This window comes from Grampus griseus (assembly GCF_964374135.1).
Source record: "Grampus griseus genome assembly, chromosome: 9".
Taxonomy (NCBI): domain Eukaryota; kingdom Metazoa; phylum Chordata; class Mammalia; order Artiodactyla; family Delphinidae; genus Grampus; species Grampus griseus.
The window spans coordinates 75,292,967-75,410,858 of NC_139003.1; the positions used below are offsets into that span (position 1 = coordinate 75,292,967).

The 117,892-nt window shown below is 37.1% G+C and overlaps 3 protein-coding genes and 1 pseudogene across 8 annotated transcripts in view; 3 read left to right on the forward strand and 1 right to left on the reverse strand.

The window, feature by feature from the left end:
• Positions 1–6,836, forward strand: part of CCDC126 (coiled-coil domain containing 126) — a 52,986-nt gene extending 46,150 nt beyond the window's left edge. The window contains exon 3 of the mRNA XM_082662393.1: positions 6,284–6,836. Within this exon, the coding sequence (XP_082518519.1) occupies positions 6,284–6,468 (185 nt within the window). The 3' untranslated portion in view covers positions 6,469–6,836. The remainder of the gene's footprint in view (positions 1–6,283) is intronic.
• A 16,338-nt stretch (positions 6,837–23,174) lies between these two features.
• LOC309827167 (ATP synthase subunit alpha, mitochondrial-like) lies at positions 23,175–24,615 on the forward strand (annotated as a pseudogene). Its single transcript has one exon. The product of its transcript is annotated as an ATP synthase subunit alpha, mitochondrial-like (transcript).
• An 11,728-nt stretch (positions 24,616–36,343) lies between these two features.
• On the reverse strand, positions 36,344–59,475 carry DBF4 (DBF4-CDC7 kinase regulatory subunit). The gene is made up of 12 exons (XM_082661758.1): positions 59,218–59,475; positions 57,800–57,972; positions 51,081–51,260; positions 49,013–49,063; positions 48,237–48,306; positions 47,957–48,033; positions 47,254–47,290; positions 46,002–46,047; positions 43,015–43,143; positions 42,354–42,468; positions 39,184–39,308; positions 36,344–37,372 (listed from the first exon to the last, which is right to left on the reverse strand). The coding sequence occupies exons 1-12, from the start codon at positions 59,261–59,263 to the stop codon at positions 36,379–36,381; spliced, it is 2,043 nt and encodes a 680-aa protein (XP_082517884.1). The 5' UTR covers positions 59,264–59,475; the 3' UTR covers positions 36,344–36,378.
• Positions 59,476–59,752: 277 nt separating this feature from the next.
• Positions 59,753–116,327, forward strand: SLC25A40 (solute carrier family 25 member 40). 5 transcript variants are annotated; one of them, XM_082661585.1, is made up of 12 exons: positions 59,890–59,927; positions 82,647–82,712; positions 85,343–85,463; positions 86,688–86,747; positions 88,468–88,574; positions 103,022–103,089; positions 104,779–104,903; positions 105,565–105,738; positions 109,497–109,606; positions 112,046–112,127; positions 114,413–114,493; positions 114,853–116,327. In XM_082661585.1, exons 3-12 carry the CDS (start codon positions 85,367–85,369, stop codon positions 114,963–114,965), a joined length of 1,017 nt encoding a protein of 338 aa, XP_082517711.1. In that variant the 5' UTR covers positions 59,890–59,927; positions 82,647–82,712; positions 85,343–85,366; the 3' UTR covers positions 114,966–116,327. The 5 variants fall into 5 exon arrangements, with proteins under 5 accessions (XP_082517714.1, XP_082517712.1, XP_082517711.1 ...); XM_082661588.1 differs by lacking the exon at positions 85,343–85,463 and having other exon boundaries at positions 59,753–59,927; XM_082661586.1 differs by lacking the exon at positions 82,647–82,712 and having other exon boundaries at positions 59,869–59,927.
• The last annotated feature ends 1,565 nt before the right edge of the window (positions 116,328–117,892 follow it).

Consider the following 117,892-nt stretch of genomic DNA (forward strand, 5'->3'; position numbering starts at 1 on the left):
CCTTTCTGCCTCAGGTGATGTCTCCTTTGTAGCGCCACCTTCTGCCAGACAGCCTCCTTGGCTCTGTTATTCCACTAGGTGTCCTTGGACTTGGGCTGTTGTAACATTACTGATTTTTCCCTCTGTTCCTTAGGCTCGGGATGATAGTGGCTTCCTGCTGTGCCTCACAATCTCTTGATTATGTTTATTGTAGCAAGAATCTTTTTATATCCAATATCTTTAGTATATTTAATAGCATTGTAACTTTTTTGTTATATTCATTCGTTTGTTTTATTTTTTAGATTCCATTATATCCTCCTTTTGATTTTTGTATACTGTGGAATAATTGGGCTAGGTGCTATTTTGATAGTATGTGTGTTCTTATGTGCCTTTGTTTTAGCCTGTTTTTTGTTATTTTTCCCTTAAACTATTTGATTTCTTCTCCCAGAGTAGGGAAACTTAAAGCAGGAGCAGAACAACCTTAAAGGGTTTTATTTCCTAAGTCTGGTTCTTCATGTTAATCTCAACCATGATACCACCTACCAAGCATGAATCAGACATTCAGCAAATGTTCATTTCCAGCATTTGTTGACTGTCTACTATGTGATAAAGCATCAAGCTGGATGAGCTGAGTAAAAGGATATGGTATGGTCTCCAATTCCAGGTTGTTTTTAGGGGTTCTGAACCGGGTTCCGAGGTAGGAGTTCTTATTGCTAGCACTTTCAGTGATAGGGCTTTGTGGGGAAGTACTGTGGACTCCCATAGAGTGTAAATGTATAATTCCCATAACTATATAGTCACATGAAATGTAAACAGAAAATTGTAATGTGAATCTAGAGAAAGGGTGAGTTTTGCTATGTTCAAAGGGATCATTGTGGTTTTTCAACTAACTGATTTTATATCATCGAATAAGGTAATTTAGATTTCTTAGTCTTTTAAAATATTTTATTAAAACTATTGATTTTAGGGCTTCCCTGGTGGCGCAGTGGTTGAGAGTCCACCTGCCGATGCAGGGGACACGGGTTCGTGCCCCGGTCCGGGAAGATCTCACATGCCGCAGAGCGGCTGGGCCCATGAGCCATGGTCACTGAGCCTGCGCGTCCGGAGCCTGTGCTCCATAACGGGAGAGGCCACAAGAGTGAGAGGCCTGCGTACTGCAAAACAAAACAAAACAAAACAAAACAACTGATTTTAGAAAATTTGAAAGGAGGATATGTGATAATTTAGAACATTGTTAAAGTAATATATAGTTTTTTCTGATTAAACCCAACTTTTCCTTTGAGTATTTTTTTGATGGAAAACTGATTACTTAACTTACAAATTATGTTTAAAATAAAATGAATTTTTCCAAAGAGAATTGGTGTAAGCATTTATCAAAGGCTGTGGACACCACTATTCTGCAGCATTGTAATAAAATATAAGCAGGAAGCTCAGATATATGCTACATGGATTTTAGATTGGAAACGTAGTGGCCTTTGTCACTGTTATAACCCAAATTATTTGTAATAAAAAAACCTGTGTGTGAAAAAAAAAGTGTATGCATGTAGAAAGTAATAACATAAAAGGAAAAAATTGTTGTGGTAGGCTGAAGATATATATACATTTCCTCTAAAGAAGCAATAGTCAAATGCAATGTGTAGATTTCATTTGAATTCTGATTCAAGCAAATCAGCTGTAAGAAGACAATTTTCAGATAATCAGGAAAATCTGGATATGGAACAGGTGTTAAACTACTTAAATTAAGAAATTACTATAAATTTTGTTAAGCATGATAATAGCACAATGGTTAAGTTCTTTAAAAGTTAAAGGTGCATTCCGAAGAATTTACAGTGAAATGACATGATGTCTGGGATTTGACCTAAAATACTTTTGGAGAAAAAAGGTGGAAGAGGAGAGATGAACCAAGAATGGCAAAATATTGTTCACTGTGAAAGCCAAGTGATGAGAATTAGGTCCATGAGTACTCATTATACTATTCTATCTCTGCTTGTGTATGTTTGAAATTTTCCAAAATTAAAAAAATTGAAAATGTTAAAAAAAATCATGAGATACAGTATATCTACTCATCATTTAGACACCATAGAGGTAAATATATATATATATATATATACACACACACACACACACATATATATATATATATTCTTTTTGCATCTGCATTGTAGTGGAAAACCCTGAATTTGGGGCCTTGGAAGCAAAAGACTGGGGTCTGAATTCTAGTTTTCCTACCTGCTAATAATGTTTACTTTTTTAAAATAAATTTTATTTTATTTATTTTATTTTTGGCTGAGTTGGGTCTTCATTGCTGCACATGGGCTTTCTCTAGGGCAGCGAGTGGGGGCTACTCTTTGTTGCGGTGCACAGGCTTCTCATTGCAGTGGCTTCTCATTGCGGAGCACGGACTCTAGGCACGTGGGCTTTAGTAGTTGTGGCACGCAGGCTCAGTAGTTGTGGCTCACGTGCTCTAGAGCGCAGGCTCAGTAGTTGTGGCGCACAGGCTTAGCTGCTCTGCGGCATGTGGGATCTTCCCAGCCCAGGGCTCATACCCGTTTCCCTTGCATTGGCAGGCGGATTCTTAACCACTGCGCCACCAGGGAAGCCCCTAAAATGTTTACTTTTTCAGTCTATTTTATACGGGAAAAAAATAGACATGTATACTGAATATTAAAATAACTAATAACAAGTAAGGTTTGTTGAGACTTTGTGTACCACACATTGAGCTAAGCCTTACGTATCATTTAATCCTTATTACTAATGAAAATATTAAATTATGGAAAAAAAACCCCTGATGTGCACATATACATATATATGTATACAGACACATATATATATATATAAAATACATATACATTACAATAAATTTGTTTGTATTTGATTTTAAAGAACCCCAACTTTTCCTTTAATTGCTATTCCTAACTATAACTAATCAGTGAGTAGGCTGTACCTTTATAATTCATGTCGCACTTCAGCTTGGTGTCAAACCTCTGAGGGCTTTAGCTTCATTTTATGTTAACATGATGGTAAGCTTCCCACCCCAGTCTGTTCTATGTAACCTTCTCTGGCCTAGGTTGACTACTTCAAATATTATACATGAGGTGGCTGCCAGGGAAAAACAGATTCAGCAGTTAATCTTTTAATCTTGTTGCTGGAAGATTCTTTAAAATATATATATTTTAACTTACCAAATACTATTATAACTCTTGATTGAAAGGTCTTAATAAAGAAATGCCCCCTCTCCCTAATCTTTTTTTTTTTTTTGCGGTACGCGGGCCTCTCACTGCTGTGGCCTCTCCAGTTGCGGAGCACAGCCTCCGGATGCGCAGGCTCAGCGGCCATGGCTCACGGGCCAGGCCACTCCGCGGCATGTGGGATCTTCCCGGACCGGGGCACGAACCCGTGTCCCCTGCATCGGCAGGCGGACTCTCAACCACTGCGTCACCAGGGAAGCCCTCCCTAATCTTTTATTTTGAAAATTCTCAGTCTACAGAAAGTTAGGGAAAATTATGTGGTAAACATCATATATCTTTCCTCTAGATTCATCATTTACTAAAAATTTTTCTATATTTTTATCTTTCCTTCTCTATACAAATATATATGCTTTTAGGGGGTACCATTTGAAACAAGTTGTACATATCATGACATTTTATCCCTAAATACTTCTTATCAAAGAATTTTTCTTATACTTTTTTTCTTGTGCATACCCACTAAACTAGAATATTTAAGTGTTCCCGATGAATGACGCCAAAAGATACACTGCTTGATTTCCTCCATCACTAGACTTTCTCCAAATAGTTTTTCCCCTCACTTTATATTACTTTGATTTTTTTGTTGATTTATTTCTAATCACTTTTTACAACCACCTGCTACCACTACTCTCACTACTCCTTTCTGAAATCTATTTTTCTTTTTTCACTTTAAGAAAATTATGGTAAAATGTATGTAACATAAAATTTGCCATCTTGGGCTTCCCTGGTGGCGCAGTGGTTGAGAGTCCACCTGCTGACGCAGGGGACACGGGTTCGTGTCCCGGTCCGAGAAGATCCCACGTGCCGCGGAGCGGCTGGGCCCGTGAGCCATGGCTGCTCAGCCTGCGCGTCTGGAGCCTGTGCTCCACAACGGGAGAGGCCACAACAGTGAGAGGCCCACATACCGCCCAAAAAAAAAAAAAAAAAAATTTGCCATCTTAACCATTTAAAAAAAATTTATTTTATTTGTTTATTTTTGGCTGCGTTGGGTCTTCGTTGCTGCACGCAGGCTTTCTCTCCTTGCAGTGAGCAGGGGCTACTCTTCGTTGTGGTGCGTGGGCTTCTCATTGCGGTGGCTTCTTTTGTTGCAGAGCACAGGCTCTAGGTCGCTGGCTTCAGTAGTTGTGGCTCGCGGGCTATATAGTGCAGGCTCAGTAGCTGTGGCGCACAGGCTTAGTTGCTCCACGGCATGTGGGATCTTCCCAGACCAGGGCTCGAACCTGTGTCCCCTGCATTGTCAGTTGGATTCTTAACCACTGCACCACCAGGGAAGCCCTGCCATCTTAACCATTTTTAGATGTACAGTCCAGTGGCATTAATTATATTCAATGTTGTACAGCCATCACTACTACCTAAAACTTGCATCACCCCGAACAAGAAACTCTGTAACCTTACCATTAAGCAGTAACTTGCCATTCCCCCCTTCCCCTGGTCTTTGGTAACCTCTAATCTACCTTCTGTCTCTACGTATTTTTCTATTTTAGGTAGTCCAAATAAGTGGAATCATACAGTATTTGTCCTTTTTTTGTCTGGCTTATTTCACTTTGCATAATGTCTTCAAGGTTCATCCATTTTGTATTATGTATCAGAACATCATTCCTTTTTATGGCTAAATAGTATTCCCTGTATGTTAATACCACATTTTGTTGATCTTTTGATCTACTAATGGACACTTAGGTTGTTTCCACCTTTTGGCTATTGTGAATAATTCTGAAATAAACATTGGTGTACAAGTATCTCTTTGAGTCTCTGCTTTCACTTTTTGGGGTAGATACCTAGGAGTGGAATTACTGGGTCACATGGTCATTTTATGTTTAGCTCTTTGAGAAACTGCCGAACTGTTTTCTATGGTGGCTGTGCCATTCTATATTCCTACCAGCAGTGTATGAGGGTCCCAGTGTCTTCACATTTTTGCCAATGCTTATTTTCCCTTTGTTTGATTATAGCCATCCTAGTAGACGTAAAGTGGTATTTCATTGTGATGTTGGGTATCTTTTCATGTGCTTACTGTTCATTTGCGTATCTTCTTTGGAGAAATGTTTATTCAAGTCCTTTGATGATTTTAAAAATTGAGTGGTTTATCTTTTTGTTGTTGGGTTTAGGAGTTCTTTATATGTTCTTGATACTAAGCCCTTGTCAGATATATGATTTGCAAATATTTTCTTCCATTCTCTAGATTGTCTTTTCACTTTCTGGGTAATATCTTTTGATGTCCAAAAGTTTTAAATTTTGATGAAGTCCAATTTATCTGTTTTTTCTTCTGCTTTTCCGGATAGCTTAGTAACAGAACCATCAGCAACTTTATGAGTTGTTGTTAAATTATTTTTCCCCTGATCACAGATTAGGGTTTGAGCTGCGTTTTTTGGTCCAGGACCAACAAAAAATAACAATATCAGTTGCCACTGACTGAATACATAATATGTGTTAGGTGCCATTGGGAAACCTGAGAAAAGAGGATTCTAGGGAAGCAAAGGGTCAAAATTTCATTCTTTCCAGGTAAATTCTACTAAAACCCTTTAACCTCCCAGAGAGATTAGAAGATACAGTCTTCCCCATCATTTTCTAGTCAGAACTAGTATCTGTACTGCACTGATTGGGTTCCTGGCATCTGCTCTGGATCCTAGGCTGCCCCTAAACTTCAGCCTGTGGAGGTTCCAGGTTTCTTGTTTCTACATTTCCTTGAATTTCTTAGTTAGCTCAGCTAGCTTTTTACCTTACCTGCCTAGTCCACAGTTGTCTTTTCACACTAAGAAACTCAAAGTAAATGGGTTCCTTACAGAGAGACTAACATTTTAAACCAGGCTTTACATCTGTTTTATTGCACTAGAAAAGTAAGTTTCCCTATGTTTATAACTCTGAAATTCCGTTAGGAAGCTCTGTATGTGATGCTATTCATTAAAATAGGCTTTTTCTATGTGTGGTATGAGTGCTTTCCCTCTAGTATATTTCCTTTCGGATGACTTGATAATTGTTCACTTTTCCCCTCAAACTATGAAAACACAAATATTAAGTGCTCTATCAGTCTTTAATATGATTTATTCTCATTTTTTTTCCCCTAGCTGATTTAAAAAGAACAATTGCTGTCCTTTTGGATGACATTTTACAACGTTTGGTAAAGCTGGAGAACAAAGTCGACTATATTGTTGTAAACGGCTCAGCAACCAACACTACCAATGGTACTAGTGGGAATCTGGTGCCTGTGACGACAAATAAAAGGATAAATGTATCAGGCAGCATTAGATAGCAGTTGAAGATCAGCTTGTGCTGCTACGTTCACCGTGGATTATATCCTATGGCAGAAAAGCTTTTATATCGCTGACTAGCATAGAGTAATACTTTACAATAAAACCTCTATGCATTTTCAAGGAATATGCTGGATTCATGGAACTCTAATTCTGTATATAAATCTTAAAAGTTATTAGTTTGCTTTCAGGCACAACTCTTCAACGCTGTACTATATCCTTAAAGGGAACTTGGTAACATGGTTGATGTAGTAAGCAGGTAGGTGATCTTTGTATAAATCTTTGTGTTTGAGATCAAGTTGGAACAAAAACACTGAAAGACATGGATTCATTTCTATAAAATATTTATTTAAATATATGACTTGTTTTTCAGACAAGTGAAGAATATTGTTACTGAATCATTCTGTCATTTGTTATCAGTAGATGTGACTGTTTGACTAATACTGTTAGAAAATGTGCTTACTTCCAGTACTTACTATATTTTGTTATTCAGATTATGAGCAGAGAGAAAGGAAGTATAATGTTGAAAATAATGTTTTGAAATCATGACCCAAAGAATGTCTTCATTTGCACTATCCCTTCAGAATAACTGGAGGTTAATTATTGTATAGTTTTAAAAATTACATTTATAAGAGTATAATCTTGAAATGGGTAGTAGCCACTGTTTGTAACCTATTCTAAACATTGGGACAATTAAATAACATTAAAATAGTAATTTCTAATCTCATACGTAACATTTTCTTATATACTTATGTTCTGAAGAATAAAAGATTTTTATGGTGAGATTAAAAGTAAGTATTAATTCATGATTTTCATATACATGAATGTTAATTTAAAAGTGTAACCCTTTGATTATGTTGTCAAGAAAGCACATTATTTCCATATTCCGGTAATTTTTGCTTATATTATATTGGCAAGGGAGAGAAAAACTGAGATATTTGTGAGACTGGGACTCTTAAGGACTTTAGCCAGATGTATATAATAAAAGTATTTGTGTTGCATTAAATTGCTTGGAAAATGGTAACATAGTACGTAGAATATCCTGCTTTATGAAATTTTGGATTTGTATAATAGATACGTTAGATATTCATTTTATATAATGAGCACTTAAAAATAATTAAGAACGTTTAAAATGTAATTTAAATTATGAAGATGGACTATCTTTTCAGGAAAACAGCTCTTCTATATAGCACAAGAGATCTTAATCTTGGGTAATTCTACTATAGAGAAAAGTACACCTTTATTTAAATTTACCTTGTAGCAAATTTAATTGCCATATGGTGCCCTATGTTTCATAGTATTTATTCTCTATAACAACTGCTTAAGTGCAGCTAGCTTCTAGATTTAGACTGTATTGAATTTAGTTTTGGATATTGTATTGTTCATTATTACAATGTGCTACCAGACATAGTAGCAATAATTATAATGTTTTATTAAAGTAAGTATGAGAAAATATTTCATGAAAGATATCTTTCCAGACTCTTCCCTGTACCCTACCTTTATGTGAAGGAATTATTTATGTACCATTTCCGGGTAAAGTTTGGAATAATTGTTCAGTCTCATTAGATGCTGACATTTTTGTTTTTGTTTTCAGGGATGAAATAAAATGTATTATTTGTACTTTACAGTGTTATCATAAATTTTTTCTTTAATGGTGATTGTGCATTTAATAAATGGTAAATGATTAAAAGGAATCTTAGATAATTTGGGTTTTGTTCCATGAATTCCAGATAGCTGTTTCAAAAGAGAAAAATGGAAGATTGCCTTGTCCAGGTTAGGAGAGTCTGAGTTTAGGGACTGATGGGAACAAATCTGGGGATTGTGATTGGAGGTGGTTCCTAGACTTGAACTGTCAAGTCGAAGTTTACTGGTGAGTTTTTTTAATTTAAACTTAAATTTTTTAATTTTTATTTTATATTGGAGTATAGTTGATTAATAATGTTGTGTTAGTTTCAGGTGTACAGCAAAGTAATTCAGTTATACATAAACGTGTATCTATTCTTTTTCAACTTCTTTTCCCATTTAGGTTATTACAGAGTATTGAGTAGAGTTCCCTGTGCTATACAGTAGGTCCTTGTTGGTTATCTATTTTAATAGCAGTGTATACACGTCAATCCCAAACTCCCAGTCTGTCTCTACCCCCCACCCTTCCTTCCTGTTAACCATAAGTTTATTCTCTAAGTCTGTGAGTCTCTTTCTATTATGTAAATAAGTTCATTTGTATCTTTTTTTTTTTTTAGGTGTTGCTTATAAGCTGATATCATATATTTATCTTTCTCTGACTTACTTCACTTAGTATGATAATCTCCAGGTCCATCTGTGTTGCGAAAATGGCATTATTGCATTCATTTTAATGGTTGAATAATATTCCATTGTATATATCTAACACACCTTCTTTATCCATTCCTCTGTTGATGGACATTTAGGTTGCTTCCATGTCTTGGCTGTTGTAAACATTGCTGCAATGAACATTGGGGTGCATGTATCCTTTCCTTTTTTAAAAAAATTAATTAATTAATTAGTTGATTTTTGGCTGCATTGTGTCTTTCTTGCTGCACGTGGGCTTTCTCTAGTGCAGCGAGCAGGGGCTACTTTTCGTTGTGATGCACGGGCTTCTCACTGTGGTGGCTTCTCTTGTTGTGGAGCATAGGCGCTTGGCGTGCAGGCTTCAGTAGTTCTGGCTCGTGGGCTCTAGAGCACAGGCTCAGTAGTTGTGGCGCACGGGCTTAGTTGCTCTGCGGCATGTGGGATCTTCCCGGACCAGGGCTTGAACCCGTGTCCCCTGTATTGGCAGGCAGATTCTTAACCACTGTGCCACCAGGGAAGTCCCACATGTATCCTTTCAAACCATGTTTTCCTCCAGATATATGCCCAGGAGTGGGGTTGCTGGATCTTATGGTAGCTCTATTTTTAGTTTTTTTAAGGAACCTCCATACTGTGGCTGCACCAGTTTACATTTCCACTAACAGTGTAGAGGGTTCCTTTTTCTCCACACTCTCTCCAGGATTTATTGTTTGTAGACTTTATGATGATGGCCATTCTGACTGGTGTGAGGTGATATCATAGTTTTGATTTGCATTTCTCTAATAATTAGTGGTGTTGAATATCTTTTCATGTGCCTCTTGGCCATTTGCATGTCTTCTTTGGAGAAATGTCTGTTTAGGTCTTCTACCCATTTTTTGATTGGATTGTTTGTTTTTTTCATATTGAGCTGCATGGGCTGTTTGTAAATTTTGCAGATATTAAATCCCTTGTCAGTTGCATTGTTTGCAAATATTTTCTCCCATTCTGTGGGTTGTCTTTTTGTTTTGCTTATGGTTTCCTTTTGCTGTGCAAAAGCGTTTGAGTTTAATTAGGTCCCATTTGTTTAATTTTGTTTTTATTTTCATTACTCTAGGAGACAGATCAAAAAAAGATATGCTGTGATTTATGTCAGAGAGTGATCTGCCTATATATTCCTCTAAGAGTTTTATAGTATCCAGTCTTACATTTAGGTCTTTAATCCATTTGGAGTTTATTTTTGTGTGTGGTGTTAAAGAATGTTTTAATTTCATCTTTTTGCATGTAGCTATCCAGTTTTCCCAGTACCATTTATTGAAGAGACTATCTTTTCTCCATTGTATAGTCTTGCCTCCTTTGTTATAGATTAAATGACCATAGGTTCGTGGGTTTATTTCTGGGCTTTCTATCCTGTTCCATTGATCTATATTTCTGTTTTTTTGTGCCGGTACCATACTGTTTTGATGATTATAGCTTTGTAGTATAGTCTGAAGTCAGGGAGCGTGATTCCTCCAGCTCCGTTTTTCTTTCTCAAGATTGCTTTGGCTATTTGGGGTCTTTTGTGTCTCCATACAGATTTTAAGATTTTTTGTTCTAGTTCTGTGAAAAGTGCCATTGGTAATTTGATAGGGATTTTATTGAATCTGTTGATTGCCTTGGGTAGTATAGTCATTTTGACAATGTTGATTCCTGCAATCAAAGAACAGGGTATATCTTTCCATCTGTTCGTATCATCTTTGATTTCTTTTATCAGCATCTTACAGTTTTCGGAGTACAGGTTGTTTGCTTCCTCAGGTAAGTTTATTCCTAGGTGTTTTATTCTTTTTGATATGATGGTAAATGGGTTGTTTCTTTAATTTCTCTTTCTGATCTTTCGTTGTTAGTGTGTAGAAATTCAACCAGTTTCTGTGTATTAACACATTGTTGACTGGGGGATTTTTGCAGAAACTAACACCTGTGGCTGGCGATTTGTAATGTAAGTGAATATTGAAACACCCGCGTTTGAGTAAATATCAACAACTTTTTTTGCACTTAATATATTTATTTGAAACTTCATACATGTCATACTAAAGCATTCTAATATTTCATTAGAGTGTGATAGGCAGTATAGCAGGCACCTCTGTTCAGGGGAACAGAACATCTATTACAAATATACTGTGTTTCACTGCACTTTCCCCTGGAAGAGCAGACTCTATACTTTCCGGTGGCATTTTTTGTTAGTCCTGTGGGTATTATTTCCTCTAGAATATGTTCTTTTATTTTACCTGATAGTCAACAAGGTGGATCTTTGTTGGGAGCTCTTTTAGAAACGCCACAAGAAGGACCAGGTGCGGGACTAACACTATATTCACCAGAATGGTCAGTTACCCATTCTCTAGCTACTGCTAACAAAATTTGCTTGTAAGTCATTTTGTTCTGTACATTAAGGCTACAGTAAGTTTTAAACGGCTCTAGGTGTGCGTGCTTCAGTAGTTGCGGCGCACGGGCTTAGTTGCTCCGTGGCACGTGGGATCTTCCCAGACCAGGGCTTGAACCCGTGTCCCCTGCATTGGCATGCGAATTCTTAACCACTGTGCCACCAGGGAATTCCTCCTTTTTCATTTCTAATTTTATTGATTTGAGCCCTCTCTTTCTTTTTCTTGATGAGTCTGGCTAAAGATTTATCAATTTTGTTTATCTTTTCAAAGAACCGGCTGTTAGTTTCATTGATCTTTTCTATTGTTTTCTTCATTTCTATTTCATTTATTTCTGCTCTTATCTTTATGATTTCTTTCCTTCTACTAACTTTGGGTTTTGTTTGTTCTTCTGTCTCTAGTTGCTGTAGGTGTAAGTTTAGGTTGTTTATTTGATATTTTTCTCGTTTCCTGAGGTAAGATTGTATTGCTGTAAACTTCCCTCTTAGAACTGCTTTTGCCGTGTCCCATAGGTTTTTGAGTGAATTAGAGTTTAATTCACTGATATAACCTGGGCATATACAATTGTGTACACATATACATTATGTGCCTGGCACATAATAGGTGCCTGATAAATATTTGTTAATGCAAGTTCCTCAGCCATTTTACACTTTTTGCTTTGTGCATCTGTACCTTTATATTAAAAAAAGACATTCTTTTTGTACAACATATCATGAACTTATTTCCAAGTCAGTAAGTATATAACTTTCATGGTTATTTCATTGTGTGAAATGAATATCACAGTTGATATATCTTTCACTCAATTATTGGGCATTTTGGTTGCATATAAAAGATTTAAACCTTGGTGTGGGACAAATCTAAAGCCTGCCCTCTTTCCATTATTCCTTGTTGTCTAGATGCTAGAGGGTAACCTAATAAAGTGTGGTTAATATCCATTTGGGGGAGACAAAATAAAGTGTTGAAATATCTCTACTGGAAGAACAGAGAAAATCCAAAACTGGCTCTGTTTTATATCATGAGCAGCAGGCTAGAACCATTTTGCGAAGTAGGGAAAAGACTGAGAATAAAATGTACGGTGGCTAATCCATAATTGGGTTAGAGCACTGGGAGGGGATTGGTTAGTAGTCAGACTTGTGCTTAATCAGATCAGGTTTGTCATTTTATAGCTTTTGGCTTAAAACGAATCAGTAATATGAGTGTGTATTTAGGTAAGGAAGTTAAGCCATAAAGATTTTTTTAAATTATTGTGTTTTTTTTTAGATTTTATCCATGTTAGTATCTTTCAGACATCTTTCCTGAATGAGTTTAGGACCTCCAGTGAGTCCTTATTAGGTCAAGTGTAACTTCACGTTGCTTCTAAGTGTTGATTAGCATCATCATTCATTTAAATAAATCATTATTTTTCATTTAGCTTTCTCAGGTGCTTAATTCTTCCACCCACCCACTCTTTCTTTACTATCTCATACCAATTAGACATTAATAGTTAACACTGATTTTTTTCAGGCAAAGAAGTAAACTATGGTTCTGAGGATTGTTTTTAAGTAGGATGGTGATATGAGATATAATAAGAAAGCTTGAGGAGAGGAAACATTTTGAACCACTGGTGTTTGGAAATTGACCCATAACAGATTATGTTCAATTTTGAGGTAAATGTGTTTTTTGTTTGCTTGTTTGTTTTTCATCTTCATGAGTTTGAAAAGGAGGAAAAAATCCTCTGTTATTTTTTTCTTCAAATCTGAACTAGGAGTTTCAGGCCCCAAACCTTGAGTGGATGATTGAATCAGGAGAGGCCAGAAAGGGGCCCTCTGCCAGGTGAGAGGGGCCACGGGCCCCTGCTTCCTGAAAGAGACTCTATACCTTGTATATTAAAACTGTTCAAAACCACAAAATGCTCTGGGAGGAAGGATTTAGAGCAGGAAGGATTTGGAGAATTTATTTTTAATAATATCCCTCATGTAATGAGATCATTACAGTAACAGTTACGGAGCATTTACTAAGGGCTGTGCCCTGCACTGTGCTCATCATGTACAATGTCTTGTTTTAATATGCAGAACAGCTTTGTGAGGTAGGTTCTGGTACCCCCATTTTCACACATCTTTTAAGCTGCACAGCAGAGATTCAGACCCAGAACGAGTCTGTGCTCTTGACCACCGTGCCTTACCAGCGGTTTTGCCAGTCTGGGCTTAAATAAGCTCAAGCATTCCCCTTCCCTCCCCTAATCTTGTCCCCAAGACTTACAAACTTCTCTGCTCTGATCCAAGAGAGATCTTCTCACTGTGTCCTCAACGGCCTGGGTCAGCAGAGCGCACAGAGTCTGCAAAGGCATCACACGGTATGTATTGGGCCCACAGGCATTGGTGGTAACCCCACCCAGGCTGATGGCCCAGGATGGCTGGGTTTGGGGATGACGGGAGATGAACACATGCCATGGTATTTGGGAGCTTATGAACACGCCTGCCACGATAGCGGCTGTTACATCCTTTCTTGGAATAAAGGGAAACAAGGAATCGGCTTAGTGCATATTCTCCAGGGTGAAGAGAATCTTCTCAGTCTCCTCATTAAGCCCATTTTTTTGTATCCAGCATGGGATTCAGGGCACTGTCAACTCACCTATGGCAGTTCTCCATCAATGTCAAGTCTAGTACTAAGATATTATTTGCAAGGCTTAGGTTAGGGACTTTCTGGGGCCAAAATATTTCCACTTATTGGAGAACAGAGTGGGATTCAGGACCACATTCTTGGTCTATTATTTTGCCCTTTGTAATCTCTTTGGGTTTCACACATGTATCATTTGATGACTTTAAAGGAACCTCAGATTGTCTTGATATTGACTTGATATGTCTGACCTAAGCGTTTCACAGAATATCTCTGAGTTTTCTAGAATACCGTCTGAGCCTTAAAAACCTCTAGCCATTTCTCCAAAGCTTCCGTGTTGATTTGAGAGCATTTTAAATTGCAGAAGCTCTGGGTCCATCTTTTTTCTTTATCTGGAAGACTGCTGCCTACTGCACATGGTCCATGCACTGATAATCAGACTGGAATTGATCTCTCCATGTAGAACCGAGGAAAAACTTTCATGGAAATCCTCTTTTTAGCATCTTCTTTATTACTTGTCCTGTATAATAAAAGGGCAACTCTTCCTCTGGTCTTCCCCTGAAGCTGATGTATTTAAAAATAGAATGAATGTAAAGAATGCTTGTTGTGAACTGTAAGAGTGCGTTTTAGCTAAAAATGGCCTTCTCCTTTTAGCTTCCAGGCAAAGACACAGTTTGGAGGAGAAGGGCAGGCAGAAGTTGGGGGTTGGAGGGTTGACATATTAATATAGTTTGTTTTCTTTTTCTCTGCTGGCTGCTGTCATTTTCTGCCTTGGAAAGTACCTAAGTTGTGCTTGGAAATAAACTCTCCAAGGGAAGGTGGTATGAATATTGATAGTTTTAATTAAAAATCACTTTCTGTGTCTTTGCATGATTTAATTCTTCTTACCTTTTTTCCTAAATATCATGTGTTAAAAACAATATTGAGTTTAAATACAGTGCTAAATAACCATGGTTAATAGCAGAAGACAGGAAGCTCTTTCTTTGATTAAAACAAGTGACTTCTAACAGAGCCTCAGCTGAGGGGCTTGGAGACTGCATAAGTGGTCACTCTGCCTTCTGTTTCTAGAAATAAATTTTTCCTAAGGCTAAGAAGGAGGCCAAGGCCACAGCTCTGAAAGGGGGAAGTTTTTCTTACTGTCGATTAGTGCTCAGTTAACTTTATCAGGGAAGTAATGAGCTTGGGAAAGACTTTAAGTTATACCTTCTACACCTTTCTTCAGAGAGTCTTCACTTCACATACACTGATGCTAAGGTGGGGAGAATTGGCTTCTTCACAACGCAGAAGGCTAGATGGAAAGTATTCTTTGCCTCTGCAAAACCAAGATAGCTAGTATTTCTTGCTGATGATAAGACATGAGGGCTGGCTGCATAGAAGTAGTGTCCCAACTCTAGGCACAGCTGGGACCCTTTGCCGTCTTACAACGTCCTGTTGGAATTCCAAGCAGATGAAGCCGAGCCCAGAAGTAGTCACAACTATGAAACAATCCTATTGTTTCAGGCTTTGGCTGCCCTATTTTATATCATGTAGTTCAGATTTGTTCTTTTCCATTTCCTTGCCTGGAATGCCTTTCTCTTACTCTCTTTGGTTTGAGTACGATTAGTTTTTCCAATGTGTTTCTCAAGTTTTACCTACTTAGGATTACAAGTTTTCCGTTCCCAGCCTTAAAGAGATCGCCCTTTTCTCTGGAATCCCGTTTTGACTTGTCCCTGCTTCATGCATTTAGTCCTTCATTCACACTGTGCCCTCTGTCCGATTACGCTTCTCCCAGGTCTTTGCACGAGTGGCTTTTTCTTGAGAAATTCTTCAAGTCTGAACTGAATGCCACTTCTACAGAGAGACCTTCTCTCACTACCATTCTAAAGTAGGAGGCCTTTCTGTATATTCAGAGACCGTCAGGTTCCTAGTACCCAGCACAGTAACTAGCACATAGTAAATGTTTGTTGAATGAATTAACAAATGAATTTATTTGTTAGTTCAATTTAATGTGTAATGATTTTCAGCTTAAGAACAAAAACTTTGGGAGTAAATTCAAACTATGAATTGGAAAGAATTGAAATCTTTAAAATACTGAGTCTTTCATTCCGCAAATATGGTAACTCTCAGAATTTATTAAGGTCTTCTTTAAAGTTTCTCAGTAAACTTTTGTAAGTTTCCTTGCAGAGGCTTTATATGTGTTTTGTTGTATTGGGTTGGCCAAAAGGTTCGTTCGGGTTTTTCCCTAAGATGGTTCTAGTAGCGCTTAGTGGTCTTTAACTTCATTCGAAACAGTTTTTTTAGATTGTATTGTGACGGCTATCATATCAGCGTGCATTGAAAAAAAAAACTTACCAAAATTGGTGAATTTTTGTGTGGCCATTTTAATATTGAAGATGGAAGAAAAAACAACATTTTTGGCATATTATGCTTTATTATTTCACGAAAGGGGAAAGCCCAACTGAAACGCAAAAAAAGATTTGTGCAATGTGTGGAGAAGGTGCTGTGACTGATCGAACATGTCAAAAGTGGTTTGTGAAGTTTTGTGCTGGAGATTTCTCTCTGGACGATTCTCCACAGTCGGGTAGACCAGTTGAAGTTGATAGCGATCAAATTGAGACATTAATTGAGAACAATCAACATTATACCACGTGGGAGATAGCCGACATACTCAAAATAAGCAAATCAAGAGTTGAAAATCATTTGCACCAGCTTGGTTATGTTCATTGCTTTAACGTTTGGGTTCCATATAAGTTAAGCGAAAAAACCTTCTTGACGGTACTTCCACATGCAATTCTCTACTTAAACGTAAGGAAACGTTCCGTTTTTAAAACAAATTGTGATGCGTGATGAAAACTGGATACCGTACAATAACGTGGAATGGAAGAGATCATGGGGAAGTGAAATGAACAACCACCAACGACACCAAAGGCCGGCCTTCATCCAAAGAAGGTGATGTATATATGATGGGATTGGAAAGGTGTCCTCTACTATGAGCTCCTTCCAGAAAACCAAACAATTAATTCCAACAAGTGCTGCTCCCAATTAGACCAACTGAAAGTAGCACTCAACGAAAAGTTCCGGAATTAGTCAATAGAAAGTGCATAATCTTCCATCTGGATAACGTAAGACCACATGTTTCTTTGATGACCAAGCAAAAATTGTTACAGCTGCGAAGTTCTGATTCATCCGCTGTATTCACCAGACATTGCACCTTTGGATTTCCATTTATTTCAGTCTTTACAAAATTCTCATAATGGAAAAAAATTTCAATTCCCTGGAAGGCTGTAAAAGGCACCTGGAACAGTTCTTTGCTCAAAAAGATTAAAAGTTTTGGGAAGATGGAATTATGAAGTTGCCTGAAAAATGGCAGAAGGTAGTGGAACAAAACGGTGAATGTGTTCAATAACTAGTTTCTGGTGAAAATAAAAAGTGTGTCTTTTATTTTTATTTAAAAACCGAAGGAACTTTTTGGCCTGCCCAATATTTACTACTAGATGTAATTTATAAATAGTATCTATTTACATTTAGTTTTTATTACTTGCATATAGAAAAATAAAAAGAACAAAAACTTTGATAACTCCTAGAATTGAGACATAAACAGAAGAGATGCGACACATGTCTGCTTGTGTAAGGAACTAAGAAATTTTCTGCAAAGTAATTCATGCTAGTAGATGAAATCTGTGGGATGCCAGGGTGTGTTTCAAGGGTAGTAGTACAAGTAAACAGGAATGACTCTGCATGTTCCGCTCATATTCTCTGTGGTGTTCTCCTAGTTTTTCTCTGGGGATCTTGAGAAAAATGTTTTTTTTGATCTTTAAACAGTGTTTAATGCACATCTGACTGTATTATGATAGATGGATATAATTTAAATAAGACATGATCAAACTTTTAATCTAGTTATTTCTGTGCAAAAAAGTCATTATGTATTTTAATATAGAAAATAAATATGATTTTTGAAGTTGATTTTTTAAAATACTCTAGCATTTTAGAGTTGAAGTTGAGAAAATTTGTTTCTTAACTTCCATTACTTTAATAGTATGACTTTAGGCAAATATGTGATTTCTGACTCAGTCAGTGCCTTCAACTCCAAAGCATTGATGATGCCTATCCTTTGTGACCCCATGGGGTTTTGTTACAATAAACAGAGTATATCTAAAACCCTTTGAGTTCTTAGGAAGGAAATATATAAAAGAAGTATAATGAAATTGTTCATCTCAAGTTCCTAGCACGAGGCCTTGCACAGAGTTGGTTCAATACATATTTAATTATCACGAGAAAAGGAGTCTGTGGAGTAGCACTTATAAAGCAATAGAAAGATATTTTACATTTCTTAGATTGTGTCACAGTGCAGTCTACATCCAGGACTTAGAGTTTTCTAAAAAACTCTGTTACATGGTACAGTATTTCAATAGGATATCAATTTAATGGGTTATGACTAGCATTTTGAAGTAATGGAATAAAATGGAAATAAATATCAGATGGCATCATAAATAATAACAGTATTTCCTGAAACTTTTGATTCATATATCTGTGTGTGTGTGTGTGTTTCCTGGGTCATGATGTGAAATATATTTCTTTGGTAGGTTGAGGTTAAAAAAAGTTTTGAAGGCCACCGATATAATTATACAGATTATAATTTACACAGACCTGTTCTCATTTTGCTTGATTTAAGAAGACAAATAATTGGAACAGAATTGTAGTTTGCTGCTAAGCAGCAAGGAAATAACAGAATTCTATGCCAGAAAAGCTGTATAGGACTCCCCCCACTGCAACCCCGATTGGGGGGGGGTAATTAGAAGAAACTAAAATACATCTGCTTTACTAATCAAGTCATGTCCTGGGAGGTCCTTGGTCAATTTTTTTTTTTTTCCTTTGGCCATGCCGCATAGCATGCGGGATCTTAGTTCCCTGACCGGGGATTGAACCCGTGCCCCCTGCCGTGGAAGCATGGAGCCCTAACCACTGAACCGCCAGGGAATTTCCCGGTCAAATTTTTCTTTATAAGCTTCCTTCCTCTCATACTGTGCAATTAATGATTTTCTCATTTCTTATAGGAAACAAATGGCACTGTCAAATTATGACTATCAACTAATGTTTTTAAGTCACACCAAGAACTGTGCACATGCTATCATGAAGACAAATTTTACATATTGCTTAAAAGGAATGAAAATTTATATTGTTCACATTCCTGTAACAAGTCCCTCTCTTTCTTCAAATTATGCTTGCTACTTAATATATCTACCTGAGGAAAGCTTCCTCACTGAACCTATTTCAAACGAGGCGACAGAGCTTTACATTTGTTTTACTATGAAAAGTTCATCCATACAGCAAGGTTGAAAGGATATGCCCACCATCTTGATTCTACCATTAATTCTTTTGTTATACTCTGCCACATCTATCAATTAAACCATTTTATTTTTTTATGCTCTTTGAAACAAATTACAGTTTTCAGCCACTTTTCCCTAAGTACTATAACACGCATGTCATTAACTCAAGTTTAGTATTTAAAATTTCTTCCCTAGATGTAAAGTTTATATACAATGAAATGCACACATTTTTAGCATACATTAGCTGAGTTTTGACAAATTCATTAGCCTGCTCCCCAAACTTCTGTTAATATGTAGAATACTACCATCCCACCAAAAAGGCCCCTTATATGGTCCCTAGTCAAATCCTACCCCACCCCAAGGCAGTTTTTTCCACCATAGATTAATTTTGCCTTTTCTAGAATTTCATAGAAATGGAACCATACCGTGTGTGCTCGTTTCTGGCTGCTTTCACTCATCATAATGTTTCTGATTTTCATTTACGTTGTTGCATATGTAATTTGTTTAATGCTGAGTAGCATTTCATTATATGAACGTAACACAGTTTGTATATTTCTTCTATTGATAAACATTTGGGCTCTTTCTAGTTTAGGGCTATTATGATAAAACTGCCGTGAATGTTCTTTTTAAAAAATATTTATTTATTTATTTATTTGGCTGCATTGGGTCTTAGTTGCTGCACGTGGGATTCATTGTTGCAGCGCGCCAGCTCAGTAGTTGCAGCGCGCCAGCTCAGTAGTTGCAGCACATGGGCTCTAGAGTGCACGGGCTCGGTAGTTGTGGCACGTGGGCTTAGCTGCCCCGCAGCGTGTGGGATCTTAGTTCTCTGACCAGGGATTGAACCCACGTCCCCTGCATTGGAAGACAGATTCTTAGCCACTGCGCCACCAGGAATTCCCATGAACATTCTTATAGAAGTCTTTTTTGTGAACATAAATTTTCATTTCTTTTGGATAGATACCTAGGAGTGACATTACTGGGGCGTATGGTAAGTGTGTTAAGAAATACACGGTGTCTTCCAAAGTGGTTGTGCATTTGGCACTCTCACTGGCAGTAGAGTTTTGATTAGATGTCTCCATGTTTGCCCACACTCAGGGAGGTAATAGCAGGGCCATAACACCTCACCCCTTTGACACAGTTGCTCCGTTGTGCCCACAGGACATAGTTGTAGATGGTGAGCAAACACGTAACGTCGTGTGAGTGGAGGTCCCGAACTGTTCATGCACACATGGGAAAAAAGAAAGTTCTACCAGCAGAAGGATGAAAAAGCATTGTCTTCAAGACAGAGAATAAAGGGACTAATAGAAGGACCCTTGGACCAGTCTCTGTTGGTGTCCCCAAACTTATCTCATTGCTAATTTAAAGAAAGTGAGGCCTAGCCCAGAGGAGAGAGTAACTCTGGCAATATTCTAAACCAAGTTGCTGCCTATTTCCCTGGGAATAATTGTGTGTGTGTGTGTGTGTGTGTGTGTGTGTGTGTGTGTGTGTGTATAATTGTTTTCTTGTACTGTAGATTTACTGCACAACTTTCAGGTACCTGTAGAATGGGTTTTTAATTTCTATTCCATATTCCTGTCAGTTTGCATGTTTTTCTTTATTCTGTTAATATGGTGAATTGCATTGATTGATTTTCAAATATTAAACTAACATTGCATTAAATGTTGTAATGTGTTATTTATTTTTTATGTTATTGGATTCAATTTGCTACTATTTTGTTTTAGGGGTTTTTAAATCAATAGATTTATGAGATTTATGAAAAAAATTGGTCTGTAATTTTCTGTCCTTGTAAGTCCTTCAGTTTTGGTATTGAGTTTATTCTGATATCATAAGACAACTTGAAAAGTATTCTCTATAAGAGCATGTGTAAGATTGATATTATTTCTTTGTTAATTTAGAAGTCACTAGTGAAGTGATATGGCCTGGAGATTTCTTTTGGGGAAGGTCTTTAATTATGGGTTCATTTTCTTTCATAGGTATAGGGTTATTTAGATTTACTTTTAATTTTTGTGTTAGTTTTAGTAAGTTGGTTTTTCTCTGTTTTTCTTGTCCATTTAAATTTTCAAGTTTATTGGCATAAAATTGTTGGTAATATCTTATTGTCCTTTTTATATCTACTGCATGGTTTGTAATGATGTTGCCTTTCATTTATATTAGTTTTTGCTTTGCTCTTCAGTTATTTCTTAGATAAAAGGTAGCATTTTTGGGCTTCCCTCGTGGCGCAGTGGTTGGGAGTCTGCCTGCCGATGCAGGGGACACGGGTTCGTGACCCGGTCTGGGAGGATCCCACATGCCGCGGAGCGGCTGGGCCCGTGAGCCATGGCCACTGAGCCTGCACGTCCGGAGCCTGTGCTCCGCAACGGGAGAGGCCGCAACAGTGAGAGGCCCACGTACTGCAAAAAAAAAACAAAAAAAAAAAACAAAGGTAGCATTTTATGCCCACTGTCTGACATGATTTATACATTTAAAAATATATTCTGGAGATCACTTCATAGCAGTATTCAAGAGTTTCTCATTTTTAAACGTTGCACAGGACTTCATTGTGTGGCTGTTCATGCCTCCAGTCCCCTTTTAATGAATATTTGGTTTGTTTTCAGTCTTTTTACTGTAACAAATAGTGCTGAAGGGAATACCTTTGTATGTATGTATTAAAACAAACTTGCTGGTTATGATCTCGTTTATATGTGGAATCTCAAACAAAAACAAAAACCAAGTTCATAGATAGAACAGATTGGTGGTTGCTAGAGGCGGGAGTTGGAGGGTGGGCAGATGGGTAAAGGGAGTCGAAAGGTACAAATTTCCATTTATAAAATAAATAAGTCGTGGTGATGTAGTGTACAGCATGGTGAGTATAGTTAATAATACTGTATTGCATGTTTGAAAATCCTTAGGGGAGTAGTAAATCATCAAAGCTCATGTCACGAAAAAAATTCCGTAACTATGTATGGTGATGTATGTTAACTAGACTTGCTGTGGTGATCATTTCACAGTGTATACAAATATCGAATCATTATGTTATGTACCTAATATCATTATGTTATGTACCAAATATCGTTATGTTATGTACCAAATATCGTTATGTTATGTACCAAATATTATGTTATGTACCAAATATCGTTATGTTATGTACCAAATATCATTATGATATGTACCAAATATCGAATATGATATCAAATATCATATGTTATGATATCATATGTTATGTACCAAATATCATTATGATATGTACCAAATATCGAATATGATATCAAATATCATTATGTTATGTACCAAATATCGAATCATTATGTTATGTACCTAAGTTGTATGTAATGTACCTAACATATAAAGTTGTATGTCAGTTATACCTCAATAAAAAATTAATTAAAAAAATTTTTTGCTAGTGTTATCTTTGGGATAGATTTCTAGAAATGGGATTTCCTAAAAATGGGGGAGGGGCAATAACTATAGATTAAATTTAAGAGCTTTAACAACCAAATACGGTAGATGATCCTTGATTGGATCCTGCTATGAAAAAGTGAGCTATAAATAACACTGAGGATGTGGGTAAATTTAAATACAGAATGGGTGTGAGTTGAAACTAGAGAGCTATTTTCATGTTGGGGAGGCAATACCATTGTATTTAGATAGAATTTTTTTTTTCTTTTAGAAGTGTAAAGTATTTTGGCATAAAATGTCATAATGTGTGACACTTACTTTGAAACAACTCAACCAGAATAATAAAAAATGAAGTAGATTGATAAATCAATAAAGCTATTATGACAGAATGTTAACAGTGGCTGAATCTCAGTGGATTTATAGGCGTTCATTGTACTATTTTTTTCTACTTTTGTATGTTTGTAAATTTCATAATAAAAAGTAAAAAAATTAAATTATACAAGCATATATATTATGTATCTAGTGAGTTATTCTTGCATTATTTTATCTTTACATGTGACTTTATCCATAGTAAGGATTATTTCTTAGAAACATTTTGTCTGATACTAATGTAATTATCTCATAATCCTCTTACATAGTATCTCAAGATACTGGTGTAATTTCTTTTGGTTAATATTTGCTTGGAAGTCGGTCCAGAGGTTGCAGCTGCAGAGGAACCACCCAAGGAGAGCTGCAAAGATGCTGTCTGGACACGTGGCCTTGGACTGTGGCTTGCACCCTCCCTTGGCAGGCCAGACTGGTCTTCAGAATGCTTTGGGATCATCCTTCATTGCCACAGGGAACCTCCATGCCTCTTAACACTTGTCTTCAGACGACTGGCACTGCTGAGGTATCCTCTGTTCTTGAAGAGCGTAATCTTGGAGCCAAAACCTCTGTTGACTGTGAAGAAACAGGTGTGTCTCAAGTATTGATGATAGTATTGGTTGAATACATGGGCTGAGGAATGTTCAAGCAGACGAAATGGTAGTGTTTTCTTCAGGCTTAAAGGGTATGTTTCAACTTGGGAACTGACAATGTTGGTTTTGTTGTGTTTGGACATGATAAACTAATTAAGGAAGGAGATACTGTGAAGAGGACGGGAGCCATTGTGAATGTTCTAGTTGGTGAGAAGCTACTGGGTTGTATAGTAGATGCCCTTGGTAATGTCACTGATGAAAAGGATCCAGTTGGTTCCAAGACCCAATGGTGAGTTGGCCTGAAAGCCCCTGGCATCATTTCTCCAATCTCTGTGCAGAAACCAGTGCAGACTGGCATTAATGCTGTGGATAGCTTGGCGCTGATTGGTTGTGGTCAGTACAGGCTGACGATTGGTGACTGACAGACTGGCAGAACATCAATGATTGACATAATTATTAACCAGAAACATTTCAGTGATGGATCTGATGGAAAGAAGCAGCTATACTATATCTACACTGCTATCGGTCAGAAGAGATCCACTGTTGCCCAGTTGGTGAAAACACTTACAGATGTGGATGCCATGAAGAACACCAGTGTGGTTTCAACCACTGCTGCTGACACTGCCCTCCATCAGTACCTGACTCCTTATTCTTGCTGTGCTGTGGGAGAGCATTTTAGGGATAATGGCAAACATGCTTTGATCATCTGTGATGAATTATCCAAGCAGGCTGGTGCCTCTGCTGGTCTACAGACCACTCAGCTACTCGTGAGGTCCAGCCTGATGATGTGTTCTACTTACACTCCCGTCTACAGGAGAGCAGACATAATGGACGATTCTTTTGGTGGTGGCTCCTTGACTTCTTTACCAGAAACACAAGCTGGTGATGTGTCTGCTTACATTCCAACGAATATCGTTCCTATCAGTGATGGACAGATCTTCTTGGAAACAGAATTGTTCTACAAAGGTATCTGCCCTACCATTTACATTGTTTTTTCTGTGTCCTACGTCAGAAATGCTGCCCACACCAGGTCTGTGAAGCAGGGCCAGGCACCGTGAAGTCAAAATTGGCTCCTATGGTGAGGTTGCTGAGTTTGCCCAGTTCAGTTCTGACCTCCATGCTTCTACTCGACAACTCTTGAGTCGTCGTGAGTATCTGAGTTGCTGAAGCAGGGACAATATTCTATGGCTGTTGAAGAACTCGCAGCTCTTACGCTGGGTTAAGTGAGTATCTTGGTAACTGGGGCTGTTTCTATTTGTGTGTGTGTGTTTTGTTTTTGGTTTTGCTGAAGTATTTAAAAGCACATCTTAGATGGCATGCTATTTTACCCAGCCACTTCATTATGCTTTGAAAGACAAAATTTTTTTCCTTAGGTAACCGCAAATCCATTTTTACATCTAACAAAGGAAATAAAACATTTCTGAGGTTTTAATATAAACTATTAACATTTCTCCAATTGTCTCAAGAAATGCCTTTTTACAATTATGTTTTTCAGATCAGAGTCCAAACAAGGTCCACATCTTGAATTTGGTTCTTAGGGTCTCTAGGATCTCTTTTCATCTGGAGGACTGCTCCTTTTCCCCTCCCTTATTCCATTTACTCCTTTTTTTTTTTTTTTTTTTTTGTAGTACGTGGGCCTCTCACTGTTGTGGCCTCTCCCGCTGCGGAGCACAGGCTCCGGACGCGCAGGCTCAGCGGCCATGGCTCACGGGCCCAGCCACTCCGCGGCATGTGGGATCTTCCCGGACCGGGGCACGAACCCGCGTTCCCTGCATCGGCAGGCAGACTCTCAACCACTGCGCCACCAGGGAAGCCCCTCCATTTACTTCTTGAAGAAAGTGGGTCAGTAGTCCTGCTGTCTAGAAGTGAGATCTAAAGACTCGATTAAATTCTGTTTCAAGTTTTGACGAGACTAGCTGTAGGTGATGTTACAGACTTTATATTGTTTCATCACCTGGAGAACCACATAGTGTCAGGTTGTCTCACGTTTGTAGTAATGCTTAATTCAGGTGGTGACAGCGTAGTTCCTTCATTGTGAAGTTTCCCAACAGTCTTTTAACTAATGATTTTAATATCTATTGATGACTATTGTCTGATTCATTTTGAAATAGGGGTTGCAAGATGGTGATTTTCTAATTTGATCATTACTTCTACATTTATTAGCTAGAAGTCTTCTGTATAGAAAAACTTTTCTGCATCCTTTAGGCTTATTTGGTTACCCTGAAATACTGTTCATACCGAAAAGACAGGAAAGATCTTTAATTATTTCCTTTAAATTATCCAATTTCAGAGTAATGTGTTGGTTACCTAGCAACCTCCATGCTGTCCAAAGAATCTCTCTCTCTGTCTTTTTCCTTTTTTGCATGTCACTACGAACTCATGGCTTTACACATTCAATGTATTTCTATCAGTTGCAGTTGTTTGATACTCACATTATTCTATTTTGGCCACAAGGGGGAACATTTTGATATTTTCTGTATTTATTTAATATGGCAATATTAGCTTTTGATAGCTTCCTTGCTTTCTATCATAATGTGGTATCCCAAGCTCAGTTGGTACATTTCCTGGAATTGACTGTTGATAAAAAACCCTGAGTCCTTTTAGTGTGTGAAGGTGTTTTGAGACCAGAGTATGGAATTCTTGTTGCTACTTGATTATCATTGTTAATTGGCCCTTCAGTGGACAGTTAGAAAATAAGTACCTTTTTAAAAATAAAGTTACAAGTTTATACTGATATTTACAACCACAATTTAAAATTACAAGGTTTTTTAACTGACATTTTGATGCTGAACATTAGTCCTTAGCAGCTTTAACATAGTTTCTTAGTTGTATTATGTTAAAATATATTCATGTTAATAATAATACAATTGTTACTATTAACAATAAGAATACTAAGTGACATTAGGTATTTTAAGATTTGTTTGCCCTTTTAATATTTTTGTCCTAGGAATGTATTGCACTAAAAAGTGTATAGTCAGAGTATTTTGTTCTAAGATCAATTGGAATAATTCTTTTCTCTGCGTGATTTTGTTACCAAACTGATATACCATTAGGTTCATTTGTTTCAGTTAGTTTTCAACTTCTAGGCATTGGTTTTTATTTTCTTAAATTTAGTTTTGTGTTTTGTGTACTACCTCCTTCTTGAAGCAGTTCTTTAAAAAATTTTTTTATTGACATATAGTTGGATTTATAATGTTGTGTTAGTTTCAGGTGTACAGCAAAGTGATTCAGTTATACATATATGTACATATATATATTCTTTTTAAGATTCTTTTCCATTATAGGTTATTACAGGATATTGAGTATCGTTCCCTGTGCTATATTGAATATTACTATATTTGTATATAATAATATATATTGCTATACTGAAATACTTCCTTTAATTTTCTTTTGGGACACTACTTTTTCTTACATTTTATTTTTATTTTTTTTCTGTCTCACTTGGGGCTTCGATTAAGTCTCCTTTCCTGGTTCTTCCTCCTCTTCCTGCTCTTAACTTTGGAGTGTACCAGGACCTCTCCTCTGTTTATATTCATTTCCTAGTGAATGCATCTTGTCCCATGCTTTTAAATACCACCTATTTTCTGATCACTCACAAATTTATATCTCTGCCTGGGCTTCTTCCTTGAATTGCAGATCTAGGTATACAACTTTTTATTCACTATTGGCACTTGAATGTCTAGTAGGACGTCTAGACTTAGCATATCCAAAGATGAGCCCTCAATTTCCATCCAGCTGTTCCTCTGGCAGTCTCCCCTGTTTCAGTAAATGGCAACTCTATCACCTTGCTCAGGCCTAATACCTTGAAGTCATCTCTGATTCTTTTCTCTCAAATCCTGTACCCAATTCACCAATATATCCTGTCAGCTTCTACCTTTGAAATATATTAAGAATCCAATCAATCCTCCATTTCTCACCAAGTCCACTGCCATCACCCCCAACTAAGCTGCTGTAAATTCACCTGGATTATTGTAATGGCCTCATAACAGGTCTTCCTGTTCCCATCCATGCTTCTTTACAAGGTATTCTCTACTTGGCAGTCAGAGTAAGCTGTTAAAAGTCATTCCTTTGTTCAAAACTCTCCAGTACAGTCCTTCAAAATAATCTAGGTTTGGGGAAGGTGGATAGAGGTATAGATGGCCATGTATTGCTAATCGCTGAAACTGAGCGATGGCAACTTTAAATTCATTATATTTTTCTTTTATTTTCATATACATTTGATACATAAAACAAAATCCAAACTCTTCAAAGGCTTTACAGTTGTCTGTAACTGCACCAATATGGTAGCCACTAGCCACATGTGGTTACTGAGCACTTGAAATGTGCTAGACTGAATGTAGATGTACTGTGAGTATAAAATACACAATGGATTTTAAAGACTTCTTAAGAAGGAAAAAACGTAAAATACCTCATTAATATTTTGTTATATTGATTATGTATCGAAATCATATTTTGGATATGGTGCTTCCAATAAAATACAGTATTAAAATTAATTTCATTTTGGACTTCCCTGGTGGTCTAGTGGTTTGGACTTGGTGCTTTCACTGCTGTGGCCCCGGGTTCAATCCCTGGTCGAGGAAGATCCCACAAGCTGAGTGGCGTGGCAAAAAAAAAATTGTTTCTTTGTATTTTTAAAAATATGGCTGCTAGAAGATCTTTGTGTGTGGCTCACATCATCTTTCCATTGGATCTGTGGCCATGCTTTCTCTCTGAACTTATCTCCTACGTTTTTCTCTCTCCTTATTTTTTTTTGGCCACGCGGCTTGTGGGATTTTAGTTCCCCGACCAGGGATTGAACCTGGGCCCTCGGCAGTGGAAGCGCAGAGTCCTAACCACTAGACCTCCAGCGAGGTGCCTTTTCCTCTCCTTAGCTCACACCACTCCAACCACACCGATCTCTCTGCTTAGAACAAGCAGAATACATTTCTGTCTCGGGACCTTTGCACTTGCTAACCTGTCTGCCTGGAGGTCCCTTTCTCAGTGTCCTGTGACTCACTCTCTTGTTTCCTTCAGAGATACTTACCTGATCTGTATAACACCTCATCCCCTTCCCTCTCTATTCCCCTTAATCTGCTTTCTTTTTCTTTGTAATACTTATCACTACTGACTTGTGTTTTGTTAATTTGTATTCCTGTATCCTGAGCACCTAGCATAATGCTTATACAGCGTAGGGCTTTTGGTAACAGTTTGTGGAATGGATGTCTATAGATTGTGCAAGTAATTATGTTAAGTTCAATACTGATTTCTTCTGCAATAAGGTTCAGGTTTCCTAAATATATAAAGGGTAAAAATTATTAGAGTAAAATAAACTTTAATTATAACTACATGAAATTCCCTGCATGAGGAAACAGATGCTTTATAAAATGATATGATAGCTACTTTATTCCCTTCAAAGGAATTAAGGTAAAATAACCTTATACTAAATAATTTTTATGTATTTGTATAATTAGTAAGATGGAGAGTTTAGAGATACTTAGGAGATATTCAAGAAAGTAAACAAAATACAGACCAAGACTTACTTAAGGGTCAGAAATGTTTTTTATCCAGTAGATAATATCCAGTTTCTCCAAGGAGTTTTCCAAATTCTCTTATTAGTCTGGCATTTTTATTGTATTCATGGTAACCCAGTAAAGTGGGCTATGTCAAGGAGCTTAGAAATTTTTTTGGATACACTGAAATTTTTCTTGTGTTAGTAATTATAACTTGCTCTGTTTATAAAATAACTTTTGAAGGCAGCCATTGTTTTTTATTTAAAATTAAAACTATGAAGGAGGGAAAGGAACCAAAAAAAGGAGAAATGAGAAAGGAATATTTTTAATTTATTATCTTCATTTTAAAATATAAGATGACTAAATGTACCAATGAAATAATTTAAAAGCAAGGATATCTTTTCCTTATCTGAATATACTTGCAAATTCTATTTTAATTTTAAACAGTCTTGGTCACAGCATCCCTTCAACTGTAACAGGAAAAATGAAATGACACCAACAAGGTATGTGACAACTTGAGTTGTGAAATTTCAATAGGCAAAACTGACGAATCAGGGCTAGCATTATATTAAAGACGTTTAACTAAGACGTTTGAAGTACATCCTCAGTGATTTTTTTGTTTTTTCCTCAGTGATATTTTGGAATATTATTTTGTGTTTGTTTAACAAACACAAACACAACAATTTTGTGTTTAACAAACACAAAATTTACTAACTGTATATTGTATGTCAACACTGTACCAACTACCCAAGGTTACAAAACTATACTTTCAGAGTGGCTGTCCTTCACTGAGTGCTAATTAAATGTCAAGTAAGTTTACAGAGATTATTTTAGTTAATCCTCGCAAAAGAGGTAATTTTATTACTCTCAGTATTCCAATGAGGGAATAGAGGCTTTCCAAAGAGTTCTGTTTTCAAAAAGTTTGCCATCTAGAGCGATGAGAATAGCAGTAGATAGAATATAAAGTGCTAAATGCTACCATAAAGAAAGGGTGCAGAGGAAGGGTTGCCTTTGGAGTTGGGAATGAGGAAAGCCTTCCAGAGAACAGGATACTTGTTCTGAATTTGAAAGGTAGGGAGGAGTTTGCATGGTGAAGAGTGGAGAATATTGCCAGCATATGCAAAGACATTGAACTCTGAAATGATTTGAGCATTAGTGAGAACTTTTCTATAAGCCTTTGATTTATTCATCATCTACCACACATTCTGTATTTCCATATTCAAACAAAGATCTGGCTTAGGCAATGAGGAATCATCTGATTGAGTTATCAAGGGCTGGAGTGCTGGCAGGGCTTGTTCGTATTAGCATATGGGTTAGAACTTCACGTCCTAGGCTTGGGCCTTAACTTGGCAGGTCTCCTGGGGGTAGATTCCACACTGAATAGCAGAATGGCTAAGAAAACAAATTCTTGTGCCAGACTGGGTTTAAATCGCAGCTCTGCCACTTCTAACCAGCGGATGTGACCTTGGGTATGTTACCAGACATTTTTATGCCTCAGTATCTTCATTTGGAAAATGAGAACAATAATGGCAGAACCTACTTCATCATAGGATTGTTACGAGGATAAAAGAAGTTAATAGATACAAAGCTCTGAGAATAGTGCCTGGTACATAGGAAGCTCTGTATAAGTACTAAGTACTAGTATTACTTGAGACTAGTATTTAAACAAAAATGCTACTTTGTTCATTTAGAGTGAACTTTGTTCTTTTCTCATGGTGCTAAGAGTCTCCTAGGTCCTACTTTTTTGGTATTAAGATGCCTGAGATGCTAAATTTTGAATCAGAAAGTTGTTTGCTGGGAATCGGCATAGAATATTTGTCCTAGGTCCTGGTAAAGGCCAGTGAGATATCTCTCCACCATAACAGAAACATTCTCTGTTCGTTGGGTTACATCTCCCAGAATCATTATCTTACTCCTTTGTTGCTATCTGCCAGGCCAGATATAGCTAGTGGGTTCAGAGTCGAATGGAGATAAAACTTGGAAAGAACCCCTGAAGTGCTAGTTGTTAAGCCAGGATCTTTTTGATAAGACACGCAGGGTGACCTATCTGAGGCACTGCTGTCTACTCTACAGCCCTTGTGGTGGAAAATGGCTGGGGTTTCCCTGCCTTGGAAGGACTTGGAGCAATTCCTGTAGTTCCTTGATTATTACAATGTCCCTGATAGACTAGAGACAAGGAAGGCTTTTTTACAGAACTCTTGATGCATTCTTTAGAACCCTCAGCTAAGTAAACTACCTCAGGACTTTGCTTGGAGCTCTCAAAGACATGTTTCAACTTTGCTGAATTCATTTATTAGTTCTAACAGTTTTGGGGGTGAGTTTTTAGGGTTTTCTATATATAATATCACGTCATCTGCAAACAGAGACAGTTTTACTACTTCCTTTCTGATTTGGATCCTTATTATGTCTTTTTATTGCCTAATTGCTCTGGCTAGTCCTTCTAGTACTATGTTTAATAAAAGTGGCAAGAGTGGGCATGTGTGTTTTGCTCCTGATCTTAGAGGAAAAACTTTCTTATCACTGAGTATGATGTTAGCTGTGGGCTTATCATATATGACCTTTCTTATGTTGCGAAACATTCTCTCTGTGCCTAGTTTGTTGACAGTTTTTATCATGAATGGATTTCAGATTTTGTCAAGTGCTTTTTCTGCATCTGTTGAGATGATCATACAATTTTTAACCTTCATTTTGTTGTGTGATGTATCATATTAATCTCCTTTGACTGTTGTTGCAGGTGTGTGCTTCTGGCCACATCTTGCCTGTTCTATATACCTATATATAATTATATATATTTGAATGAAACCCATCACATATACAGATGCCATGTGCACATAACCATAATAATAATTGGCAAGGTTAAGCCAGAGGAGGCCTGATCCTCAGAGAGTTGTGGAGTTGGTTAATAGAACACAGTTCCTTTAGGAGTGAAATGGATGGACAATAACAAAGGAATTTACTCAATATGTATCATTAAAATAAATCCACCTCAGGAGGCTGAGAGGAGTTGCTCCAATAAAGTCACGCTCTCTTGTTCTGTTTCCAAACTTGAGTCAGTTTCTCAACCCAGAAACCACTGACTGAGGAAAAGTTATGTCCCCAGGAGAAGGACACTGCAACACATGTCAAATACATGTGGTAATGATTCCCCTAGTCCTTCCCCAAAGGGACTTACCTCCAGGTATTTGAGTAATTGCACTGGGGAAAAGGGTAAGAATAACCCAATATTTGTTGGATGCAGGGTCTGAATTCACAGTGATACCTGGGGTCCAAAGCACCTCGTATAATGGATGCATATGGCAGCCAGGTAATAAATGGAGTCCTGGCCAAGGTTTGGCTCACAGTGGGTCAACAATGTCATTTGTTGAGCCTCTGAATATTTTATTAGAGTGAATACTTAGTACTTCATAAAATCCCTCGCGTTGTGTTCCTGACCTACAGGACAAGAATCATTATAGTGGGAGAGACAAAAAAAGAAAGAAAGAAAGAAGGAAGAGAGAAGAGAAGAAAAGGAAAAGAAAAGGAAAACACCAAGTAAGTGGTAATCTCTGAAACTGCCTCTATCCCTCAGCCAAATAATAAAAACACTATCTTAACCTGGGGTGGTGGTGGAGGAGATTAGTGAGCCTGTTAAGTATCTAAAAGATGTTTGATTCCCATCATCTGGGCTGTAAAGAATGACAGCAGACTGCCACAAACTGCGCTAAGTCATAGGCTCAACTGCAGTTGAAGTGCCAGGTGTGGTGTCCTTTCCATTGCACATGAATATACTCCCAAGTACCTGGTAGGCAGACATTGATTGGGTAGATGCATAATTTCCATCCCTGTTAGGAAAATAAAAGATCAGAAACAGTGTGTATTCACAGGGAAAAGATGACGGTAGTTTTACCTCAGGGCTATTTAAACGTTCTTGTCCTCTGTCATCCAGTAAGTTGAAGAGGATGCCATAGAGAACATCACATTAATACATTATATCAACGGTAACATATTTATTGGACGATATGAGCAAGAGGTCGCTAACATATTGGAAGCTTTGATAAGACACCCTCCCTAGAGGGTGAGAGAGATACCGTAAGAAGATTCAGGGACCTTGTCACATCAGTAATATTTTTAGAGTTCCATTGGTCAGGGGGCATTCCAGGACATGCCATCCAAAGTAAAGGACAAATTATTGCACCCTGAACTTCCTAAACATGAAAAAGGAAGGATAATGCCTAGTAGGCCTCTTCAGATCTTGGAGGCAGTATATTCCAACTGGGAATACTGCTTCCACCCAGTGGCATGAAAGGCTGCCAGCTATGAGCAGAAAAGGGCTCTGCAGTCATGTAACCAGGCAGGTTCAAAGGTTCTAGACATCAGTGGTAGGAAAGTTGCAGTTTATGGCCACCGTCAATAGGGAATCACAACCGAGGCCCTGGGGGTTTTAGGATAAGGCCATGCCATCTTCAGTGGAGAATTATATACTTTATGAAAAATGAAGCTAGTTAGTTGTATGAGATGATGATGTATGAGAGATGAGTTACCTGACCATGGGGCAAAATCACCATGTGGTTACAACTGGCAATCTTGAGCTGGGGTTCTATCAGAACCATCCAGTCATAACTTGCAGCAGGTGCAGCAGTAATCCATGGTAAGATGGAACTGGTAGATACAGGTTGAGCAAAAGCAGGACCCGAGGGTTCATGGAAATTGCACGAGCAGGCAGCCCAGACCCCCATGTCACACCTACAGGTGTATGGGCCATCTTTTAAGACCAGATGTAAAAAGGAGGAAAAACCCAAACTTGGTTCATGGACTAGTTGCTTCTGTGGTTGCAAGCTGAAAATAGATAGCATCCTCCGTACAGCTCCACTCAGGGGTGGTACTGAAAGCCAGTCACAAGGGAAAATCTTCCCAATGGGCAGAGCTTCAAGAGGTGAAGCTTGAGGTCACCCCCTTTGTGTGGAGAGAGAAGTGGCCTGAGTTCAGAATATATGTGAACTCTTCTTGGGCAGTGAGAAATGACTGGCTGTTAAGTGATTTGTGGAGAGACAGATTGGAAGATTACATGTAAGGGGTAGAGGCACGTGGCATATGGGAGTGGGCATGGAGTGTGAGCATCTCCATATCATACGTTAATACCACCCTAATGCTGACACGATGGGTACATAAGAAAAAGGGCTACGGTGGCAGGGATGAAAGCCATGTATGGGCTTAATGGTATGGGCTCCTATTCACTTAGGTTGATCTAGTGTTTCTGCTTTTGCCTGAAGTTCAACTTGCCAGAAACAGCGACCAACACTGAGCTCCTGATACGGCACAATCCCTCCAGGAGACCAGCCTGGCACATGATGACAAGTTGATCACGCTAGGCACAGTAACAGACATATTCCAGGTAGGAGATTGTCTTTCTTGCTCACGCCATCACTTTTTGAGGATTTGATTTATTGGCATGGAATCATACATAATTTCATGTTACACCAGGGGATTGACTTTATGGCGAAGGTGTTGGGAGTGTGCCCATGGTCAGGTGGTCCACGGTCTTAACTCATATAGAATCACCCAGAAGCTTCCTAAATGATAGAGTATTGGAATGGCCTGTTAAAGGCACAGCTGTAGCATTAGCTTGGAGGAGATATTTTTGAGGATGGGGTATCAACCTAGGATGCAGGATACACTTTTGAGTTCAAAACATTTATATGGTGCTATGTCTCTGATACAAGAATACATGCGTCTGGGAACCAACAGGTGGAAGCTGAGTGTCCCTACTTGCCATTATTATTCCTGTGTCCCTGTTGTAATTTGTGCTTCCCATTTTAGCAATTCCTGTTGAATTATAAGCTGCAATTACCACCTAGCCCCTTTGGGTTCCTTGTTCCAAGAGACCCCCAGACAAGGAGTCACCATCCTGGTAGGAGTAATTGATTCTGATCCATCTTTAATAAAGAAGGTGCTGCCCCAGCTGCTGGGAGTACAGGCAGTAGACAGCTTACAGCTGTCAGCTCCTGAAGGCATTCTCATCTGCAGAGCCTCGTTGCCTGGTCATGCCCCATCTGAGTGGTCATTGAACCGTTCAGTGATTTACCAGTCAGCTTCACCTAGCAACTGTGAGATTCTTGTGGGGCCAACTATGTCCAAAGGCAGTCGTTAGAAAACATCCTACATGCTAAACTCCATCATAGAGTTTACTTCCTGTGGGAACCCAACCTGTGATGAGTTGCCATTACAACTCAGTTTTTATACTGTTTGAAAGTGCTAAGACAAGGTAAAGGAAAAGATTTTATGGGATTACTATTAGGGGTAACTAATGTAGTCTTTGGGACCTCAAAGAGTTTTTGAAAAACAAAAAACCAACCACTTAATTTGTCCCTTCAAAGTTAAAGATGTTTGTTAACAATAAGAGAAGGAACTGCTTTTGAAATGGTCACGATATGAGAGCATTTTGAAAATGGCTATTTGTCTGTTGTTACATGAGTTTACTACTGAAAATGATATGTCATTATAAGAACCCTCATACTTATAAATGGAATTTTCTGTCCTGCATAAAAATCTTCCAAGGGGTTTTTTGTTTAAAACATAAATGCACGTATGCACTATAAAGGATATTTCAGTGATCCTCCTTTAAGTACTGGCATGAACAATAAAACTGTTAATTTTAGTTGACAGTGTGTTCATATAATATTCATTGGCACTAATTTTTATTGTGAACCATCTACCGGTGAGAGTTGAAATTTTCCTGATATTTGAATTTTCTCTTCTCTAAATTATTGAATCGCCAAGTAACTGATCAAAGGCAATCTGCATGTTTCAAAACATATCTAGTTCATTGCCATCCTTTCCCTTTCCTTTCTTGATACCAAATTAGGGATTAAAGAGTCATTTTTGGAAGAAATTATTTCCAAAGGTAAATAAGAACAGTGGAAAAATTATTTCACTCCATATGCTAGCCTGGTTAAGTTCTTCCCTCATGGCTTCTATTTATCTCCACAAATAACCTAACTCCTCAGTGCCAACACCCTAGCATGGTCCAACTAGTTCACCCTCATGTGTCAATGTTTCTGGTAATAATGATTTCCAGAACTCAGACACTGAAATACAATTTTTCCTTTCTGTATGAAAATTAGGTTTTTAAAAGCAATATTATCATGTTATCATGGAAATCTGTTTTAATAGACAATAGATATAACTAGAATATCTAAATTTATAATGCTAAATTTTGATATTCTCAAAATTTCCCTTGAAATTAGTTTTCACTGACATAAAGCAAACTTATTATTCATAATAGTTCTTAGAAAACAGTTATGAACATAGTATGCAAAATGAGTCACAATTTATTCTACAATTTTTCTAGAATATTCAATTCTGTAGAAAAATGCAATCACCTTTATTGTTAATATTTACATTTCATCCTGTAAACAAAATTGGCAAAACCTCACCCCCAAAACTAAGAATTTTTATACATATTCTTAAAAATTTCAATATGATCTTCATTGCTTCTGAAAGGTATTTATTTTTTTAAATCTAAAAACCAGAAAATGTAGAAGTTGAAGGGGAAGAGAAAAACACTGATAACAGATTTGAGTTTTCCTCTTCCCAAATATCTAAAACATCACATATACCACTGTTTTCGGTGTAGCTTGTGAAACCCAAAAATTCTGACTTTTCTTCACTGGTTTGAAATAAGTCCAGTAGAGACTGTACTGATGAGCTACAAATTCTGTTTTCTTCTTGTGTAGTAAGAAATTCAGTTCTTTTCTTATCTAACTCCACATTTGGTTCCAGGTTTTCTTTTTTATTTCTTCTTAATAGTATTTTCACTTTCCGATGGATTTTACCAGAAGGTAAACTATCCATATTCTTGATGTCACATGGGTTGGGTTCCTCAGTAGGGCTTTGGGATGGAGCCTTTGCCTGAATTGTTAGGTGCTTCTGTGAACTGTTTATTGCTAACAGATCAGAATCACGATGAAATACTGAACGAAGGTCCTTTTCCTTCATATCCTTTGCTGGAAAAAGTACAGTATCTGACTTTTGTTTTGGTTGAGATGCACTATTATCCGTACTGAAATGAGAAACTTGTACAGATGCCTGTTGCCTATGTGGACAGTGATCCACCCTTACTTCTAAGTCATTTTCATTTATGATTAATTTATGTTTAGGAACATTAAGAATGCATTCCTGTTTATTTTTATGTGGAGATAGAGATATAAAATTTAGAGATATAAAATTTTCTTTTATGTCATTTTCAGCTGGATTTAACATGGAACATTTATTAGATGTTTTATCATCATGTCCTCTTAATTCACTTGAAGGGTGTGGGATGTGTTCTGAAGTAGACATAAACTTTTGTTCAGGTTCCTGGGTTTCTTTATCCAGGAAACCGTGCTCCATCACCTGTACATTTTCCCTGGAGTTTTTCTGAGAAGTATGTTGTAATTCCATCTTTTCTTTACGTTCAAACTTTTTCAAAACATTTGCAGTAATAGGAGAAAGGGAACCAACACTGTATTTTATTCTTTAGAGGAAAAAGAAAAGAAAAAAAATTAAAATTGCTATCAAAAATTCCTGAGTATTTAAAAACTAAATTAGTAAAAATCTTTAAAAACTGTGTATAAAACTTATTTAACTTAGAAAACACTACAAAAATACAGAACTTTTACTATTTAGCCACATTTACTTTAGATGCCTTTATTTTTTTGGCCACGCCACGTGGCATGCAGGATCTTAGTTCCCCGACCAGGGGTCAAACCTATGCCCCCTGCGGTGGAAGTGGGGAGTCTTAACCAATGGACTGCCAGGGAAGTCCACTTTAGATGTTTTTAAAATAATAAAACTTTACAGATATAGCTAAAAACTCTAGTGTACCATTCCTCATCCACATTCTTCCACTTCCCCCCAGAGGTAAGCAGTTTCTTGACTTTGGTATTTAAAACTACTTTGATCATATAAATCAAAGAAAGATGATAGTAAAGGGATTTGGGTCTGTTCTTAATTTTTTCACTATCCTGAAAAATTTCTTAATTTCTGTGCTTTGATTTACATTAATGTTGACTTAGCATGTGGAGAATGAGTATTGGGAAACCTAAGGCAGAAATGGATATTTATTTATATTTAAAAATAAACAATCCAATATTATAGTAAGCCAGAAACCTTATATCATTATACTTCTAAAGATGACAAGTCAGTAATCCTTAAGTTTCACACAGATTATTGACTTAAAACTCTCTTCTTCATGGAGTCTCTTAATACCCTTGGGATGCTAGTTTGTATTAGACAATCCTAAATTACTTACAAAGAGAAAAAAACTTAACGGCTCACTAATTATGTTTTATGTTATACATGTCACAGATAATGAAGAGAAATATAGAATTCCATCTGCCCCTTCAAAACCAGAATGGTTACTTTTCTATTTATTTTGTTGATACTTTCACTTAAGACTCCTCTTGAACAAATGGAGGATATAAAATGTAAAAACACTAGTCCAACATCACTCTTCTTTAAAGTCCAGAGATGTTTAAGTGACTGGTCTATAGAGATAAAAATTGTGCAGATGATAAGATAATTAAGGAATAAACCAGTTTATATATAAGTACTAGTTCAGAATTTTGCTGCAGAATGAGTTTTTAGGGAATTCTAAATTCTTACAGTAGCCCATATAAGTTTTAATAGTTGGAAATATGCTTCCTCTCCAAATATTACATCAGTCATGAACAATCATTCTGAATGTTACAGAAATAAGAGGTTTAGGAACTGTTCTACCCAGATATAGCCAAAAAACTTTCTAGTTAATTTTCAGGAGTTGTAGCTTGGTATCATTTTATAGTCTTCTTTATGCCTTAAGATTGGTCTAAAAACAGATATAAGGACTAAACAACCTATTGAGTTATTACCAATTCTAGGGTATATTCATATGAAAGCATTTCTTTTTATTTTAGATTTATGGGAATAATCTTAATGAGGCTCATTTTGTCAATGTACAGTTACTGTATACTGAACATCACTGTATTCACACTTTATACAGCTCGGGCCAAATCTAGTCTGCCATCTATTTATTTTTTGTGGTTCACAAAATATTAACTATGTGGTTCTTTATAGAAAAAGTTTGCCAACTCCCCTTTTAGACTATGTTAAGAAGAGAGCCTTAAAAGTAATAATTAGGTAAGCGTTTTTGGTGGCGGTGGAGGAGGGAGAGAAAAGAAGCAATCAGTTCTTAACCATATTTCTATGCTGAAAATATAATCCTTCTAAGAACAGAAAACATTGGATTTATTTTTAGTTTAATGGTTTAATATTCTTGTAAAATTTAAAACTTGGGTTGATAATTACCTTTTATTTTTAGGCATGTCCCTTTCATATTCCACAAAGTCAAAAACTAACTTAGATACAATGTCATCAACAAGTTGATAGTGATTACTCTGTGCAAAGTTTCTGTGTTGCTCACTTAGAAGATGCTAAAATAAAACAAAAAAGTACATAAATCATAATTGTATTTTAAAAGTAATAGATACTTTTTTCTAATATTCTTATGCCCCTAAAATTAAGTATCTAATAACTACTCCAAAGAAATATCCTTTATCAGAACTTAAAATAAGTAGAATAAAAGTAACTGCTGAGAAACCACTAAAAGTACTTTGGTTTTTAGTCTTCTGTTTTTCAATCAGAAAAGTCAAGTACTAATTAATTAGTAGTTTAAGGGAACTGAAAACCAATGAGCTACATCAGAAAATGAAGATAAAGCTGAAGAAAAACCGTAACATATAGCATTTAGTGTGCTAATATTTTTGAAAACACTTCTCTTTACTACTTTATCCTTATGCAATTACCACTAAGTAATAAGTAAGGTAGGGCTTATAAAATATTAAATACATGAAATGTTATGTAACATACAAGAATCTAAAACAAGAATCTAGAAGAGAGATTAAGTAAAAAAAGATGAAGTACAACTAATGCTGTGAAGAATAAAAAAAATTTTGAGAATGAGGGAATAAATGATCTCAATTACCCAGTGCTTATAACTGAGTACCGAGAAGCTTTTCTCAATCTTAAGGGTGGTTAAGAACAAAAGTCAACAAGTTCAGTGTATTGGGATAAAACTCAGAGGAAACAAAGTTCCTTCTGAATAGGTGGAATCTCCAGGCTAATTCTATCATTTGTCTATCAGCTGATCAGGGAATTGTAACTAGAAGCCTGTATCAAGGTGATCATGGAAGAATCTCATTTCTGTTTCCCTAGTTTCATATCATTTTAACTTTTTTTTTGGTTATCCATTTTATTATTTTTTTAACATCTTTATTAAAAACATCGGAACACTTCACGAATTTGCGTGTCATCCTTGCGCAGGGGCCATGCTAATCTTCTCTGTATCATTCCAATTTTAGTATATGTGCTGCCGAAGCAAGCACTAATTTTAACTTGCGATGATTTGATTTTAATTCCAAAAACGAAATTCTTCACTGGTCACAAAAAATACAGTATTCTGGAATATAAACGTATTCCTTCCTTGCTTGCAAAATTTACCATATACAAATTATGTATGCTCAGTAATGTTAAAACTAATGAGAAACGAAACATTAACTTTGTAAGTTCAGATTCTGTTTATTCATGTTCTTGGAAGGAAAAAGTACTAACTGAACTAAGAAAAACGACTTCCAACTTTTGTGTAGCTCCTCTCTACCTCCACCTAACTCTTTTTTTTCATCCTTTAAGTTTTGATTTAAATGTCACTTTCTCAGTTGAGCCTTCCTTGTCCCTCATTCTACATTCAGTACTCTATTTATTACCACTGCACTTCATACTTCACTTTTCATCCTACTTGCAAATACATGTTTCATATCTATTTCCTCTGTCAGACCGTAAGATGGTAAAAGGGTAGGGAATATATCTGCCTTGTTTGCTGCTTAATTTCCTGTGATCAAATTTGTTAAATGAATGCCTCGACACAGGTGGAACTGAATCACTGTGAAATCAAAGTTTCAAAAAACAAAATATTTTCTATATTCTTAGTGACTAGGGATCATGTACATGAAAAACTGTAAAAAAAAAATTAAAAATTAAAAAATATCCATCACAGCCTCTACTTTGATTTTCCTTTCTTGTGGTTGATTTTTAGCCCCAACATCCTCTGAGCATCAAATTAGGATCCACAAACTGATATTAAGGAAAACATCCATTTTAGATTAATTTATTGCAACAGCAAAGTAAAATTTCAGGACCAATCTACAATTTAAATTTTCAAAATGATTTTTGGGAAGGGCAAATATTTCTGAGAAAGTTCAGCTTATGATTAAAAATAATTTTAAACTAACTTTAAAATTAACTATTTTTCTACTTTATTATATAAACTGAACACAAAAAACTGACACAAACTTTCAGTTATAAAACAAACTTCCAATTTAGAAACTGAAGACAGAGGTAGTTTATGGATCAGATATTTTCAAATATTTTTTCTCAACTTTCCCACCATCTTCTACCAAAACCAAGCACCAAAACAGACTGTCCCAGTATTTTAAAAATTAACAATTCAAACAATAACAGCTAATATTTAATAAGCACAGTGCCAGGTACTGTCCAAAGTCTCATAGACAGGAAGCCAGGATTCAACCTTGGGCTAGCCTGGATCCAAAGCTCTTGCTCTTTTTATCAGTTTACAAATTGTAATTGTTCCCATTTTTTAAACTTTCTCTTCATCCCATATATATTTTCAACAATTTCTTTTTCTGCTATTTCAAAGAACTGTCTCCACTTTCTTCTCATCCTCCCATTAGTAAATCACTTGCCCATTTTTTAATTGTTAAGGCCTGAAGCATGCAGTGACCCATGACCCACCCTCTCTCCCTCCCAACATCCAATCCACTGCACATCCTCTTGGCCTCGCCTTTACAATCATATCCGCAAGCTGACTTCTACCACCATTGCTCAGTCCACCAACATCTGTTCTTTGATCCTGGCAATCAGTTTCATTTAGCACTTTTGCATTGCTTATTTCAACATTCACAAGTCTTGTTCCCTCAACTTCTCTCAGGTCTCTACTCAAATACCACCTCATCAGTTAGGTATTCCTTGTCTAGTCTAAATAAATAGCAACAACACCTTCATTCCTGCTTTATTTTCTCATAGCACTGATCTAATGTTCTCTCTATATACTTCACTATTCTCTTATCCTGTGGTTAGCTCTCTCTCCTCGCCTTCCACAGAATGTAATCTTCACAAGGGTTGTGAATTGGTCGCTTTTGTTCAATGCTGTTCACCCAGAGCAGTAATTGGTACACAGCAGGTGCTCAATAAATATTTGCTGAATGGATAAAAATGATTTTTCAATACACATTTCCCCACTTTGGGTTCTTAAAATTCAAGATAATTCTACCAAAAAGAAGTATCTACTACTTAATAATTACCAAGTTGTAAACCACAATCAAAAGAATAAACTAAAATTTAAACAGCAAATATTATTCATAGTTTTAGAAATATCAACCCTCTAAATACAAAATCACATTTACAGTATCGAGATCTTCGTATTTCTGCAAGCAACATTCACAATATCCCTTTTTTTTCTTCTCTTTTAACTGGAGTTGAACTGGGATTCCACCACATTTATCACCATCTGTTTGGATCCTGATAGAAATATATGGTAAAAGATTAACCGCTGAACGTAAGGAATAATTTTAAAAAATTTACTCCTCAGCTATCAAACAGCATCTGCCATAATTTGCAGAGATTTATATAAACAAATACTTTTAGCCATTTTTCTTTTTAAGAAATTGAGAAGCAAACTGAGAATGTAATGATTATTCTGGAGAATATCTCAGATCACTGAAAAGAAACAACACATTTGAATTATTTGCAAATATTTTTAAGCTCCTCCCCAGAGCCCCCATCTAAAGTGGCTAAATGTGACATACTTGAAAAAGAGATTCAGACTTTAAATCTAGCAAAGGGGCATTAAAAATATCCAGGGGAGAAAGCACAACAGTGATTAGACAGACAGACAGACACACACAAACCAACACACACACACACACACACAGACACACACAGACACACACAGACACACACACACACACACACACCCCAACACACACACACACCCCATGGCGTTAAATGAATTATTTTAAATATTTGTTTAAAAAGATAAAAAAATTACTTGATGGTTAAACCAACCTTAGTTTAACCTGAGTTTCCTTTTGGGTGGTAGATGGCTTATCTACATCAAATGGACTGGAGGGCTTCTGAACAGAATAGTTTATAAAAGGCATATTGGTCAGCTGAAGATAAAATGGCCTATAAAGCCTAAAAGAGTAAAAAGACAAATACATGAGAATCTTTATGATGAAAGAAAACATGTTTGAAGTCTTACATTTCAAAATCATGTAATTCACCTGGAATCTGAAATAAACAATAGGAATCAGTTAAAATTTACTATTTACTATTCTTAAGTGCACAGTTCAGTTGTATTAAGTATATTCAATGTTTTACAACTATTAACACCTGTCCATATCTAGAGCTCTTTTTATCTTTCAAAATTGAAACTTTGTACCCACACATAAAATAAGTAACTCCCCATTCTCTCTTCCCCACCAGCCCCTGACAACCACCATTCTACCTTGTTTCCATGAATTTGACTACTCTGGGTACCTCATTAGGTGGAATCATGTAGTATTTTCCTCTTATTTCATTAAGCATAATGTCCTCAAGGTTGATCCATGTTGTGGTGTCAAAATTTCATTCCTTTTTAAAGTTGAATAATATCCCATTTTATGTATATACCATATTATCCATTCATCTGTTGATGAACATCTGGGTTGCTTCTGCCTCTTGGCTATTGTGAATAGTGCTGCTATGAACATGCATGTACAAGTGCTTCTTCTAAACCCTGTTTTCAGTTCTTTTGGATATATACTCAGAAGTGGAGTTGCTGGATCATACAGCAAGCAGTTCAAAATTTTTGAGGACTCTCCATATGGTTTTCCATAGTGGTTACACCATTTTCTAATCCCACAAACTGTGCATAAGAGTTCCAATATGTCCACACCCTCACCAACTTTTTTCTTTTTAAAATAGTACCCATCCTAATGGTTGTGAGGTAATAGATTTCTCATTGTGGTTTTGATTTGCATTTCTCTGATGATGAGTAAGGTTGAACATCTTTTCATATGCTTGTTTGCAATTTGGGTATGTTTGGAGCAGTGTCAAGTCCTTTGCCCATTTTTTAATTGGGTCATTTGATTTTCTGTTGTTGAGTTCTTCATATTACCATCTTATTAGATACATAACTTGCAACTATCTTCTCCCATTCTGTGGTTGCCTTCTGTGTTATGTCTTTTGTGCACAGAAATTTATAATTTTGATGTAATCCAATTTAGTTCTTTTATCTTTTTGCTTCTGCTTTTAGTGTCATATCCAAGAAATGACTGCCAATTCCAATGTCATATAGCTTCCCCCTATGTTTTTTTCCCCAAGAGTTGTATAGTTTTAGGTCTCTGACTCATTTTGAGTTAATTTTATATATTGTATAAAGTAAGGGTCCAACTTCATTCTTTTGCATGTGGCTATCTAGTTTTCCCAATACTGTTTATTATTATTACTTTTTTTTTTTTTTTTTTGCGGTACGCGGGCCTCTCACTGTTGTGGACTCGCCCATTGCGGAGCACAGGCTCCAGACACGCAGGCTCAGTGGCCACTGCTCACGGGCCTAGCCGCTCTGCGGCATGTGGGATCTTCCCGGACTGGGGCACGAACCCATGTCCCCTGCATCGGCAGGTGGACTCTCAACCACTGTGCCACCAGGGAAGCCCCCAATACTGTTTATTAAAAAAGACTGTCCTTTCCCTACTGAATGTTCTTGGCATCCTTGTCAGCAATCATTTGGTCATATATATGAAGATTTACTTCTGGGCTCTTTATTCTATTCCATTGGTCTATATATCTGTCTTTATGTCAGTACCAAACTTTTGATTACTACAGCTTTGTAGTAAGTTTTGACATTGGTTAAGTGTAGACCTCCAACTTTGTTCTTCATTTTCAAAATTACTTTGGGTGTTCAGCGTCCCTTGAGATTCCATATGAATTTTAGGACAGATTTTTCTCTTTTTGCAACAGAAGTCATTGGGATTTTATAGGGATTGCTTTAAATCTGTAGATCACTTTGGGTAGTACTCACATCTTAAAATATGAAGTCTTCCAATCCATGAATATGGGCTGTCTTTCCACTTATTGATGCTTCTCTAGGCCTAGTTTTATTTTTTAAAATATTTATTTTTATGGCTGTGTCGGGTCTTAGTCGTGGCACGTGGGCTCTTTCTTGCGGCATGCAGGCTTTCTCTTCTCTAGTTGTGGTGCGTGGGCTCCAGGGCATGTAGGCTCTGTAGTTTGCAGCACACGGGCTCTATAGCTGAGGTGCGAGGGCTTAGCTGCCCGCAGCATGTGGGATCTTAGTTCTCCAACCAGGGACTGAACCTGTGTCCCCTGCATGGGAAGGAGGGTTCTTTACCACTGGGCCACCAGGGAAATCCCTCCAGGCCTAATTTTAAATTGTACTTTTTTTTCCTTACAGTAGCACATTAAAAAAAAAGAAGCGTTCAACACATCTTTGTCACCTCATTGAGCACCCAAGAGAATTAATCACACATGTCTAAATGAGTAACTAGAATGTGTAGGGAAAGAAATCTAATTCTCCCATGCCAAATTAGTCTACTTATATCTGTAGTCTTCATTAAGATTATTCTATAGAGCTTCAGAATGAGTTTGCGAAACTACCAAATTAGATGTTATACTCAGATTTTGTATTTCCAAGTAGTAACTAATAATTTCTTTTTTACAAATGTAGATGCAGTCTTTAAGTAGTAGTTCTAAATCATATGGTATTACCTTTAGCTAGAGAATGGTTATTTGAAATACTGAAAAATGAGCTGGTCTCGTGATTGCTCTAAAGTAGATTTTCAAGGAATTATTATCTAAAACCTACTGAAACTTAATTCAGTCCTTGAGCACGAAGCAATGCTACTTTTTGAAACTGTGCCACATGCATATTAATATCATATAAATCTAACGTAAAGGGACCTAACAGTATTAGCGGGAACAGTTTAATTAGTTAGATTTTCTCCTTTAATATTGTATTAAATCATACAGATTGAATTTAAGATACTTACTGGCTTATATCTTCCACCTTTACAAAAGGCTTTTTGAGTCTACCTGCTTGGGAATATACAAAACATGATATTAGATGCTTACAAATCCAGAATTTTTTTTTTTAAATAAAACTACTCTGGCTAAAATAATCCAACTATGTATCCATTATCCATTTCATTTCAATTTGAAGTTTTTAGCCTCAGGTAAGGTATCCTGCAATTATAAATCCATTTCCAAAATGACAGAAGCTCTGTCTATATTCTGTGATTCTTAAATGGAATGGATCTCCTAAAGGATCTATAAGCAGAATTCCAGAGGATTTTGAGCTAGAACAGGAAAAAAAATTTAACTTTTATGTTCACTACTCTCTAACTGAAATGTAACATGTCCTTCAATTTTGCATATAAGCAAAAGAATCACAGTAGTATTAGCAGTGCTTGTAATTTTTATTTATTTATTTATTTTACTTATTTACTTTTGGCTGTGTTGGGTCTCCCTTGCTGTGCACAGGCTTTCTCTAGCTGCGGCGAGCAGGGGCTACTCTTTGTTGCTGTGCGTGGGCTTCTCATTGCAGTGGCTTCTCTTGCTGCGGAGCATGGGCTCTTGGTGTGCGGGCTTCAGTAGTTGCAGCACGCGGGCTCAGTAGTTGTGGCTAACGGGCTCTAGAGCACAGGCTTAGTAGTTGTGGCGCACAGGCTTAGTAGTTGTGGCACACAGGCTTAGTTGCTCCGCGGCATGTGGGATCTTCCTAGACCAGGGCTCGAACCCCTGTCCCCTGCATTGGCAGGTGGATTCTAAACCACTGTGCCACCAAGGAGGCCCAGTGCTTGTAATTTTGATATCAGTTGAAACATATTTTCATATCATATTAGTTACTACAAATATCTCAAAGCATCATTTATACTCATCACTTCAAAACAAAATTACAGTAGCAATTATAATCACTGCTAGAACTTTTTAATGTGTAATAAAAACAAGTATATAACTATTTTATACTGAAAAATATTCTGATAACTGAATTTCAATATAATTGATTTTCTTAGTGATATAATGATAAGAAAAAATGTTTTAAAAAACATTATTCTAACAAAGGTCCGTAGAATTTACTAGACTGCCAATAGGGGTCAATGTTCTAAAGAAAAAAAAAAGGCTAAGAACCACTGAAAAAGTCATTTAAAGGGTTGGTTACATGATATGTTAGAAGATTTTTATATGTTTTATTCTATTTTCTAAAAGCAAAACAAACACACATAAGGAAATCAAAATACTTACTTCTTGCTTTCTGTGTGCCAATACTTACTCTTTTCCCCTAAAAAAAAATGTATATATATATATAAAAAAACATATACATGGTAAAAACACTGGGCTTGAAAGTACAGTGAAAACAGCTATTGCAATTGCTCAATATCCTCAAGACTAAAAAATCATATAGGAAAACAACTAAATAAAGGAAGGGTGATTATTGCAGTTTCATGGGGAAAAAAGAGAAAAAGCTGCTTTTCAAAATCAGCTCAACCAAAGAAATGAAAGGAAACAAAGATCATTCAGGAATTAAAGATTTTATCCAGTGGTATGGAACTTAGTAATACAAGCTCACTTTTACAATACCCCCAACAAACATTTTGCATTTTAGCTATGTCTTCACAGAAAGAAATCAACCAATAGAGAAAAGGCATGGTTAGTAAAATAATCTAAAAATAGTCATGTAAGTTATTTTTATGCCCTCATTCAGCAAAACCTTTGTGATAAACTCATCAAAGGTGGAACAACTTTTACCTCATGAGTAAATCCTAAAGTAAAATGATATGCAACAATTTATTCAAATGACAGAAACATGCATATAGTACACAGGATTACCCCTAGGATATTCTGGCAGTAATATTTTCCACTTGGCAAAAAAATTTATAGATACATAAATAAAAACCAAGCTTACCATTTTCTTTAATTAGTTTAAAAATTAAGGAAAATAACATACCCCATCTCTTACAGAAGTACTTGATTTCTTGAGTAAATACAATTCTTTTTTCTTTTGTTCAATGTAGTATCTAATGTCTTTATTAAAAGAAAGAAGGGTTTAAGATTAGCATTTTTACCTTTGGAGTTAAATGCTGCTATTTTCTTATAATTGTAGTAAATTTTAGATGAAAGAATTACCCTTAGAGGTATCTCTTGCTATCAGAATTCTATCTAAAATTAGGAATGAAGAGACAGACACTTATAACAAATATTGTCAAAAGCAGTAATAAAATCCTTACCATCAATATGAAGAATTTTTACTCCCCATGATAAGGCGTTTGATAATATACTGTTTGAAGGAATAAAATCCTGTTAAAAAAAAAAGTTTGATAGTTTTTTCTAGGAAATTACTCTTTTAAATGAGCTAAATTAAAAATATTATCTGAAGCTTAATGTCACTGAGATGGTTATTCAGAACAGACCCTATACAGTTACAATAGCATTGAGGACATCAGTTTTTTTCTTCTGAAATTTCTAAAACCATTTCTGTTTAATATACCCCCATATTCTTTTTTTTTTTTTTGCAGTACGTGGGCCTCTCACTGTTGCGGCCTCTCCCGTTGCAGAGCACAGGCTCCAGGTGCACAGGCTCAGCGGCCATGGCTCACGGGCCTAGCCGCTCCACGGCATGTGGGATCTTCCCGGACCAGGGCACAAACCCGTGTCCTCGGCATTGGCAGGTAGACTCCCAACCACTGCGCCACCAGGGAAGCCTTACTCCCATATTCTTGACAATTAATGTACCCTGTAGCCTTACAGTTAATAGTTTCAAGAAATTATTTCTTTTAAAGACACAAAAATGCCACAGGCTTCAGAAGTGGCCAGTAATATTTTAAAAGGCCACAAGATGGAGGCGTTTCTTCATGAAAAGCAGATTCTGTTCTTTATGAGATACATGCTGATATTTAGACTTTTCCTATTAAAAATGAGGAAAAGATTTCAAGAACATCTCTATTTTACATTTCAGTTTTTAGTAATAGAATATACACTGTGAATTTTTAAAATTCCTACTTACATGGTCCTTGATAGCTTTTTCAACTAATAATTTTCCTCTGCTCAAACACACCTATAAAAAGACCAGAGAACAATAGTTGTAACATAGTGCCTCACTGGAAAAAATTTTTAAAAGATAAAATAGCTAAAGCAAGTAGATAAAATTTAAAGATGAATTTTAATATAAATATGAAATTTAAAATACATAAAGTTTATTTGTACAAGTCTTAATGACCATCAACATAATAAATGTACCGTAAAAAGTGATTTCCTTAGGGTCTTTGTTTGTAGTAAGATCTATTAAAAAGTTTGTTTCTTTTTTTGGTAGAGCCTAAACTCAGCTTAAAAAAAAAAGGTCAGTTCTGTAGTAAATGTTATTCAACATGAAAAATAAAATAGGTTGATCTGAAATTCTATCTAATTAAATAGTAAGTTTACATTTTAATTTCCTATTTAACCAAAGATCTAAGGATATAAGTAAACCATATATACTGTTTTTACATAGCATTTCATTTTTTAAACAAAACAGTAGGAAAAGCAGTTGAAATGCTAATAGCAGCAGTTAATTTGGAACTAGTCACTGGTGTACAACTGTGTTCCTCCAAAAAAGCATTAACTGAAAGAATGTATGAGGCTTCCTTGGTCTCTTCTTCTTTGACGTTTTTTCTTCTTTGTATTTGTCTCTTTTTTTTCAAGAGATATCTTTTATGTAACAATCATTTCTTTTACCTGTTCTCCCCCGCTCCCATTTTTCCCTGTTTTCCAAACGGCTGCAGTAGATAAGTTGGGGAGGATATTTTTTAAATTTATTTTTAAAATTTATTTATTTATTATTTATTTTTGGCTGCATTCAGTCTTTGTTGCGTTGCGCGGGCTTCTCACTATGGTGGCTTCTTTCTGCAGAGCACAGGCTCTAGGCGCGCGGGCTCTAGAGTGCAGGCTCAGCAGTTGTGGCACACGGGCTTAGTTGCTCCGTAGCATGTGGGATCTTCCTGGACCAGGGATTGAACCCGTGTCCCCTGCAATGGCAGGCGGATTCTTAACCACTGTACCACCAGGGAAGCCCCGGGGAGGATAATTTTAAATAATTAATTTCAATCTAAAAATGAGATAAACACTATTTTTCAACCTCTTGCCCTTTTCATACCCAATTAAATCAATTTAATTTATCCTTCACTGTATCTTACAACTTACTGGCAACTGAGTGGTAGGGATATGATGTTAGTAATTCTAGTACAGGGGCTGGCAAACTTTTTCTTTAAAGGGCCAGATAGTACATGTTTATATGGCTCTGCAGGCCATATAGTCTCTGTTGCAACTATCCCATTCTGCCTTTACAGCAGTAAAGCAACCAGTCAATATGTAAATGAATGGTATGTCTCTGTTCCAATAAAACTTTACTCATGGACAGTGAAATTTGAATTTCACATAATTGCCACTTGTCACAAAGTATTCTTTTGAATTCTTCCCCAACCACTTGAAAATGTAAAATCCATGCTTAGCTCGCAGGCTGTAAAAAACAGGCGGCAGGCTTGGGGCTTCCTTGGTGGCGCAGTGGTTGAGTCCGCCTGCTGATGCAGGGGACGTGGATTTGTGCTCCGGTCCGGGAGGATCCCACATGCCACGGAGTGGCTGGGCCCGTGAGCCATGGCCGCTGGGCCTGTGCTCCGCAGCGGGAGAGGCCACAACAGTGAGAGGCCCGCGTGCCGCAAAAAAAAAAAAAAAAACAGGTGGCAGGATGGATTTGGCCCATGGGCCATAGTTTGCTTACCCCTGCTCTGAAACAAACAAAAGGTTTCTATTCCTTCTTTAAAAAATGATCTGCTGTCACTCTTTAGTTGTAAATTACTCTAAAAATAAAAGCCATCACTAAATGCAAGGGCATATTTTAGGAATCAGTGTGACTACACAAGCACTGTTAGGAGAAAAATCACCTTTCTATATACAACAGCAACCTTATTAACGACTGGAAAGCCACACTTAGTGTAGATATTATTCTACCTAAGTGAACTCTGCTATCAGCCCACTCTTGAAAATTATAAAATCCTATAGCCTTTCCCAGAGTCTCAAACCATATTTCAGAGACTTACTGTATCTGGAGACTTAAATGAACTTCCATCGTGGCTGGGATGAGGTGATGTGGTTTCTGCAGTATATGCAGATTCTGGACTTGGTACAGGAGAAATTCGTCCCAAGGTTTGTGCAAATTTAGCTTCCTTTTTATTTGAAATAAGATAACTGATATCTTTGCTGAGAAATTCTTCAACTCGCTAAAGGAAAACAAAGTATTTTTAAGTAAGTCATATAAACCATAAACTGTTTCATATTCTAGGCACAGTAGAAAATGCCAATTTGATGCATTTTAATATTCTAAATTTCTATACTGTATTATTCTGAACCTAGAGTTGAGAAAGTACAATGAGAATTCTAATAACACAACAACAGCATGTAGTTTATATATCGTAATTAGTTTAATCCACATGACAACCCATAATACTAATATTATCCTTATTTTGTGGAGAAGAAAACAGAAGTTAAGTGACTTGCCTTGAGGGTTACACCAGTAGTAAGAGAATTTGAACACAGGTACTCTTTTTTTTTAACCTTAATTTTTTCTTAATTGAAGTATAGTTCATTTACAACGTTGTGTGAACATAGGTATTCTGTTTCATATCCATGCTCTAAAGCACTACTGTCCAATAGAACTCACTGTAATGATGGAAATGTTCTTTATCAGCATTGTCCAATATGGTAACAACTGCCACATGTGACTACTGAGTACGTGAAGTGTAATTAATGTGACTGAGCAACAATTTTAAACTGTTAATTTTAATTAACTTAAATTTCAATAGGCACATGTAGTGAATGGCTATAATACTGGATAGCACAATTCAAACTTATAAAGTTATAACATCTTTCCTTAAGACTTAAACTATTAAAAGGTAGGAAACCCTTACTTTTAAGAGTGTATGACTGAGACTTCCCTGGTGGCGCAGTGGTTAAGAATCTGCCTGCCAATGCAGAGGACACGGGTTCGATCCCTGTCCGGGAGGATCCCACATACTGCGGAGCAGCTGAGCCTGAGTGCCACAACTACCAACGCTGGGGGCCCTAGAGCCCGTGCGCCACAACTACTGAAGCCCGAGGGCTCTCAGGCCCCTGTACTGCAACTACTGAGCATGCTGCAACTACTGAAGCCTGCATGCAGCAATGAAGACCCAACATAGCAACCCCCCCCCCAAAAAAAAAGTGTATGACTGTTTTGAAGAGAATTTCCCTAGTTTGAAAACCACTGCTTAAATGTCTGAATTTATAAACACATGTACCAAAGTCAATAAGTCAGTGTTGAAAATCACTGCCATCCAAAGGCAGGAAAATTAAACTAAGTAGAAAAAATACTATTAATCATTAACTATTTGCATAAATGAGAGACTCAAAGTATTTTAAGCAGCTGTATCTAATTTCTGTAGGGTCTCACAACATAAATGAAGATAATAAAAAATGAAGCAAAGTATGTAATTAATTTCATCTAAGCATTAAGCACAATTTGTTGCTAAGACCACCAGCTGCCTTGGTTAAATGCAAATCACTAGTTCCTTTTTTTCTGAGTAACATTTTCATCCACCAGTAAATAAAGTACATTTATATATTCTAAGGATGACGGACTCAAATGCCTACAAGGGCCAGCAAGAATACGAATGAACGATTACATGTCCAATACTCTTTTCATCTTCATAAATATGTGGCCCCAGCACTGACAGAGCTTCCAGTTTTTCAAGAGATCTGCCCAATCTCCCAACCATTAAAAAAAAAAAAAATTGTGATAAAATACGTAACATAAAATTTACCATTTAAACCATTTTTGAGTGTACAATTCAGTGGCATTAAGTATATTCACAATGTTGTATAACCTTCCCCACTATCCATTTCCAGAAGTTTTTCATCATTCTAAGCTGAAACTGTACCCATTAAACAATAATTCCCCATTTTCCCCTCTTGCCAGCCCCCCTTTTCTTTTTTTTTTAAAGTATATTTATTTGTTTAGTTTTGGCTGCACTGGGTCTTTGTTGCTGTGCGCAGGCTGTCTCTAGTTGTGGCGAGCGGGGACTACTCTTGGTTGTGGTACGCGGGCTTCTCATTGCGGTGGCTTTTCTTGTTGCAGAGCACGGGCTCTAGGTGCACGGACTTCAGTAGTTGTTGCACACAGGCTCAGTAGTTGTGGCTCGCAGGCTCTAGAGTGCAGGCTCAGTAGTTGTGGCGCACGGGCTTAGTTGCTCTGTGGCACATGAGATCTTCCCAGACCAGGGCTTGAACCTGTGTCCCTTGCATTGGCAGATGGATTCTTAACCACTGCGCTACCAGGGGAGTCCCTTGCCAGCCCCTTTTGATGCTTACTTTCTGTTTCTATGGATTTGATAATTCTAGGTACTTCATATAAGTGGAATCCTGTATTTGTCCTTTTGTGTCTGGTTTATTTCATTTAGTACAATGTTTTCAAGGTTCACTCATGATGCAGCATGGATCAGAATTCCATTCCTTTTCAAGGTTGAGTAATATTCCACTGTATGTATAAACCACGTTTTGTTTATCCATTCACCTGCTGATTAACATCTGGGTTGTTTCCACCTTTTGGTTATTGTGAATAATGCTGCTATGACCATGGGTATACAAGTATCTCTTCCAGACCCTGCTTTCAGTTCTTTTGGGTATATACCCAGAAGTGGAATTGCTTGATCATATGGTAATTCCATTTTTAATTTTTTGAGGAAACTACATAATGTTTTCCATAGCAGTTGCACCATTTTACAATCTCACCAACAGTTCACGAGGGTTCCAGTTTCTCTACATCCTCACCAACACCTATGTTGATAGTGGCCATTCTAACAGATGTCAGATGGTACCTCAGTGTGTGTTTTTTTTTAATTGAAATATAGTTAATTTACAATGTTGTGTGTCTGGTGTACAGCAAAGTGACTCAGTTATACATATATATACATATTCTTTTTCATATTCTTTTCCATTATAGTTTATTACAAGATATGGAATATAGTGCCCTATGCTATATAGTAGGACCTTGTTTACCTATTTTGTATATAGTAGTTTCTATCTGCTCATCTCTAACTCCTAATTTACATCCTCCCCCCACTCTCCCCTTTGGTGACCATAAGTTGGTTTTCTATGTCTGTCTCTATGTTTTTGATTTGTATTTCCCAGTGATTAGTGATGCTGCACATCTTTTCATGTGCTTATTGGCCATCTATACGTATATATCTTCTTTGGAGAAATGTCTATTCAAGTCCTTTGCTCATTTTTTAATCGGATTGTTTTTTGTTGGGTTGTAGTAGTTCTTTATATTCTAGATATTAATCCCTTATCAGATGTATGATTTGCAAATATTTCTTTTCTCATTATGTGGGTTGTCTTTTCACCCTCTCGATAATGTCCTTTGATACACAAAATCTTCTCATTTTTACTAAGTCCAATTTATCTATTTTTTCATTTGCTGTCTGTGCTTTTGGTGTCATAGTCAAGGACTCAATGCCAAATCTAACGTCATGAAGATTCTCCCCAATACTTTCCTCTATGGGTTTTAGCTCTTATATTTTAGATCTTGATCCATTTTTAATTAATTGTAGCACATAATGTACAGTAAGGGTACAACTTCATTCTTTTGCATGTTGATATTCAGTTTTCCTAGCATCAGTTGTTAAAAAGATGATCCTTTCCCCACTGAATGGTCTTGGTGCCCCTGTTGAAAATCAACTTACTATATGAGAGGATTTCTGGGTTCTCTCTTCTATTGCATTGGTCTACATGTTTGTCCTTATGCTAATATGACACATTTCCCTTGGTTTTCCATTTCCTGTACCTCAAATTATAAGTCTTTAATAATGAAAAATACCTTTTACAATCTGGTCCCAATGTAACACTGTTTCTTGCCATATCCCCCATCTAAATCCCAAGCTCAAGTCATATTCTTAATATTAGCAGTTGCTCAAACAAACCACACAGACCTATATTTTAAATATGTTCTTTCCTCTATTTAGTTTGTTCATTTTACCTGGTATATTCCTACTAGGCTTTCAAGACTCAGCTCAAATTTTATTCCTGCTATAAATCCAAAAGGCAGAGTTAATATTTCCACTTCTATATTCTAATGGCAATTTCTACATAACTTCTGTTAAAGCACTGACAATGCTATACTGTAATTTATTGATTTAGGTGTCTGATGTTCCCATAGACTGAGAATTCCTAGAGGATTAGACTACATCTTATTTTTGCATTCCCCAGCATCTAAAATAGTGCTAGCATATGGGAGACACTGGTGGAATAATTTATGAATGAATTTCCATATGCCCAAATCATAACCATTCTTCAAAGCTGAGTTCAACTTGCGTCTGTACAATGGTCTCCAAGATTCCTTAGTTGGAAGCAATCTTTCCCTCTTATAACATTCTATATTACAATTAATTGTACCAATGCCATCTCTGCTTAGATTAGAAATTGAGGGTGGGATGGACATCAGATTCATTTTTGAATCTACCAAAGTACTTAATACTGTGTCCTGTACTGTTGAGTTAGTTTTATCATGGCCTTTAATTTATTAGCTACTGTGGAATCTAGGTCTTTAAAAGAGTAAACTCAAAACTTATTTTCTGATTTCAAGGTCACACTGAACATCCAAAACAAGTAATTCTGTCCTCAAGTTCATGAGGACAGAACTATGCCAAGGTATCTGACCCTACATCTCTTTTCTTCTCCAGCTGTCTTATTTTAGCCCAAACTGTTTAGATATGGGCTTAAGCATGGTTGGTTTTACAACAGCAACCTTTCTTGCCACTATTAGAGATATTCCCCCATTATGTCAGCACTTCACTGATGTGCCCTCAGTGGCTGAATCTTCAGAAGTGTACTCTCCAAATAAAAGGTGTATTTAGATATTTTCATTCAGACTAGAGAAAGCAAATGCATAAAATGGACAGTTCAAAAAGAGATGACACTGTTAATAACCTGAGGCAAAATAAATTACAAATGGTTAAAGGATCTAAGTAATCCTAAAAATTAATAAGCACAGTCCTTTTGAGGAAGATCTATCAATATTTAACTACACGTTTCTTAAAGTTGAATCTTAAATTAGTGTATAGAAATCAAAGTTCCTTTATAGCTGCCATACGAGATTTTCGTAACAGTCTTTTTCAGTGATAGAAATAGTACTGTGCTAGAGACAGAAATCATGACATCATGAATTATTGGAAAGATAGTGTGGGGGGAGATCAGAATTTGATAAAAAATCTTAGGAGAAATTAAAAGAATAAAGTCAGTAAATCAAATTCAGTTGAAAATCCACAGCTTTGGGGAAAAATTTGGAAACTTACGACGTTAATATGCTCCTCATTTCATTGACCTACTTCAAACCATTTTAGGATAAAAATTTGAAGTGTATAAAACCAACTTTCAGCTCTTTCTCAGCTATTATCTAACACATAAGTGAATTCAAAATTTGTTTCTTGCAAGTGCCTCAGGAACTGCTATGGGGATGAGAGAAGAGAGAAAAAGGGGGTAGGGCAGGCAGTCCCTGCACTAGCTTCTATACTGCTGTTTTAGCTCAGCAATTCCCTCTTTATTGGCTTTACACATTGGACTTCTGAACATGATTTTGTTTGAAGGGTTCCACTGCTAAAAGCACAAATCTAAAATTAATGATTTAGATTAGAAGGGTTAATAAGTTTTTCCATTATATTTAAGAAAGCTCTCAAACCATATCAGATAGCTACTTTGTAGCCACTGATTGCTAGAGGAACAGAATGGTGCAGTAGCATGAGTCCAGGTATTAGGCTGATTCTACCCTGGGTCAGTCACTTACTTCTCTGGACACTTAAGTACTTAATTTTTAAAATAAGGGATCTTTACTCAATGATGGCAGGTTATAAAACATGAACTTTAGTAATGCAGTCATATGGTCATTATGGTACATGCTACTACTATGACAAATGTGTAACAATGTTTTATTTTAAGAAAATGAATAGCAAAAACGTAGAATAGCTTTTCAAAGACAGTTAAGTAAAATATCATATCAAAAAATGATTCCAAAAAACTTGTTACATGTTCTGCAAATTTCTATTCCAGTAATGGCAGGATTTGTTCATATTATTCAAAAAATGTTAACCATGACAAAGTGCAGCAGAAATCTTTGAAACAGGAATAATCAGGAAATAAATGAATAAAATCTTAACCTTGCTAAAATTTACCCAGTACTACCCTTAATCCTAAGAAAGTCTTAGAATTTTACCCAAATTTTCTAATTTCCTAATCAGTTACTCAATGTATAAGGTAGGAAAGAAGCACGTTTTCCATATTTATAATCCAAAATCGTTCCCTTAATGACATTCATTCTGTTGAGACTGTATCAGTCAAGAGAAATTTTAACTCTTTGTGGTTTGAACAGGTTTTCCTTGTTCTGTAAATAACATCTTACTTTCATGTAGCTTCCCAATAATCATAATCAAGGAGTTTCTGCCATCTGGAGGACATCCCAACATTACCATGAGAAGGCAATCAGCAGTTCCTTCAGGACAAGGGAGTCTCATTTCTCACACTTGTGAACTTCACACCAGACTAATAATCACAGAAACCTGAAAGTTTTGTCAGCCTACAAAAGGTTAAAACAAATGACTGTTCATTAATGATAAACAGCTGTTAAAAATGTTAAGCTTGGTGCTTATAAAAGTTTTTTTCCAAAAGGAAAATGTTAAATGATTACAAATTAACAAGTTTTCCTTTTTTGTTACAGTGTATGGTTTTGACTTACCCCTCCCAGATCCTTAATGTCCTTTTGCAGTTTTTCAGATATGGTGACAGAAGGTAAGTCAATGTAAAATACTTTACCCCAGAGTGGCTCATATTTGGATTTTTCTTGTTTGTTATCAGTTTTCAGAGATTTCAAAGACGGTCGGTTTTTTTCATTTTTGACTTGGATTCCACCTATTGTTTAAAAAATTTAGAATTAGATCATGTTTTACGCAGACAGAAAATTTCTACTGTTTTAAAAATATTTGTTTATATGATAATATCACAGAGAGAAAAATCTTTATAATCCTACTAGTTTAGGCAGTCATTAACATTTTAATATATTTCTTTGTGGTATCACTTAAGATAAAGGCAAAATACTCTATTTTAACAGATATTATATGTCGCAAAACGACTATTGTTCACAGTCAACAGTTGACTCTGCAAGAAATATTCATGTGTTTATCCGTGTTTTATGCATTAAGGCAGTGAACTATGTAAAACCAATTTGAAAGAGTTTTCCTAGTATGTAAACTGCATGGAGTATTTACTCAACAAATACTCATGGAGCGTCTGCCATTCTGTTGAACACTCACAACTGGTACTTAAAATGTTGAACATTTAATAATGCAAGAAACCTGTTACTCAGAATGACCTAGACCTCAAAGGTTCCTGACTGCTCAAGGTTGAGTTTCACATAGAGTCAGTGTGTATATTAAGAAGAACTCGGCGGTCCATTTGAAGAACCAAATCACCATTCATTTCATTCTTTCCTTTGAAAACATCAGATCCAAACAGCTGCTTAAAAATTAACTTTAAGAACTCAATCTGTTCATAAGTAGGAGACCATATATACACACTATACATATCAATATATACCCACACACACTATACATGTTAAAAAGAAAAACAGGCTGGAATGCTTTACCAAATAGAAGTGATTGAAAATGAAAGTTTGCTCTTGTTTCTGTCTGTAATGTTGAAAACAGCAACGGTGTGTTTGAAATACAAACACTTTCCCTCAACTTCATGAGTAAGACCAAAAATCCACCCATAATCACCCAGTTTAATCAGGAAGCGAAAAGCCCCGAGCACATCTGCATTTAAATCGAGGCTCAAGCGGCAGCCTCAAAGGGTCGCAGCATCTGTGGGAGCCCCGGCGGGTTCCCGGGTCCCGCATTGTCTTCTAGTTTTATAACCGACAGCGCTACCGGGAATTTGCGGCCGAGGCTGGAGCGTGGAGAGCGCCAGGGGCCGGGCCGGGATCCGTTCCCTTCCTGCGGCAAAACCCTGAAGCAAGCCTTCTTTCAGGCCAGAGCAGGATGCACGTGTCAGAAGAGAAAAGCAGAGACCCAGCGTGAGAACTCTGAAGAATCAATTATGGAACCATGAGGGAAGGAAAGGATTAAAGGGACTGCAGCCGGAGGAGGGGCTTCGTACCCTGGAAATGTCCTCTGCTGTGGGTCCTCATGGCTCTGGAGTTCATGGCAGCCGCCCGGCACCTACATACTGGGTCCGGAGAGGGTGTCGCGCCGGGCGGCCGCGGAAACACGGCTCCTCAAGGCCCGTTGACCGGCCGGTAGCTTCTCCGCTTCCGCGGGCCACCACACCCACGCAGTAGAGATGCCGCGTCTGCCCGCCGAGTTTCCGGGGGCGGAATGCGGCCTCCGGGCGCGAAGGAGGAAGTGGCAAAGCACAAACGAGTGGGCTGCGGCGGTTGAAGATTTGAAAACGCGTCACGCGGCCGCGGCGCCGATACGCGCGCCCCGCCCCCTCTCACGCCGCGCGCCCCGCCTTCGCTCTCCCCCACGTGCTCGCCTCGCGCGCCCAGCCCCTTGGTGCCCGCCTCCTCGCGCTGCGCATCCGGCCCCTCACACCCCGCCTCCTCGCGCCTGCGCCCCGCCCCCACGGGCCGCGTCTCCGCCCCTGCGCCTTACCCACTGCTACGCCTTCTCGCCGTCAGATCCGCCACGGGTTCTCGTCGCCGGTGTACTGTACCCGGTACTGGTTTGAAGAGTCTTTGTGGCCCCGAGGTGGCCAAAGGGAGTGAATGCAGTTAGCGCCGCCAGCCAGACCAACTCGCCTCCGAGGTCATTCCCACCTTCCAAGGTTGCCGGGACCGCCTGCCCTTCAGCCGTTTCCTCCACCAGGTACGCTTGCTACCCCCGGGTCGGCTGTCCCGGCGGCTGGAGGCGCGGCGGCTACGGCCGAGCCGGGACGCAGATTGGGGTGGGGCGGTTGGCGGCGGCGGCAGCCTCTACCCAGCGCGCCCCGAGTCTCAGAGCGCCGTTTTCCCGCGGTCACCGGGCTGGCTGGAGGCAGGCCGCAGAGGGTCTTGGCGGGGAAAGAGTGGCCGGGGGGCGTCGGAGCGAGGGTTGGGCAAGGAGGACCCCGGCCTAGAGCGCGTCCAGGATGCCTTGTGCTTTCTGGTAGTTGCGTGCGCTGCTCCGTTGACCTCTGTTGTGCACACCCGAGATTTCGTTTTATTGTGTAGAAGTTTATTTCAACAATAACAGGAAAGGGAATTTGAAATCTCAAGTCTAGGGTTTAGGGTCTGGACCTTGCACCGACCAGCTGTAAAACTTGGGTTAAATTACCTAATCCCTTTGAATATCAGGTTTTTTCATCTCTAAAATGGGATTTGTAGTAAGGATTACATTTAAATGTTTTGGAAAGTAAATTAATTTTGTTTGGTAAGTGGGAAACGCTTCACACACAAAAAATGGATTTTGGTGTGTTTTTTTCTCGTAAACTTCGTAAGGAGTAAAAGCGTTGAATCTTGTACTATGCTTTACATTCCTTACCTCGTGGACACGATAGTGTCTCGTTGTTTGATGGTTGATTTTTAATTTAGTAGCTAAGGGAAGTTAGTGCCAGTGTTGCCGTTTCACAGATAGGTACCTTAAAAGCATAGAAAAGGGTAGATTGTAATACCTTTAGCCAAAATGGAGAACACAAAGAGGTGGTTCAGGTTTGGTAAGGGAAATGAGTTTTGCTGTGGATGATCTTAGTTTGGGGAGACGATAATGGATCTATTTTTATTAGACACCGGGTAATATTTGTAATTCAGGAGAGATGTCTGGGAGAGAGTGGGGATGGTCAGGAGAGGGAAGACTGATTTGAGAGACGTCATACAGACCAGTCGCTGATTCTCAGTCATGGGGTGATGCCTAAGAGGTTATCAGATCTTAAAAGGCAGGAGGTGTAGTTTGAACAACACTAGAATTTCTATTTGGGAAAAACAATCTTTTCAAAATGTAAGCTACCAAAAGAGCACATGATTTTTATGTTTATAAAAAGTCTTAAAAGATTGAGAAACACTAGTGTAGAAGGTAGTTAAAGCCACGGGAGGAAATGGAAATTGCCCAGGAGAGCATGTGAAATAAGAGAGGTAGTGGTGAGCGGAGGATGATGAGCTAGTGAAGGAGACGGAGAAAAGGCCACAGAGTTAGGAAGAGAACTGGGAACTAATCTTCAAATGTCACAGAATTACAAACTTTGGGATCGTGCAGGCTTCACTAACTATATGGTTTTGGGTAATTTTGATCCTAAATTTTAATATCTGAAAATGGAGGTAATAAACACTTCTCAGACGTTGTGAGAATTAATTGAAACATTTTTGGAACCTTAATTAGTACAGTGCCTGGCACAGAGTGAGAGCTGAGTTAGTACTGTCATTCTGGTGAACTCTATATATCAGCCTCTCTCCATCTTCAAGCGTTCCAAAAGGCTAAGACTTGAAAAATAGGCCTTCGATTCTGGTGTTTAAGATGTCATTGGTTCCTTAGTGAGAATTTCAGGAGATGGCTAAGGTAAGTACTAGATAAAAATGATAGGCTTGAAGTGGAGATGGGTTGACTATACTCTTGCAAAAAATTTGTCAGTGTAGGAAATTATCATGATAGGAAGGGAAGATAGGGTCTTTGGAAGGTTTAGGGGATATGGGAAAGATAGGTTTCTGTTGAAGAAAATAAAAACAGGACGCCCATTTTATGTTCCAGTGAAAGATGAGGTACCTTTCTTATTTACTACAATGAGGAAGGACAGTAACATAGTGGCACCCTAGGCTTTTAGACACACCCTTGACTGCACTGCAGGAGATAATGTCAAGCTGTGAATAAGCAGAAAGTTTGTTTTGCTGGACAGTGTTAGAAATTTTCTGATCTGTAACCCAAGGACAATTTAAAAAAAATTATTATTGGAACTCAAATCTTGTAGTAGCCACCAGAAGAAGGATGTGGTCATATATCTATGGCCTGTAAACATAGAAACCTCCTTACTATCATGCAAATAATCAGGGCTATTGGTCAAAGAATAAGATTTATTTAAAGTATGTCTTGAGATGTGCTTCAGGTGAAAGGTATACATGCAAGAAGAAATAAATGGGGGCAGCGTTACTTGTGAAAAGTTGCTTAAAGAATTCTATTAAACAAAGTTGGAAAACATTGAGTAGAATCATGGTCTAAGTAAATGAATGTTTGACTGTGAATCAAGAGAAAATGAATTTCATTCAGTACTGGCTCTATTCCTAGGTAGTTTTATGACCTTGGGCAAATACTAACCTTGCCATACTACAATTTCCTCATCTGTAAATGAAAATAATGTGCTCTGTCTACCCCACAACTTTCTGTAATTATCCAATGAGGCCTTAATTTGCTTTTTCAGACTGCCTCATGAATATACAAGTATAATTTTTATTCTAGAGTCTAGACAAATGGATTTATTCATTTTTCTGCAATACCACTTTCCTTATTTCTTTTCCTTAAGCCTCTCCACCTGGCTCACAGGTGTTCCTCTTTCCTTTTCATAACAAGCCTGACTTAGCCTTTATCTCCTGCTCATTTGGGGACTTCAGTAATAGTCCAGTTTGATTTATTTGCCAGCTCTTGATATATTATTTCCTGGAATGTGTTCTGTTGCTATTGTTATTAATTAATTTTCATATTTTAGAGTCTCATTACCCTGGTGAATTGGAGGGTCTAAGGTTTTTCTGAGATTAAGTTCTTAGTTTTGCAAGCTAAGCATATGAAGGGATAGAGTTGGTTAGTGGCTGTGGCGCTGGAGTCCGTGTCTCAGGTGAGGCTGGGCTGGGAAACCAAGGAAAATTCAGCATATCAAGTCCCTGAACATAACCTAAGAGAAGGGTCAAAAATGGAGAATAAGCAAGACAGGAAAATTCAAAATTTGAGAGTGAATCACGTTGAGACAGTATAATTCAGAGGCTGCTGTGGTACCTGTCGGAGCTGTTAAGGATACTGAGTTGGTTGTATTACATTCTGAACTAGATTGTAAATTCCTTTAGGATATTACACAATACATATTTGGCAGTGATTTTTTTCTGACTTTTTTGGGTCTTCATTGCTGTGTGTGGGCTTTCTTTAGTTGCGGCGAGCGGGGGCTACTCTTCAGTGCGCGGCTTCTCATTGCGGTGGCTTCTTGTTGCAGAGCACGGGCTCTAGAGCGCAGGCTCAGTAGTTGTGGCGCACGGGTTTAGTTGCTCCGCGGCATGTGGGATCTTCCCGGACCAGGGATCAAATCCGTTTCCCCTGCATTGGCAGGCGGATTCTTAACCACTGCACCACGAGGGAACTCCCAGCCATGGTTATAAAACAATCTACCTTCCTAGCCCACTTTTTTTTTTCCTTTTATATTGATTGAGCACCTGCAGTGGGCTAGGCCCAGTGAGACTTGTTTACTTTAAGACTCCCATTGAAGTCTCATCATGTAAGTTTTAAAAATTTCTAGTATGTTTTATAATCCACATACAATAAAGTGCACCCATTTTAAGCGTACGGATTGATGAGTTCTAACAAATATGTATATCCATGTAATTACCAACCCCCATCAAAATAAAGAACATTTCTGTCACCACAGAAAGTTATTTCACTCCTTGTTCCAATCTCCCTTCACCAGTGGTAACCACTCTTCTGATTTCTAATATCATAAATAATTTTTCCTGTATTTCAACTTCATATAAATGGAATCATGTAATTTATATGCTTTGCATCTCCATTATTTTGCGTAACATATTTTCATGATTCATCCATGTTGCTACATGTATCAGTGGTCCATTCCTTTTTATTGTTGAGTAGCATTCCATTCTGTGAATATACCACAGTTTACCCATCCCCTGTTGATGGGTATTTGGGTTATTTCTAATTTGGGGCTATTATGAATAATGCTGCTATGAACATTTGTATATAGGTCTTTTTGTGGACATAGGCTTTTATTTGTCTTGGAATTGATAGATCATATGTTTACTGAATGTTTAACATGGTGAGAAACTACAGAAGTTTTTAGTAACTGTTCCTTGCAGCAATGTATGAGAGTCCCAGTTGTTAAACATCCTTGTCACTCACTGGGTGTGAACTGGTTATCTCATGTAGTTTTTTAAAAAATTGAGATGAAATTCCCTAACATAAAATTCATTTCAACTATCTTGAAGTGTATAATTCAGTGACTTTCAGTGTATTCACAGTGTTGTGCAACGATCACCACCATATAATTCCAGACATTTTCAATACTTCAAAAAGAAACCCAGTACTCATTAGGCGGTCATTCCTTATCCCCCCCCACCCCCCAACCTGTGGCAACTACTAATCTGCTTTCTGTTTCTATGGATTTGCCAATTATGGACATTTCATATTGATATAAATGGCATAATAAAATAAGTGTTTTTTTATGCCTGGCTTCTTTCATTTTCAGGAACTGCCAAGCTTTTCCACAGTGGCTGCATCATTGTACATTACCACCAGCAGTGTAAAAGTTTGCCTATTTCTCCACATCCTCACCTACACTTGTTATATTTCCTTTTTGTTTTTTAATTATAGCTTTCCTAATGGCTGTGAAGTGGTATCTCATCGTGGTTTTAATTTGCATTTCTCCAATGATCAGTGATGTTGAGCATCTTTTCATGTGTTACTTGGCCATTAGTATATCTTCTTTGAATAAGTGTCTTTTCAGGTCCTTTGCCCATTTTTTAATTGGGCTCTTGTCTTTTTGTTGTTGAGTTGTAAGTGTTCTTAAAGATTTTGTAGGGCTTCCCAGGTGGCGCAGTGGTTGAGAGTCCGCCTGCCGATGCAGGGAACGTGGCCATTATATACTAGACTCTTATCAGATAGATATGCAAAAATTTTCTCCAATCCTGTGGCTTGTCTTTTCACTTTATTGGCAGTGTCCTGTGATACACAAAAGTTTTAATTTTGATAAAATTCAATTTTATGTTTTTCTTTTGTTTCTTGTACTTTTAGTGTCATATTTAGGAAACTATTGCCAAATCCAAGGTCATTTGGCTTTACTTCATCTTCTAAGAGTTTTGTAGTAGCTTAGGTCTTTGACCCATTTTAAGTTAATTTGTGTATATTGTGTGAGCTAAGGGTCCAGCTTCATTCTTTTGCATGTGGATATCCAATTGTCCCAGCACCATTTCTTGAAAAGACTGTTGAAAATCAGTTGACCATAGATGTATGAGGTTGTTTGGGACTATCAGTTCTATTCCATGATCTATATGTTTAAGCTGCTTCCACACTGCTTTGATTACTGGTAGCCTTATAGTAAGTTTTGAAATTGGGAAGTCTGAGTCCTTTAAATTTGTTCTCCTTTTTCAGGATTGTTTTGGTTATTGAAAGGGTCTTGAAATTTCATATGAATTTTAGAGTCAGCTTATTCATTTCTACAAAAGAGCAGTTGGAATTTTGAGAGTGATTGCATTGAATTTGTATAGTATTGCCATCTTAACAGTATTATGGGTTCCTATCCATGAACACAGGATGTTTTCCCCCTTACTTAAGTCCGCTTTAGTTTGTTTCAGCAATGTTCCGTAATTTTCATTGTACACACGTTTGAACTGTGCAGGTCCACTTATATGTGGATTTTTTTTTTCATTAAATATGTACTGCAGTACTACATGGTCTGCAGTTGTTTGAATCCAAGGAAGCTCAGATACAGGAGGCCAAAGGGCATAACTATAAAGTTATGCTCAGGTGCTTTCTAACTGGAATTGTTTTCTTAGTTTCATTTCCAGATTGTTAATTGCTATATAGAATTACAATTGATTATTATATGCTGATTTTGTTTGCTGAATTTATTTATTAGCTCTGATAGGTTTTTTTGGTGGATTCTTAGGAGTTTTCAAGAGATAAAATCTAGTCATCTGTGAATAGAGATAGTTTTACTTCTTTCTTTCAAGTCTGGATGTCTTTGTTTTTATTGCTTAATTGCCGCTAGCTGGAACTTCCATGATTAGCAAGAAAGCAGACGTCTCTGTCTTTTTCCTAATGTTAGGGGGAAAGCTTTCAGTCTTTCTCCATTAAGTATGATGTTATATGTGGGTTTTTCTTAGGTGCCCTTTATCATGTTGATGAAATTCCCTTCTTTTCCTACATTTTTGAGCGTTTGTATCATGAAAAGATGTTGGATTTTTTTTTTTCAATTTTTACTGTAATAACAGTTCATCATGTGGTTCTGTTTATCTCATTAGTATGGTGAATTCCATTGATTGATTTTCGTAAGGTGAACCACCTTTGCATGTTTGGGGTTAAATCCAACTTGGTCATGGTGTAAATTGTTTTAATATAAGGCTGGATTTAGTTTACTAGTATTTTGTGGAGAACTTTTGCATCTATGTGAAACTGCACAACTCAGATGGGACTCGAACCCAGCCAAAACTCAGATTGGGACTTGAACCCACAGGCTGAGACTTTTGCTCAGCCAAAACTCAGTCAGACTGGGACTGGAACCCACTGTCTTCTGATTGAGATCGCACACCTGGTCTCAGGACTTAATGAAGCTCAGGTTCTTTCTGTCTCGTAGCAGAAAGATTTCAGTGAGAGACAAAGTTATAGATAAGAAGTGGATTTATTTAGAGAGATACACATTCCATAGACAGAATGAGGTCTGTCTCAAAAGGTGAGAGTGGCCCAGAATATGGGGAGGTTAGTTTTTACGGGCCCGGGTAATTTCATAGGATTATTCCAACTATTTCGGGGAAGGGGCGGGGATTTCTAGGAATTGGGCTGCCACCCACTTTTTGTCCTTTTATGGTCAGCCTTGGAACTGTCATGACACCCATGGGTGTGTCATTTAGCATGCTAATGTATTACAATGACAGTATGATGAGGCTCAAGGTCTATTGGAAGTGGAATCTTCCACCATCTTGGACCTAGTTGGTTTTAACCAGTTTATGTTGTATCCTCAACGGCTCTGTAATTTTTTTTTTTTTTTTTTTGCGATACGCGGGCCTCTCACTGTTGTGGCCTCTCCCGTTGCGGAGCCTGTGCTCCGGACGCGCAGGCTCAGCGGCCATGGCTCACGGGCCTAGCCACTCCGCGGCATGTGGGATCTTCCCGGACCAGGGCACGAACTCGTGTGCCCTGCATCGGCAGGCGGACTCTCAACCACTGTGCCACCAGGGAAGCCCTCTGTCATTCTTTAAGAGTTGTGCCCTGCCCTCTTCCCTCCTGTTTCATATGATACATTATTAGTCTGTAGTTTTCAAGTGATGTCTTTTTATGGCTTTGGTATCAGAGTAATATTTGTTTTATAGAATGAGTTAGAAAGTATTCCCTTTCTTCTTGAATCACTTTTGGTACTTTGTATGTTTCTAGGAATTTGTTTATTTCATCTAGGTTAAATGATTTGTTGACAGATACTTGTTTGTAATATTCTCCTATAATAATTTTTATTTCTGTAAAGCTGGTGGTAATATCTCTACTTTCATGCCTGATTTTACTAATTTGAGTCTTCTCATTTTTCTTGGTCAGTTTAGCTAAATGTTAACTTTGGTGATCCTTTTAAAGAAGCAACTTTTGGTTTCATTGATTCTCTATGGTTTTTCTTCTATTTTGTTTATTCACATTCTAATCTGTACTATTTCTTTCCTCTTCTTGCTTTGAGTTTAGGTAACTCTTCTTTTTGGGGGTTCCATAAGGGGGATTTTAGGCCATTGATTTGAGAGATCTTTCTTTTTTTTTAATGTAGGCTTTTACAACTATAAATTTCCCTCTTAGCACTGCATTCGTTGCATTCCTTACGTTTTGATATGTTGTATTTTCATTCATTTCAAGGTGTTTTCAAATTTACCTTGTAATGGATTCTTTGACCTATTGGTTATTTAAGAGTGTATTGTTTCATTCAACATTTTTTAATTTTCCAAATTTCTTTTTGATACTGATTTCTTATTCTACTGTGGTCAGAGAAGATGCTTTGTATTATTTTAGTCTTTTTAAACTTCTTGAAACTTTTTTTGTGCCCTAACGTACGATCTATCATGGAGAATATTCCATGTTCACCTGAGAAGAATGTGTATTTTTCTCGTTTGGTGGAGTATTCTGTGTGTTGTTAGGTCTAGTTGGTTTATAGTATTTGTAAGGCCAACTGGCCCGAGGCAGGGGAACACAATCAGATTCACAGGTTGCATCAGACCGAAATTCTCCGGACCACCCAGTTCCAGAAACTGCCCTGGAGACATTCCGGACCACCCAGTTCCAGGAACTGACCTGGGGACTTTGAACCCAGCCCAGCCATCCCGCCTTTCGAGGGGCGGGACTAACGGTCCCCCAGGATACCCGAAAAGACCACCAAATAAGGAATACCCTGCGCCCTCCCAGATTCACCACACCCCTTTCCCTTCTTTCCCTATAAAATCTTGCCCAACCCTCGCCCAGGTGCGACTTCTCTGGCCCCTTTCTCTCGGACCAGTGAACCTTGCCCGGGAGCGCTCCCTAATAAAGCTCACTTGAAGCTTTCCTCTGTTTCGCGGTGCCGTTTGTTAAGATCCGACCTTACAGTATTGTTTTAAGTTTTCTAGTTCCTTGTTTATCTTTTGTCTAGTTCTGTTCATTATTGAAAGTGAAATATATTGAAGCTTCCAACTATTGTTGGGCCATCTTCTGGTCAGTTTTTGCTTCATATAATTTGGGGCTCTGTTGTTAGGTGTTATATATGTTTATAATTTTTTTATCTTGATAGATTGCCTCTTATATCATCATATAACATTCTTCTTTGTCTGTTTTAACAATTTTTGTCTTAAAATTTATTTTGTCTGATATTAGTATTGTCACTCTAGCTCTCTTTTGGTTACCACTTTCATAACATATCTTTTACACTTTTATTTTCGATCTATTTGTGTATTTGGTACTAAAATGAGTTTCTTGTAGACAGCATATAGTTAGATCACTTTTTATATTTAACCTTCCAGTCTCTGTCTCTTAGAGAGTTTAATCCATTTATCTTTAATGAAATTATTCAAATAGAAGGCTTGCATTGCCATTTTGCTCTGTTTTCTGTATGTCATATGTTTTTGTTACTCAGTTCCTTCACTGCCTTCTTTTGTGTTAGACGTTCTAGTGTACTGTTTTGATTGCATTCTCATTTTTTCTGTATATATTTTAGTTATGTTTTTAGTGGTTGTCTTGAGGATTACAATTCACATTTATAACAGTGATTTCAGATTAATAACAACTTGTTTTTAATAGTATACAAAAACTTCACTCCTGTATAACTCCATTCCCCCAACCCCCTTACGTTGTTATTGTTATAAATGACATATTGTTACTGTTGTATGTATAACATATATAATGTATGCAATATGTATAAGCACATATATAATGTGCATTTAAATGTGTATATTATAAATATGTAATAAATATAAGTATTATATTTGTATATGTCATGTTGATATATATAGTAAACATAACATATATAAATAAATATGTAATGTTAATGACATTGCATGTTACAAATAACAATGTTATAAATGGCAGTGATTAACATAGATTTTTAATTTTTTAAAAAAATTAATTTATTTATTTTTGGCCACATTGGGTGTTTGTTGCTGCGCACGGGCTTTCTCTAGTTGCGGTGAGCGGGGGCTACTCTTGGTTGTGGCGCGTGGGCTTCTCATTGCCGTGGCTTGTCTTGTTGCAGAGCACGGGCTCTAGGTGCGTCGGCTCAGTAGTTGTGGCACGCAGGCTCAGTAGTTGTGGCTCACGGGCTCTAGAGCACAGGCTCAGTAGTTGTGGCACATGGGCTTAGATGCTCCACGGCATGTGGGATCTTCCCGGACCAGGGCTCGAACCCATGTCCCCTGTGTTGGCAGGCAGATTCTTAACCACTGTGCTACCAGGGAAGCCCTTAATTATTGTTTTATATAATTGTATTTTAAGTCATTAGAAGGGAAAAAGAGGAATTACTAACCAAAAATCCATTAATGCAGACTTTTATGTTTATGTATGTAGTTGCCTTTACTTATGTACTATTCTTTTACTTTCAATCTGTTTTTGTGTTTGAATATAAAATAGGTCTCTTATAGATAGGGTATACTTTGATTTTTTCAAAATTCTGCCAATTTTTGCCCTTTATTGGATTGTTTAATCCATTTTACATTTATTTATTTATTTATTTATTTATTTATTTTTTTTTTTTTTTGCCGTACGCGGGCCTCTCACTGTTGTGGCCTCTCCCGTTGCGGAGCACAGGCTCTGGACGCGCAGGCCCAGTGGCCGTGGCTCACGGGCCCAGCCGCTCCGCGGCATGTGGGATCCTCCCGGACCAGGGCACGAACCCGCGTCCCCTGCATCGGCAGGCGGACTCTCAACCACTGCACCACCAGGGAAGCCCCATTTTACATTTAAAAGGATTTATGTCTGCCATTTTTCTATTTGTTTCTGTACATTTGTATAGTCACATTCTTCCTTTATTATTGCCTTCACTTGTTTTAAATAGATGTTTTCTCATATACCATTTTAGTTTTCTTGTCTCTTCTATTATATTTTTTTGAGTTATTTTCTTAGTGTTTGCCTAGGGAATTATAATTAGTATTTTAATTTATAACAATCTGGTTCAGATTAGTATGATTTTAACTTCAACAGTATATGGCTCCATTCCCTTCCCCCTTCCTTTGTGCTATTGTTGTCATACAAATTACATCTTTATAATATTGAATGCCTATCAATAAAGATTTATTTTATTGCTTTATCCAGTTTTCTTTTATATTCATCTATGTTGTTACCTTTGCCAGTGCTCTTTGTTTCATCATATGAATTCCAGTTACTACCTAGTGGTGTGTTTCATTTTATCCTGACTGGATTCCTCCTAGTATTTCTTGTAGGACAAGATCAGTAGTGACAAGTTCTATCTGATTTTGTTTATCTGGGAATATCTTAACTTTTTTCTCAATTTTGGAGGATAATTTTGCTAGGTATAGAATTCTTCGTTAAGTCTTTTGTTCACTGCTTGAAAATGGTATTCCACTGCCTTCTGGTCTCCATGGTTTTAGATATGAAATCAGCTTTTAATCATTGAAGATCCTTTTAATATAATGAATTGCTCCTCTCCCTGCTTTCAGAATTCTCATTGTATTTGGCTTTTGGCAGTTTGATTATAAGGTTCTCAGTGTGGCTTTCTTTCAGTTTATCCTACCAGGAATTTGGTGAGCCTCTTGGGTGTATAGTTTCTTTTTCTTCTCCCCCCCAGCCCCCCCCCATTAATCAAAGTTGGGAAGTTTTTGGCTTGTATTCTTTCCCTTTCTATCCTCTCCTGGGACTCTCATTATGTGTAGGTTGGTATGCTTGATAATGTCACACAAGTCTCTGAGACCGTTCATTTTTCTTCATTCTTTTTCTTTTTATTTCTCAGATTGAGTGATCTCAATTGATCTTTCTTCAGGTTTGCTGATTCTTTCTTCTGCCCCCTCGTATATGCTATTGAATCTCTCTAGTGAATTGTTACAGTTTTTAGTTTGTTTCTTTCTGATTTTTTTGGTTTTAATTTGCTCTTTTTCTGGTTTCTTAGGGGAGGTGCTTAGATCATTGGTTTTTAGATTTTTTCTAATATAAGCATATAATGCTATAAATTTCCTTGTAAGCTCTGCTTTAGCGCATTTCACAATTTTTGGCAATTCTTGTCATTTTCTACTTCCATATAGGTTTGGGGAAGTATTTTATCAAATCCACAAATGAAAAAAAATTGGGGATTTTAGTCGTGATTCCTGTGAATTTATAATCTGGAAGAATTGATATATTCATAGCATTCATTATTTCAGTTCATGAAGTGGTATTTTTTTAAATTAATTAATTTATTTTTGGCTGTGTTGGGTCTTTGTTGCTGCACGCGGGCTTTCTCTAGTTGTGGTGAGCGGGGGCTGCTCTTTGTTGAGGTGCGCGGTCTTCTCATCACGGTGGCTTCTCTTGTTGTAGAGCATGGGCTCTAGGTGCGCGGGCTTTAGTAGTTGTGGCATGTGGGCTCAGTAGTTGTGGCTTGTGGGCTCTAGAGCACAGGCTCAGTAGTTGTGGTGCATGGGCTTAGCTGCTCCATGGCATGTGAGATCTTCCCGGACTGGGGCTTGAACCTGTGTCCCCTGCATTGGCAGGCGGATTCTTAACCACTGAGCCACCACGGAAGTCCGAAATCGTATTTTTTTTTTATATTAAGACTTCTTAACAAAATTTTACTTTTTTAATTGAAGTAGAGTTGATTTACAGTGTTGTGCTAATCTCTGCTGTATAGCGAAGTGACTCAGTTATACACATAGACGTTCTTTTTTTTTTTTTTTTTTTTTTTTTTTGCGGTACGCGGGCCTCTCACTGTTGTGGCCTCTCCCGTTGCGAAGCGCAGGCTCAGCAGCCATGGCTCACGGGCCCAGCCGCTCCACGGCATGTGGGATCTTCCCGGACCGGGGTATGAACCCGTGTCCCCTGCATTGGCAGGTGCACTCTCAACCACTGCGCCACCAGGCAAGCCCCGTTCTTTTTTTTATATTCTTTTCCATTATGGTTTATCACAGGATATTGAATATAGTTCCCTGTGCTATACAGTAGGACCTTGTTTATCCATCCCATATATAATAGTTTACATCTGTTTATCCCAAACTCCCAGTCCTTCCCTCCACCACCCACTTCCCCCTTGGCAACCACAAGTCTGTTGTCTTTGTACGTGAGTGTGTTTCTGTTTTGTAGATAGGTTCATTTGTGCCATATTTCATTTTATTTTTTATTTTATTTTTTTTTGCGGTACGCGGGCCTCTCACTGTTGTGGCCTCTCCCGCTGCAGAGCACAGGCTCCGGACGCGCAGGCTCAGCGGCCATGGCTCACAGGCCCAGCCGCTCTGCGGCATGTGGGATCTTCCCAGACCGCGGCACGAACCCATCCCCTGCATCGGCAGGCGGACTCTCAACCACTGCGCCACCAGGGAAGCCCTTATTTTATTTTTTTTAAAGTTTTTTTTTTTTGAGGTGGACCATTTTTTAAAGTCTTTATTGAATTTGTTATAGTATTGCTTCTGTTTTTATGTTTTGGTGTTTTTGGCCGCAAGGCATGTGGGATCTTAGATCCCTGACCAGGGATCGAACCCGCAGCCCCTGCATTGGAAGGTGAAGTCTTAACCACTGGACCACCAGGGAAGTCCCTGTGCCATATTTTAGATTACACACGTAAGTGATACATGATATTAGTCTTTCTCTTTCTGACTTACTTCACTTAATACGATCATCTCTAGTTGCATCCATGTTGCTGCAAATGGCGTTATTTCGTTCTTTTTTATGGCTGAGTAGCATTCCATTGTATATATGTACCACATCTTCTTTATCCATTCATCTGTTGATGGACATTTAGGTTGTTTGCATGTTTTGGCTATTGTGAATAGTGCTGCTATGAACATAGGGGTGCATGTATCTTTTTGAATTATAAATACTTTTAAATTGGTTAAATTTTATATATATTTTTTACAGATGTCTTGAGAATATGTTGTGAGATTTATTGCCAGAGTACGTGAAATTCTTCCATGCTCCTGTACATGCTGTTTATTTTAAATTTAATTTGCTATGTGTTACAGGTATATAGAAATGTATTTAACTTAGAATATTGGTTTTTATAGCTAGCAACACTGCTAACTTATTCGTTTTAATAATTCAATGATGGGCTTAAATTTTCTGTGTTCACAATTATGTCATCTGCAAATACTGATTTTTTTCTCTTTCTAAACTTTATATATACTTTTTGCTTTACCTAGATGGCTAGAAAAACTTTAATAAAATATTAAATATGTGTAGCGGTAATGTGTATTTTTATCATGTGCTTGATGTCAAAAGGAAACCTTCAACACTTAATTATTTTTTTAAATATTCATTTATTTATTTATTTGGCTGCATTGAGTCTTAGTTGTGGCATGCGGGATCTTCGTTGCAGCATGTGGGATCTTTCATTGCGACGCATGGGGTCTTCGTTGCAGCGTGTGGGCTTCTCCCTAGTTGTGGTGTGTGGGCTTCAGAGGGTGTGGACTCAGTAGTTGTGGAGTGCAGGCTCTCTAGTTGTGGTGTGCAGGCTCCAGAGCACACGGGCTTAGTTGCCCTGTGGTATGTGGGATCTTACTTCCCTGACCGGGGATCAAACCCACGTCCCCTGCATTGGAAGGTGGATTCTTAACCACTGGATCACCAGGGAAGTCCCCTCAACACTTGATTATTATGTGTAAGAATGCTTTTTGATTTCTACTTTGACCCATGAGATATTTAGAGGTGTGCTATTCAGCTTCCCAGTATTTAGGGATTTCCGGATACCTTTCTGTTTTTGTTTTCTAGTTTAATTCCGTTGTTGTCACAGAACATACTTTATATGACTTAAAACCTGTTAAATTCATTGAGACTTTTCTCATGGCCCAGATTGAAGCCTATCGTGGTAAATTGGTTTTGTGTGTGTCTGATTTTCCCAGTAGCAAGAGTAGTTTCGTACTTGAGGGTGTTTTAAAGAATGAATGTTAGATAGCCCGTCCAAAATTCCCTATGGAAGTAGCTACTACCAAATAGAGTGTTATTTATGCATTTAAACTTTTCAGTGATTTGTGGAATCGAATACTTGTGGCTATGAGAAACTCATGTATATAGTGAATAATATTGTATCTCTTATGTTACAGTGGTTAGTTTACATTGTAGTGACTCAAATGACCAAAAATTATAAAACTCAATGAAGATTTCTCTTCTTCTTTGGTTTAGTATATGTTATTATATTTTTGTGGTAAGGTTGGTGATTGTTTATGTACAAAATAATCATAGCCTTTTCATCACCAAAAAAATGCATGGATTTTTCTGAGTATTTGTTTAACAAATAATAAAATTATGCATATTTTGAAAACACAAAATAAAATTCACAGATACAGTTATAATTCACAGTTATAGTCTATCAAATATTTAAGGATCAAATAATCCCAACCTTACAGACTCTTCTAAAGGAAAATATTCTCCACCTAATTTTATGAGATTAGCATAGCCTTGATACTAAAACCCAATAGGTATGATATAAGAAATACCAGAAAGTTAGAAAATATTTTGAGCAGAATAAAAATGACAACACAATATATCCAGATTTGTGAGATGCAATATAAACAGTGCTTGAAAGGGAATTTTTAGCCCTACAAAGCCTATCTTAAAAAGAAGAAAGATATTAAATCAATAATGTCCACAAACCCAAGGTAAAAAGTAAAGAAATAAAGATGATGTGAGAAAGCAGTGGTATAGAAAACAAAAACAATGGAGGAAATGAGATCAAAATTTGGTTTTCTGCGAAGGTCAATAAAATTTACAACTCTCTTGCCAGATAGATCAGGAAAGAAAGAGGAGATGCAAATTAACTAATATAAAGAAAGAGAGGCAACATAACTACAGAGCCTATAGCCATTAAATGGACAATAAAGCAATATTATGAACAACCTTATGATCATATGCTCATATGTTTAACAACTTAAATGGACAAATTCCTTGAAATACACAAACTGCCAACACTTACACAAGAAGAAAGAAATAACCCAAATATCCTTATATCTCCTAAAGAAAACCCCAGGCTCAATTCTGTCCAATATTAATCAAAATAAGACAAAAACAATACAAGAAAAGAAAATTATGCACCAGTGGACTTCCCTGGTGGCGCAGTGGTTAAGAATCCGCCTGCCAATGCAGGGAACACGGGTTCGAGCCCTGGTCCAGGAGGATCCCACATGCTGCAGAGCGACTAAGCGCGTGTACCACAACTGCTGAGCCTGCGCTCTGTAGCCTGCAAGCCACAACTGCTGAAGCCCGTGCATCTACAACCCATGCTCCGCAACAAGAGAAGCAACCACAATGAGAAGCCCCTGCACCACAACGAAGAGTAGCCCCTGCTCGCTGCAACTAGAGAAAGCCTGCACACAGCAACAAAGACCCAAAACAGCTAAAAATAAATTAATTAATAAAAAAAAATTATGCACCAGTATCCCTCATGAACATGATACTAAAATTCTTAGCAAAAATTTAACAAGTCAAAACTAATGCTATACAAAAAGGATAAAACATAATCAAGTGGTGTTTATCCTAGGAATGCAAAGAAGTTTAAACATTAAAAAGTCAAGCAATGTAAATTGCCATATAATCAGCTTAAAAGGAAAGGCCATACAATCATCCCAATAGATGCTATATTACCTGTCTGTTGCTGTGTAACAAATTACTCCAAAATATAGTGCTTTAAAGCAACAATTATTTACTGTCTCACAGTTTCTGTGTGTCAGGAATCTGGATGTGGCTCAAGTGGGTAAAACTTGGTCTTTCACAAGGGTGCAGTGAAGATGCTAGCTGAGGTTACGTTCATCTCAAGGCTCAACTGGGGAGGGATTTGCTTCCAGTCTCACAAATGTGCTTGTTAGCAAGATTCAGTTTCCTATTACTTGTTGGACTGGAGGGGCCCTAGTTCCATGCTGGCCCTTGGTGCCCAAGTGGGCCTCTCCGTCAGGCAGTTCACACCCTATCAGAGCAAGCGAGAGAGAGCAAAGAGTCAAGTAGGATGAATGTCACAGTCATTTATAACATAATCTTAAAAGTGACATTTTATCTCTCTGTCCTATTCTGTTCTTTAGAAGTGGCACAAGGAACAAAAGGAAAAAACTGGGTAAAGAAGATATTGCAAATAACCCTGTGAAAAGATGTAAAACATCATTTTCCCTTGGGAAAATGCAAAGTACTACCACATTGAGATATCACTACTCAGCTATTCAAATGGGTACAATTTTTAAAAATCACCATACCAAGTGTTGTTAAGGATGTGGAGTAACCAGAACTTACTGGTGAGAATATAAAATGATAGAACTGCTTTGGAAAATACTTTGGCAATTTCTTAAGAATTTAAACATGCATTTGCCATTTGATCCAGCCAGTTTATTTCTAGTTGTTTGCTCAAGATTTAGATGTGGGAATAGTTGGGAAGATGGCGGAAGAGTAAGATGCGGAGATCACCTTCCTCCCCACAGATACACCAGAAATACATCTACACGTGGAACAACTCCTACAGAACACCTACTGAAGGCTGGCAGAAGACCTCAGACCTCCCAAAAGCAGTCAGTTGCCGAGGAGATGGTCTGTCGGACTGATTCCTTGGTGACGGCTCTGAATCCACGTCCAAGGCCCAGGCTTATCCCATGACCATGGGATAGATGCCAGAGTTTACGAGGACTTATCTCCACGCCCCAGGCACAGCGCCATATGACAGTAAGTATGTGAAATAGAACTGTAAGGGATCAAAATGGAACAGTAAAAAAAAATCTATTAAAACCAGAAAAAAAAAAAAAAAGATTTAGATGTGGATATTTATAGCTCCTTTATTTGTACTAGCCCCCAACTTGAAACAACCCAGATTTCCATCAACCGGTGAATGGATAAAGAAATTGTAGTATATCCATACAGTGGCATACTACTTAGTAGTAGAAAGGAACTAAGTATTAAGGAAAGAAAGTATAATAAATTAGGATTGGAAAGAAAATTCATTAATGTGATGAAGAGTGTTCGTTTAAAAATGAATAGATAAATAAAAAGTCTAGAGCAAACATCATCCTAATGGGGAATCTTAGAAGAATTCTTTTTAAATTCAGGTATGGAACAATGATACTCATTTTCACCACTCTTTCTCAAATACTGTGTTGGAGATCCTGGTCTGTGCAGTAAGAAAATTTAAAACGGTAGCATAATGATTGGGAATGGCAGATATCAATGTCATTGTTTGCAAACAGTATAAACTTACAATATATGCTTTTGCAGACAACATGACAAACTCAAGAGTCTATAAGTCAATAATTAGAAATAATAGAGGATTTTTTTTAGCAAGGTTGGCTGGATACATGTTGAATATACAAAATTAGTTGCATGTGCTAGCAACAAGGAGAACGTGTAATTAAAAGGAAGACACTGTTAGTATTAGAGATTATCAAGTATCTAGAGTTACATTTGCCACAAATATGCAGTATCTCTATAGGAAAAATTAATTTTTTCAGAACAACATTAAGGAAGACCTGAATAAATGAAGGAGTAGACTATTTGTGGATATAATTCTTTCCAGTTTTATCTGTAGATTCAATTCAATTCAAACCAAAATCCCAAAGAGGTTTTTCAAGGAAAATGGTAAGCTGATTTTTAAACTTACATGAAGGACCATAGGGCCAAGAATAATCATGACACTTCTGAAGAAGAACAGGGAGGAAAGACTTGCCCTACCAAATATGAGGACTTATTAGGACACAATAATAATACAGTGTGGTACAGTTTAAGGATGGATAAGTTGACCAATAGAATAGAGAGACTAGAAACAGTTCCACACAGGAATGGAACTTAGTTATGACCAAGTAGTATGTCAGCTGAAAGGAGAAAGGAGGGATTATTTAATACTTGGAGCTGGATAAAGTAGTTATCTATTTTAACATGGAAAAAGATGAAATTAGGTCACTACTTCACTTGCTATTAAAATACTTTTCTGCGTGGATTAAGGACTTAAAATTTGTCAATAGCAAAAGTTTAAAACTTTTAGGGAGAAAATATAGGTGAATATCTTTTGGACTTTTGAGTAGGGCAAGATTGTTTAAAGAAAACACAAAAGAAGTGTTATCCATAAAGGAAAAGGCCGGGACTTCCCTGGTGGTGCAGTGCTTAAGAATCTGCCTGCCAGTGCAGGGGACACGGGTTCAAGCCGTGGTCCGGGAAGATCCCACATGCCACGGAGCAGCTAAGCCCGTGCACCACAACTACTGAGCCTGCACTTCAGAGCCCGCGTGCCACAACTACTGAAGCCCGTGCGCTTAGATCCCTTGCTCCACAACGAGAAGCCACCGCAATGAGAAGCCCGCGCACCGCAGTGAAGAGTAGCCCCTGCTCACCACAACTAGAGAAAGCCTGTGCACAGCAACGAAGACCCAACACAGCCAATAAATAAACAAACAAAGAAATATATAAATTTATTTTTAAAAAAAAGGAAAAGGCCAATGAATTTGGCTACATTAAGAATTTTGACCCTTATACCATATACAAAATCAACTCAAAATGGATTAAAGAGTTAAATATAAGACCCACAGTTTTAAAAAATCCTAGAAGAAAACAGGGGAATAACCTTATAGCATTTATCTTGGCAGTGATTTCTTGGATGTAACACCAAAAACACAGCAATAAAAACAAAAGACAGGTGGGACTGTATCAAACTGAAAAGCTTCTATACACCAAAGGAAGTAAATAATAGAGTGAAAAGACAGTCTATGGGTTGAGAAAAATATATACAAACAATATATCAAATAAGGGATTAGTATCCTAAATATATAAGGAGCACCTACAACACAACAACAAAGAAACAAATAATCTGATTTAAAAATGGATAAAAGACCTTAATATACATTTCCCCAAAGAAGATGTACAAATGGCCAACAGGAATATGAAAAGACGCTGAGCATCACTAATCATCAAGCAAATGAAATCAAAATCAAAGGGTTATCACTTCACTTGTTATGATGACCATTATTAAAAAACAAAACAAAATAACATGTGCTAGTGAGGATGTGGAGAAATCAGAACGTTGTGCATTGTTGGTAAGAATGTAAAATGGTGTACTATGGAAAACAGTGTGGAGATTCCTCAAAAAGCTTAAAATAGAACAACTATATGATCTAGCAATCCCTCTTTTGGATATTTATCCAAAAGAATTGAAATCAGGATCTCAAAGAGATATTTGTATTCCCACGTTCATTGTAGCAATATGCATAATTCAAGAAATGGAAACAATGTAAACGTCCATCAGTGGATGAATGGATAATGAAAAGGTGGTACATACATACAATAGAGTATTATATACTTCTTATAAAAGAAGGAAATCCTGTCATATGCTACAACATGGACGAACATTGAGGGCATTATGCTGGACGAAATAAGGCAGTCACAGAAGGAGCAATACTGCATGATTCTAATCATAAGAGGTATCTAAAGTCGTCAAACTCTTAGCAGAAGAACATAGAATGGTGGTTGCCAGGGGCTGAAAAGAAGGGGGAAATAGGAGTTGCTATTTAATGGGTATCGAGTCTCAGTCATGCAAAATGAAAAAGTTTTAGAGATCTTCTGTAAAACAATGTGCATATAGTTAACAGTGCTGTACTGTACACTTAAAATTTTGTTAAGAAGGTAGACTTCATGTTGTGTTTTTTTTTTTAACCACAAAAAATAATTACGAACTTTATCAAAAGATACTTTAAAGAAAGAGGAAAAGTAAATCATAGACTCTGAGAAGAGACAGTCCACACAGCCTGCAAATAATTTGTACTAAGAATAAAAAGTTCCTCAAACCAATAAAAAGAAGTAAATGCCCCAGGAGAAAAATGGACAAAAGATATGAATGGACATAGTACAGAAGAGGCAATACATACTGGTAATAATATGAAGAGATGTTCAGCATCGTTAATGATCAGGGAACATAAAACTATAATAAGATAGCATTTAACACACATTTGATGGAAAAAATTTAAAGTTCTGATGATACTAAGTATACATTGATTTACTATTTTCTGACTTGGATATTGCTCTAATCCTTTTACTAAAGCATCTCCATTCATCGCTTGATTGAGTAGATTTTGTCATCAGGTAGCTTTCTTCCCTCAACAGGGGCTCATTGATTTTTCATGTTAAGAATGTTTGCCATTTATATTTGAAGTCCACCTTAGCCAGGTATAGCAAATCATTAATATTAACTTAAGTAGAGTACAGAATGCAGAAAAAGTATAGAAAAGAGGAATTTTGTATAGTTGTATAGGAATTTTGTATAGTTGAGCAAGGAAGCTATTCTTCTAGAAGATTTGTTTATGACTCACAAAGTTAAAGGAGATATTAATGTTAAAGTCATCTTTCTCACTAGTCCGTGTGCTCCCTAAAAAAGGGATGGTACCTGCCCATAAAAGAGTGGATACAAAGAAAAAAGATAAGTAGGTTGATTGGACTGGAGGGAATTTATTTATTTAATATTTATTTATTTTTTGGCTGCATTAGGTCCTAGTTGCGGCACGCGGGATCTTTCGTTGTGGCGTGCGGGCTTCTCTCTAGTTGTGGTGCGTGGGCTCTGTAGTTGCAGTGCGCGGGCTCAGTAGCTGTGGGATCTTAATACCCAGCCAGGGATCGAACCGGCGTCCTCTGCATTGCAAGATGGATTCTTAACCACTGGACCACCAGGGAAGTCCCCCTGGACTGGAGGGAATTTAAAGCACTGGAGAATACATTTTGAGTTCTAGACATTCCACTAAGATTATATATATATAACTTGCCATTTTTTCCTTCATATTTACTGAATCTTTGGGTATGTTATCCATTTAACCCACAATATTTTGAAAAGGAGACTAATTTTTCAGATCTCATAAGTAGATTCATGTTATGATCTTCAGAGATTGTTGATATGACATTTTTCTGAAATATATATATGTTAAGAAATAAAAGTTCAAATAACCTTAATTTTTGGTTCTAAAAAATTACATCTAATTTTTGGATTTTTCCCCTTACATCCTAAATAATTGCTAGAAATATGTCAATTTTTCTGGCCTTAATTTAAGGTGAGAATATTCAGGTTGCCAACTTTGCTAGGATGGTGCCAAAATAAAGCACTGTACGTCTTCTTACCTTTCTGGAGGAGGCATATACCTGTATTATAGCATATGTGTGTTATTTTTCCACTTAAAAGACCTGTGTTCAAATGTTAGAAGTAGGTGCTTAGATTTGAAGGTTCTACATACATTTCAGGAATTAAAAAAAAATTTTATTGTGCGAATTTTCCCATATACAGAAAAATTCAGAAGAGTGAAATACTTAACACCTAGATTTAACAGATCATTAACATTATAATATATTTTTTCTGAATTATTATAAACTACAGCTATCATAACACTTCAGCCCTTAATACGTCAGTATGAACCTTTTTAAAAAAAAGACACTTTCTACGTAACCGTAATAACATCTCACTAACAAAATCAAAATTTAAAAATATTATCTGATATCCAGCCCATGTTCAGATTTCTTTAGTTACTTTCAGACTGGCTTTTTAAAGTTCGTTTTTTTAAACCAGGATGCGTTTGGTTGGATTCCTTTATTCTAGAATGGTTATACCTCCCCTGCCACCTTTTTTCCCACCCTACTTTGACCTGTTGAAGAAACTAAGACAGTAGTCCTGTAGACCAGAGTATTACACCTTCTCCTATATTTTGTGGCAAGCTTTACCATGTTACTTTAGTCTCTGAATTTCCTGTAAGTGTCACAAAATCTGGTTGTTCAACTTCTCTTGAAACTAAGATGGGTCCGTATGTTCAGGTTTAGAATTGTTTTTAAAGCAGAGTAAATTTACTGGGAAAATATGAAGATATTTTTGTGAAAATACTTTCATAACTCTAATGATAACATTTGTGGAGTGCTCTTCATATTCCTCAAAGCACTTAATAGAAATATTTAAAAAATAATAGTTAATAAATATTTGCTGATTTGTGTTTTAAAGTTTTTATATACTCCTTTCCTTTAGGCTTGTTATCCCATTCCTGTCTGAAAAGATAAGACAGTTACTTTCTTTTTTCACTACAGATTTTCAGCTACTGATGTTACAAACAAAATATTGGAGCATAGAGTTGAGGAAAAGACTTAAACCAGGTAGGTAAATAATAAAAGTCTAAAGAAACAATACAGGGCTTCCCTGGTGGCACAGTGGTTAAGAGTCCGCCTGCCAGTGCAGGGGACATGGGTTCGAGCCCTGGTCCGGGAAGATCCCACATGCCACGGAGCAACTAAGCCCATGCGCCACAACTACTGAGCCTGCACTCTAGAGCCCGTGAGCCACAACTACTGAGCCCATGTGCCACAACTACTGAAGCCCGCATGCCTAGGGTCTGTGCTCCGTAACAAAGAGAAGCCACTGCAGTGAGAAGCCTGTGCACTGCAGCTAAGAGTAGCCCCCCGCTCGCCCCAACCAGAGAAAGCCCGTGCACAACAACGAAGACCCAACGCAGCCAAAAATAAAATAAAATAAATAAAAAAAATAAACAATACAACTACCATTCATTTTTATAAAGGTCATTATTGGGATAATTGACAAAATTGGAAAATGAACTGTAGAGTACTGTCAACGTTGTTTCCTCAATTTGATGATTGTACCTTGATTATATAGGAATATTCTGAGGTATTTAGGATGAAAGGGGTGTGATGTATGGCAATCTACTTCCAAATGGTTTAGAAAAAATAAATGATATGTAATATGAGAGGGCGTTTGGTGAGTTTATGGGCTAATAGGAACTCATTTATTGCCAATATGGAAGTATAAGTTGGTCCAATCTTTCTGGAAAGCATTTTGGCAATTTGTCTCAAGTTTTTAGCTTAGCCTAGCAATCTTACTTTTTTTTCTATAGTAATTGTAGGAACACTACAGTAAGATGTATGTATAAGGATATTTATATGAGAGTTTATGAAATTAATGAATTAATGATAAATTGGCAGTAGCCTAAATAAGAATATGAGGATGACTAAATAAATATAATTAAAAACCATGTAAGCATTAAAAATGATAATGTAAATCTATTTATTGGCATGTTTGTAATACATTTTTAAGTGTTAAAGCTGGCTACTAAACAATATGAGTAGTAGTAATCTATTTTGTCTTTCAAAAAAGGTGCATGTACACAGATACAGGAATACATATACACAGATAATACGAATGTTTGTACGTAATTGATTAGTTAGATGTAATCTTCGTGTGTGTATACATATACATATATGTATTTTTATGCACATAGACATTTGGAAAGGTGATACTGTATGTTGCCAGTGGTTACTTTTTCATTTATTTTTTTGGCTGCACCGTGCGGCTTGCGGGATCTTAGTTCCTGGACCAGGGATCGAACCTGGGCCCTTAGCAGTGGAAGCATGGAGTCTGAACCACTGGCCTGCCAGGGAATCCCCTTTTTTAAAAAAAAACTTGTTTTATTTTATTTTTTTGGCCATGAGTGGTTATTTTTTATTTTTTAAATTTATTTATTTTTGGCTGCGTTGGGTCTTCGTTGCTGCTCGTGGGCTTTCACTAGTTGCGGTGAGCGGGGGCTACTCTTCATTGCAGTGCGTGGGCTTCTCATTGCAGTGGCTTCTCTTATTGCGGAGCACGGGCTCTAGGCACGCGGGCTTCAGTAGTTGTGGCGCGCAGGCTCAGTAGTTGTGGTGCACGGGCTTAGTTGCTCCGTGGCATGTGGGATCTTCCCGGACCAGGGATCGAATTGGTGTCCCCTCCATTGGCAGGCGGATTCTTAACCACTGTGCCACTAGGGAAGCCCCAGGTGGTTATTTTTTAAAAATAAGTTTCTAAATGATTTTTGTATTCTTTTGTGTTAACTGAGTTTTTCAACAGAGTATATATGTTGCTTTTCTCATTAAAGTTTTCTAAGATAACACTTCTTACGAAGGTTATGTTTTTGATTTTATTTTGTACCTTTGCAACAGTGTTTGATATGCAATAAAAATAGTGCTATATTTGCTGATAATTCTGTACTAGGTTCGAGTACCTGAGTAGTTCTTTTGAGGCTAAATTCAGATTTTGAGCCTTGTTGGTCAGCTGCTTTCATTCTTTTACATGGCCAGGGTCCGTTTTCTTAATGATCTATTAATTGTCTTTCAAATGTGATGCTGCTCACATAGCTTAGCTGAAGTACATTACCATTTTTGGAAAATAGAGAACATGTTCTATTAATGATGATTGTTTAGTGCCTTGGGGTATAGAACTTACATGTTTACTTCTGATAGTGGTCAACAACATGTGCTTTTTTTTTTTTTAAGTAAATTTACTTATTTATTTTTGGCTGCATTGGGTCTTCGTTGCTATGCATGGGCTTTCTCTAGTTGTGGCTAGTGGGAGCTACTCTTCGTTGTGGTGCATGGGCTTCTCATTGCGGTGGCTTCTCTTGTTGCAGAGCACGGGCTCTAGGCGTGCAGGCTTCAGTAGTTGTGGCACATGGGGTCATTAGTTGTGGCTCACGGGCTCTAGAGCACAGGCTTAGTAGTTGTGGCACAGAGGCTTAGTTGCTCTGCAGAATGTGGGATCTTCCTGGACCAGGGCTCGAACCCGTGTCCCCTGCATTGGCAGGCGGATTCTTAACCACTGCGCCACCAGGGAAGTCCAACAACATGTGCTTTGATAGTAATACTGGTTATTGTTTTTATAGTTTATTTAACTCTTAGCTGTTGATCTTAAGGGCATTTTCTATTACACTTTTATTTTACATCTTGCTTTTCTTTAACAGATTTTTCTTCTATTAGTTAAAAATATGAATCCTGAAGCAGAGGGACCACCAATTATCAAAGTGACTCCTCTTCAACAAATGATTGCCTCTTGTACTGGAGCTATACTGACATCACTGATGGGTAAAATAATATGTAGATCATGTAACTGAATGAATCATTGATTCCATTTGAGTTTTACCATCTGTGAAATGATAATATTATCATTCATGCTTCATCATGATAACATGAAAAGAACCCTGGACAGAGAACCAAGAGACAGAATTTTAGTCCTTGCTTTGCCATTCTCAGGGTGAATGCACGTTGGGATAGTCCTTATTCTCTTTGAAATTAATTTTCCATCTCTAAAATTAGGAGCTTAGATCAGGAGTTCTTTGAGGTCCCTATCAATATTAAACTTTTATGACTCTATTATCCTTTTTTTAATAGACAGTAAGAAGATGGAATAAAATATTAGCATAATGAAAAATACAGAAATTGGACAACTTATAGTGGCAACAAATTCAAATTATATTTTACTTTGCTTTAGTAACAGTGAATTGCTTAAATTCCTCTGGACCACATTTTTACGTCTTTTTTAATGAATTTCTTGTAGACACAGCCAAATGACATAGTTAGGTGACAGTTTAGCATTTTAATGACTTTAACTTGGCTAGTTTATTTAAATAAGATAGCAGATGATTAGAAAAAATGTAAACTAATTGCTTTAGAATGTAGTGTCTTTAGGTCAGAATGCTAGGGTTGTAAAGGCTTTAGAGATCTTCTAATGTGACTTCTTCATTCTCAGAAGAGGAAATACAGCCTGCAAATTAAAACCATTCTCCTTTGCTTCACTGTTCCCAAATGGAGTTACACAATGTGGTAGGAAGGATGATTTATGACTAGCTTACTCAAATTTGCATTATCTATAGTTTTTGTTTGATATAGGTGAATTTAACAGAATAGGAAGACTTATATTGTTTGATTATTGATTACTTGTAATACAAAGTTATTCTCAAATATTTAAATGGACTTTTGGAACTTTCATTCTTTACCTTAGATAACATATTTTCTTATAAATACTAGTATTTTAGTTTTAATGCTAATGGAATTATAGTTGTAGAAATATTATAAATGAGAGTTTAGTACTTGTGAGAGGACTAATTACATTTTCTCACTGGTACTCTAAATAAAATTCAAGGGCAAGAAATTAGAATGTTAACACTCAAAACCACTTTAAGATAAATAATCTTACCCATTGTGTAGTCACGAGGAAAGGTATCATTCAGTGTATTTTGTGTTCTTTGGACAAATGTCTGTACAATTTATAGGTATCACTTGTTAATTGAGATTTATGTATCTTCATAGTGACACCCTTTGATGTTGTTAAAATTCGACTCCAAGCCCAAAACAACCCATTCTCCAAAGGTATGTGTTCTGCTTATCCTGAAAACATTATGTTAGATTTTTAAATGTCACTGTATTCTTTTTTGTTTGAATAATATTCTTTTTGTTAGTTTTTAAAAATTGATGCCTTTATCCTCATGCAGAAACATTTTCTCATTTCTTAGTTGTACATGATGAGGTCTAGGCAGAAAACAAATACAGTTGACCCTTGAACAATGAGGGGGTTAACACTGCCCACTGTCCACGTAGTTGTCTGCCTGTAATTTATAGTTGGCCCTCAGTGTCCACAGTTCCTGTGTTTTTGCAGTTCCTCATCCTTGGATTCAACCAACTACAGACTGTCTAGTACTGCAGTATTTACTATTGAAAAAAATCTGCATAAGTAGACCTTCACAGTTCAAACCTGTGTTGTTCAAGGGTCAACTGCCTGTGTATATGTGTATATAAAACATATAACACTTTCGTGAACCTACTGATTAAAGCAGAGGACAATTTTATATTTGAGTATGTGCCTCACAAGTAAGAACAGAATTAAACTTGTAAGGCATCTTAGAATCTAGCTTCCTACTTTAGTCCAAGAGCTGTGCTCATCCTACAGTATTCATCCAACAGTCATCTAATTGTTGCTTGAATAGTGATAGGAAAGTCATTATTTTACCAGGCAGCTTGGTTAATTGCTGGACATTATAGCTTATGTGGACTTTGGGAAGAAAGAGTAGTTATATGTTTTTATTAGATGGGCAAAAATAGTGATTCCTTGATCAATATTTTGCGGTTTTATAAAGATAATGCTGTTTCAAACATGTTTAAATAGCAGAAAACAGACTGTGAGAAAGCTAGCTTTGTTTCAGGTGGATGAGAGGATAGATGGGTTGTAGGAAGAGACTGAAAAGTAAAGTGGTTTCCTGTACATTAAAGTTAGACTAATGTATTATGAAATTGACAGAATTATATATGGTAGAATAGAGAAGACAGTTTTGGCAGCAAGAATGAATCCAATAATGGGAAGGATTGTTATTAGAGAAAGTTGTAGTCAGTTAAGAGGGAGCTGACAAATGTCTAGATTGAGCAGTATAAATACAGAGAAAGGGACAAAGCACAGCATTATTTACATTGGTTGAGAAAAACATTTTTTCATAGTCTTTTTTCAATTGATGTATAACATTGTATTAGTTTTAGGTGTACACTGTAATGATTTCATATATGTATATATTGAAAAATGATTACCACAATAAATTTAGTCAACTTTCATGACCTCACATAGTTAATAAATTTTTTTCCATGTAATGAGATCTTTTAAGATCTACTCTCTTAGCAACTTTCAGATATACATTAGATTTCATAATATATTTTTGTCTGAATTGCCCTTACATACCACAGGGTTTTCTTCTGGTCAAATAGAGAAGACGTACACCCATGCTGTCTTTTCAAAACAGGTTTTCTCCTCTGTCTTCCCTCTCCGCTCCCTCAGATAACCGAAAAGAATTTATTTCCATGTGCATTTGCTGACTGCAGTTCTGAAAACATAATCCACTAATTTACTCAATTGCTTTTCACCACTGTGAGTTTAGAGCCCAGTGCTATGTCATTAAGCAAGTCAAATTATTTATGTTTCATCCTAAAAGGTGAAGACAAAGTTATGTCTTTGTGTAGCCTGCTCATCGTACTTTCATTTTGTTCATATGTAAAAATAATACAGTTTTGTGAAATAATCACTGACTGTTAGAATCTTCTTTCTTAGGAAAATGTTTCTTATATAGTAATGGACTTATGGATCATCTATGTGTCTGTGACGAGGAAGGCAACAAAGCATGGTATAAGAAGCCAGGACGTTTCCAGGGAACATTGGTAAAGAGATTATATTATTTATAATCACAGTATGTTTTCTATTCTAATATTTACTCTTATATATGAAATATTTAACGATTACAGGAGAGTAAAATGTCCATCAGGTAGTTGGCACACTTATCCACAGTTAAAAAGTAGACATTGAAGCAGGAAAGGGAAAGTGCTTTTTTTGCTTTTACTTCTTTGCTAACTTTATTTTCATCTGTTTATGCTTAGGGAGTGGGTTTTTTTAAACTTTTTTATTTTGAGATACTTGTAGATCATATACAATTTTAAGAAAAATATACAGACAGACCCTATGTACCCTTTTTCCAGTTTCCCCCAGTGGTAACAGGTGACAGGATGAGTACAGTAGACCACAGGATATTGACATTGATACAGGGAAGATACAGACAATTCCATCACAGCAAGGATCCTTCCTATTTCCCTTTTATAGCTACATCTACTTCTTAACTCCTGGCAATCACTAATCTGTTTTCTATTTATATAATTTTGTCACTTTAAGAATGTTACATAAATGAAATAACAGAACATTTTGGGTTTGGCACTTTTCCCTTAATTATCTGAAGATTCATTCAAATTGTTTAATGTATCAGTAGTTTGTTCCTTTTTATTACTCACTAGTATTACATGGTATGGATGTGTACCACAGTTTGTTTTCTGAGTGGTTTCCAGTTTTTGGCTCTGAATAAAACTGATACATACATTCATTCACAGGTTTTTGTGTGAAAGTAAGTGTAAGAAAAAACTCACGTTTTTTTCTCTGAACACTCTACTTAGAACACTTCTGAACCGATATGTGGGTTTTTTCCCCCATACCGAGCAACTCTCCAGGGTTCACAAACTGGGTATTCTACAATTTAACTCAATTCTGACACCATCTACCTGGAGTTAGTGTCAGGTCCCACAAGACTGCTCCCACTTCAGATGCCACTCCCAAGTCCAGGTTGTCACCTATGTTTCTGAATGACTGGCTGTAAATCAGAGGTTCCCAAGGTCTCCTCTTGGGTTCAGTAATTTGCTAGAACAGCTCACAGAACTCAGGAAAACAGTTTACTTACTAGATTACTAGTTTATTATGAAAGGATACAACTCAGGTACAGTCAGACAGAAGAGATGCACAGGGCAAGACTTGGGGGAAGGGGTGTGGAGCTTCCATGTCCACTCCAGGTGTGTCACTCTCCCAGCACCTCCCTGTGTTCACCAGCCTGGAAGCTTCCAAATGCCATTCTTTAGAGATTTTTATGGAGGCTTCATTACATAGACACGATTGATCAAATCACTGGCCCTTGGTGACTGACTAAACCTCCAGTTCTGCCTCCCTTCCCAGAACCCCTGAGGCTGGGGACTGGGATAGGGTGGGGAGGGTGGGACTAAAAGTTCCAGCCTTCTAATCAAGTGGTTGGTTCCTCCTGGCAACCAGCCCCCATCCTTTGGTTCTCTAGGGCCTTTCCAAAAATCACCTCATTAACATAAACTTAGGTGTAGTTGAAAGAGGCTTGTTGTGAATAACAAAAGACGCTACTTTCACCTCTTCTCTCCTGGAGCTATTTCAGGACTGAGAACAAAAGACCAAAAATTATCAACAAAAGATGCTTCCTTTGCTCTGTATTAATTAGGAAATTACAAGAGTTTTGGAGCTGTGTGCCAGGAACCATGGATTAAGGCCAAAATGTATATTTCTTATTATTAATCATAATATCAGTGTTAGTCTTCATTTCTCTGGGGTAAATGTCCATGAGTGCAGTTGTTGGGTCATATGGTAGTTGCATGTTTAAGGTTTAAGAAACTGCCAACCTGTTTATGAGACTGGTAGGACCATTTTACATTCCCAGTGGCAATGTATGACTGATCTAATTTCTCCACAACCTCACGAGCATTTGGTGTTGTCACTATTTTTATTTTAGCAATTATGATAGGTGTGTAGTAGTATCTCATTGTGGTTTTAATTTACATTTCCCTGGTGGTTAGTGATGTTGAAAACCTATTCATATGTTTTTTAGCCATCAGTATATCCTCTTCAGTGAAATGGCTCTTCATGTCTTTTGCCCATTTTCTAATTTAACTGTTCGTATTTTTACTGTTAAGTTTTAAATGCTCCTTATACTATCTAGATACGAGTCCTTTGTTGAATGTGTGATTACTAAACATTCCTTCCCACTCTAACTTCCCTTCTTATACCCTTAAACAGGGTCTTTCATGGAGTAAAAGTTATTAATTTTGATGAAGTCCAATTTGTCAATTTTTTCTTTATAGATCATGCTTTTGGTGTCAAATCTAAGAATTCTTTATTTACCCTAAGATCTGAAGATTCTTCTCCTGTTTTTAAAGTCCTTGATCCATTTTGAGTCATTCTTATATAATGTATGGGTTTGAGGTTGAAGTTTGATCCTTTTTGGTTTTTTAGCATGTGGTTGTCCAGTTGCGTTTGTTGAAAAGGCTATCTTTCCTCCATTAAGATGCTTTTGCACATTGTCAGAAATCACTTGGGCATATCGTGTGGATCTATTTCTAGGTTGTTTATTCTGTAACATTTGTCTGTTACCTACATCAATACCACACGGTCTTAGTGTAGCTATAGAATAAGTCCTGAAATCAGGTAAACTGATTCCTCCCACTTTATTCTTATTTTTCTTTTTGAAAGTTGTTTTATCTATTTCCAAAGTTTCTTTGTCTTTCCATATAAATTTTAGAATAATCTTGTATATACCTACAAAAAATCTTGATGAGATTTTTATAGGAATTGTGTTAAACCTGTATGTCTTATTTGGAGAGAAATGACATATTTACTGTGCTGAGTGCTCCAGTCTGTTTTTTCTTCTAGATATAATTGACATACAGCACTGTATAAGTCTACGGTGTACAGCATAATGATTTGACTTACATACATCATGAAATGATTTCCAAAATAATTACCATCCACCATCTCACAGATACAAAATTAAAGAAACAGAAAAAACATTTTTTGTGATGAGAACTCTTAGGATTTACTCTCTTAACAACTTCGGTGTATAACATACAGCCATGTTCATTATCTTTATCATGTTGTACATCATTTATTAGTACTTATTTATCTTATAACTGGAAGTTTGTACCTTTTGACCTTCATCCAATTCTCCCTTCCCCCCACCCCCCAACTCTGGTAACCACAAATCTCGTCTCTTTTTTTTTTGAAAGGCAAATCATGCACAAATTTTCTTTAATAAAACTGGCCAGAGCTTGTTTTTAAACAAACAAACAAAAGATTTTAATGTCTGCTAGGAAAAATCATCTCTTTTTTATGAGTTTGTTTTTGAAGTATAATTAACCTACAATACTATGTTCCTGTTACACAACATAGTGATTTGATATATTTCTATGCATATCAAAATGATTACCATGATAATTCTAGTTACTATACGTCACCGTGTAAAAATATTACATAGTTATTGACTGTATTCCTCACAAGATACATTTCATCCCCTTGAATCCTTTACTTTGTAACTGGAAGTTTATACCTCTTAATCTCCCTCACCTATTTCTTTCCTCTCTCTCCTCCCCCTCCCCTCTGGCAACCACCTGTTTGTTGTCTGTATCTGTAACTCTGTTTCTGTTTCGTTATGTTTGTTCATTTGTTTTTTTAGATTCCACATATAAGGGAAATGATACAGTGTTTGTCTTTCTCTAACTTATTTCAATTAGCATAATACCCTCTTGGTCCATCCATGTTGTCACACATAGCAATATTTCATTCTTTTCAATGGCTGAGTAATAGTCCATTATCTATCTATCTATCTATCGACCTATCAATAGATAGGTATCTGTATCTCACATTTTCTTTACCCATTCATCTATTTACGTTGCTTTCATATCTTGGTTATTGTAAATAATGCTTCAGTGAACATAGGGTGCATATACCTTTTTGAATTAGTATTTTTGTTTTCTTTGTATACATACCCACGAGTGGAATTGCTGGGTCATGTGGTACTTCTATTTAAAGTGGTTTTTTTTTTTTGCAGTATGCGGGCCTCTCACTGTTGTGGCCTCTGCTGTCGTGGAGCACAGGCTCCGGACGCGCAGCCTCAGCGGCCATGGCTCACGGGCCCAGCTACTCCGCGGCATGTGGGATCTTCCCGGACCGGGGCACGAACCCGCGTCCCCTGCGTCGGCAGGCAGACCCTCAACCACTGCGCCACCAGGGAAGCCCTAAAGTTTTTTGATGAAGCTTCATACTGTTTTCCATTGTGGCTGCACCAATTTACATTCCCACCAACAGTGCATAAGAGTTCCCTTTTCTCCACATCCTTGCCAACACTTGTTTATTTGTTGTCTTTTGGATAATAGCCATTTTTACAGGTGTGAGGTGATATCTCATCGTGGTTTTGATTGGCATTTCCCTGATGATTAGTGATGGTGAGCATCTTTTCATGTGCCTGTTGGCTATCTGTATGTCTTCTTTGGAAAAATGTCTGTTTAGATTCTCTGCCAATTTTTTAATCAGGTTTTTTTGGATTTTTTGATGTTCAGTTCTATAAGTTCTTTGTATATTTTGGGTATTAACCACCTGTTGGATATATCATTTGCAAATATTTTCTCCTGTTCAGTGGGTAGCCTTTTCGTTTTGTTGATAGTTTTCTTCGCTGTGCAAAATCTTTTTAGTTTGATGTAGTCCCATTTGTTTATTTTTCCTTTTGTTTCCCTTGCCTGAGGAGACATATCCAAAAAAATATTGCAAAGACCAGTGTCAAAGAGCATACTGCCTATGTTTTCTTCTTCTTTTTAAAAAATTATTTATTTTATTTAATTTGGCTGCACCAGGTCTTAGTTGCAGTACGCGGGATCTTCGTTGCGGCATGTGGGATCTTTAGTTGTGGCACGTGGACTCTTTTTTTGGTGGTTGTTGTTGCGGTACGCAGGCCTCTCACTGCTGTGGCCTCTCCCGTTGCGGAGCACAGGCTCTGGACGTGTAGGCTCAGCGGCCATGGCTCACGGGCCCAGCCGCTCCGTGGCATGTGGGATCTTCCCAGACCGGGACACGAACCCGTGTCCCCTGCATTGGCAGGCGGCCTCTCAACCACTGCGCCACCAGGGAAGTCCATCATGTGGACTCTTAGTTGTGGCATGTGGGCTTCTTAGTTATGGCATGCAGACTTCTTAGTTGTGGCATGGGAACTCTTAGTTGTGGCATGCATGTGGGATCTAGTTCCCTGACCAGGGATTGAACCCAGGCCCCATGCATTGGGAGCACAGAGTCTTACCCACTGCACCACCAGGGAAATCCCCTGCCTATGTTTTTTTCTATTAAGATTTTTGCCTTCAGGTCTTAAGTTTAAGTCTTTAATCCATTTTAATTTTTTTAAATTAATTAATTTTTAGCTGTGTTGAGTCTTCGTTGCTGCATGCGGGCTTTCATGAGCTTCTCATTTCTCACTGAGGTGGCTTTTCTTATTGTGGAGCACGGGCTGTAGGCGTACGGGTTTCAGTAGTTGTGGCAAGCGGGCTTAGTAGTTGTGGCTCGCAGGCTCTAGAGCACAGGCTCAGTAGTTGTGCACAGGCTTTGTTGCTCTGTGGCATGTGGGATCTTCCTGGAGCAGGGATTGAACCTGTGTCCCATGCATTGGAAGCCGGTTTTTTGTTGTTGTTGCGGTATGCGGACTTCTCACTGCTGTGGCCTCTCCCATTGCGGAGAACAGGCTCCGGATGCACAGGCTCAGCGGCCATGGCTCACGGGCCTGGCCGCTCTGTGGCATGTGGGATCTTCCCGGACCAGGGCATGAACCCATGTCCCCTGCATCGGCAGGTGGACTCTCAACCACTGCGCCACCAGGGAAGCCCGGCAGGCAGATTCTTAACCACTGTATCACCAGGGAAGTCCCTGAATTTATTTTTGTGCATGGTGTGAGAGAGTAGTCCAGTTTGATTCTTTTGCATGTAGCTGTCCAGTTTTCCCAACACTGTTTATTGAAGAGGCTGTCTTTTCCTCATTGTATATTCTTGCCTCTTTTATTATAGATTAATTGCCCATATAAGTGTGTGGTTTTATTCCTGGGCTCTCTCTTCTGTTCCATTGATCTGTGTGTCTGTTTTTGTGCCAGTACCATATTGTTTTGATTACTGTAGCTTTATAATATGTTTGGAATCAGGGACAATGATACCTACAGCTTTGTTGTTCTTTCTCAAGATTGTTTTGACGATTCAGGGTCTTTTGTGTTTCCATACAAATTTTAGAATTATTTGTTCTAGTTCTGTGAAAAATGCCATTGGTATTGTGATAGGTATTGCATTGAATCTGTAGATTACCTTCGGTAGTATGATCATTTTAACAATATTCTTTTTTTTTTAATTTATTTTATTTTTTTTTTATTTTGGGCTGCATTGGGTCTTCGTTGCTATGCACGGGCTTTTTCTCTAGTTGCGGTGAGAGGGGGCTATTCTTCATTGCAGTGTGCAGGCTTCTCATTGCGGTGGCTTCTCTTTGTTGTGGAGCATGGGCTCTAGGTGCACGGGCTTCAGTAGTTGTGGCACTCAGGCTCAGTAGTTGTGGCTCGTGGGCTCTGGAGTGCAGGCTCAGTAGTTGTGGCACACGGGTTTAGTTGCTCCACGGCATGTGGGATCTTCCTGGTCCAGGGGTCGAACCCGTGTCCCCTGCATTGGCAGGTGGATTCTTAACCACTGCACCACCAGGGAAGTCCCAACAGTATTAATTCTTCCAATCCAAGAACATCTGTTTGTGTCATCTTCAATTTCTTATAATTTTCTGAGTTCAGTATTTTACCTCCTTAGATTTATTCCTAGGTATTTTATCCTTTTTGATGTGATTGTGAATGGGATTATTTCCTTAATTTCCCTTTCTGATAGCTTGTTAGTGTATAGAAATGCAACAGATTTCTGTATATTAACTTAGTATCTTGCAATTTTACCAAATTCATTGAGGAGCTCTAGTATTTTTCTGCTGGCATCTTTAGGATTTACTATGTATAGTATCATGTCATCTGCAAACAGTGACAGTTTTACTTCTTCCTTTCCAATTTGGATTCCTTTTATTTTCTTCTTCTCTGACTGCTGTGGCTAGGACTTCCAAAACTATGTTGAATAAACTATAGTGAATAAAAGTGGTAAGAGTGGGCATCGTTGTCTTGTTCCTGATATTAGAGGAAATGGTTTCAGCTTTTAACTGTTGAATATGATGCTAGCTGTGGGCTTGTTGTATATGGCTTTTATTATGTTGAGGTATGCTCCCTCTATAACCATATACCCACTTTGTTGAGAGTTTTTATCATGAATGAATGTTGAATTTTTTCAGAACCTTTTTCTGCATCTGTAGAGATGATCATATGGATTTTATTCTTCAGTTTGTTAATGTGGTGTATCATTGATTGATTTATGGATATTGAACCATCCTCGCATCCCTGGGATAAGTCCCACTTGAACCTGGTGTATGATCCCTTTTGATCATTGTTTATCATATTGTTGAATTCGGTTTGCTCATACTTCATTGAGGATTTTTGCATCTATGTCATCAGTGATATTGGCCTGTCATTTTCTTTTTTGGTGTGATCTTTGTCTGATTTTGGTATCAGGGCAATGCTGGCCTCATAGAATGAGTTCAGAAGTGTTCCTTCCTCTGCAATTTTTTGGAATAGTTTTGGAAGGATAGGTGTTAACTCTTCTCTAAGTGTTTGGTAGAATTTACTTGTGAAGCCATCTGGTCCTGGACTTTTGTTTGTTGGAAGTTTTTTTTTGTTTTTGTTTTTGTTTTGCGGTACGTGGGCATCTCACTGCCGTGGCCTCTCCCATTGCGGAGCACAGGCTCCGGACGCGCAGGCTCAGTGGCCATGGCTCACGGGCCCAGCTGCTCCGCAGCACGTGGGATCCTCCCGAATCAGGGCACGAACCCGTGTCCCCTGCAACGGCAGGCGGACTCTCAACCACTGCGCCACCAGGGAAGCCCTGTTGGGAGTTTTTAAATTACTGATTCAGTTTCATTACTGGCATTTCATCTGTTTGTATTTTCTGTTTCTTCCTGGTTCAGTGTTTGGAGAGTGTACATTTAGGAATTTTTCCATTTTTTTTCTTGGTCATCCATTTTACGGCATATAGTTGTTCATAGTAATCTATTATGATCCTTTGTATTTCTGTGGTGCCAGTTGTAAGACGCCATTTTGACTTATAGGTTTTTGTGTATATATTCCTTTGCTGAGGCTTTCTAATTTTTCATTAGTTTCAGACATGTTTGTAAGTGATCATTCAATGATTCATATGTTGACTGTTTTAAAATCTTTGTCAGATAATTCTAATTTCTGTCAGTCTCAGTGTTGGTATCTGTTTATTGTCTCTTTTCATTCAGTCTGACATCTTCCTGCTTATTTATTTATTTATTTGCCACGCTGTGTGGCTTGCGGTATCTTATTTCCCCAACCAGGGATCGAACCCGGGCCCCTGGCACTGAGAGCGCCAAGTCCTAACCACTGGACCGCCAGGGAATTCCCTCTTCCTGCTTCTTAAAATGACAAATGATTTTTTCTTTTTTACTGAAACCAGGAAATTTTGAGTATTATGTTATGCAACTCTGAATCTCATTTAAACATTCTATTTTAACTGGCCTTTTTGACACTGTTAACTCAGAGGAAGAGGGGTGCCACCCTGTTATGTCTGGGCAGAACTGAAGTCCAGGTTCCTCACTCAGCCTCCACTGATACATAGGGTGTGGGAGAGGGCTCTTTGCTGTTGGACAGTATGGTCTGAATGTTTGTGTCCCTCCCCCCCCGCAAATTCATATGCTGAAATCCTTATGCCTGATGCAGTTGTTTTAGGAGGTGGAGCCTTTGGGAGTTGATTAGGCCATGAGGGCAGAGACCTCATGAGATTAATGCCCTTAGTAAAGAGACCTCAGAGAGCTCCCTTCCCCCTTCTGCCTTGTGAGGACACAGTGAGAAGTCTGAGATCCAGAAGAGGACCCTCATTTGACCTTGCCAGCACCCTGATCTTGGACTTCCAGCCTTGAGAACTGTGAGAAATAAATTTAGGTTGTTCATAAGCTATCCAGTCTGTGGTGTTTTGTTTAGCAGCCTTAACAGACTAAGATAGTGGGCGTGGAATTTCTGACTCCCCTTGTGATTTCCACTGCCACTGGTTGGGGGGTAGTCTCATTACTGTCAAGTGATGGTAAAAGTCCTGATTCTCCACTACTCCTTCTCTGATACCACTGTAAGAACCCTTAGCATATTCACCATTGTTATTTAAAAATCCCCAGTCTGATCCTTCCAAAATCTCTGCCATATCTGAATCTGGTTCTGATGCTTCGTTTGTTTCTTCAGACGATATATTTTGCCTTTTAGCATGCTTTGTAATTCTTTTCGTTGGAAGCTGGACATGATGTATTTGGTTAAAAGACTGAGGTAGATAGACCTTTAATGTGAGCTTTATCTGGCTAGACATTAGGCTGTGTTTACTTCTTGTTATAGCTGTGTTGTCAGAGGCTAAAATTTCCTCTACTGTCCTAGTTTTTGTCTTGCCTGTTGTCTTTGGGTTTTCCTGGAGACTCCTCAGATAGTAAAATAGTTTCCCTTGAGTGTAAGATTTTTTTTTAAGGAGAATGAAGATTTGGGGCATATTTCAAAAATGGTTACTTTTCCCCTTACCCTGCTGGAAACAGGAGGGGATTTTTCTCTGATCCTAACAGTGAGAATATGGTAGGGCTCATGGAACTGAAACTCATGAAAGCATAAGGACCCTCCTACAGTAGCCTCCTCAGAGTTTTTGATTCTCGAGTTAGTATACACTGAGCAATCTGTCAATTATAAAGTTTACCTGTTGGTCCTGATTCTTACTTTGGGCTTCTACTCTATTAAGCTGTGAGTGAGTCTCTGTATCTGTCTGTCCATCTCTCCAATGTTCAAGGCAGCAGTTTGACCTGTGACCTCAATCCTCCGACCAGTCTAAGAGGAGTTGTTCATTTTTCATTTTGTTCAGGTTTTTTCTTGTGAGGACGGAAGTGTCGACTTCCAAGCTCTTTACATATAGGACCAGAAATCAGAATTCTTCTTTGGATTTATTTTGGTCATTGTCTTCTGCTTTCTTGGGTGGAAACATGGATTATTGATTTTAAGCCTGCCTTTTCTCAGCTCAGCATTTAATGCCGTAAATTTCCTTCAAAGCACTAAATTAGACGTGTTCCACAAATTTTGATGTTGTGTTTCCATTATCAATCAGTTGAAATATTTTCTAATTTCCTTTGTAATTTTTTTGGCCATGGATTATTTAGAAGTCCAATATTCAATTTCCCAATATTGGATTTTCTTCTAGATATCTTATTGTTCCTGATTTCTAATTTAATTCCAATGTGGTCAAAGGAACATACTCTAAGTTTTCAGATTTTTGAAATTTATTGAGTCTTGTGTAATGGACCTACGTATGATCTCTCTTGGTGACTTTTTTTTTTTTTTTTTTTTTTTTGCGGTACGCGGGCCTCTCACTGTTGTGGCCTCTCCCGTTGCGGAGCACAGGCTCCGGACACGCAGGCTCAGCGGCCATGGCTCACGGGCCCAGCCGCTCCACGGCATGTGGGATCTTCCCAGACCGGGGCACGAACCCGCGTCCCCTGCATCGGCAGGCGGACTCTCAACCACTGCGCCACCAGGGAAGCCCATTGGTGACTATTTCTAGTGCACTTTCAAACCTGTGTTCTGTAGTTGTTGGGTATAGTGTTCTATAAACCATTAGGTCAGGGTGGCTGATGCTTCATTTAGATCTTCTGAATTCTTACAGATTTTTAAAATTATTCTATCATTCTCTGATAGAGGATATAATAAACTTTAGTTATGATTGAGGATTTGTCTGTTTTCTTTTTTAGTTCTGTCAGGTTTGCTTCATGGGTTTTGAACCTCTCATTAGGAACATTCACTTGATATGTTTTCTGATACATTTTTATTATAGTGAAATCTCTTTATCACTCGTAATGTTCATTATCTTGAAGTCTTTTATCTGTATGTAATATAGCCACCTTTCAGCTTTCTCATATTAGTGTTTATATGGCCTCTTTTTCCATTCTTTTACTCCAAGACAGTGATATAGCTGTGCCTTGTTTTTTTACCCTAGAGACTCTTCAGATAGGATCTGAGACTTCTGCAGTTCTTTTAGCTGTGATCGTCTGTTGTTTTACAGGAGCCCTGTTGATATAGTGGCTTTTAATTGGGAAATTTAGTCCTTTAATATAATTTTTCATGTGGTTGGGTGTTAATCTACTATCTCTGTATGGTTTTTTTTCCCTTAACTGCTCCCTTTTTCCCTCATTTCTTGCCTTTTTTTGGATTATTTGAATTTTAATAATATTACATTGATTTCTCTATTCCCATTTCTAGGGAGACAGTTCTTCAAAAGTGTTTCACATTTCTTCATATCTTGTGAGCATGGCATTGGCTGCCCTTTGTTCCTGACCATCTTTTCAAGGATGTTTGTAGAGTGAATAACCTTGGAAGATTCAGTGCTTCCCTCTAGAGCAAGGGGGTGGCATCCTTACTTCCTATTCTAAAGGATTTAGATTCCCTAAGGTCAGATTTCCTTTCCTGTAATGCAGTCCCACTGTGTGTCTGGGTGTCATCTATCCTTCTTCACATTGCCCTGTGGAAATTGGGGCTCAGGAAACAGGCATCAAAATGCTGATACTCTGCTGCTACTGCCGCAAGTAATAAACTTTGTCTCACCCCAGAGAGTTTTGTCTTTACCATCTCTCATGATACCGTGGCAGGCTGACTAGCTAACTAGGAAGTAGGGTGAAATCTCAGACCCCTTACAGTCTTGACATCCTTTACTCCCACCTCTTCCTTTGTGCTATTGCTTCATTGATAGTCCATCTTGTTACCTTACAGATTCCACAATTCACAATTAGAATTTTTGATTTAAATAGTCTTATGTCTTTTCAATAGTTAAAAAGAGAAAAGAGAGAAATACATATTCTACATGTAACCACTTATTTACCATTTTTGTACTTCCTGCCTTTCTGAAGATTGTGGTTACAATGTGCCATCATGACCCTTTATCCTGAAGAACTTTTTACAGCATTTCTTTAGTGAAGGTATTTTGGCAGTGCAGTCTCTAAGTTCTTGTTCTTACAGAAATGTCTTTATAAAGCATTTTTGAAGTGTGTTTGGCAGCATATAGAATTCTGGCTTAGTTTCTTTTTCAGCACCTTAAATATGTCATTACATTGTCTTTTGGCCAAAATTTCATGTGTCTGATGAGAAGTTAGTCTTCATTTATCATCCTTTCCCTATATGTATTTTGTCATTTTGCTTTTTGTTTGTATGTTTTGGTTTGGTTTTTTAAATAATTTTTTATCGTGCTCTGAATTCACAGCATTTTTTAAAAATTTATTTTTAATTTTATTTATTTTTGGGTGTGTTAGGTCTTTGTTGCTGTGTGCGGGCTTTCTCTAGTTGCGGCGAGTGGGGGCTACTCTTTGTAGCGGTGCGTGGGCTTCTCATTGTGGTGGCTTCTCGTTGCGGAGCATGTGCTCTAGGTGCATGGGCTTCAGTAGTTATGGCACGTGGGCTCAGTAGTTGGGGCACACGGGCTTAGTTGTTCCATGGCATGTGGGATCTTCCTGGACCAGGGATCGAACCCATGTCCTCAGCATTGGCAGGCAGATTCTTAACCACTGCGCCAGCAGGGAAGTCCCTGTTTGTTTTTATTCAGTTGGGATTTTTTTGAGATTTGGGGCTCTGATATCTTTCACTAATTGGGGAAAGTTTTTGGTCATCATTTTATCAGGTAATTTCCTGTTCTATTATGTTTCCTTTCCTCTATGACTCCACATTAACCTGTGTTATACCACTTGATATTTCCCCTCAGGTCTCTGAGGCCCTGATAATTTTTCTTCATTCTCTTTTTTTGGCCACGCTGCACAGGTTGCTGGATCATAGTTCCCTGATCAGGGATTGAACTGGGCCCTTGGCAGTGAAAATGCAGAGTCCTAACCACTGGACTGCCAATAAATTCCCATTTTTCTTCATTCTTTTTCTCTTCCTTCAAATTTAATAAGTTCTGTCTTCAACTCCAATGACTCCTTGATGTCTCCTTTCTGCTGTTAAGCCCACTTAGTGAATTTTTAGTTTCAGGTTTAGAATTTTCATTTCGCATTTTTTTTTTTTTTTTTTTTTTGCGGTACGCAGGCCTCTCACTGATGTGGTCTCTCCCATTGTGGAGCACAGGCTCCGGACACGCAGGCTCAGCGGCCATGGCTCACGGGCCCAGCCACTCCGCGGCATGTGGGATCTTCCCGGACCGGGGCGCGACTCCACGTCCCCTGCATCGGCAGGCAGACTCTCAACCACTGCGCCACCCAGGAAGCCCTGGCAGTTTCTTTATAGTAACTATTTCCTTGCTGAAATTACAAATTTGTCCATTCATTATGCACACATCATCTTTTAAATTCTTGAACGTGTTTATAATAGGTGCTTTGGAGTGCTTGTCTGCTGACTGCATCATCTTAATCATCTCAGTGTTGGTTTCTGTTGACTACTTTTTCTTTGAGTATGGGCACATTTTCTTGTTTCTTTTTATGTCTAATGAATTTTGTTTGGATAGTGAACATTATGAAGAATGCATTGTAAAGACTGTGGATATTTTTATATTCTTCTGAAGAGTTGGTTCTGTTCTAGAAGGCAGTTAACTTTGGCTGGATTCAGTCTTTCACGCTCAGGCACCATTGTGGTGGGCTGCAGCTGAAATTTCCGCCCAGCCTTTAGTTGCTGGGGTTTTTTTGGTTTGTTTCTGCCAGAACTCTGTTGTCTTCTCCTGGGGTTGCATAATTTAGTGGTGAGCCACGTTTTGTGGCTGATTTTGTCTCTAAATTTGGGGGCTTATGTCCTCTGCAGGCTTTTTCCCTACGATTCCCCTTGTAACTTTCTGATTAGTCTACCACACTAAACTCTAATATTTGCCATCTCAAGCAAGTAAATGTGCTTTTCCTTGCAACTCCCACAGGCAAAAAGCTGTAAATTTGCAAATCTCACTCACTGCACTCTGTCTTTCAACAGTAAGCTTCCCTATAGTTTCTACTTGCTTTTGGTTCTTCTCCAGAGATTTCAGATATTGGGTTTAAGTAATATTTTCTCAGATTTCATAATTGGACAGGAGAGTTAATCTCTGCTATTCGTCCACTTCCTTTTTATAATAATCTTTGAAAACATTGCTTCTAAGCCCTAAAGTAGAACAATCCCAAGCTGAGTAATACAGATTTTATTCTGTAAGCAGGAAGTATCATCCAGAAATGCTCTACTTGTGTTTGAAAGTTGAGAAAAATTCTTTTTATTTTTTTTAAAGAATGGGCATACATAAATCTGAGAAGCTTTTTATTTTAGAAATAAGTGCTTGAAAGAAGCAAATTACCAATCAATTATCACTACAAACTTTTTTGTATATAAGGTTCAGGTATATATTTTGACCACTTCTTTCTGTTATAATTTTAGGATGCCTTCTTGAAAATCATTCGAAATGAGGGCATTAAATCCCTGTGGAGTGGCCTTCCTCCCACCTTGTAAGTTGAAATTTAATATTTTTCTTACTAAATGATGGTTGTTATTTTGCCTTATAATCAGCCTCGTTGGACAACATCATGCATTTTTAATGTTAGTGCTTTTTCATTTTCTAGAGTATTTTTTTGTGAATCTCACAGCTGTCCACATATTTGATGATTTGCTGGAAGGATTCACAGGACCTAAAGAAGGTGATAATCATGTCTGTGGTTTATTACAGCAAAAGAAACGAAGCAGAATCAGTAAGGGGAAAGGACACAACAGGAGTCGACCAGGCAAAGGCACCCTGAGCCCTCCAGTGTGACACTGCAGAGCGTGTGCTGCTTCTCCCAGCACTGAGCTGCAGCAGCACACGCAGTGTTTCTGTCTCATGCAGCCCTGGAGTCTGAGTCTAGGGCTTGTATTGCGGGCTGATGACACAGGCACATTCTGTTTGTGACCAGCTGTGATTACCAAAACTTCAGCGCCCCAAAAAGCAAGCAGATGTTTACCAAAAATCACATCATTTGCACAAACCAACCTAGACAAGCTGGTTTAGTGCTCCAGACATACAGAAAAACCTTGTTACAGGGAACATTCCAAGGGCTAAATTCCTTGGGGGTGACCAAAGGTCAAGCAGGCAGATAGGTCCTCCTGAAGATACAGATTAGAGCAGCTAGGCCTGCTGTGTTCACTTTGGTGCACAAGCATAACTTTTTTTTTCATGTTCAGAAATTAAGAATTTAGTGTTCATTTGACTGTTTATTTTACTAAAATAATGAGAGGTATTGTGCTATGTATACTTTCCTTTTCCAGATAATTATAATTCTCTACTAACTAGCTATTATATGAATTAACATGACAAGCTAGTAAGGCTGGATGTAAAAATCCCATAATATCTTGACTTTCTCTGCCTCCTTTCTTTCTAATTTATCTTTTTATAGAGCAAATTAGTCAGTTTTGAGGCATATATTCTAAACAGTGCCTGAGGTTATAAAGTTAGCGGTAGATCCAAGAGCAGCAGTCGGTCTTATTCCTACATTCTCATCGTCACACTTCACCGTAGAACATCAGGCATTTCCATGTGTGGTCTGTTAATGTCCTTGGTTAGGCCATAAACAGACTGGTTTTTTGTTGCATTAATATTTATGACATGACAGTACCTGCAACTTTGTGTTTAATTAATGACTCCCTCTTAATATTTTCATTTAAAAGAATAAGTCATTGGAATTTCCTCAAAACTCTAGTATATATAATTCCAGCGACATTAATTGTAATTTATTTTCAGTTATAAATAGGTATGGTATATGGTCCACAGTTCAAAAGAATTTTACAATTGTGCTTGTACTTTTAACTTTAGTGATTTTCATGTTATCGTAATGTAGTTGGGAAGGAAGACCAGAAACAGAGTAAGTCAAGGAGATAGAGAAGTCCTCATTTGTCTTTTCCTATTTATGCCCTGACTGGGTGCTCTGTAACTTAACTTCCCAACTACAATATAAACCTTTGGAGAGCACATACCTACTTTACACCTTTTTGTTGCCTAAGTTAAACACTAATAATTTTTTAAATTAAAAAAAAAATTGATCTCATGGCTGATTTGTTGTGGTTTTCAGCTTATATAAAATAGAAGGATTTTATCTTATAATTAATAATAAGAATATGCTTAAGCCTTTGACAATGTTGTACAAATCTTTTTGTGTTTCTAACAGAGTGATGGCAGTTCCTGCCACAGTTATTTATTTTACCTGCTATGATCAATTAACTGTTCTTCTGAGATCTAAATTAGGAGAAAGTGAAAGCCACATACCAATTGTTGCTGGAATTGTGGCTAGACGTAAGTAATAAATTACTGTATTTTCATTCTGATTTCTGCTTAACGCTTGTTTTAAAATTTTGATATTCATAGAGAATTTGTTTAAAATACAGAGTACTGGTAAAGATACATTTTGCATTGTAGTTTGTACTGATTTGTTAATATCTATACTCTAGAAGTCATATTGTATGGTGATTGCTATCAGAATGAGATGGGATCAACCTATCCCTGTCAAATCTTGGACAGAGATTTGAGATTTTAGACTTTAGATTCTAGATTTTAGGATGATAACAAATAGCTGTCAAATTAACGCCGTCTTTAATCATTTTCCTTATAGACTTTGAGATTCAGAGTTTAATCATAAGGAAATTTGCCTCTGCACAGAAGGACATTTTTCTCTGTGCAGTGGAAGTGAGGTTTGTAGTAGTCCTGGTTGATGTATAAGGGTTGTGGAACTGCTCTTGAAAGAGCTGAAACCAGAAAGAGTAAGGTATGTGAAATAGCTTTATCAAGGAAAAAAATCTGAGCCAGTATGGTTGGTATCATAAGATATTTGATTTTAAGGTTTGCTTCATTTCAGAATAAAAGCTTAAAATAAAAAAATGCATGAAATATTAATTTTTGCATGTGTGTTTTCATAATGCATGGCTTTATTTTTGTTGTATTTGCTTGTTTGTACTAGTTGGTGCAGTAACTGTAATAAGTCCACTGGAATTGATTAGAACCAAGATGCAATCTAAGAAGTTTTCTTACGAGGAACTGCATCAATTTGTCAGCAAGAAAGTGTCTGAAGATGGTTGGATTTCCCTCTGGAAGGGCTGGGCTCCTACCGTTCTTAGAGATGTACCATTCTCAGGTAGGGTTTATCTGCAGGTTTGCCTTACATATCACTTTTAAATCAAGTAAATTTTAAACCCTTTAAGGCTAAAGGTAAGTTATCTTCTTTAGTGACCACACACTCCTAGTTCAGTGTTGGGCTCTCAGATATTGATAAGTATTTATTGAATGAACAGTTTCTAATTCAAGCCTGGCTTTCTTTTCTCTTTGTGTTTATGTTTAATTTCTTTTTAAACATTAATTGGTGTGTATTCATAGTTAGATAATGCAAAGTACCTTTAAAATTAAGTCATAATTAGTAAGATAAGTAAAGTACTACAAATCAAGATATTATAAAATACATTTAAGGGACTTCCCTGGTGGTGCAGTGGTTAGGAATCCACCTGCCAATGCAGGGGAAACAGGTTTGATCCCTGGTCCGGGAGGATCCCACATGCCGCGGAGCAACTGAGCCCGTGTGCCACAACTACCGAGCCTGCGCTCTAGAGCCTGCAAGACAACTACTGAGCCCATGTGCCACAACTACTGAAGCCTGCGCGCCGCAACAAGAGAAGCCACTGCAATGAGAAGCCTGCACACTACAACAAAGAGTAGCCCCCGCTCGCCACAACCAGAGAAAAGCATGTGTGCAGCAACGAAGACCCAATGTGGCAATAAATACATACATACATACATACGTTTAAGACCACCTGTGAATTATATTGACTCCTACTTTTTTCAGTTATTAAAGATAAAAATCTCCCCCACTGAGTGTCCTGTAGGGACTGTTAATAAATCAGATTTGAGATAGTTCTAATCATTGAATTATACAAAGGGAGAAAAATCATGATAAGAAGTGCAAAAATAACAAATAACTTGTAGAATGTGCATACTTCAGTAGTGTTGGGTTGGCCAAAAAGTTCTTTTGGGTCTTTGGTAACATGGGAAAATCCCGTGGCCAACCCAGTATTTCTCTCGTGAATCTCAGAGGTTTCCATTTAAAACCTGGAAGATTGCAGCAGTATTTACAATAGCCAGGACATGGAAGCAACCTATGTGTCCATCGACATATGAGTGGATAAAGAAGATGTGGCACATACATAGAATACAATGGAATATTATTCAGGCATAAAAAGGAGTGAAATTGAGTTATTTGTAGTGAGGTGGATGGACCTAGAGTCTGTCATACAGAGTAAAGTAAGTCAGAAAGAGAAAAACAAATACTGTGTGCTAACACACATACATGGAATCTAAAACAAAAATGGTTCTGAAGAACCTAGGGGCAGGACAGGAATAAAGATGCAGAAGTAGAGAGTGGACTTGAGGACACGGGGAGGGGGAAGGGTGAGCTGGGAAGAAGTGAGAGAGTGGCATGGACACATATACACTACCAGATGTAAAATAGATAGCTAGTGGGAAGCAGCTGCATGGCACAGGGAGATCAGCTCGGTGCTTTGTGACCACCTAGAGAGGTGGGATAGGGAGGGTGGGAGAGAGACGCAAGAGGGAGGGGTTATGGGGATGTATGTATACATATAGCTGATTCACCTTGTTATACAGCAGAAACTAACACACCATTGTAAAGCAATTATACTCCAATAAATATCTTAAAAAAATAAAATATAAAACCTGGAAGAAATAATTATTGAGAACCCTTGTATTAACATTCCTTTCTTTTCCCCTTTGACTTACTCCTTTTCTTGGGCTGTCATTCACATCTCTGCATCTTTCCCTTTCCATTAGTATTTTTCTTCAACGTTTTGTGTTCAGTTATGCTTTTTAGAAACATCATAAATTCCTAGACCAATACTTTTTCATTTTTTAAATTATATTTGATACATTAAAAGTAATGAAGATATAAATTATGCAGTGCACTAATAAAATGGACACCTGTGAAGTCATCACTTCAATATATGAATTAGAATATTGAATTTTTAAAATCATGAAACCACATACGTCCACCTCCACTGTTACATCCTCAGTGGTAACCACTCACACTGAATTTTTATCGTTTATTTGATTTCTAAAAAGTAGTTTTACCATGTATGTATTACTGCTAAATAATGTTAGTGACTTTTGCCTATTTTTGAGGTTTATAACTTATTTTACTCAAAAATGTAAGATTCATTCTTGGTTTTCATGTGTAACTGTTTTGTTTTCACTCGTGTTTATGTCTGAGAAAACAGTGCTGTGAACATTTTTTTTTTAATGTGTATGGGTGTAAGAATCTCTTCAGTTTTAGATTTGCTGGTTCATGTAAATATACACATTTTAAATTTTATGTGGTAATATCGAACCCTTTTCTAAAGTGATTGTGCAGATCACAACCACCAGCTTCCTGCTGCTTCATTTCAAACCCTCACCAGCACTTTTATTGCCAAAAGTTCTTAATTTTTGTTTACCTAGTAATATGAAATGGTATCTCACTTTAACTTATATTTCCCTGCTCATTAATGAGGCTGGACATGTTTCACTGGCCATTTATTTATCCATAATTGATTAGGGATTACGGCTGAAGTAAGTGTTCATTTCCTCTTCGTATGGATAGTTATCTGGGCATCATTTATTGAATAACCACACCTGCTGCCGGGATTTGTTGTGTCACCTGTCGTATCAAAGTTTCATATATGCATGGATGTGTTTCACTGGCCAATTTGTTTAACCCTGTGCTAACAGTACGGTACTTCTAAATTAAAGTGCGTAATAAAAAAATCTTCATGATACCTTTTTTTGTTTTTGCCGTAGGAATGTCCTTTTTCTTTATAACTCTTAAAGTCTTTTAGTAGAGATTTAAAATTTTCTTTATAAAGGTTACATATATAACCTCTTTTTCTAACATTCATTTATAGGTACCACTCACCCACAACTTTCAGTGCCTATTTTAAAAGACCTATTTAAAAAAAAGCTGTCTGAATCTTTGTGGCTGCTGCAGTGTTACCGTCAATTCTTGTCTGTTAGCTTATATTCAGCTACTTGTAAACTCTTATAGATTCTAATTTGCCTATCTTTTACGTTTTCTATGTAGACAATAATATGTAAATTGTAACTACTTTATTTCTTCATTTTTTAATAGTTACAGCTTTTTTTCTATGAATACTGTGCTTCCTGTGCTGCCTAGTACAATTTTGAATAGCAGCGATAGTGTTGCATCCCTATCATTTTCCTCATTCTAAAGGGAATAGTTCTGTTGTTTCACCATTAATAATTTTTGCTACCAGTTCTTGACGCATATCCTTTATCAAGTTGGAGAATTTCCCTTTTATTCCTAGGTTTCTAAGACATTTATTTGCTTTAAATGAAAGTGTATTGAATTTTATAAAATGCTTTTCCATCATTTTTAGATGATCATACAATTCTGTTAATGTGGTATATGGCATCTAAAGTGCTTATTATGTTTACTGCCTTTGCATTCATCAGATAACTCAATTTAGTCATAGCATGTGATCATTTATGAGATAGTCTGGCTTCAGTTGCTGATTATTTTTTATTTTTTAGGATTTTTACATCAATGTTCATGAATGAGATGGAACTGTACTTTTCCTTTCCTCTCCTGTCCTTGTCAGGTTTTGAAATTAAAGTCCTACTTTTTACTGATGCATAGTTTTTTTGTTTATAAGAAGACGACTAGAATATAATTGAGAATTTTTTTTTTTTAAATCTCACCTAGTATGTGTCTAAGCAGAAAGCAAGGTGTGTCAAGACTAGAATTCTCTTTCCTTTAACATACAGTATTCCTTAAGTATTTAAAGTCCACATTTAATTTCTAAATATGTGTTCATCTCATTCTCTGTTTTACAGCAATGTACTGGTATAACTATGAAGTTTTAAAGAAGTGGTTGTGTGCAAAATCTGGTTTATGTGAACCGACGTTTATGATCAACTTTACTTCAGGGGCATTATCTGGTTCTGTAAGTTTATTCTTTTGTTGTTAATATTCCACAATAGTGATAATTGTCTTACTAAAATAGAACAAATATTATGTAGCATTTCATGTCTATTGAGATAGTACTTTGGGGCTGCAGTGCTTTAAAATTTTTATAAGTATTTACTACCCTATTTTGAAGATAAATTACTAGCCATTAAATATTTTAAAATGCAAATACATTATATTTTTCTGAATCTTCTGGATTTGTTAGATGACAGTTGTGATAATGGTAAGAGTTTAAATAGTACTTTATTCTTTACAAGGTATTTGGCAGTTTGGTCATTAAATGCCAGTAGATCTGGTTAGTTAGTATTTTATAGAGTGTCATCTCATATGTATAATCGGATTGAATAGAAGGAATTTCATCCTTTGCTGCTAATTCCTGTTTCTTTGGGAACATTTTGGCTGAGTACCTCTTAAAAGAATTTTAATAAAAGTTATTAGAAGGGAGAAGGGAGGAATCAGAAGGGAGAAATCTCAAATGACCATTTTTGGGTAGTAGAGAGTTCACCTTTTGCCACCCCTCCACATAATGAAAAGCTGTGTAGTGGACTTCCTTTATGCACATTCTCATCACCATGATCTTGCTCACAAAGAGCTTTCTTATACCCACATACTTAGAAAATGAATTTGTGATGACACAGAGTGATGTGCTGACATATTGGAACCAAATGAAAACAAGAGTGAAGGAGCATAGTGAGGTCATGGAGACCTGCAGAAAAATACTGGAGTAACTGTGTCAGAAAACCTAGGCTAAGGAAGCCCCTGAGATTGTGCTCAAAATTTAGACGTGAATATTCCCGGGTCTGAGATCTTATCAAATTAAGCCTAGTGGGGTATAAAACTATTGAGGTAAAAGAGCAATTCTTTTTAGCAATTTAAGTAGTTAGAATACCAGCAAAATCTTTTCATTATCTTTCTTATTTGTGAGGTGATTAAAAGTAACTTGATTTTATTTTATTTATATATTAATCCAGCACGAATGAAGAAAAACAAGTACTATTTATATTTAGAGATTCATAACAGTTGGAATTATAGAACCAATTCTGTACTTAATGCTTTATATCTTAAAAAAAAAGGCTATATATCCTGTAGCCATTGAATAATGGCTATAGGCTGTTGTCCCAGCTTTCCAGTAATACGAAGGAATGTTCTCTATTCTGCTACTTCTGCCTAACATAGAAAATTTATTTTAAAAAATTTTAATGATTTAGAAAATATTGCTGCCTTTTGACTGTTATCAAATAACAGCAGAAAAAGCACATCAGTGGGACAATGTCCAGGCTTTCTGTCAGAAAACAAAATAGCCTAAACCATATCATTTTACCAAGTGTCAGGCTCATACCACATTGTTGCTACCTTTGATACTCCCGTCGGCCCTCCCTATCCAGAGGTTCTGCATCTGCAGAGTCAACCTATTCGATTCCTGATTGTTGAATCCACGGATGCAGAACCGCAGATATGGAGGGCCGCCTCTACTGCACCATTTTATATAAGGGATTTGAGCATCTGCAGATTTGCGTATCTGTAACCAATACCCCCAGATACTAAGGGACAACTGTATGTGTTAGATTGTGGAGATGGAGACACAATAATTGATTTTATCTTACCTGAGATCTTTGAAACTGATTTTAAGAACTTAAATCTTTTAACATTGACAGGTGAAATAAATATAATGATTTTAAAGGGTATTTTATGAGCATATTGGCCAAATGTGAGTTGGGAAGCAAAAAATAGAGACCAGGTTTTACTTTGTATGATTGTTGTATCAAATATTATGAGACATTCTTCAGGGAATTTATTATTTCAAAAAACCTTCATTGCTTAATTAGGGCATTATGAAAATAATTGTTAAATTGATTCATTTTGAGGTAAGTTTTAAAAAATGTGACTTGTGAGCTACATTTGATAAATATGTTGAAACCTATAAAGAAAAGGTATATAGAACTAAAAGTACATTTTCTTTATTTAAATTTAATTTTAAATTATATTTATTTTAAAAACATTTGTTGAAAAATTTTAAATGCTTACTAGATACTTGAGAAGTTCCACTTTAAAATATTATACCTTCATATGTAGAAAAGGAATAATGGAACACACAGGAGCATCAGAAAATGTGAATACTGGTTTCAGAGTCAAAGAGGTCTGGTTGGAATTCTGACTCTGCCACTGATAGTTGTGTGACCTCAGGAGAATAGGGGAACTTTTCTGAGACTGTTTACTTACTCCTGAATTTTGGGAGGAATATGTAAGACGTATTATCTGTTTTCTTTAATAGAGCTTCTTTAAAAATACCTCTGGTTTCATTTTATGTTTCAGTTTAGCTGTGATTTTTATTACTATCCTTATTAAGTAATGTGCTAATTAGAATATTAAAATACTTTAGGAAAAATAGATTTAAATCAGTTTTACTTTTTGTTAGTTTGCAGCTGTTGTAACTTTGCCATTTGATGTGGTAAAAACACAAAAGCAGACACAACTTTGGATGTATGACAGTCGGAAAAGTAAGTGTAATGAATTTACAACATTTTTAAGATGCCATGAAAAATTTTTTCTTTCCAGATACTAAGTTAGGAATATCTAAAATAGGGAAAACAAGACTTTTTTTTTTCCTTTGTTACCTTACTCTTTATCTAACTCAAACTAATACTCGGTCAGAATGGAATACCCAGAAAAAAATACTCTAAACCTAAACAAAAAATTTAAGAAATCTTAAAGACTATGTATTTTGCCTGCCATGAGTTAAGTCTCATACCTGCTATGTAGAAGATTAAATTATGTAAGTAGTCTTTCAAATAAATGTAGGCAAACCAGGATGAAGGATAGGCAATTACTGGGAAACCTTTTTTCTTAGTGCATCTTGTTTCATTCGTATGCATACACATTTTGTTGTTGTTGTTGATTTTTTAGCTTCCCTTCTTTTGATGTGTTTTCTCTGCCTATTATCCCATCTACTTCTTTATAACCTCTAATTTCTTCTAGAACAAAAGCGTACTGTTAGTTGCTTCTGCTAGATCCAGTCTGTCGTTATTATAGAAAGTATAGCAAGCCCACTGGAAATGGGGCTTCGATTGTTTCTGAAACATACAATTGTTAGGATTTGATAAATTTGAATGGTCAGTAGATGAGTGTTTATTTTATTGTTGTCTATGCTTGAAATATTTAATAATCACGGTGTTTCCTTACACTGTAAGAAGTTGCTCATCACCTGTAGGATTAGCTCTTTGATGTTGGATCTTTAGGCAGGAGATACTTTCAAGGTTCTGTTAGAGCTCTGCAGTGGCTTACCTCCAGTTGATAACTCTTTCTGTTCTTTCTCTTTTACATTAATTTCACCCTATTAAAATAGAGACCAGTCTGGGACTTGAGTTCTATAAGATTAGAAATACCCAGCTACTTGGCCTCCTTTCTTTTACCAGTTGTTTCCAGAATTTAAATGAAATAATTTAAACATGAAGTATAAGTTACCAACTTGTAAAGTTTTTGTCATTGACTTTTTTTAGAAAGTTAAATTCTAGTCATAAATATTTTGTTCTTGGTTTTAAAATGTGTATGTAATTACTATATTTATACTTACACTATTTATATTGATAGTTTAGCTTCTTAAGTAAATCAACAAGACCTCATTTATCTTCATAGGCAGAGAATCTGATATTTTACATGAAAGAAATTTTGAGATAATGAGCCCCTCTTCATTAAGTGGCAAATTCTAAAAAGCTGTTTTTGAAAGCTATCTTTCTCTAATTTTTCCTTTTCCTAGGCATACTTAATAATACACACTTTAGTCTTTCTTCATGACAGAGTTGTCATCATTGTACACATTGATTACTGTAGAGTTTCATAATGCAGCTCTCAGAAGCTAGTGAGGATCACTTAGGAGTGTTTGCCCAACATTCAGTGGTCTGAGACCACGACTTTGAAATCTTCAGCTTCACAGTTTTCACATGGTAGTATGCCTACTTCTCGGCCGACTTTTTTCACCTGTTGCATCTAGTAGTCTGTGGGCTAAGCCAGATGTTTGTAATCGTTGTGTAAAATGAAGGTAAGCAAACTTTATGTATGAACAGCTTGTTCATGAGGTTTATGTTTGAACTTCAGTAACATCTGTTTTTGTTGTTTTCAAAAGATACATAAATTAGTTTTTACTGTGTTCCAGATATTTGAGTAATTGCAAATAAGTGAGATGTTACTGTTAGTTACAGGAAAAATCTTCCCTTTGGAGGAGACAGTGCTGCTTTAATTTATTTCAAGACTGGTTCATCTAGTATTCAGAAAGGTTTTAATAAAGCAGGACCTCACTAGAGAGGAATGAACTGTTTTCCTCAAAACCTCTTTTTGGGGAAAAAAATTTTTTTTTAATGTATGCAATAAAAATTCATGAAAAATGGTTATCAGGGCTTTACTTTGGCTTTGGGAACCCCATGAAGATTTCTGTACATCTTTAAAAGTTTTCATTATGAAAGATTGTTAAGATGTGGAAAAAAGTACAAAGGATATACATACCACCAAGCTTAAGAAACAGACATCATCCATTCAGAAGTCTTCTGTATATTCCTCCTTGACTGCATCTGGTCCTGTGTACCTTAAAACTTATTGCCTTCATGATTTTTTCTTTTTAATGAATCCAACTATTAAAAATAAGATTTAAAATAGCTCTTTAGGTAAACAGATCTGTTCTTACTATAGTGAAACGATATACCACAAAGGCCATAAACACTCTTTTATGTGTATTATCTGTATTAGAAATTAAGTGGTAATTTATTATAGCATCATTTCTTTATTTTAACAGTTTCTATGCCTTTGCAAATGTCAACGTGGGCTATAATGAAGAACATTGTTGCTAAGAATGGATTTTCCGGATTATTTACAGGTAAAAATATTTCCTTTATCAAACCATTGACTAAAATGATTACTTTTACCTTTAAATCTATCACCTTCCTAAATTACCTTTCAGTAGGAAATAACTGAAAATATTTCACATTTACTATTTCCTCCTAAATATCTTTGCTATAAAAGTTTAAAAATGTTAAGTAACAGTAGATTTACTATTGATATTTCTAGGGAGGTGAGGAGTGAGCAGTTCAGCTTCCTCTTTGACAACAGTTTATGGGACAGTATTTCATATATCACTTCACTTACTTTGATAACTATCATCAGAACGAAACCAAATAAGTTACATTTAAAAAAATAAGGTAAAATTTGTTGTGAATTTTTTCTGTTCTCTTTCAGGCCTAATTCCTCGTTTAATTAAAATTGCTCCTGCTTGTGCTGTTATGATCAGTACATATGAATTTGCAAAGTCTTTTTTCCAGAAACAAAATGCTCGAAGACAGCAATACTAGAGATGCTATTTCAACCTGAAATAACAACCATGGCCAAATAATAAAATGGAGAATCTTAGACAAGAGCTTTTTTTCACCATTATCTTACAGTGGTTTTATATCTTTCTTATCTATAATTTAAATGAATAAAATTTCTACTTTGCATTTAAATCATAATCCTAATTTTTAAATAAATTTTTTATCCTAATTTTTGAGATTTTGAAAAAATCCAGAAATCATAACCATTGAGCATTCTTGTAAAGAAACGAAGAATTATCCTACACTGAAAGCAATAATCTCAGAGTTTGATACAAATCTTGGTTTAAGTTAATCCTATTGGGAGTGTGTCAGAGACAACAGAACATTTTGAATTGTGTGCTGAATGATGTAGAGAGTCTAAAAGAAAAATTCGCGAATCTTTTATACAATTTAAATCACGGACATAGATATTTAAGTATTTCAGCAAAGTAGATAATGGAAGGCAGTCTTCAGATAACATTATTCACATATACCACATATTACCTATTATTTTTTTAAATTCACATGCATTTGGTATTTTGTTTTTTTACCTTGTTACTGTTCTAAGGCCTCATGAATATTAGGATTTTTCTGATCAGAGGTGTATGGTTATTTTATCTTCATGAACCAAAAATATACTAATTTGTATGATATGCTGCTGTTTTTGATGACTGAAGACCCTGTATTATCTACTGTCTCTGCAAGAGAGAGGGAGCTTTTACTGCCTGTATCAGATGTTCACTTCAGTCAAACTTGGGTGTACAGTGGAAAACCACATTATATTCAGACCAGTAAAAATGCTCTGTCAGCACAGGTTTCAGCTGTCCTGTAATGTAAATATTACCATTTGTGGAGTTCTCTAGGTCATTTCTATTGGCTTGTTCTAGCAAAATTGAGACTATTACTACAGTATCAGTCACAGAGTATTTCCAAAATGTCCCTTGATTTTACACATCTCACATTAGTATGCTAGACCAAGAACTAAACAGGCAGCAGTTTCCTTGAAGAAAGAGCTTTTGGTCACTGGATGCTAATGCCTAAATAATTTAATGAATGTAAGAACGAAATAAAAAGGATATGATTTCAAGACAGGAAACAATATTCTTTTTTAATATTTTTGTTTTTCTCAGGATCTGTATCCTGGGAGAAAAAGCACTTTATTGCAGTCTCTGTGAACTTTATGAAAATGTGAAGCATTTTTTTCCCTAAAATAGAGTAATATATTTAAGTGCCAAATCCTAGTGTTGGTAGAGGAGTTAATGTTATTTTCTAATATAGCAGAAAACTGTTTATGTTTCACCAGAAATAAACTCTGTAGGGTTTGTATTTAACCTTTTGTGTTTATTTTATCCTGTGTTACCTTAAGTTTGCAACATATATATCCATAAAAATATATTTATAACTTTGACTTATATTTTCATTAAAATATTTTGTGCTTTCTTAAAATATCACTGTGCTTCTAGCTAAATATTTTCATATAAAATCATTATGTTAATGCTATACTACACACATATACATAAAAAACACACACACATGAAAGTTTATCTTGAACACTGATGTTTAACAGTATTAAATTTAAATTTACCTTGGTTCTGCTAGGCTTCTTTTTGATAACTGGTAGAAAAAGGCAGAAAAATTTAGGTTTTGAAATGCTTTCAAAAAGCGGTCACGTATTTCAACTTAATGTCACTTATAAACAACGGAAGGGAAATTTTCATCCTCCCCCCACCCCACTACTGACTGCAGTTGTGAAAAATTCTTACTTTATGACTAGAATAACTTAAATAAATCTAATTCCCTACAGTTTTTCTAACGTACATTACATGCAATGTATCTGAATGAAATGAAGGCTGAACTGAAGCTTTCTCTATACTTAAGTGGTCCAGAAGCATTAACAGCACCAACTGAAAAGCATTTGGTTACAAATTGTGTCCTTGGTAATGTTTCTGAAAGGAAACAGTTTCATTCTGTTAATGTTAATTTCTAACCTACACATTTAAATCTTTTAAGAAAAATGTCTTATGCAAGTATTACATGTTTGCTACCTTTCATATAATACACGTTTGACTTTTTAAAAAAGTAATATAGAATTAAAGTAAAATTTTCTTTTATTTCTAGGAAGACTATTCACTATGCTTATTTAGCCACATTTGACTACTTTAAATCCTAACCTCTTTTTTTCTGGGGCACAAATTACAGGGATGTGGGAAAGTTTAGTGTATCACTTTAAATTTTTTTTCCAAAATGAACTTTTAAAAATAAATTACTGCTGTTATATTTTAATCTATCATTCAGCACTTACTGAGACCTTTTATGTGGTAGGCAGTATAAAAAGCACTGGAGATAAGATGACATTTCAGATACTCTCACTGGCCTTCAGGTTTCAGCTGTGATTGCTACAAGTATACAAAAGGAGTGATGGAAAAGCTGAAGAATTCTCCCCTCAGCCTGTGGTGGAGGGACTGGTCAGGAGATGCTTCTAAGATTAGGACATGCGATCCAATTAAACATACCTGGAGGTTGGGAGTCTTCAATCAGGCAGTGGTATTTAGCGCCAGTGGCTTGAGCGGAGAGTATACATGGCCATGAGGTAGGAGATAAGATTGGAGATGGAGTCCAAGGGGCCTTGTCCGCCAAAGGAGGAACAAGAAGCAACAGGGAGCCAAGTAAGTATTTTTGGCACAGCTTTAGAAGTTACAGTTGTGTTCTGTTTTGTTTTCCCCCCAAGACCAGTATTTTCTTTTAACTGAAAGAAAACAGAGTAGCACAGTTTAGCACAGCTATAGAACAGAAGACACTAGAATGTGTCACGTGTTAAGGCCAAGTGCTGTGTAGTGAAACTTTGGTTTTAGTTGGGTTTTAGAAAAATAACTGGCAGTATGAAAAATAGGACTTATAATAAGGTGATCTATTTAAAAACAAAAGTTTGG

What these genes read in the sequence shown, in the direction of transcription:
- SLC25A40 (XM_082661588.1), top strand. Translation starts at nt 59,828, where the DNA reads ATGCAGTTAGCGCCGCCAGCCAGACCAACTCGCCTCCGAGGTCATTCC. An exon ending in TCAGCCGTTTCCTCCACCAG is followed by an intron (nt 59,928 to 82,646) that starts GTACGCTTGCTA and finishes TTTTCACTACAG; the next exon opens with ATTTTCAGCTACTGATGTTA. An exon ending in TGCTGGAATTGTGGCTAGAC is followed by an intron (nt 104,904 to 105,564) that starts GTAAGTAATAAA and finishes TGTTTGTACTAG; the next exon opens with TTGGTGCAGTAACTGTAATA.
- DBF4 (XM_082661758.1), bottom strand. Translation starts at nt 59,263, where the DNA reads ATGAACTCCAGAGCCATGAGGACCCACAGCAGAGGACATTTCCAGG. An exon ending in AAAAATTCTTCATATTGATG is followed by an intron (nt 48,034 to 48,236) that starts GTAAGGATTTTA and finishes CTTTTAATAAAG; the next exon opens with ACATTAGATACTACATTGAA. An exon ending in GAAACTCAGGTTAAACTAAG is followed by an intron (nt 42,469 to 43,014) that starts GTTGGTTTAACC and finishes TATTTCTATCAG; the next exon opens with GATCCAAACAGATGGTGATA.